This window comes from Apus apus, chromosome 11 (genome assembly GCF_020740795.1).
Source record: "Apus apus isolate bApuApu2 chromosome 11, bApuApu2.pri.cur, whole genome shotgun sequence".
Classification (NCBI taxonomy): domain Eukaryota; kingdom Metazoa; phylum Chordata; class Aves; order Apodiformes; family Apodidae; genus Apus; species Apus apus.
The window spans coordinates 13963142-14085037 of record NC_067292.1 but is presented as its reverse complement, the minus strand read 5'-3'; the positions used below and the strand labels follow the sequence as shown (position 1 = coordinate 14085037).

Genomic DNA, 121896 nt, shown 5'->3' with positions numbered 1-121896 from the left:
TGCTTCAGGAACTACACTAAGCAGAGTTTTGAGCTGAAGGTAACTCAAGTGAACTTGTATTTCTACAACGCCAGCCTCAGTGTGGCAGCTTTGAACAGCTGTTCTGCAGCTGGAACACTACCCCTAGCCCCAATTCAGAAGGCAAAGAAAGTGGATCCTTACATGAGTTTCACACTTACAGTGCAGAGGAATGTTAGAGAAAAATAATACATTAATAAGCCTTGATATATTTATATTCTTCCACTTTTTTCTCAACCATACAGACTCTGCTTCAGCTCTCCTGGAAGGAAACATGGCAGACCAAGCCCCTTGAACAAAAGAAGCTTCCAAATTCCAGGCAGAGAGGTCCAGCACTCAGCTGAGGGAACACCCAGATACTACAAAAAATGTTCCAAAGCACCTTGAGTAGTTTGCTCTTTCCACAGTATTGTGAAGGAAAAAAACAGGTAAGTGTCAAGAATGGTGATAAACTGCAGTAGTTAGATTAAACATTTATTTTCATATATTCACAAAATCTTCACAAAAGTATTGAAACTCAAAAAGGAATTAGACTCAAGTCAAATACAGAGATGAAATGTACAAGACAAATGAGCAGGCAAACTAAAAGGTCTTGAAAGTATTTTACTTCAGATTGAAAAACGAACAGTTCAACTGTTCTGTTTAAATAAAGATTTGCAAGATATACAGTATTTTATGAATACAATGCTGGTCATTTGAGGCAACGTAAAATACCTCAATTTTTCCTTCATGCTTTTTTCTTTTTTTTTTTTTCTTTTTTTTTTTTCTTTTTTTCTCTTTTTTCTTTTAGAAAGATACTGTTTACCAAAAAGAAACTTGAGCAGTCCAGGAAAAGCTATTTTCCATTAAATTTATGAAAACCATAAATTGAGGCAAACCTAAGATTCCCAATGGAATCAAGATTATCTTCCCGCTACCACCACCTTAAAATTATCACATGCTTATTGGAACACTAATATCTGCACCCTAAGAGTACATTTGCTTTCAACGATGAGGGTGATTCTTTTAAAAACACTTCAGTGTGGTAAATGCAATACAGGTCTTTGCAAGTGTTAAATTTTGGAACAGTTTTGCTAATAGCAGCTAACAATACTGGATTAATATAATTTATAAATAATTGTTCCCTAAGAGGTGAACATAACTCTACACATTCACAATAACCTAAAACAAAATAAATATTGTGATTATGCATAATGTGGTACAACTTTTACTAGTTTCTATGAACAAAAGCTCAACACCTTGTTGATAAAATTATCTGATCAAATTAAAATATGAATCTAAAAATTAAAAAAAAAAACACATTGTCAAATTAACATCACGTAAGCTTAGTGTTTGAGTAAATTTTATAACTGTCCATATTTTTGGAATATATATATATTTTCCGTTTTGAAGTAAAACACTTAAACACATCAAAAATGTTTATTAATTTAAGTGATGACATCAGTTCTGGTCTCATTTTATCATTGTTTTACTTTCAGAATCATTGCACTCATTAGTGCCCATCGAAGGTCAGGTTGGTCTGTAGTATTCAGTAAATGTATATAAAAAATTTCTAAAAGCTAACAGTACTTTTTATAAAAGCATCATCTCCAGAACAGCTGCATTAAATACAGCCACGTATGCCAAGTACAGACTTTCCTCTTTAAAGAAATAAGTGAAAGTAAATGCCACTTTCTACCACTGAAGTGTCCCAACTCCTGTTCCAAGCTTTGCCCGTGAGTGTCACTACACGTTTGATTCACATTCATGGCATCCAAGCTGCTGCAACCCAGACTTGCAATGCGACTGAACCAGACAAATGCAGAGTCTAAATTAAATGATAACAAGGTCAATGAAGAAGTGGTATGAGATATGAAAGGTTTGGGTCTTTAAGGCAATACAAAATATATTATTTGAAGTTGTTTTGGGTTTCTTTTTTTTAAATAATTAAGTGTAAATATAAAAATGTCTAAGAGGGGAGTGAGAAAAAAATACTTTAATTGTAAAATTTACTTAAAGCTTCAACAGTTATCATCTCCTACAGGAGTTAGCAAAAATATAAAAGACAATAAAACCCAGACCTGGAAGGGCAAGGGAAGGCACAAACGAAGAGGCATGGGATTAAAGCAGCCCAGGAATGCAAACGTCTGTAACAAACTGAGTTTTGTTGTTTGTTTTTTTAAAACCGAAAAAAGAAAAACAATCACCACCACCAACCAAACAAAAAAACCCCAAGTGGCTTTATATTCCTTCTTCTTCAAAAAAAAACGAGTCGGTGAGAGACCACTAAGGGGAGGGAAGAGAGGGATGCAACTATAAAACCCCATTGCCTGAAATGATGGCCCTCTAGAAAACAAGGTGAACATTACTTCTTTGAGATGACAAGCTCAGGGTCTACACAAATACATGTACACTTTACACAAATGAAAAACTTCATTTGCCACCATAAACATTTCTTTCAGAGGAACAACTTTTGCAGATAAAATGTTCTATTAAATCTTTTAAATGCCAAGAAAAGAAATTCTGAGCAATGTAACTAGTTATGTCTCTTTATATGGATGTTAAGATGACAATTCAGATTATTTTCCAAACTAATCCTGAGAAAAATTTGTTTACAATTTAAACAGCAATGTTATGTAAAAAGTATTAACAAATCCACTATTACAAATGTCAGTTTTCCTATATGGTCTTCTATATATACACAATAAAATGGTAAGTATATGCAAAAATAATAAAAAAATCATGCACAAATTACTTTCACCTTTAAAGGCTGGGTTTCCCTCAAAATACATTTTTTTTGCCTTTTTTTTTTTCCTATTTTTTTGTGTTTTATTTGTTACCACCCCCTAGACACACTGAGTACTACCTCTACAGGTCAGCATGAGCTGATGGGAAATAAATTTATTTTACATTCAAGCTTTTATATCCTAAATGACCCTGTTGTAGCATATGACTTATCGAATGAGCAGCCTTTTTCCTCTGTTTTTTATAAAAAGTATTTTTAAAATTTTTTCTTTTTTTTTCTCTCTCCTTTTTTTTCCTTTTTTTTTTCTTTTTTTTTCTTTTTTTTTTTTTTCCTTTTTTTTGCAGTGATCAATCTTCGTGATCCGTTCCGTGGCGAGCTGGGAAAAAAAAAATGCAGCTGCTAATCAATGTCTGAACAGTCTGAAGCTCCGGAAGAGATCCAAGGAGTCACTATCAAACTATCCTGTAGCATGAGATCATTGCACACAGAAGAACAGTCATAAAACAGGCAACTATCTACAAAGGTCTGAAAGGGCTGCATCCCTCTTGTGTTTCCTCTTTTTGCCGTGGAAAAATGGATGGTGTGATTTGCTGCCCTGATGTTGTTTGTTTGTGACTGAGGTACCGTGGCTTGAGTTTGTTGGACCTTGGAAGCCTTTGTTAGAAGAGCGAAATAACCGTGCAGATCCATGCTGTAAAAGAAGGAGAATCTGGTAAATCAGTGCTAAAAGGGAAAAGAGTTTGGCAATTACACAACCCTGTTTCTGGATAGTGAGAACGTTAGCTCAGGAAAGTGTTACACTTGATAAAAAACTGCTATGGCAAGAGAAGCGAGGCCAATGCTTAGACAGCAGCACTGCACCACCAATGTAGGTGGTTGCAAGCAAATGTTAATCTCTAGACCCAAAACCACACAGAAAAAAAAGCAGAGCACTTCGATTTTGGAAAGGATAGAACTGCTCTATCACACTCATTTCACAACAATCAAAAAAGTGTTTTACAGAAACATAAATTCATAATCCAAGATGAGAGATGAAGACTGATCAAATCTTATCTTCTGTGCAAAATTATGACATTCTTTGAAGACAAGGACAAATTTTATACCACATCTTGTTACAGATGTAGAGTATCTCAGGTTCTGCATATCCACACTCCAGCACCACCATTAGCTCTGCGTAACAACACAAACACACACTCATGGTATATCCAAGGCCTAGTCTGGAAACTGCCTGGCTAGACATATAACAACAGGCAAACTGGAGGCAGCAAGTCCTCAGAATTACTTTCCAGAAATTATATTCCAGAAGATTCCAGACTGTTTTTCAGACATTAAAGAAGTCCTAAATTCTGAAAAAGCATACAAATTTAAACTGCATATATCCAAGGTATATTGTACATAGAGGCACATAATATTTCCAGATTAGTGAGTTGTCATAGAAGCATTTCTCAACATGAGAAATCCCCTAAATGCATGAGCTCTGGTAGGTCTCATCAGAAAGATATTTGTCTTTAGGGGGAAATTAGAAGAAATTTCATGTATCAACAAGGAATCTTTATGTCCCCTAATGAAAGACAGTTCAACAAGTATCAACAGCTAGCAGAGCAGCCAGCCATAGTTTTAAACATACATTTTTGATAGCTGTTTTTCACTATGGGCAGACACATCTCACTAGTTGTGAAATTCTGCAGTAAAGAGCAGACTGACATGCTTTTGGCAAAAAGGAAATGGGTGCAACACAACTGTGCATTTCTGCCAGATCTACACTTCCCAAAATAAAGACAATCCAATTTAACCAGTTTTGAGGCTGGGAAAGCCACGGTTGCAAACCCATCTGTGTAAGCAAAACAGAGAACCAGGTGATTTTAGAGACAATCAGTGCCCAAAGCTTTTTAGCGGTGTAAAAGGTGGTGAAAACCAGAGTGTTTCCTTTCCATAACAAGCTACTCTTCCATGGAGAATGTGTAATATTAAAATAATCTACACAATGGCTGTTTCCAAATATTTCACAAACCTGAGATTTGTTCGTGTTGCTGGATGTATTGGCTGTTTGGCTATTTTGTGTTTTCCCACTTGACTGGGAGGATTCCAGTGACACTTCTTGTGACCCCACTCTGTTTGTGGTAGACTGACGACAACTCAATTGTTTAGAGGTTTTGCAAGGTGTTCCATCAGAATCCTTCAGGAAAATGTAAAGTATTAGTGAGTTTTTCTTAAGAGTGAGTTTTTCTACAACTGAGTTTTCCCTTAAAAATAAAGCTAGCAGTGGACAAAACTTGAAAGGTGTTTATTTATTAGGTATGAAAATTCTTTCAATCCAGAATTCTTACTGAGTAAAATGTATTGATGTGCAATTCTGTTCTGAGGATTTGCCCTTTATTTTTAAATAGAACTCCATGGGTTAAGGCATTTTAAAAAACCAAAGCCAAAAACTTATGGCTTAGGACTACCAGTCTTTTTTTGATATAGTTTTCCCAGAGAAAAGAAGGCTATGTAACTTTGCATCTACTGTATTCACTTTCTATGTGTTGTGTGTTAAAAAGCACACTGCAACTTACATGTGTAGAAATTGCATAAGAGGTAACATCTTATGCAAGTTAGGATTCTGGATGAAATAACTAAGTAGGATTCAGAACTTTCCAAATGTGTTATGCAGCAATAAAAATCAGGTTAAAAACCCAAATAAGCTGAAAAAAACCAAACAACAAACCAGAAAGCCTCCAGTACTTACTACATCACTAGAGCTGGACAGTGTAGACGATGATGATGATAAAGGACCTGATGAAGAATTTGAAGAATGTTTACTAAGTGTTTCTGATGTTTTATTTCTTGGTTTTCCCAGTGCTTCATTCTCTTCAGCAAGATTATTGTTGCATTTGTCTAGCTGCTGAGTATCTACTATCAAGGTTACTCCATTGCCTATCAAAACCAAAACAGACACATCACCACACATTAACTGCTAGAGGATATTGTGCTTTTTTTTTTGTAATATGCATTCAGATATTCTGTTACACCCAGCAGGGAACGTACAGACACCTGCACAGGCAGACACACGTGCAGGTGTCTGTGCTGCACACAGCAAGCCCACACCTGGCAGAGTGCACTGCTTTCCTGACAAGATCCATTAACCTACACTATGAAAACCACCAAGCATTACCCACAGATCAAGATGGCAACTAGAAGACATGGAAGAATGTAGTAACAGAGCTCAGATGTGCTTCTTAATAAGACTGTTACATGACACACTTCAACAGCACTCAAGTACCTAAGTTTAAATACTGTTCCTATAAGGCAAAAACCCAGCAACTCCCACTTTTCCTCTGCTGGAGCTGCTAGAGCTGTAAGAACTCCAAGTGCGGCGAGGTGCTTTGTGAAATACCCTACACTGAAAATATAATATACAGAACTCTGTTATCTCACTAACTTCTACCTTAATAAAAACAAAAAAGAATGGGAACTTAAAGCTAAACTAGATCTGCAGAATGGCCACTGTAATTGTCATCATTATCTTCCTGACATGGGGTGGGGTTTATTTTTTTCATTACTGTTTTCTCTCACATAAGAAACCTATGAGTTACCTGTGCTTGATATAACATACAGGTGTTGCCTCACTAGTTGCACACAGAGTTTAATAAATCCATCCCCATAGGCAGCTACAGATTACCCTGGAGCCTGCAGGAGGGACGCGGGGTAAGCTGCCAAAGCAGGGGGCACAGCAGTGCCACAAGGCACAACTAAACAAAATCCCAACCTAACCTAAAGACTGGGTAGTTGTGTCATCTTCTCTGATTAACCCCTAACAAGAGAAGACTTCTAGTAGCTAACATTCTAAAATTAATTTTAGAGTATTACAGTTAATTTTAATTTGAAAACCCAGCCAGCAGATACACACACATAAAAAGAGGGTGATGACTTGGCTAGTGAATTCAGAAGACAGGCAATAAACCAAAGATTATTTTAAAGGACAATTTCAGCAAGTTCTCTGACTAGATTTTGTGTTTCCATTTATTAGTAACAATAAAAATTATTGACATTTCAGGATTTTTCTGTTTAAAAGACTTATTCCAATTATCTGGTCAATCCTGCATTAAATATTGCTTCTGTACACACACAATATGTGAAACCGTAACATGAAAAATAAAAAAACAGAGGGTAGGAATTTAAACTAGCCTTCCCAGTAATTGTCCACATTTGAAGGGCAAAGGAAGTGTGACAGTAACAACACAGGTAACTTAGATGGGAATGTGGTGACCAAATCCATGGCAGTAGAATAAAGACGTGGTGTGGCATTTTCACTTTGGTACAAACATAGATTTTCTGAGTAAACACAAGAGAATTTCCACCACCACTGAGCCAAAAAGTAAACTCACACTAAGATGCTTGCACTGCCTTACGTGGGGCAAACGTAACAACAACATTTATATGACCAAAATATGCAGGAAGTTTCCCACTGCCAGCCATGTGGAGTCAAGACTTACCATTACATGAAGACTCCGTCCTACTTTGCATTCCCCATTGTTTTGATATCCAGTCTCTGTATGTGGCCACTTCTTGTGTTACTCTAATTATTCTACCTAATATACTGTAAACAAGGAAAAAACCAAAACCATCACCACAAGTGATTTTTAGACACACCAAAATATAAGCAATTAACATCTGAGATTTAGACTCATAAAATTTACCTTTCCGTTTCGTTGTTAGGATAATATTTAGCTATTGGGGAAACTGCATGGCTCAAAACAACATAGGCATAATCAAAAGCCTGCTTCACTTGCATGGCACCATATGAACTCCTCCCAACATCATTACCTTAAAATAAGAATATAATTAATTAAATAAATAAGATTGAAACTGTGGTTATCTCCTTTCAGACAGGAGACAGTAATATTTTTTTTAATTGCCCGTAAGTCCCAACTCACTGAAGTTGCTTCTTGTAGAACAGGATGAGTGAAGCATAAATATTTGAAAGAGTTTAAAGACCCATAGATATTTACACGTACAGAAGTCCAAATTGGCAATCCTCTGGGAAGAAGTGCAATACATGAAGAAAAAAAACAAAATCCTGTACTGCATATATTAAACATATAATAGTACTATCCTGGATGACATTTTTCTAGGTCAGAAATTTGTTATGAACACATGAACAGAACTTGACTCACCATTTCAAAAGCCTCCCATTCAAGTCAACAATCAACCTTCTTGGTATACAGAACGAAACCACTACATGTGTGACTTTCCAGAATCCAATAGGAGAGTGTGCATAAGAACATCCATACATTATGAAGTGCAAGTGTGACAGAGGCAAGCACAGCTGGAAAGGGACCACACGTACACACACAGGTCCCTCTGGCCTGCGCTCAGGCCTGTGCTGCTACAGCTTTATTGCTGCCACCACAGAGCAGGGGAGGGCTGCTTGGTGTGTCCTCTGGCACCCCACCTCCTGCCTGCAGAACAGGCAAGCTCTTGCGTAACGGGAACTCATACTGGGAACACATCTTAAAGCCAACTATTCTGAGACTGCACCCTGTCTTCACAGACATGAACGAGGCATTTCTGTTCAGTCTGGGATGGTCACTCTATGCTATTCTTTGATTCAACTCCCCCAGATTAAGCATTGCCCTCAATTTTTTTCTTAGTCAATACATTTAATCTCGGTGTATGAGGATACCTGGCTGTAACGGGTCTTCAATATACAGCATTGATGGTCTGTAGCCATCCAACATGCTTTTTTGCACTTCATCCTTGGCAACGTAAGAGCCACCATCTTTTATTCGGATACCAGTCTTCAGATAATTGAAGTGACGTCCATATAATTCAAAAAACTCTATTAAAAGAACACCATAGTTGGCATTGGGCATACAGGCATCTTCCCTGGGATGCAGCTATTAAGAAGAGAGAAAAGAATTAATTTTCTTAAGACCCCAAGTCCTTTTTAGTGCAATTTCTTTTTCACAGTATACATGTTTATATACAATAATAAATAATAAAGCATAATATATACAGCTAATATGCCCACACATAGTATTTTTCCTTCATAAAGCAGTTTTGCATTTTTAAAACAAGATACTATAAAAACTTTTATAAATAAATTACCTCTTAAAAATAAGGCTGGTGAGTATTAGTATTTTTGTATTTGAACTTTCAGTTCAGTAAGTGAACTTCCAGCACTAGTGGCAGGGTTCTTGTAAAACAGCAAAGATATTTGCACTTCACAAACTTGGGTTTGCAATACAAGCACAGGCTTTTAACACACACAGCTATGTAAAAGATCCCTTCTACTGTTAAATATGCAGCCTGTGTGAGATTATAAACAAAAACAGTTCATAAATGTAACAGATACAAAACTTGTTCTCTTTTCCTGCAGGAGCAAATGGGAATGCTATTTGTCAATGTAAGAAAAAAACTGGAGTTGGGAGAGACTTTGGCTTGTTTCAAGAGATTTTGCCTGTTGCCTTCCTTTCTTTTGTGCTCAGCAGGCAACTGCACTAGCGCTCCGCAAACACTGAGCTCCAGGTAGAGGCTCCGGTTTGGAAGTGACTACAACCTAGCTAAGTACAGACATACACACAGTTACACAATAACATTTAGTACAAGCAAAAGGAGGAGACTGGTAACTCGGCTACTTTGTATTTGTACAACATTTTTTCTCCCCCAGGCACAACAATATAGATTTAGCTCCTGCATTTTGTTCTCTTACATTTAAGAGAAAGCTGTAAAACACACATTTTATGCCAGCCTAACAACCTGGGTGAACCAGCAAAACTCCCTTGCGTTCATTACAGCACATACAGGGTGTATGAGCAGGAAACAAGTGGTACAAAGGACAGCTGCATCTAACCCCAACCTAGTCAGTTACACAGTAGTCAAGTTCTTTTGCCATGAATGACACATGTACCTGGTACCCATATACCAGCAGATATGCCAAACATCCCTAAAATCAAAAGTACCAGTATGGCAGAAAGAACAAAAGACAGGTGGCATGTGTCTATTTTTAATTTAAAAGAGGTTGCAAAACCGTAACAGGATAGTTTTAATTACCAAATCAAAAGATTAAGTTCCTTCTTAACATAATGTCCTTTTGCACAACGGCATCAAAAGATTTCATTAAGCTTACCTGAAGGAAACTGACAGCCATTAAAAAAAGACTATAAGAACCGATTCCACCTGTAAATACTTCATTAAGGTCCCTCTGCAAAAGGAACTGTTTCAATACTAAAACTAGATACGGTAATACAGGATATTTCTGAAAGAGACAAATAAAAGTGTTAGGAAGCTGTGATGCTTATATACAATTGATGATAAGAAAGCACATTGAAACTGTTATATTAAGCTTCAAAGCTAAGTGTAATTCTAATTTACTGCTTTCAGTAACGGGAGAAGACAAGTGCTCTGCCTGTGATCAAGACTGGTATTTCACTTCTTCAACTCCAATGATAGATATTAGGAATAGAAAAAAAAAATACTGACTCATAAAATCAGAATTATTTTGTTTGAATACATAAGTACACTTGCTTTACTCATATAAATGAAAAGGAAAGTAAAGGATGAACTATGAAGATGTCCATGTCAGTAACAAAACCTTCCTGCTACAACTGAAGGGTGCCAAAGTAGACTGAGACTTCACTTCTGTCCTGCAAGTTCTTCAGATGCTCAGAATTTAAAACAAGTCTTCTAAATTTGTACACCACAGTAACATTTTCAAAGGAGCCAAATGCTTACCTCTGGGGAACTGGTCCTTTAATAGTTTGTCCACATGGACTCCCTTAGAGGTGTGCATACACTGCACGTGTGGAGAACATGGCCCTTTGGGACAGCAATGGAGTTGGGCTATGCCTGCACTCTGTACAACCCCTCACAAGGGGAGGGGCACAACAGGCTCAATAATATCATTTATTTTTAACAACACAGAGCTAAAACATTCCATAGTGTCAGAGAAAAGAAGTGGATCACGGTATCTGAGGTTGCAAAATATTACAGGAAAAGAAGAATTTCTCCAAGATCTTCTCTTCATGAGTCTTACAGAGGGTACTGGAAGCCCTAATTAACCACAGATCCCCAGATGACCTTTTTGAACTACTAAGAACCTTCAATCACAAGCTGAAGTTGACTATACCAAAACTTAAAGACAGGACTTTACACAGGAAACTGCAAACCCTTAATTAAGGCTTCAGCTGCCTCAGACTTCCTAAATAAGTTGGATAAGGAGAAATACGCATTTCCAAGTGTAATACTGAAAATGACACCTCAGTTAGGTATTCAAAGTTATGTGGGACAAAATAAGACCCAAGAGAATGCTCTGCAAGTGTTTTAGAGAGAGATCCTCGAGAATACTAATGAAGTCTCTTGGCAAGTACACATGAAGTTTTCTCCAGGTCCAGTGGCCCCTGAGGCAGTGCAGCCAGTACCTGCTGTGTGTGAGAGCCAAGTGTCACCTCTCCCCTGCCACACCAGGCTCAGCTGCCCATGCTCAAGGCCAGCTCCAGTGTGGCACAGCTGTGTGGCCTTGGCTTGGGCTGCTGGAAAAACAACCGTGTGGGAAAGCACCATGTGGGAAGCCTTGTTGGGCATCCTTCCCTTTGCTCAAGCTGCTTTTCATCCCAGCTGTTCCCCTTGGCATCTGCCTGAGCCGTGCTGCTGCGTGCTGACTTGGCAGCCTCAGCCTCCTTGCTGGGGACTTGTCTGCCAGTCACTGGCCAGACTGTGACCTTGCCCTGGCTGCTGTCACCAAAATGGCTCTGCTCTTGAACTGGGGTACCTCAAGGCTGCACCCCAGGGGACAAGGCCCTGCCCTGTGCCTGCCCAGATGCCACAAATAGCTCCTGCCCCCTTCCTGGGGGCACAGGTAGACACACCAGTGAGACAACACAGACAAGTGCTCATATTACCCTACTGAAACTGAACTAAGTACAGAGATTTTTCTACTGTGCCCTTCTACAGGTTAAAGAAATAGACACTGTAGAGGCAAACGGAGCTACTTTCATACTTGCTACTAAACGTACATAAAGGATCTGAAGATAAACAAGTTTAAGGCTGTAGATTCAACTCACCAGCAACTGAAAATCCCCCCAGATTTAGAAGACTTCTTGCAATTCAATAACATGATTAAAGCAGATGTACATGATTTCTAACCCTTATGATTGAAAGCATTTGCTTTACTCAGTTTTACAGTTTTCTGACGGAGTTTTACTTGTCTAGCTATTGAAATACTTTGATTCTCCTGCTGTCCATTCAGTTAAAAAACCAAAGCAGTCAGTAGTAGAACAGTAATACCTAAGCACTTAACTGAAACTCAACTGCACTTGGTGTCTCTATACAGAAAAGGAAAACCCAAGAAAAAGACATTTACTAGGAGGGTCCAATGAACTCAACAGGGAAAGGGAAGGAAACAGGTGTAATGATACTTGAAATACAAAAGCTCATTAATCCTAACACAATGATCCTACATATTAAACAAAGATAATGTTTTGTATCTACAAAACAGGTATTACTGGAAGCCTGAACACTAACTTAATAAATTTAACTTTTTCTACCTAATTAGCCACAGTAACAACCAAGAACAAGTTTATTCCTAATTTCTCCAGGAATGTGTGGTTATTATTAATTTAGGTTCAAGGAACCACAATTAGAAGATCAGACATTTAAGATAGGTATTAGTGCATTTTCATTAGTCATTGTATCAACTTCTCCGTAGTTTCTTTGTACATTCTGCTATATTCATGCCTTTTAGGGCAATGCAGCTGAAACCCAAGAATGTCACACAATAGTTTCAGAGAGCAAAAAAAAAGAATGAAAGCACATATCTAGTAAAACAGAAAATAAAATTAAACAATCAAATATTCAGCTCTGTATTTCTATTATAGTGTTGCCTAACCTTGATAAAATCTTTGATAAGCTGGGCTGCTTTAACCCCGTTCTGTACATTAAAGCTTATATCAACTTTTACTTCAGTGAAGGAATCTGTCAGTTTAATAATAGGTACCTGCAAAAGAAAGACAAGTTAAGTCAATGCAAATTTCCAAAACACTATTGGTTACATTCATACTTATACGCACCAGTAAAACCGAAATGTTTTATGAATTTGTAGAGACAAGGTAGACAGAGAAAACAGGACTCCGTCCATTTGCCAACTCACACTCATGCCAATTTGTTTACATAATCTTTACTTTTCTAACCCCTAAATGCTATTTTCAAATCACTATCCTGTTGAACAGAAGTTAAGACTTCAAGGTGATTACATTGTTGTTAGTCAGTTCCTGGTGCAGAAGCACAGTTCTAGTGGGAAAAACAAACACCAGAGGGAGACAAATACTTAAGAAATAAAGATAGAGGGTAATAGATTTTCTTAAGAAAAGACAGGCTTGTGTCATTGTGGGTCATTGATTCCTCACCAAAATTATCTTCAAACAAGAAGCACAAGATACTGAGAGCACTCTGACACCTCCTGAGTGGTTTCCAAATCACCTCTCTCTACTAATATAGCCATCAGTCAGATACCTGTTTAAACCCCAACACTCTTGCATACTGTTATAATTAGCAAAAGCTGGGAAGTTATAATGGAATTGTAACCTGCACAAGACATATTATTACATATTTATACAAGGCTGTATTTACAGCTTCTATGTGAAAATGTCTGGATCTGTTTACTTGGCATAAGAAAGAAAAAAACACACATTTCCTTATGCATGTACAAACTCAAGTCCAGAAATTCACAAATCTAATCAAATCTAATCAAATTAGCTCACACCAATGACCAGTATAACCTCACTTAAAAGCAAGTGTATGTTGTGCAGTATGGAAAAATCTGATAATCTTCCCCAACAGAAGAAATGTTTCTCTTAGAGCACTATCCATTATTCTGTCAGTAATAAAACCCATACTAAATAAAAGGTTCTATTGATCCTATTTCAAATTTATATATAAAATAGTCTGCTTATGAAAATTCATCCTTTTAACCAAGATCTTCCTTTGATCAGAAATTTAGCTTGGAACACGGAAAGACCCACTTCCCCCAAACTTACAGTTGCTTTATCTAAAACCTTTACTGAGTTTTCATCTGCTACATTGTGCTTTCTAAGCGCTTCTTCCAGGGTCCAGAGAGGTAATGTCTCCCATTTTCCAAACACAACTAAATCGATATCACTGAAATGGAAAGAAAACACAGATTTATTCAAATGGAACGACAAACACTCAAAAGATAAACAACTGACATCCACACAGAACTAGAATAAAGCTGGCAGAATACAGCTTAAACAAATACTTTATTCTTAATCTTCTGAGGAGAGCGGCGAGGATGAACTCTTACTCTTAGGTAACTCTTACACTTCAGGTTACCAAGGGAAGGAGACAGTTACACATACAAATCAGTTAGGTTTCAAAGCCTGAGATTAGTCTCCTCAAGGCCACACTGTCAGCAGAGGGATCAGTGTCTCCAGAGTGATTCAGAGCAAGAAATGAACTTATTGTGAATCACCACCTTTGGGCTGTTTTATCAGTAAGACTGATATAACAGCTTGTCACTGAAAGAGAAAGTCCTGTTCCCCATCCTCTACTCCCACATGCACAGCCCTTTCTCCTCCTTTGCCCCAGGACTGGTGTTTGTCTAATCCACAACAAATCAATTCAACACATTAATGGGCCTGGCAGAAACCAACTCCCATCAACACTCTGCCCTTTAAAAAAAAAAAAAAAAAAAAAAGAAAACAAACACCAAAATATCCTGGGGAAATTTCCTGCTTCTTGGCAGCTCAAAGTTGTTTTTCTGGGTGATCAGAGCACCAGTGGGCACATGGTAAGCAGCTGGCCTGTAGTGCCAAGAACAGGGAGCACGGAAGGAGAAAGGAAAATGTGGTAACTTCGACTTCAGGAAGCAACATGCTGTTTAATAAGATCAAACTCTAATTAACTTCACCCATTAACTCAGCTCCTTGATGAAGTGTCTCCATCCCACTTCCCCACTATGCACATACATGTTTCATTTGACTACACAGGGAACTGACACCCTAATTCGATGCCTAAACTCAAATTCAAAAGGTGGCCAGTGCCCAAACTGAAGCCAGTGATGGCTACTGTGAGAGCTCGAGCACCCAAACTGAAGCCAGTGATGGCTACTGTGAGAGCTCAAGCTCTCTCCTCCTCAACTTCTTTCATTTCCCCTGCTTGGTTGGGAACACAAAGGAGGCAAGCATATAACCCTGCAGTTACAATAGAAGGCTACTTCAGTAACATGGAAAACTGCGTAACAGAAAACACCAGAAAATTTAGGAATGCTCCCCACCCCTCTGTAGGTTCTACAGGTCTGCTGATTCACAAACAACACTGCTTTAACCATCTGCATTAGATGAAATATCTCATCCGACGAGCCATGTCGGCAGCAGGCAAGTCCAGCAGCAGTTCAGTTGCACAGTGTTCTGCTAACAAGGACAGGCAGCTCTTGGGCAGCTTCAGAAAACTATGTTCAAGCCTGCTTGGAGAGCAGGAAATGCCATTGGATGCTTCTAAACTAAATTATTGTTAGACGCACTAATGATACTGACAGTTAACAATAGGAGATAGGTTTCTGATGCACACAAAGAGAGAAAAAGCAGCTCTGCTACCACCTTGAAGATCAATATTGCCTGCAAAATAACACAGAGACCCAGCAGCTAAACAACCATGTGCCCAAACCTTCAATATCTGCTTAAGTAAAATTCTGACACAGAATAACAAACTCAAAAACACACTGCAGGCCTTTCTGAATCCCAGAACCTGAAAAGTAAATGCGCTACACGGATGGGTGGGGAAAACCTAAAGCAAAGGGAAGCTTTGCTAGAAGGCAACTGGGAATCAATTACCAACACCTCGGTTACTTTGAAAGTTTGGCCAAAAAACAAGACCAAATGTGAGAATAATGCGTATCTGCACACCTTAATTCTGACTTTCCAACAGAAACCAAGCAATTCAGCTTTCCAGCAACTCCTTAGACTAAAAGCACATATTGAAGTATCTGACAGATACTTTCTTTTTCAAAAAGAAACAAAACTACAATTTGGGTACTCATCACTTGCAGTCAGTACTAGACATTAATTCCTCATCTTCCTGAAGTATGGAACTCAAGTGTTTAAATGCATTTATCCCCAGCAGCTATTTAAGCCTTTCATTCTGTTTCTATTTAAATGTCAAAAATACGTACAATTTCTATATAGAAGATACTAGTGTCCCTGGCTAATTACTTCTCTTTATGAAAACTAGTAATAAAAGTTGAAAAGCAGAGGTTGACTATTGTACAGATTTCACAAAAGGAAATCTGAAAGAAAAACAGAGCTCTGTATGTATTGTTTATTCATCAGTGCTAATGCTGGCATTAACATGATAATGTTAAATGTTTCAATTTAATTGTCTGTAGAGATAAAATCTAACTTTTCTTTTAAGGCCAACCTCTTATTTTGGTTCAGTCATTTAATGCAGCCAAATCACAAGATGTCTTTTTTGACAACATGGTCATTCAGAGCTTTTACTGATACATGCAAAATCTGATACATGCAAAATCTACACAGACACAGGTATTATAGTTAACAGTCTTAATTACTACATTTCTGTACACTTCGCAGAGTACTAATATCTTAACATTTTCTTAATACAACAAGCATACACACAATGAACACAGAACTTGGGTGATCAGATACATCACTACACAAACTCCTCCTGAACAGAATTTACACTGAAAAATTACTAACCTTGTAGGTAAATATAAACCAGTTTTAAAACTTCCAAATATCTGCACCTGAAACACAAGAACACGATATATGAAAACCAATTTTCAGGCTTCAGAAGACAAACAAGTTCTACTAAGTTGCTTGTAAAGGGTGGTTATTGCTACCCTCCATTGGTAGATTTTGGTATTGCTAACAGGCATATTATGAACAGAAGTACTCTTGACTGATATTACATCTTCAATGTAGTACAAACAGCTAAACTTCATTTTTATTACTCACAAACATGAATAACTTTGATTTTTTTATTACAAACCTTCTCTGTAATGTACAAATTTTCACTGTGACCAAATTTGGCAGAATCCATAAGCCAAACCATTTTTAAACACTTACAAAATGACAAAACATAAATTCTGTATCAGTTTAATTTCTTTTTTGCTTTCATAAGTCAAGGTACACCTTTCAGCTTTTAAACACATCTTCTAAGTTTAATATATTTCTTTGGCTTTGCCTACTGAAAAAAAAATATTCACTATCCTTTTTTTTCTCCCTCTGAACTAGAGAGCAAGCAGCATCACTTTGTCTATTTCTACTTAAATAACAAAGTTTCAGAAAGTTTCGTGTCCCACAGATTTAGTTGATTGTGCTGGACTTTTCCTAGTACTGGAGGTTTAAATGATTAGGTTTCCATTGTAAGATGTCCAAAACCACCTTCTCATTAACTAAGCCAAGCCTCCCAGGGAGGTCAGACTCATACTGTAAGTCTCAAAGAGGAACTAGTGAAACTTCAAAGTAAAAAATATGTAAACATTCGGATCCATTTTCAACCAGATAGTCTTCTGTTGTGTCTCCTGAAGCCACCTCACAGATTTGTGTATTATGCTGTAATGAGTCTCATATACTGGTTTGATTGCCACCTATTTGTATGTCAAGTGTCCCACTTTTTATGTTTTTCTCTTTCAAGATAAGTAAAAGGGGAAGACAGGAAAAGATGTTTTGCAAGTTCAGTGTCTTGATACTTTAGTAGACTAAGGAGCAGTATCAGTGGTTCCTCTTGATTATTTTGTATCACTTCTCTCTTTTTACCCCCTCAGCCCCAACAAAAAGCACATATGGGCAGCAAATTTAATGTTAAAAGTTCATAGCTTCTCAAACTAGAAAAGAGATACCATAGAGCTAACATCAATATTGCACTAGACCTTAACAAAAGCATAAAGGCATCACAAAGCTAAGAATGTAATAATTATTACTATTTTTAATCCAGGATAATAATAAAGGCATCCTTTGTCTGGGTTGAGTCAAACCAGATTTATTCGGCCACCAAAAATATCTGAAAAGTGCTTTTGCACAATAAAACAGCCACTGATGGTTCAGAAAAAACTAAATGTGCTTTCACATTATCCAATTAACTAGTGTGTTCAACTCAAGAGCAAAAGGAGTCTTTATTGAATAAACAACTCTGAAAGTATTCATAAACTTACTGATACAACATATATGACCTTTACTGAAAGGAATGAGACAACATCTGCTGTTGTACAATGATTTGGAGTATGAGAAACACTGCATTATTGTAAAAGAAACCCACACCCAGACTTCAATCCTCCCTCATCAAATCTGGAGATGCAATAGTGGAGAAATGTGAACAGAAATTTTAAAGGATCTTGATTTGTTACCAAATCAGAATTGAACTGTTGAAGCTCTATAGCCCTGTACATATTTAAAGCACCCCAAACACAGGATGCTGTTATGACTTGAAGGATACGAGCACTAGTTTTTGTGGTGTGCTAACACTGCCGATTATGGTTTTATTCCATGTGGAATGAGTTATGTATTTACATACGTAAGATAACTTATGACTTAACAAGTATCCAGTGAACTACTTCTGTATGTTGTTGTTACTACTTAGTCTACATTTCTGCTAACTTGTTCATATTCAATTCTAAAAAATCCCTCCATCAGAACAAAAAATATATTGGTAGTGAATTTCTAAGAAGAAATAGAATTAAGTAGAATTTTCTGAAGTTCACCCAACTAAATAGAGTTCATTTTTCTATTTCCATTCCAAATCATAATGTTTTCATACCTTAAGTGTGTGAAGTATGCACTGTTACCTCTTTTCAGGTCTACAAGGCCATTTAGCACTCAAATACAAAGCTGAGAACATTAAGACAAATGTATCCTAAATTCCACTGTATAAGTACTTATTTGTTCCATATCAAAATTGTCATACTCAACTGGTCAAAAAACTTTGTCTTAAAATGCTTTCATTTAACATTTTGCGTTGTTCAGTATCAGTGTAATTAAAGCCTTTCTTATGGTCAGAGCCTTGCTGATGCCAAGAACACTTCTCACTTACTAGGAATGTTTCCTTCTAAGCACATTCCCTTGAGTAAGAGCAAATGACACAATTGCTAACTTCTATAAATAAAGTAACAGTTTAGGATACCTAGTTTTACTCCCCCTCCATCTGCTTTTTCAGCCTTTTCCTAAGTGGAATGGGGAAAAAAAAAAAAAAAAAGCGCACAGACACATTCCACACACTTTATACATTTAGATTCATGAAGCCTGATTTTCCTTTTCTTGGCATCTTATTTTTATAGAGTATGCCTTACCTCCATGTTATGTGAGAAACTACAAACTAAATGTGTATGTTCAACTTACAAGTTTATTTTAGCTGGATTCACTACATCTATGACTCAAAAAGAACAGCTTAAACATTAACTTATCACTTTACACTACAGCTAAAGCTGAGGACATTGGACCAGATAACACTCCACCTTCCCAGGGCATGTACTCGAAGCTTACAAGTAGTTAAACCAACACAGATTTCCAAAAGGTTAGTGATTAACTCAAACTACTGAAAAATTACAAAAAACTGTCAGCAGTTCAGTTCCCAGGCAGATCTGTAAAGCAAGTTTGAGAAAAATAACACTACAGTAATTTCCAGTTTATAACCTGGCGTGCTGTTGTCAGCATTCAGTTCCCTCCTAGCCTCCAGAAAACAGAAGGGTATGCAAGAGGAGAATTCTTCCTTGACGTAACAGCAACAGACAAAATGCAGAGTTTGTCTCTGAAGAACAGCCACTGATTTGCAAAAAAGGAACCGGCATGCTCTTGCTCTCCAATACTTGCAAGAACAGCAAAGAAAGATGGACATGGCAGTTTTAACTGGCACTAGTTGAAGAGTGAACTTCAGTTCATGGTGTGCGCTGCTTCTCAGTCAACATTACAGCTAAGCTCAGTGGTCATATGTCACTGTGTGGAAAGGCTTGTAATTTGCTTCCTCTTCTTTAAAAGATTATGGCTACAAAACCCAGTTTCAGTAGCTTAAAGAAAGAGTATTTTCTGAAGCCCCTGAAGTGATATATATATATAATTTTTAATATTAAAGACCTAGCTTTTACAGATTGAGTCTGTCCTACAAACAGCACCAAGTTCTGGTGCCACAATCATAGTATTAGTGGTAACAATGAAAGATCCCCTGGTAATAATCCCATTCACCCCATCACACTAGTTATGTCTGCAGCCCACAAACCTGTCTAGGAAATAGCAGCATCTTCTCTAGGCAATGAGTTACTCTGGTGAAATCAGAAGCAAACAGTTATTCTGGTGAAATCCCCAACTACAAGCCTTGGGCAGGGTGTACCACGGCAAGAACTGTTTCCTACCTGCACTGGTCCCCATACTATTGTCTGTCAGACTGGAATCGCCCACTCCTGCTCTTGATTAGGGATTACACCACTGTTTAACAGGGTTAGACAGCAGCTACACAACACCTGTGAGATATGCTGAAATCTCTTGCACTGTTTCCTTGTAAAAGTTATTTGCTGTGCTCCAATTGAAAATGACCAGCCACATGTAGTAGTGGCTCTGTCAACTCCCTCTAAGTGTGCAAAGGCAGTTGACACTGAGCGGAGCGTGGTCCTTCCGCACTATACGTTACTAATATGTTGTTCATAACAACGTGGATCCTCTTGAAAATGTATGTTCTACACACAAAATCACACATCACATACACAAAGCTTATACAGAATTCATATTCTGTCATATTCTGTCAGTTTCCAAAAACTCATTCCAAAATCAGGCTAAGATCTGAAATGAACAGTGGGTTTAAGTCACTAACGTCAAAACACTGTATCTAACAGTGCCAAGATCAAAGCGCGTTTCTTATACTATAGATTCTGCTGCTCTGGTTTGCCATCCCAGCTAACAAGTCCTTATTTTCAGATACTGCTATCTACAGATAGATGACTATGGCTACAAATCTGCATTCTAGAAATGAACACCATGTTAGTTATTTGTATAATTAAGCTAGATTCAATTATGCTAAAAGTCCGACCGTGTCCCCATAAACTACCTTGAGTTGTAAAAGCAACTTCTCTACTTGTCTTTAATTCAACCTTTATTAAAAAGAGCACAGCTCTGCACAAGAGAAACTCTTGTTTCAACTGACTAAAGTACTAGCAAAAATCTGTCTTTGGTAGAAAGAGGCATTAGAGGTATTATATATCTAATAGATACATATAGAGAGATCTACAGACTTGTTTCTTTCTGTACAAAAGCCTGGTTCCTTTACATTTGTAAGATATTTGAGCTTATTTTAACAGCATTTCAAAAATACCACAGTCTACATAACGTGGCATTGGTGGCATTGCACCTCAATAGACTTCCTCAAGAAAGAAGGTCTTTGGACTAGAAGCTCTGCTATAGATTTTTTCAGACAAGCCATGAGTTTCAGAAGGTATTTTTTAACATCACATTTTACAAGCACATGCATGCCTGATACTTCCTCCTTAATCTTAGTAAATAAATATTAATGAGACTAAGTGTTGCCACTCCTCATGCCCTTCCGTTGACTATACTAGGTCTAGCTTGGTTTTGGTCCCATGTGCCAAAGAAACCATTAACCTGTATTATTCTAGAAATAAAATACTATCTTTCTCATTGGACCAGCAATCCTCCTGGCTTTTTTTAATTAAAAAAAATAAACAGTATTTTCAATATTCAATACATCACAAAGTAAAGAGGCACAAAATGTTGCTTTTATATATTAACAAACAGAAGAGTGTCCTACTCACGTCTGCATTAGGCCAGAGCTCTTTGATAACGTTTTCTATCCTGTTCACCACTTCCATCCGCATTCTCTCTTCTTCAGGTCTGGGAGACATATACTTATAAAAGTCAATGATTTCTTCATGAAGACTAAGAAAGAAAAAAAAAAAAAAAGAGAGAAGGTCAGAAAAAAAACACACCAGAGAACGAAATACCAACTACTCTAATCAAACATTCTTTTTAAGCTCCTAGTTACCTATTTAGCTAAGAGGCAGTGTGAGAGCAGCATGCAATTAAAAGAAATCCAGATTCACAAAGTTTTGTAATCTTCATGTTAGTTTCTTGCAACAGAGGTCAATATTGCACTGCGTTTGCCAAAAGCATGGAAACAAACCTAAATCCAAGTGCCTTCAATTCATATTGAAAAATCACACTCTGTATTTTAATGCCAGTGGGACACAGAAATGGTTCAGTGTTCAACTACGAATGCAGCTGTAAGCACCAAGTACAGACTTGGCAAAAACTTAAACAGGAGGTTTTCAACCCCTGCTTCCCTTGGCACCAGTTGGGTAGCTTCAGGCCTCCATCTGTATTCAGTACTCAGTTTTTTCAGAAGTTGATAGTAATTGTGTCAGTGCTAGGGCTGGAAAAACTGACTTTTATTGCTTAGAGAAGATGCATAAACCAAATATGCACTCTCTCCCCATAACAAGAAAATAAGTAGTACACATGCAGCAGTGATGGCTCAGAAGAATAAGTGATTGACAGTTAAACCATATATTTGACAGTTTACCATGTTAAATGTGCTTCTCACAGTCGGTAAGTTATGTTTAGATTGCCTATGATTAGAGCTGAAATAAAAATTTCTTCATACATTGCCACAAATTTCTATGCTGCTATAATACCATAAACACCAGGACAATCATCTTGACTAAAAATGTAGTTTTAAAGATATAACCCTTTAATTCCAGCAAAATGTGAAGGCACTCTGGCACAGCAAGCTAAATTAATTTTGTTTGTTTCCTGCAATGACCATTACAGTTATTCTTTTTAAATGTATTTTTTCTAGTTACCAAGTACAACTGAATCTTTTCTTAAAGCTCTGAGGGACCATCAGAAGAGAGCAATTTAATAAGAGCAAGCCCATAGATGACATGTGGAATCTAATAATTCCCCACTGCACACACACTTAAATAAATCAAACTTTAATAACTGGAAGTTGTACACAGGTATCAAGAACCAGATTGAAATATCTGAAAGTTGTATTTAACGGAGTCAGGGTAGGGACAGAACCCAAACCATCTGCACCATGTTCTTCAGTACTGCAGCATTATGAACAACACAAGCTCCTTTCTCTCAAGAGAAATGAAATACGCTAGTTTTCATTGACCATTTATTGGAATTTTACACACCCAGTTAGGGAATAATCATTAAAGCCTAACAACTTGAGATGGGCACCACCACAGGCTCTCTATAGCTAACACAAAGAGAAAAACTCCTCCGACAAATTCCTCCAAAGGGAAATCCAGCCAGATACCAAATTTAACTGTTCTAAATCAACCTTTGGAGTAGCTTCTCCTCCTTTGACACCTACAGAGGGAGGCTTACAAATGCTTCAACTTTAAAATATAACAACCCCCCTTCAGAAGATCTCACGCAAAAAAAACGCAAGACACCATCACATTGCCCCCTCCTCCCATTACCGACATACTGGCACCAAGCCCTGTTAACCCACAACATCTCCAGCACCACAAGGATGTTCTGAACAACACCACTGCAATATTCATACATAAATGCTGTTTCCAGCATTTCTTTTGACATGGCTGAGAAATCTCTTACCTCTTCCTACGGCTGCTCCTTTGCTTTTTCTTAGAAGCTTACAACCTGGGGTTAACATGCACATTCCAAAGCACCACTGCCATCCCTTATATGGGCACCAATTCCTTTCCCTTTGGCTTTTCAGCCATCTCCTGTTCTACTCTTCACTGCTATTCAACGTGTTGGCACTTAAACCTTCTTGCAGCTATCCTCCCATTGCGGAAACTGAATTCAGATGAGAATGCGATAAAGGACAAGTTGAGCACTCCAACAACCAAGCTCACTCTCATTCCCATCACCAGTCACACAGACTGACTTGCTATTTTAGTCTCCACACAAGGTAACATTCACAAACAGGAGCAACAAGGAAAATAGGCCAAAAAAAGGAAAAAAAAAAAAAAAAAAGGATAATGAAAGTCTAGAAAACACCAATTCTTTTTCAACTGTAATTCGGCGAACCAGCTTCCAGGAAGACCTGGGAGTCAAACCAAGGCTTCCTATCATGTCTGGCAAACTCTCTGCTTCCTTTGTGGTCTACACTGTGAGGAACTGATAAACAATACAGCCCTGTTTCTGCCTGTGTTCCTCTGGACTAGCTGGAACAGTCTGGTAACATCCACAAAGCACAAGATTTGCCCCAGAGCCATGTTTCTAGCAACAGAAGACTGAGTAAGACTGAGTGCAGCATGCACTGCGTGCACTAAGGAGGGGCACCACTTTGTCTGACGGTACTTAACAGCACAAGACTTGCTGGGATAATACCAAGGGACTATCCCTGGAGAGAATTTCATGTATAGCAGAGCACAAGTCCATACTGCCCGTCATTAGTGGACCCAGCTGCTGCTTTACAGGAGTTAGTTGTTCCTCTGTCCCATAAGGGAACTTTGAAAGAACAAGGCAATCAGAAATGAGGTCCCTGAAGTGCACAAAGGGCCAAGCCATATAGACACTGCAGTTCTCAGGGCACTTCTCTCTATTAACTCCACTGACACTCTTAATTGTGATAATTATATCAATTGGTGCATTCTGTAGAAGCATGAAAAAAAATAAATGATGTGTTGTCAGAACCAGACGTATTCCTTTTTCTAAACATAAATAACATATGTACTGATCACTTCAAATGAGATCCTTTCTTTTTCTTTGGCAAAACAAAAAACTAAGCAGCACACAAACTCACAGAAACTTCCGTTACACACGCACCAAATGTTACTCAACCACACAGATACAGGAAAAAAAAGGAAATTTGAACTTTTTCTACAATAGAAAAAAGACTTAAAGACCACTAAAGAAAGTCCCCATCAGCACACCAGTTGGAAATAATACAGACATCTCTGTGTTTCATCCCCTCCAACACTCCATGCTGCTAGGAACACCTGTGCTGCACAGAGCTGCAGCACGCAGAAGGCAGGCAGAGGCTGTAAAGGCTCATGACAACACCTGGAACTGTGTTTTCCTGCCCAATAATGGCTGCTGCCAAGAAATAAGCGAATGATTCATTAAAGCTGAGACAAGCAGAAGTAGCCACATGCAGATTTCAGAGCAGGACAACATGACTTAGAGACGTGACTCCAATTAATGTGGAGTTAACTCAAGCTGTATTGAAAATTCAAACTCAAGGTTATTCACTGTCTTAATCAACATCTATTATAGTCGCTGTTTTTCAAAACAATTTGTTTGGATTAACGGAGTCTATTTACAAGAGTCTCTAGTGGAATTTTATATCTTTAGCTGAAATGAAGATCAAAGAGACCAAGAAGTTATTCTTGACATTGTAACATTATTATTTAATGCCATTACATTCATTAGTTATTTTAGATAAAAGTCCTTAAAAGGAGACCTGTTTTTAGAAGGAAATTACACTGTAATAAACCTGATTTCACAATGGAGAGATAGATACTTCATTTGGCTTTATGGTCATATTGAAGTACATCAACACCTACTTAGGATACAAGACTTATTCATTTGGCTTTATGTTCATATTGAAGCATATCAACACCTACTTAGGATACAAGACTTATTTAGGATGCATGGCCAGAGTTCTCCGCAATGCATATGAGCATTGATTTACTGCATTTATTACAGCAAATAGCAGTACATGAGCAGGTCTGTTTTATTTTCTTTTCCCCATGTGTTAAGATTTTCTGAAGTACAGGACAGTCTCTTATACTCTTCTCTAAGTATGTTTTAAAACCAAGTACTAGCTGCATCACTCACTGTTTTCATGCGTGCTAAGCTGATTCTACCAGAATTTCACAGACAGAACAGAATTATAGAGAAGGGAAGCCACTACATTCAATTTATTATAGTGCCTGTTAGATAAACGTAACAGATAGTGACACATCCTTAAAACATGAATCATGGCTGCAAAAGTTGTCATCACAAGGACTTCCCACCATAACATCACTGAATAGCACCATGAAGAATGCAGCTCTGCTAGATTCAAGCTGTTCAGGTGAAAAGCCACAGCTTTTGGTGCAGATGCAAGCGCTATGAAACACAGCGCCTCATGTTTCTGTCCTAGTTTGATCACACTTTATTGTGCAGCAAAACTTATGGGCTCTAAATGTGCAACTCAGGACTCTCAAACTAGTTTATGTATATCCAAGATATGATTCTGGAGAATGAATCTTACTCCACCTCTGGCAATCAATTAAAACATAATCATGTATGAACAAAATGTTATTTCAGTTTTATATGCAGAGCACACAGGTACGTGGACAGGCACACAGACTCTGCTTTGGTTCCCTGACACAAAAAGCAGCACAGCTCACTATAGCTTTAAGTCCAGACCTGGAACCAGGAGCAATACTGGGAGGCATGTTCCTTTGTGAAACATAACTGAGATACTACAAGTTTCACTTCCCTGCACTAGAATCCTGACACAGACTGAACGACCACCATGCTGGCTGGTGCCCGGCGCTCCCTGCCTGAGCAGCCTGGCTGAGCAGAGCAGCCTGCGAGATACAGGTAATCTGTGTGGCTTTGCTTCATCACAGGAGAGTAGTTAAGTGTTGCCTTTGCATGCCAACATAGAGCATTATACTAACCAGAGTAATTAGTTTTCATTGAAAAGTTTCCTGCTTTTGTCATTCAGGAATTGTGTTATACTTCCACTCTCCTCTGGCTCCTCTTCACTCTTCATTTCACAGGAGAAATTATGCAGGCATGCATGTTCTAATTTCTCTCACCAGGGTGTTACCCATAGCTTCTGCTCCAACTGTTAAAAATGACTGGGTTAAAAATTCTGCATCTCCAACCCAAAGAACTTCCTCTGCCCTGGACATATATACTCCTTTGCACAGGAAATAGTATTTGCAACATCACAGAAGATAATTTAAAACAATGTATATTAGCCATATGCAACAAAAAAAATATAATATCGTGCTACTGCCCTACAGTTTATTCTTTGGCAGGATTTTCTGAAGAAAGCTTTATTTTTGGAATGACAGAAATCTAAATTATTTAGCATGTCTGTGGATGGTGGGCAGAAGCAAGCAAAAAGCACACAGCTTTTGCCTTCCCAAACTATGCTTTAAGATTAATCACTTTTGATGGAACAGTTTATTGATTTAATATTCACAGTTGGATGGGATATTTGCAATGTACCCTTGTAGCACCAAATAAGCCTTTTGTACCTGAATTTTCTTTGGATTAATAACTCCTATAGAACAATGTTTATCTGCTGCTACCATTTTAAGTCTCCTCTGGAGAAAAAAAAAGGAAAAAAGCAACAAAAAAAAATATTGTTAAGTATCAGGTTTATATTTGTCTTTGGGGAAGAACATAAAGGAGGAACTTGAGATATGTTAACTTCCTGAAAGGACCATTACTTAAGAGTTCTAACTACATCCATGCCTTCACTCACTAGCTTCAACCAGGGTGAATGCTATAATCTTAAAACTGATCCAGGTTATTTCTCATTAAAAATCCCAGGCATATTCTTTAGTCAAGAAGTAATAGAAGAGACTCCCTGGTGATGTAGAATTGAATATTTTTTGTCTGTTTATAAATGGCAAAGTGTGTTCTGTCTTCTAAAATACACTCAGATGTACTGAGTGTAATTTTTCAAACAGAAATTTGTCTTTTAAGAGGAAAAGAAGTCCTACTGCATCTTAATTATAAATCAGATCCTTCAACTAGTCCTACCAACAAGCAACGTGAGGTATAACTAACTCTGATCAACTGATCAACTGGCTTTTACACCCACACCATAGGCATACTCAGTCTTGTTCTCTATTTTTACAGCATTTCCAGCAAAAACATCAAACGCCAACTTGAAAGAGCATTTTGAGAAGTACCCTTATTCCCGTATCTTGTTGTTTGGTTGGGTTTTTTTTAAATTATACTGTACATAAATTATCTAGCAGACTCACTACATGTGTGGGAACAGCCTTCTGTTTTCATTCCTGGAAAGTATCTACAGATCGTCCCATTGCTGTAAGCAAGGGCTGTCAGTGTCTGTTGTTTCTCTTTTCCCAGGCCATAGGCTGCCAAACACAGGTGCATTTTGCTAACAGAGGAGTGAAAAAAAAAAGATATTAACAGAAACTGCTACCTCAACTTAGCTGAAAGAAACAGTACTAAAAAAAGCACAAGACAAAGCAGGAGAGAAAAGTTTTGTGCAGGGAAAACTAAACGGGAAGAACAGAGATGGGAAATCGCTGTTTTAATTCACAATGACAAAAAGGCTACAACTCCAGTAGTATTTAATTATCTTGAAACATACCAGTAATTCCAGCATGTCCTATGAAATACTGCTTCGATGTTTTTCTGTAGCTCACTTGTAGAGAAGTATTAATCTGTTGGAACAGTTGCAGATATACACCAGCTACACATTTTGCAACCTTCTAATTTTAAATAGATATATATTTCTTAAAAACCTTTAAGTGTAACTGCTAGCATGCACTTCATACATTCTGTAATTAAAATGTGAGGTAAATTTCCAAACAGCTAAAACCACAGAGAAGTTAAAGGTATCTATTTTCTACAGTAAGGAATTAGCAATTCCTCAGCCTGTCAAAAGTAACTATCAATAGTAGTTCATTTATATTATCTGGATTTTCTCAGTAACACAGTAAAGTTTGGATCTGTGTTAGGATTGTAACAAAAGTTACAGCCAGCAAATCCCTGCAAGACTTGTGAGTAGGTCTGACCCCTTCTGTACCAGTACAACATGTAGGAGAAGCCAGTTAAAAAAGAAACAAGTGTACTAGATCAGTATTGCAAGTACCACCAGTGGTGTCACTATTCAAGCAGAACAGGACACAGCAGATCACCTCAGTTACTGAAACCACTCCCAGAAAACAATTTCAGTAATAATTTGGAGATCAAGCAAATGCGTCCAGTATACAAAAAAGCGAGCAGAAGGTGCAGCAGTGGAGACCACCTACCAGAGGAGCACAAGAGGGGCACTGCAAGCTTTACAAGCTGCTGAATCAATACCAACTAGAAAGAGCATGTTTCGGCACGCCTGGAGCAGGTGTGTTCAGAGGAGCAAGGGCTGGAGTGAACTATTCCAGCATAAAATGTTCAGTGACTTAATGCCTACAGGCAAATACCATATTATACAAGAAACCAGAGAGGATGTTTGTTATTACACAGTAATTCTCTTTGATTGCTCCAAGGTGCTGTTATGCCAGGAGCTGAAACATTTGGCCAAGCTGTAACAAGAGCAGCTTCAGAAGATCACTAGTTAATTCAAATTTAGATAGATTTTAGCCAAAAAAAACAACCAAACCCAAAAAACAAAACAGTTGCAGCTGATGTATAATGTAATTATAAGACAGCAACAAAAGTGAGACAGTACTGTCCTCACTGCCTAATCTCAAAAACTATCCCGAAAGAGGAAAACCAAACCAACAGCTTGCTGAGGCAAACTTCTCTGCCACCTGATTTTGGAAGCAGAGACCTATGTAAAGAAGCTGCTCACCTCAGATAATGAACTAGTTCTTCAAGGCACAACTCAACATGAAATAGTTCTCCTGTGAGTACTTGCCAAGTATGACTACTACAAGGAAAAAAGCCTGTGGATGAATGAGAGTGAGACACACAAGTCCAAAACAAAACTTGAAGGCTAAGTGATCAAGTACATGAGCTGAATCATCCAACTTAGGAACAGGGTGACATAACTGAGCAAAAATTAACTAAAATAAACTATGAGGGACTGTTTTTTTCAGCCTGGCTCAATCCTGACCCAAGACTGTGTGATTTGCAACCATGATCATTATTCAGATCAAGACAGTGCCTTCACCACACTATGTTTAACTCAATACTTTAACTGACAGTTGTGAAAGCTCAGCAACCAGGAGTACTCCGAATGCACAAGAGACTAAGTCATTGTGCAAGGCACAAGTCCAGAGTAAAACTTCACACAAAGGAGGAATGTCAATGCGTATAAAGGAGTATGCTTTTTGTCACTATTCCTTTGAAACAAACAAACAAACCTAAACAGAACAAGAAAACGTTTCTGTTTATAATACATAAGAAAATATCACCTGTTCCTAAAGTAATAGAGGAAGTTAAAATTAACACAGTGAGACAAAGGCTTAAAAGAAGAAAGCTAAGTTACCACACTTCCTCAGCCTAGATCAGTCACAACATCAAGAGGTCAGGCAAGGTCAACAAGGACTTGCTATCTTCAGATTACACACTGACACAACAGTAAGATCAACACCTTAGTCATCAGACTACAGCAAGATATTCCTGCTTGCTGTATTTTAGAGGTATCCTTACTCTTTATTACAGTATGATATTACAAGAAGGGCTTACCTAGACCTGCTATTTGTGACAGTTTAATACAAGATCTTACATATTTTACTGGGTCTATAAACAAAGAAAATATAAGAAAGCACATGACACTTTAAATGTGAGTACTTAAACCTATCTGGAAGTAAATCTACACTGAGTGAAGATTATGAGCCAATGTTTCTACTTACCTACATACCTCTTCCTCTACTACCCTCACTTACCCTGATTTGTAAGTTTCTAGAGGACTTTAATGCTTGCATTTGACTGTTATTACACCCCATTACTTGCAGAACCACAAAACTGTTTCCTCTATGCTGGCTAACAACATTTTCAATATAGTGTTGGCTATTTCACCCCCAAATAAATCATGCTGACAGGACTGAAGAACGGAGATGCACACACTTTGATCCTAAGCCTCTGCTACCATCGCTTTGCAGTAAAAATCCTCTTAAATGCAACGCAAAAAAAATATAAAAATGCAAGATGCATGCAATGCAGAATGGTAATGGAGAACTCCACACTGTAAAGCCTTCTCAAACAATTGTAGCAAGACTGTGCCTCTTTAGCTACATATTGCTTTTTAAATAATTCAGATGTAGTTCTCATGCCATGGAAGACTTTACAAGACTGTCAAAGTGGCTGATCTGGAACAAGGGCTGCCAAAGAATCTTAATTCTCACCATGGGAGGATGAAAATTAACAGATGTTGCTGATGCACCAGCATAAGACATCCTCAGACCCAGTCATGCAGCCAGTTCATCTTCACACTGAGCTGATGTGCTGGAACCACCCTCAAGCAGCTGGCTCCTACCTGCAACCTACCCTCAGAGCTTCAGTCCCTGGAGGCAGACATGGTACTTGATCAGCTTATGGGCTGCACTGCTCAACCTCACAGATACTTTGTGAGACAGCTTCAAAGGTCAGAGAGACAACCATCGGGGACAGCTAGTAGCAAAAAATCTACACTGAATGCAGCAATACTGATATATTAGTTGGATTATTATGATACAACATGAGTATCACCATACAAAGTTACTGAAAATATTTTAACAGGCTCTAGAGAGCTACAGGAGAGGTTTTTGTACAAACTTACTGTCTATGTTTAGCCTGTATGTGAGGCTAATCTATAGCAGTTGTATCACCCAATGACCTCTCCCCAGCTGAGAAAGGGCATTAGGAAAAGGAGAGAAGATCCATGGGTTGAAATGAAAACAGATTTAGTGAAACACCAAAACTAGTAATAATACTAATGTCAATAAAAAGCACATAAAATTATACTCAGCCTAGTGAATGTACAGCAATCACAAAAAATGGGAAAGCAGTCCTCAGGAGCTGGATGATGAGGGAGCCCCTCCAGGGAGAAAGAGGAGTCCTCTGTCCTCAGTAAACTTTCCCTTTTATAATGAGCATAATGTTTATGGTATTGCATACACCTGTCAGCCAGTTCAATTGGATCAGCTGCCCTAGCTTTTGCCAGCTCAAGCTCCTGGCTGACTCCAAAGGGCTAATGGCCTGCATACCATGGTTAGCCTGGGATGCTATCCCAGCAAAACCACAGCTACAAACAAGAGTTCTGCTGCCTCAATCCACGTCTATCTCTTGCTATGACATCATAAGTTTATAGTAGTCCTGGAAAAAAATCCTGCTGTCTTATCTATTGTAGTTTAAAGTTGCAAAATGACTGAAGTTGAAATTGCTCCTTCTGTAAAGCTTCTTGCAGTCTAGGATAAAAATCTGAAGCCTGCATCCTGCTCACTATTTTCCCCTCTCTTTTTCTTGCTTATAGGAATTTTTTATTTAGCCCCATTTTCCAGGCAAAGAAACAGAAAGCAATATTCAAATATGACCTATATCTTCAGTGCTCTTTGGCAGTTCATCCAAAAAGATAATTAAAAAAGATGAGTGGTCATAATTTAAGAAATCCCAGCATGTTCAAATAATGAATTAACATGTCAAGTGCTCACTAAGAACAGAAACAGTATTTATTTGCTTATAATATGTATTATGCAAATTTTCACTGGTTATGTTGCTGTACCACTATTGGTACCCATAGCTCTCAACACAACATCTAAGCTGGCTTTAGGCCACATCCTGCTCCTGCTGCCAGTTTTAACATCCAGCAAAGAGAGCAGAGGAACCACTGTCTTGCATCCCATGCAACATAAACAAAAAACTTGGAAGCAACAGCCATGTCTTAAATTTTGCCACATGCATTATTTTAGGAGCATATATGCCCTATATTCTGAGTCACCATATTATGAGGTCAATAAAAATAAAAACTTTTATATTATTGCCTACTTTTGATAGTAAAGTTATGTACACGACTTCTCAAAACCTCATTTCTAAGTTTTTCAAATAAGCTTTCATGATACAGGTCTCCATCTATGTGTGTTCCGTAGGACCAACAGTATGATCTCAGACTTCCTGAAACTGACTTTATACTAACAGTTTGCCAATGAAAAATAAGAGCTACAACCCCAACACAGTTTAATATAATACTAATAAAGATTCAGAGTGAGCAGATCCTCTTTTTTTTGAATGCATACTGCTACAGAAAGCACATATCAGCTCTTGTGAATCAGCAAGCACAAAGAGGGAATGACATACTCTTTCTATTACTTAATATAGACATCTCTATCTACCAAAAAAAGTCTGACAGATTTCTGTTCCTTATATAGCCACTCCAAGGTAAATAGGTGTCCAGGTCCCAAGCAGAAGGTAAGAACTGGAGAAAACAAAACATTTCACAAGAATACATTCACATGCTGTTTCCTTGCATGTGTAGAAACCAGCAGGCCCCTGAAGTCCTACTTAAATTGTTTAAACAAACCATGCCGAATTGTTGGCACCATTCCAAAAGTTTGCAAGCCCAAACAATACTATTATGTAATATTTACAGTGTATTTCCTAAAGGTTTCCTCAAACTGCCTTTAGTACAACATCTTCAGCCCCCAGTAAACTTGTTTCTCTTTCCCAACCCCTCCAATAGAAGTAATGTCTTCCTACAGGAGGCCGTGGGGAAATATCCAATGTCACTTCCATAAAGCCCAGCTGACTGCCTCCAAGTGCTGCACAAGCTGTCACAGGCTACTGCCAGGGCTGTGCTGTGCCATGACTCAGGGCCAGACAGAGTGACAGTGGATCTTATCAGACAGATACAAGGAAAAGGATTTACACTCGAGTCACATCCTTGCACTTCTGCCTTACAGCTTACGTATGCAGTCACAGAGTGAGGAGAGAGTACTGTTCTAAGAGGTGGTTTTGAGAAGCAAGCAGGTTTGTGTCTATGAATTTTTCCTGAATAATTCATTTTTACACATTCACATGGTGAATTCAACTGCAACCTATGTTTTAACGTAAATGCCTCACTAGATCTAAAACACATGCAACAAGTCTAACAGAAGATATATTAAGAAGTCACGTACACCCCCCTCCTTGTTTCACCAGAAATCAGAAGTCTGTGCACAAAAATGCTTACTTCACTTACATGAACCATTTGTATGTGCTGAGTAACGGAGCATCAAATCAAGCACTGCCCATGCATTTGATTTAAGCACTGAGGAGTACATGATGAAAAACAACACATTTAGGATTTCATCAGATTTCCCTAAGTTAGGCATTCAGTCTGGCTACATGTTTTGCTGCAGGTACACATAGTTGCTCTGCTCACACTACACTCAGCTCTGTTTCCTTTCTCCAGCCCACATAAAATTCATGCTACAGTGGCTGATGGCATACAAGAGCCTGAGCAAGTAAGAGGTAAAGAGACACAGGGTAAGTTATCTCAGGCAGCCATCTGCGTTACTGTAGCTACATGTCCTCTGGTCAGCTCAGAGCCTGCAGAGAATGAGCTTGTGGCTGCCTTAATGCACTTAGCTTCTTTCAAAAAAAGAGATGAAAAGACATGAGAAGCTGACAAACTTCACATGAAAATAATAGTAATAGCACTTCTGTAGCAAAGACATATGGCTTTAAGCTATTTTCTTCCTAAAGTAGCTATGAGTTTATTTCACGGCATCCTCTGTAATCCTGGGCAACATGCTGGGAACTCTTCTATCAAATAAGCTGAAACCTGCCCAATTCTGCGCCAACCAATTGGGCAGCCTGCAAGTGTCTGCAGGTCTGTGTGCACAACCCTCCTCTGGGGGTCACAGGGTTCTCTCCCTTCCACAGCAGCTTCCATCAGTGCTTCAGAACAGTGTGCATTCAATATTTCAAAAAGCATTGTTTTCTATTTAACCCAGGTTCCTCCTCAGGAGTACACAGGACAGATTTTCCTCCTTAAACTCACACATTAATTGGGTTCTTGTGTTTGGCCAGAGATCCCGTGAAAACTAACCAGCTCCCTACAGGGTCCCAAAATCCACATTTACTACATGGGAACTGCACAGTCTTATGGGTTTGAGTTTTGCTACGCTTAAGGATTCTGGCTTAAGTGGCTCTTATTGTGTAACCTTTAGCTAGGCTCAATCCAAACTCAGTGAAAGCTGTGAAAGTTACTTCAGTATCCCAAATACTTTTTCTTCCTTTATAATTGTGATGCTACTTACATTGCTTACTGTTGCCCTTGGGACACACACAGGGAATCTCCCCTAAAACCCCAACCCCACACATCCTTCTACTGACTTGAGTTTTGCTACTAAGCACCCTGTCAAGGCAATCCAACTAAAACCTCTAAAGAGATGTTACATGTTAAGTCAACAGTAACATCATACACATCCTGCAAAACTTTTCATTCACTGTCTGTGCTATCTGTTCTTTTCAGCACTACTGCCTGTTGACAAGTCCCCAGAGGATGCAAGACACTAAAGCTGAATCCAACTGATGCAAAGCAACTTGTAGGTAGTGCCAGACAGTTCATTCACAGTGGTATTTCAGAAGTCACAAAATTAAGAAGGCCAGAATAGAGCATCTGTAACACAAACATCTACATTATTAATAAAACTGCAAGTCTGAAAATTCAGAATAAGGGAACATTTAAATAGCCCAGAATATGATGTAGGCAATAGCACCATTAACTCTGTGGGAGTGAACACAGGCCACCTGTTGAATGTCAGTATTTCAATTCAGCACTGGTGAATGTTAGCTAGTATTGTGCATACTATGTGAGAAATACATCTTGAAATCAAAACAAATACTGTTATGGGTTATTTTGTAATTATTTTGTATGTAATTATCTTTGTGTGTATAAATAGCATTAACTAAGAAAGTACATTCCTTAATAAAAATAAAACATGTGAAAAGAAAAAACTCAGATCTGACTGAACAGATCCTTGGCTTTAAACCAAAATCTCTCTTATTTCAACATATTTACGTTACCTAAAACTTCAGACAGCCTGTTACAAGCTGTTATGTGTTTACATAAACTGTCCAACTACCTAAAAATCACAGGACTGCATTTGCAAAGAGCTGATCAATGTAATTGTGATTTCAGAGCTGGTTTTACACAGCTGTACACTCAAGTGACATCCTTGCACTGGAAATATGAATGCCACATGCCAGCTTTCAGCTGTGTTTGCCAGCAAGTCAGAACTAACCTGTCAGAAAATGGGACTGTTCTACAACATCGTTGTATTCAAAGGACTCAAAATGTAAAGTGGTTAACTGAAGAAAATTACAGGTAGGTATACAGGGAAGCGTTGAGAGCCTTTACTATTTCTTCCACAACCTGCATCAAAACAATTAAGGAACCTGTTAACACACAAGTAATCCTGTAATAGAACAGCAGGTAAGTTTTTTCCCTGGTAACTATCAGAACTAGTCAACACATACTTCGGAATTCGTGTTGGAAATAATTCAAAATATTTACTTTAGCAACAACTTCATTTGCTAAGTTACAAACGACTATATCCTTCAGTACTGTCCAGTGTCTCAAGACCCCAGAGAGATGCCTTACAACAGTTTTAAAAAAGAAACTTGTATGCAGGAGCAATGGCAGCACCTCAGTGCACACCACAGGGAAGCTGCATGTGGCCTTGCCAGAAGCCAGTCAGTCACACTGCAACCTTCACAAGACCTAAGCATTTTCTGTGCTTTCCTAAGAGGCCTCAGCTCCTTTTGGAAATGGTCTTCAAAATTTTTCATTCCAGATTTGTTAGCCAACTGCCTCTAAATGCCTTCGGAATAAGTAGCTTTTTTAGAAGCAAACACCGCTCACTTCCATGATTTAGGAAAAACAATGTAGGGATGTATCTCAGAGAGAAGCTACAGGTACTCTGCTTTGAGCAAAGGAAGTACCTAAAACAGAACCTCAGCATCATGTAGATGTAAGCCACAAACTAGACAGTCAAGCCAAATGTAGACCAACACACTTGAGTACGTGTCCACAACCTCCTTCCACTTGGAGTTTGAAACTGATTCAACCAAAATTCTACTCTAGTAACAGATACCACCATGAAAACTTTGGTACAGTTGTTGTCATTATTACTGTCTTACTGAAGCTGACCCTTCCCCCCATCTCCAACATAGGGAAAAGATTTATGGACTTACAAGACGGAAAGAGAAAGACACTCCTAAAAATGTTCTCTCAATCTTCAAGTAAATAAGTAACAAGCTAGAAGATAAACAGAGTCCAAAACCTAAACTGCAAAAACGCAGTACTTGGTATGTTTTGCATACATTACTTTTAAGTTGTGTGGAGAAACTTACAGAAGATTCCAATGTATAGTGACTACAGACTTCAAAACAACACGATTCTGCAGTGTCATTTTATGATTATTATAACCCCAGCAGTAAAGGCAACATGGGAGCGTACAAGAAAATTGGGAGCCAGAGGCAATAAGTTTGTCTTATAAAGTGCCCAGCAAATCTGAATAATAATGTTGACAAATCTTGCAGAACAGAGATTTTGGAAGTCAAAGAGGTCAATGCTCGCAGTGGGAGGGAGGTGAAAGACTCTTAGGTACTAGCTGGGCACATAAAAACGGACACACCAAAATCATCACTAATTTCTAAAATGACCTCTTCTGGTCCTTCAATTGTCACCTTCACCATCTGAACCCTGGAACCAAGGCAGACTTGTTTGTAAAAGGGCAGGATTGGAAAGGGTATTACACCTGCACACACCCCATCAGAAATCCATACTTAACAAGTCAAACCCACATCAACATGCTCTTACCACAGGGAGAAGTGGTATTGCTACAGGTCAAGGCAGAGGTTACATTTTGAAAAGCATGAACTTAAAAACCAATAATTTTAAAGCCACAGAAGTTACCAAATGGCTTTTATCCATGGCATCACCCATATCAAAAGCCATCCTTGTGTTTAAAAATGGGGGGGAAGAAGGAGGGCTCAGAACCATTTCCAGGTAAACAGATGTTTGCCTTGGCTCAGTCTCTGTGGGCTCATGCAACACCGACTGATGAGACCTAAGCCAACACAAAAACACTACAGACAAAATAATCAGATCAGCACGTGCATTCCACAGTCAAGAGATCCATGAAACCATTAATAATCCCATACTGAAATCCATAATACTCTATACATCCATGCAAATTCGCTTCTGAGGGCAAGTGCCACCATGTGTGCACACCTTCTCTGTCAGGTCTGAGAAAACAGACTCCCCAGGTAATTACCCAGCCTACACTTTCTTTTAACAGCAGCAAACTATTATTTTTTTTAAAGTTACAGCTCCTACGACGCCTGTGTTGCAGGCGCAGCACGAAGCTGCTCAGGCCGGGAGGGCGGGTGCCTGTGCTGCCTCCCCCCGCGCCGCAGCCCCGCCGGCCCCGCCGCAGCTGCCCGAGCAGCAGCGGCGGCATCGGACACCTCAGCAACGACAAAAAGCAAAGGACACCCGCCAAGCGAGCGGCGGGGTGACAGCGGAACGCTTGTGCTTCGGCAGCAAGGCGCGGTACCGGGCGAGAAGCGTGGAACAGGCCCCACGTGCACCGGCGGTGACAGCAGGAGCCTGCGAGCAGCTCCCGTCCCCTGCGGACAGCCGTGCCCGCCCCAGCCGTGCCCGCCCCAGCCGTGCCCGCCCCAGCCGCACGCACACGGGCACACGCTGCCTCCGGCTGCCGCCGCCACCAAATGCGTTTATTCCCGGAGAAGTCCCCCGGCTCCTCGGCCGCCCCGGAGGGCTGGCCGCTCGGGGCCGCGGCGCAGGAAGGGGCTGCCCCGCCGCCGAGCACCGCCGGGGCTCCCCAGCGGCCCGCGCCCACCGCTGACAGCCCGGGCAGCCGCCCGGCGCCCACCGCCCCACCTGCCCCCGCGGCCCGGCCCGCCCGCCCGCCAGCCCCGGGCCTGGGCCGCGCCCCGCCGCCGCGCCTCAGGTGCCGCGGCCCAGCGCCCCCCGCCGCCACACCGCGCCGGCCGCCCCGGTACCGCCGCCCGGCCCCGGCGTGCGGCCGCGCTCCCCGCGCTGGCCCCGGGGCGGGGAGGGCCCCGTCCCCCGCCTCCTCCTCCGGAGGCCGGGCCGGGGCCAGGCCCGGCGCTGCCCGCTGCCCTCTCACCCGCCCGCCCTCCGACCCGGCGCCGCAGCCGCGTACCCCACGACTCCCTGGCTGTAGTTCCTCTTCTTCCAGGGGGTGCCGGTGTAGAGCGGCTCAGCCAGGCCAGCCTGGGCCCGGGCGGCCGGCTCGTCCCCCAGGGCGGGGGCCCGGCCCTGCCCGGGGGGCCCCAGCAGGAGGCTGTAGTTGAGCCCGAAGGTGCTGGCCTTGTTGTCGCGCTTCCTCTTGTTGCTGGCGGCCGCGGCGGCGGCGGCGGGCGGCCCCCCCCGTGCGGGCCGGGCCCAGGCGGCGGCCCCCGGGGGCGGCGAGGCCTGGTGGTGGCTGCGGTTGTGCTGGTTGTTGGCGCTCTCGAGCGGCAGGAAGTCGGGCTGGGGGTCGGCGCGGGGGGCGCGGTACATGCCGGGCGGGGAGGCCGGGCCGGCCCCGGCGGGGGCGCTCTGCTGCTGCTGCTGCTGCTGCTGCTGCTGCTCCTGCTGCTGCTGCTGCTGGAAGTAGAGGTTGCGGACCCCCTGCGTGGTCTCCCAGATCTGCATCCACAAGCGGTTCGAGGGGCCGAGCTGCTCTGGCTGGAACCAGGCGATCCGGGGATCCATCAAACGGGGACCCACCCCGGCTGCCTCCGCTCCCCGCCGGCCGCCGACGCCGAGACCCTGTCACCGGGTCCCAGCGCTAATGGCGGCTCCTATGGAAGGGCAGCTCCGCGCCTGCCTGCTCGCTGCCGTCGCTCCACAGCCCCCGCCCCTCCTGGCGAGCGCGGCGAGGCGGGGCCCGGCCGGGCCGGCACACGGGCCGCGCGCAATGGAGGGGGCGGCGGCGGCGGGGCGGGCGGCGGGGCTGCCGTGCCCCGGGCCCTGCCCCGGCCCGTCAGCCGCCGGTCCCGGCCTTCCCTCGCCCCCCTGCCGCCCTGCCGGCCCTGCGGCCGGGGCGCTGGGGAGCGGCGGCTCCTCTCGTGGCAGAACCGTCCCGGTCCCGAGGCGGCTCGACCCTCAGCGAGGCGCGGGCTGCCGGGAGCCCAACCGGCGGAGCCCAGCGGGCCGGCTCTCCAGGGCTGCGGGGCAGCGGCAGGCAGGGGTTGCGCTCGGAGGACGAGCCGTCCCCCAGGCTCCCCAAGCCCGCCGGCGGCAGGTGCGGGGGAAGCCGGGCTGGGGCGGCGGGGAGGGCGGGCGGGGGGTCCGGCTGCTCGGGGCGTGCGGGGCGCTGCGTGTGCCGGGCCCGTGTGCGTGAGGGACGGGCGTGCGGCGGCTGCGGGGGACGCGCTGCCTTGCTGCTGCACCGGCAGCTGCCGCTACACTCCCCTCAGGTTGTGGGGGGGATTATTACAGAGTCTTCCTGCCTGTCACTGAGCTCCGAAGGAGCGGCAAGGATAGCCCAGGCGCCAGGCTTGTCACAGCCAGTGCTTCTGCAGGTAGAGACATCACCGCCCGGCAACCGGCAGCGTTTCTGGTCAGATTCGGTTTTAGTGTTTTCATGCTACAGCCTTAAAACATCTTTAATATCAGCCAGAAAGTTTCCAGCATACTGCATCGAGGGCTGGGTGGTACCAGGAATTTCATGTTCCTCTGACATAAAAAATGCAAATAAAAGTGTTTCCATTCACAAACTTCTTTTAAAAACCAAGACACAGAAAATTGAGCATAAGTCTAATAAAGGATTTCACGTTATCCTTAAGGAGGTAACAGGAACAGAAAAAAAAAATATCTGTTTTTTGTTTGGGTTGTGTTGTTCGGGGTTTTTTTTTTTTCAAAAAAAGGCTAATTCTGCAAAAAAGAGTGACTTATTCTACACTCATAGCACATAAATATGAATAAGTGTTGTTGTAGGAGTGAGGTTTATTAATACACAGGATTCCTCAGGAGCAGCCCTAGTCCCAGGCAAATAAAGTGAGGACAACACAAGTGGTGTGATACCACAGAGGCTTCGGATCAGGGAGTAAACCTACAGGGTATCATGAAAAAAAAAAAAGGGGGAGTGGGCAGCAGCAAAAACCCACCCCAAAATCAACAGGTGCCTCCCCCTCTTGAATAAAGTCAAAGTTATTTTTTGGTCATGATTTTGAACTTTTAATTCTTTTATTTAATAAGAAAGATAACTTTTCAGAAGAAGTTTAGAAATATCATTTGTTTTCAGCCGAGTCAGCCATTCTTCAGTTAAGTTCTCTAAGTGCCTTTTACTCTCCTCTAATGGGGCAGGGAGGAGGGAAGAGGCCAATGCAATTTTCCTTAAAAGCTCAAAAACAAAACATCATCTTGTCAGAGGAGGAAGAAAATAAAGAATACTCGCAAGGATTTCTTTGTCCAAAAAGGAACACACAAAACCAGGAGAAGGCACACTGAAATCCCAATGCATCTTGAAAAGTGGTACAGGTATTTCTGGGAGTGCCTCACAAGCCCAGGGCTGCACCAGGACCCTCTGCTGTGTGGAGAGCAAGTAGCAGCCACAATCATTCTTACAGAGTACAGATTTCTACAGTAGTATCTTATTCCAGTTCACAAGCACTTTGATTTAAGCCCTTGATGTGACAGTAACTCAAGGGGTTCCTGAAACCCAGATCTGAAAGGAAAAAAAAAAACATCTTACCATATCCTTGGAGTGCAAGTCTCAACCTATGTTTTTATGTGGTCATTGGATTAAGTTTGACAAAATGCCTCTCACAGAAACAAATAACTTGGGAAAATAATGCAGACACAAAAGGAGATTCAAGTGACCTAAATGCATACTAGTTTTCCTGGAAGGTACAACAGTTAACTGTTTGAATTTATTTGGAAATTAGACCCAAACCCCCAGCACTCAAGTAAAAAATTCTTCAAACAGAAAGGCTCACCATGTTTCAGCTCTTGTAGAAAAAGTTCAAATTCCTTAATCTGCTGTGACTGTCAAGAGTTCTCAGTTTTTGCCAGTTACACTAATACTATATGTCTTAACAATGTCCAGCACAAACTGTATTGAGATTGTTTGCTCAATTCATCTCTGCCAGAAAGGAACAATTACGTTATTTTTAATAACCACTACCACTGCCTGAATTTGAATTTGCAACAGTAAGTGTAAGCCTAGACATTTCTATCCAAGCCTCTGGAAATGCTTTTACTGAAAATTAGTACGGAAACAAAACTGGGGTTTATGCACATTTTTAGTTGGTTGGTTGATGTTAATACTCCACAAGATATCCATTTCATTTGTAATACTTAAACTACAAACAGATTTTAAATTAACTTGTTCTCTGTCACAGTTCTCTTTTTGTCATCTTACTGTGCTCTCTTTTTAAAAATATTTTCTCTCAAAATACAAATGTAAAGCCAAGCCAAGTAGTACTGGTAAGAGGTATTTGTGTTTCTCTAAGGCGACAATCTTTAAAAAAAACATACTGTACAAAAAACCCACTATCAGCAGACACCACAGACTCCAAGCAGCTAAGCTATTGGCTGTAAGGTGGCATACAGCCATCTCCTGAATGTCAAGGCACGATGTATGAAAAGTACTTCACAAAAATGCTTATTTAAATCTTGCCACTTGTTTCTTTTCACAGAGAGCAAAAATAAAACCACACAGAGATGATAACTTCTTATCTACACAGCTGGTGATTCCACATTTTGCAGGCTGCAGAGGCCGAAGCAGCAGCAAATGCCACCAGTCCTACTGCTCCTGACCAGGGCAGGGAGCACACAGCCTTCTTTACTCAATACCACAGACCAACTTAAACTCAGCAGCTATTTTGGTATAAAATGTCAATCTGGAGACAGATTTTGTTGTTCTAGGTGTCAGACAGGGAGACAAACAAAGAAGCCATCCACGCTTTCGAAGGATTGCAGTTTTTTAACTGAAGGACAGACAGATGATGCCTTAGGGACCAGTATTAAGTAAAGAAATTCAGTTTCAGATACCTGTTTTAACACCAGTCTTATCTGTGTGATTACGCTGATTAAAATCACATCTATTTAAAATCTCTTTACTTATGCTGCATGTTGTCTAGATCAGCCCAATTTCTGCCACTCTCCAAGTATCTTCAAGATATGACTTGGCCTTCGTGGGTTGTCAAGGATCTTGTCTTTGCCTCAAGCTTACTCTAAACTGAAGTTAACCAGTGCCAAAAGAGTCCCCAAAACATTTAATCTGCACAACGTCATCACTTCTGCTGCTGCCTTAAAATTCCTTAACTGTGTCAGAACAACTTTTATAGTTACAATCTTACAGCTTAGCTCTTCTGTACTTATAAATCTCATCTGGTATTAGGCCCTGATGTAACACTGCTTTAAATCACTGATAACTTGCCTTGTCTTCCATAGAAAAAAGTCTTCAAAAGTTTTCCATGCTTTTCCTAGGAACTTCTGTCTTGCCTCTTACAAGTAGAACGTGCTCTCTAAAATATAAAATTACTACCTGTCATGCAGCCACACCGAGACCAAGTTGCACTAAACCTGTGTCTAGGCAAGTGATAGAGTAAGATTTTCTCATTGAGTGAAATAAAAGTATGGCCATTAAAATACACAGATGGCCAGTTAGTATTAGCTAACTGTAACATCATAGAAATGCCAAAGGAAAAGAAAAGGTTTCATTTTGCAATGGGCTGCTGGCAAGGGCCATTGATTTGGCAAAGATGTTAGAAGATGTGATGTTAGGAAATCACAAATAAACGCTTCATTAATATTAGCAATGAGGTTAACAAAACAACAAAAACACCTCCCAGGAGCCACAGCTTACCTCTCTATCACCTCACACATATCTGCTGAGCTGGGGACAGTCACAGGCTTGTCAGTGCTTCATGCCCTCAGCCAAACAGTCCCACTGAAGTGTTCCAGTCTCCTCTTTCAGTATAAACTCCCAAGAAACCAAAATGTCTTTGCACGTCCTTATTTCTCTTCCAGCTATTAGCTAGGAATGGTCTGTACCAGAAGGTAGCAGCAGTTACTGTAAGCACTAAACCCCATATACTTCCACAAGTGATGTTTCATACTATGCACCTGTCTTACTATGACACTAATGATTTTTTTAAGACATTCAACTAGTTAGTGCATAGGAAAAAAAGAACATCCATGCATTTCTACTGCTGGAATACTTTAAGATCTAAATGACAGTCAGTCTTCCACTTGAAGGAAAAAAACAGGGTCTGATAGATTATATCGAGAAAAACAGATTTTCTAGTGGATGTCCTTCTATATATTTACCTGCAATTTTCAGATTCTTATTTGAAGATGTAGTGCTCCTTCTCATTAGTAACCTAAAGAAATTAATCCCTAAACACAAACCAACATACTTCATTGCTCTAACAGTCCCCAGGAACCAGATTCTGACTGCTACAATTGATACAAAATGCAAAGTCCTACACATGGGACAGAGTAATCCCATAAAGTGGAGCAAGCTCTAGACTGCATAGAGCAGCTCTGCAGAGAAGGACCTCAGGGTCCTGGTGGATAACAAGTTGAAGAGAAGTCAGCAGTACACCCTTCAGGTGAAGAAGGCCAACAAAAAACGAGCTGCACTAGCAGGAGCATGGCCAGCAGGCCAAGAAAGCCGATTACTTCCCTCCATTCTGCGCTCATGAGATGACAGCTGGAATACACCATGTCCAGTTTTGGACACCCCAGTATAAGACACAGTAGGGCAGGTCAAGCAGAAGGCCATCAGGATGGTTACAGGGCTGCAGCACATGATGCACAAGGACAGGGTGAAGGAGCTGGTTTTATTGAGCCTGGAGAAGAGGGGAATGTAATTGTTGTTTTCAACTAGTAAATTTAGGTTATAAGAGGAGGTGAGACAGACTCTTCTTGCTGATGTGCAGTCAAAGGACAAGGGCACATTTTGCAGCAGGGGGAAGTCCTACTAGATACAAGGGAAAAAGAAAAAAAAAAAAAGTGTTCACAGTCAGGGCAGATAAGCACTGGAAAAGGCTGCTCAGAGTTGTGGGACTTCCAGATTTGCACTCTTGGAGATGCTCAAGGCCTAGCACAATTTACATGACACCAAAGTAAGACTTGCTTTGAGCAGAGGATGCTTTCCAACATAGATCATCCCCCAGCTCAGTGTAACACCCAGAAAATCAGAGCAGAACTTCCCGTGTGAAAGTTCTTTTAAGTGCTACAAACAAATATTAAAGCCTTTTATCAGGATAATATTTTACTATCTGCAGTGTACAGCAAATATAACATCAGGATTAAAATCCATGCACTGTGCAGTCTTACACCATAATCCATCTAGCTACTCTTTCCTCAGCTGTCCCACTCCAGCCCTCTTTGCTGCCAGCCCCTGCCAAATCCCAGGATAATGTTTCAACTGCTCCATGCTCCTCAGAACTGCCCCAGGCCAGGCTCAATGGCCCTTGAGCCCTCCTGATCCCACACTCTCACTCATCTGACTAGCAGGCATCACATCACACAGTTTATCCAGCTTCTGCAATGTAGTAACAACTACAGAACTTCCAGGCAGCATAGCTGCTTAAACTCATTTTTCACTTTTTCTTGCACTTCACAAAATACCACAAGTCAGGAATTCCTCAAGTCAGTCATTCACAAGTAAACCAGTCAGTTCCTGAGCCTTATTTCCAATCCAAGAGACTGAAATCTAACAAACTGAGCAAATTTGGTCTTTGTAGTTCCATGTCTAATACCGTGGGCAAGATTTTGCCAAAACCTGGATGTCTCTGCTAAGGCAGCATCTTAAGAGAAGAGGGGGAGAAAACCTCCCATTTAAAAAATCGGCATAACAAAATGATTGTGTTTGGTTGTGGGTTTTTTTTCCTTAAAAAAGGTGTATGAAAGGGTTTGCATTCACAGAAACAAACCCAGAGCTTTCAATCTTCATGAATCCGTGACATTTTTTTTTAAATAGCTTCTGTATTTTACAGCTTCAAGTATCACAAATATTTGAAAAAGCTATTTTTAAGCCATTATAAAGTTACTTTCGATAATACCTCAGTACAAAAAAATACTTACTAGGTTTACTACTTCCCTGAATTCAAATTCATCCTGATGTAGAACTACAAGGAAGAAAGTAAACCAGGAGACTTGATTTTCAGAAATACCAATAAAAATAAAGTAAAATCAGGGAGCTGCATATAAGGGTAGGATCCTCTTACACTGATTTCCACAGGAAAAAAGCAATCATACTGAACTTATCATAAATGAATCTGAAACAGTTTTTGATAAACCTCATGAAGTAACAGATCCAAGTGCTAACAGACATCTGTATATTTGTCACACACTTTTCTTGGGTAGCTCACCATAAGTGCCTGTGCAGTTCTAGAAATAAGAGTAAATAGCAAATATGAACATTCAGTCACTGCTCAATTCCCTGAAAAATATCTTGAGCTTTTAAACTTTTGTCTTGATCTGGCACATAACTGAGAATATTCTCTAAATTATTTTTTCATGCAATGATAGTTCTCCACCAGGATAGGTGAGGATTTCTAAACAGCAACAGTGGTGCTACATACAGACCTCAGGGCTGTTAGAGCACATTCTTATCACTGCTAACACTTAACCTCAAAGTACATTCTGGTTTTTTATGCTATTGTGACTTTCATATTGCATCAATCCAGAAGTATAAAAATACTGAACATAAAAAATGCAGTATTAACATGAAAGCAAAACTGCTCTGCTCAAGAAATTTTAGAAGTTCAAAACAGTTATATTTTTGGAAAACATTAGTCAGTAAGGAAAACCTTAATTTAAAGTTCCTCGATGGTTCAGGTTGGGGTTTTCCCTAGTGTCTCCTGATATGCAATGAATCTTCTCAAATTCATCTTCACGTTGTCAAGAACACACAGCTGATCTGTACTATAGTGGCCTTTTCCTTCTTTTCGTACCTATAAAAGCAAAAAAACCACACTTTACTAATGGAGAAGTTTCTCATATCAGATCACCTGAAATTTATAGTAATTGGATATGTCTTCCATCTGCATGACAGAACTCCAGCTTGTCCCTGTGTGCACATACACAGCTAGCAATTATTCCTGCAAGTCAATTTACTATACATCTCTGCCTAAAATTTGACTACTTCAGCACAGTGTTTCACTCATATATCTGAAACATGCACTTATGTTCTGTAGCTTTTTACATGAAAGACCTTGCATATCTACCTATGCTTAGCTTTCAGAGTATGAAAGTCACTCCTCATACTTCTGACTAAAGGAATAACATTCTGCAGGTCACTCCCCATTTAAGATAAGGCTGTACTTAAAATTACAGTTTGGAATTTTGGCCTTGTGAATCTTAAAATAGATCATCTATTCTGTATTTTCCATTAACCAACAACAGAACAAAAATGTCTACCTACAGCTAGTTAAAAACAAACAAAAAAGAAGATGTCAACGTAACTTCAGAAGGGACTTCTCTCCCCCGAGTCTAGCTGATCTCCTCCAGAGACGTGTAGTTTTTTTTAAAGGGTTTCAGAACAACACAGTGATTTGGGCATCAATAATGCTGATGGTGTAATGCAGACGTTGCAATGCACCCTTGATGGTTCCATGAACTGCAAAGTAGGTGTATTTACTTTCCTCTAAAGCAGAATATCAGGAATACAACTATTTGCTTGCTTTTTTTTTTTTTTTTTAATCATCTTATAAAGCCACACATTCTTGCTTAATTATCATTTTTAGCAGCCCAAATGTCAAAGCTTGAACCCACATGGTCTGTTGAGACCTTGAACTGGCTGCATTTGATGCCTACCCTCATTTTGAACACTGGCTGAAATTCTTTCAGTGCTGGAAGCAACTTGATCTGTACCGCTGCCTTTTCTGCTTCTTGACCATCTGCAAATACATCAAAAAGTGCATCCAAGGCTTCCCCTGCTACCACAAGAGAAGATTCCTTCATAGCAACCTCAAGAAGAAATTTTCCAATCATCTGAAAAGAGAGAAAATCTGAGTTTTCCAGCAATGCTTAAGAAAATTGAAAGAAGTATAAAAACTGTCGTAGGCTTGCAATGCAAAGTTTGCCTCCTCACCTTTAGTGTTTCAGCTGTATCTTGTCCTTTTGCCAGGACACTGCCAGAAATGCCAAGGATGCTCACTACGTTCACTCTGACACTGGCATTACTGCTGTGAATACCAGCTTCACATAAAGCCAACAGCTGCTCAGGAGTCATACACTGTTCAGCAAGGGGGAAAGAAAAAAACGTAACAAAGATTACAAGATATATTTATATTTTCATGAAATTTTTCAATTATGACGTTCAGATCATTTGCTTTCACAGAACACAGACAAATGTGTAACACAGAAACCAAGACCTGCCTTATTAAACCACATGAACTCTGAAAATGCAATCAGCAAGAAAACAGTTAAACTCTCCCTTTCAACTTCTTAAGCTGCTTCTTCCAGAACATAACCAAAGCTGTCATGAAGCTGAAGGAAAAAGATCTGGGCTCAAAGGGATTTTCACAAACTTCCCCAGCTCAATAGTTATTTTCAACTCATTACAACTTATAGTATAGAAGTTTAGTTTTCAGTTTAAAACCAGAAAGGACCAACAGATCATCTAATATTATGACTTGTATAACAAACTGTTGTACTTCATTCCTGTATTGAGCTAATTCATGTCCAACCAAGATTCCAGAAAGACACCCAGCTTAAACTAGGTGACATCAGGAAATAGACTTTACATTTCTAGCTGCTTATTTACTAAATGCTTCTCATTATATCCATCTCCTAAAGTTACTATCTGTGGCTTATTGCTATTTTGGTTTTGAAAACCCTTTCATATGTTTACATGTTAAGGAGGTTTACATGTTTACATGTTATTTTTAAGGTGCATGAAAAATACAAAGTGTGAATTCACTGGTTACAGTTACTGAAATTTAGCACTTCATTTAAATAGTTTTGTTTCAGGAACTTTCCAGCACAATCTCACATGGATTTGAACCTACTAGAGCAGGAGTTTGAAGGCTTTTACCTGGGAGATGTTCTTTGATGCCATTGTTTGTAGAAGAGCCCTTAAAGCACTGGTTATGGCTTCCAGGAATTCCGTGTCTGTAAGGAGTTCTGTCAAAGAATTGAACCCAGAGCCAAAAGTTAAACAGGGAGGTGAAGGATACAAGAAACAAAGAAATAAAAATTCTTTAATCCCGTAAATGTTCCTCCAGGTACTACCACAAACAGGAAGAGCTAGACTTGCAGAACCTGGTCTTTGCAGGTTGTAACCATAGTGATTTGTTTGAATTCAATATAAATTGCATCTGGAGGTTAGACCACAGCTGGTCCTCATTTGCAGGCACATCCCTGGTTATGACACTTGTGTGACATAATGTGTGGTACAAACCACTGCAGTCAGAACAGAAGCCTGAAAACTGGTATCACATGGAAGCCATCACACAGGAACCGAGAAAACTACAGCAGCTGACTCTGGACTTTAGCTCCTTCTGTCTTCTAAGCAGGCTTTTTAGATGCCCAGAACACTGGACTCTCTCCAATTAGTATAAAGAGCATGTTTTCCAGGGTTTAATAACCTTTCAGAAATTTACATTATCCTTGTTTAATTACAAATTCATCAATGCCAGCCATCATCTTCAATCATCTCATCATCTGCATTTCTTAAAGCTTTTTATTTTCCTCTAATATGCTTTTATTTTTTGGACTACTCCAGATTCAGAAACTCTTGATGATTTCATGTGTATCTCTTCTTTCCCATGGAAGCAATTAGATCTATATACCTCTTTTTCACCCTGTAAACCACAGAATTCCTTCTAACCACATGTTGTTATCAACTCATTCTGGCAGTTTCCATTACATACCCTTTAACTGTGAAAAAAAATGGCATGTTAACAAAAATTAATGTGGGCCATTAAACTAATTCATTAGCACCCTCTGTCATCAGCTACCCACATCTCCAGTTTCATCTAAGAACTTTCTGACTATTACAAGTGGACCCTGAATTCTTTTAAGTCCCACTCTTAAAGCATAAGGCAAATATTTTATGTGAAGTTCCTTGCATGTGTCTTCATATTTATTTTCATTTCCTGCATTTTAGGTTTTCAAGCACTAAGCTCTCAGTAATAATGTTCCCATAGACTGATCACATGCTCTCAATGACAGAGAAAAAAGTGTTTTGCAGCCAGATGCATTTTCAATCATCAATGCAGTGTCATACTACGCACTAGAGCAAAGAGGAACTACGTACACTCATTTGTGGCTACAAATTAAGATGTTTGAAGGAAGGGAAGAAAATTGAGCTTCTCGAGCTTCTAAGAGACTAGAAATGAGAAAGCCATGCATATGCTAGACATCAACAGATTTGTATCAGGAAAAATGTCTTCTGACAATTTTGAGAGTGGGCAGGCTTTTCCAGGCTCTAAGAATACCTCGTATTTTCTGAAAAACCATCATTACTGACCTTAAAACAAAACCAGATTATCAGAACAGTCTGAGTGAAGCAGATCATTGCATAAATGCCCCAATGGTATAATTGGAATGATACTGATCCAATGTGTAAGATTACAGAAGGAAGCTGGAAATGCTAACTGCTGCCTATCTACACTAGACCACCCACAACACTGATTCCAGCAGATCTGTGGGGAAACCATCACAGTATCGAACACCATCATAACAGGAAGTTAAACAGCTTCAACATTCAGCCATAAAAACTTTGCACATTTTCTTATTCAAGTATATTTTCAATGTGCAATCATACGCATAAAGCACATCCTGAAGACAAGGTGGCCACTATCTTTCCTACTGGAACTAGCATGTACATTCTGGAGATTATTGCAACAACCACCTTTGCCATCATTTCATAATATTCCTAGAAAAAATGATGTGAAAGACTGTGTGAGATACCCTTTTTTTCATATGTCTATTTAGGCAAGTTAGCACATTTAAAATGAAAATCTCCTGTCTTCTTCATGGCTTGTCTGACTGATAAAAAATTGTTTTTGTCACAAATATGATCAAGCAAACAGTTCTGGTATCACACAGCAAGGCAGGATCATCCACTTAGTGACTTTCTGCAAACACACACAGATGGAAAGCATATTCTTGGATTAGGAGCATACTTGCTCAAGAAGCAATTTGGATAAACACATCTTATCAGGCTACACTGTTTTGTCAGCACATTTCTGACATTCCTTCTTTTGAAAGACCAAAGGGATAAAATTAGTAATGAAATAGCACTGAAACTTAACATACATGGCTTCCTTGTATCTATACAAAATAGGTCAGCAGGCCCTCTTTACTAAACATCTTACCTGTTTTAGAAAAGATCAGCTGTGAGAGATGCTGTGCAAGAGACTGAAGTGCTGAAGCTCCTCCAAGACAATCCACGTCTGACACTAACAAAATGCTATGAAGACATGTTAAAGCTCTACACTGCACTGCATTCAGTCTGAAACAAACAAACAAAATCCACTTAGCAGATTTTTGAGAACAGATGTCGAAATAGAAAGATGAATCTCAAATTACACAGGGCTGTGATGCAATATGCAGTGTACACAAACATTTTTATCTCTTCATTCAAAATCACGGATCAGATCTGCCATTGTCCAGATCTTAAAAGCAACCCAAGAGGGATAATCCTTCTAAGAGTTCCAAAACAACTGAATATACATGAAAAATATTAAGAGACAATGAAGTTCCTACTTTTTGATTAATGGTTTCCAAGATGGATTGTGCATACAGATGTCTAGAGCAACACTGTTCGGAAAAGCAGTTTTTTCAAGAATCTGGGGAGGGGAAAAAGAAAGGTTTAGCAAGGAAGCTTTTTTTTCTTAGGTGTGTTTGCAGGGAAGATTAAAATTTTAGCTTTATGTCAAACAGATACTTCCAACTATGTATTTCAAAGCTTTCCAGGTAATAAGTGTCTCACCTCATAAAAATGCTAGAATCTCCTCAATCGCTCAAATGGTGCAATTATACACTTGGTTTAGCATAATATATTTTAAGTGTCTAACTGTAGTGAACAAAAGGTGATTTTCTGTGTCTCTGCTGTTCTTTTTATTTCCCTCTTTCTTACAGATTCTGCTACAGAATTTTCAGATAGCAGCAAGTCTAAAGACCTTACACCCAAAACTTTGATGCTAGAAAGTATAAAAAGCCTTGAACATTTTCATCTCACTCCTTGATATTTTGGGACAGAATTTTACCACTCTGCTGCACTAGGATAATGACTGATTCAAAAGACAAACTTCATCTTTACAAGCCCAAATAAGAATGAACAAAACAATTCTGAAACAAAAACATCTGAATTCTCATCTGTGTCGAATGTCGTACTTCAGATACTGTATAAAATATGGAAAAGAGAACTTGCACTTTTTAGTGCTGACTGTTGCCATCCCTATACATTACTTCATCTCACTCAGCTAACATGGAAATCTGGCAGTCATGTTTCTACTCAAAGTTTCCTTTCTTTCTGCAGGTCATCTTTTTCATGTCCAAATCAAGGAACAACAACCCTTGTATTTTGGAAAAGTCAAATTTAAAAAATACAAACAACCAAAACCACACCACCACATTTCTGAAGCACATGAACCTTCTATTCCTAGTTACATTAAGAAATTTTTTAGGTTGAGACAGCTCATGTGATGTTGCTCCACATCTAGGCCAAAAAATAGTGAAGCTAAACTGATTTTAAAAATATTCCTTTTCTCCAGATGGATTGGGATAATTGGTTTGCTTAATCTGGGATACAAACCAGGCACAAAGGAAAGATGGTACCATGTGCTGGAAATGAAATCAAAGACAGTACCTTCTTTGGAATGAGGTTGTTCAGAAATGCTGAGTTGACCTCATCAGAGAGGCACAGAGGTGACATTAGCAGCCCATTCCCCTCATTGTATGAGTTTTCCATAAACAAGTCACTTTCATCACTGCTGGAGAGTTCTTCCCATTCCTCATCAGAGGGATCTGAGAACAGAAGACAGACTTATAAATGTAACAGCACTCATGCAACAGGTATCCTACTCCTCAGTTATCCTTGACTCAAGCTCTTGGTTTAGCAGTCTTTAGGCTCTTGGGCTCTATGAAGTCCACACAAACCAAGTGCCACAATGCCACAGTTCTAAATACTTGTGTTTAACTAGATTAAAAAAAAATATAAATCTATTTTATATTCACTCAAGCAACAAGTATGAGAGAGGTTCTTCATACACAGGAACTTCATTCTGTGAAATGAACTATGCTTCACTTAAAGATACTGGAAAACGTATAGAAGAAAAAAAAGCATTTCATAAAGCACTGACTAAGATTTTAAATTGGATTATACCATTTTACTTTTTGAGGAAGATTCAAGTGTGCAAATACAACAGTTTAACTCAACTTGTTTACTAACTGCAATCAATTTAAGGCAATGGTTTCTTCTGGCAGTACTGAAGCCACAGACAGATGTCCTCTGATTGAGCACCAACTGGCTGGATGAAGATGCTCCTGTCACCATAGCAAAGCCAGTTGAAAGGAAATGACAACAAAAAACAAGCCAGATCATCTCTCTTGGCCATTTCAGGCAACTTACTTTAAGTAAATTAAACTAGTTTTATAGTTATAAACCTGAAGTAGGATATATTTATATGATACTGTCCTAGAAGATCTGTAAGGTTACCCACAAGCACAGCTACTGCAGAGTGAACAATCTGTTCAAAGCTTAAGGCAAACGTGGCCTGACAAGCACAAGCCAAGTCCATAATTTATATTTAAACTGATATTTCTATGTCCACGGGGTTTACACTGATTTATCTAAAGTTGTTTTAAACGTGGTTACATTTTAACTGGTGAGACACTGGTGTTTACTTAAGTCCTAAGTCTACAAGTTGGACTGATCCTCCTTCCTGACAGGTGAAAGCTCTGCCTGTGTACATAGGTCAGGATATTTAACTACTGTGACCAAAAAATATCATGTTCACTCCCAAGTAATTTTGTCTGACAAGACAGATTCACGTGAGATCCAGGTACTACAGTAATTATGGTACATGCCCTTTTTCTGTGGCAAAATATAAATCCATTCACTTAAAGCACAGCAAGAAAAGCCTAAATGAATTCATTTCACCTGCACTGTGCAGCAGCTTAAGGATTTGTTTGGAGGTGATGACTACTGTTTATCTGATGCAAAGGAACTCCAGGCTGTGGCAACTTTATCATGTGGGCATCTTCTTTTGCTTATGGTAACAACCAATTAATTCTACAGCCATAACATGCTAGTGTTAACAGACTTTGCATGAGAAAACAGTTTACTTTTGTATGTTTTATCTACCCACAGTAGCCACAAGCATGAAAACAAAGCAGACAGCCTCATTTCAGTCTCTTGCCTCTTCCAAAAAAATTCCATCTGCATCTTTAGAAAGCAAAGTGAACAAAATCCTCCTTTGAAAATTAAATCATAACTATATGAGCTGACCATGCAATTCAGCAACAAGAAAGACAACAGTTGTCCTGTGTTCACAGTGAGTGACCAGGGCAGAGCAGGAACTGGACTCTGGACATCAGCCCACAACTAAGATCAGATTTCTTGTAACGTTCTTGGAAATATAGCGGCATTTCCAATGGTAATCCCATCTTAAAACTAGCACTGGTTATCTACACACTACAGACTGGACAGCAATGCTGGAGTCTCCTGGCTTCCCTCCCATATCCCCATTACGTAGAGAGCACTCTGCTGCTTCCAAATGCCAGCCAGCGTTCAGTAAAACACATCTCTTGCCAGCCTGGTTATTTCCCTCAGTTCTGCAGCAAGCTGAGTGTTTCTATGAACTCAGCATAATGGCTAAAGCTATTTCAGTCCTCAAATAACTTGAAAATTAAATGAACAGCTGCCTCTGGATTCCTCTTAATTTCTACACAGAATGTTTCTGTCTGCCCATGAATGGGTAAAGCACTGTAGTGAAATACAACACAATCAACCTTACATTACACTGAGTGAATGGCAGAATATGCAGCTTATCCACAAGAGATTTTCCAATTAAAGGGGAGAGCTTATGAATTACAGCTCATTAGATGAAAAATGCAGTTATGAAAGGAGCTTCATATACTAGGTGCAGAATTTCCTTGAGCTGTAAGAGAAAAAAAAATCACCATTGGGAATATCTGGATATTACTGCAGATTTTATTAGAACCTGAAAGATTTCCTTAGAAAGTATCTCCTACACAATTACTTTTGAATCAGGCTCTCACACTGTACTAGCAATTACAAGTTTCAGGTTTTGGAAGAACACTTTGGGTTTGTTTTTTTTTATTTTTTTCCTGTTCATTTTAAAGAGAATTTGAGAATAACTTCTTTGTTTTCCTGAAGATCTGGAGAAAAGCAACCAAAACTGAGTGCAAGAGTTCACAGAAGATACAGAATATCTGCTTCCCACTTCCCCAGGGTAACACTCTTTTTCCTCCAAAAAAATCTCATAAAGGTGGAACTCTGAACAGTCTAAATCTGAATTGCTGGCAGATGTGCATGCAAAAGCTGTCTCTCCTTCTTTTGCAACACTTGTATCAAACCTAAATCAAAATTAAGAGTATCTATCTACTTCTAAAAAACTGATGCCCCAGCCCTGCAACAGGATTCACACACATATTGGATCAGATGAACATTCAGGCCACACTCTTAAGTGAGTAAAGAATTTGCTCTAATACTTCTTAGGAAATCTCTCTTTGGCACAAGTGTTTTGTTTTTTTTTTCATAAATGCTGGCACACGTAGTATCATGCAAGAAATGTGTAAGCAACAGAAATTACTTAAATGAGGAAAAAAACCCTTAAAATAGTAATAGAACTTACAATCCAGTCTGCCCAAAAATCAGGGTATCAGGAACAAGCCTATGTGTATTCACCCTTAAAAGCTAAGATCACCAAACAGCGAAGTAAACACAACCTATTCTAGAAACAAAATGCACCACACCACTCACTTGCAATGAAAAGAGATTTCTACAAACCTTCACTGCAGCACATATTGACAATGATTTCCAGAGCAGTCTGCTGAGCCATCAGTAAAGCTGTCACTTCTTTCAGTTCCCACTTATCAGACTATAAAAGAAAAATATGAATGAAATTTCATTTTGTAAAACAAAATTAAACATTTCAGAGCAATTTTAAGTACTCAGGCTGTCAGTTAAAAATACAATCCAGCCATTTCCTCTTCTCATCCTGCCCTGTTAAAAAAAAAAGGCAAACAAAACCAAGAGGCAAACAAACCCATTACCTTTGTGCTGGCTGCTTCAGAACAAACTTCTCCTTCAAGAAATTCCACCTGCTCTGAATTTGTAACAGGTAAGATTACCTAATGTTAGCTAAAGCCCTAGCAACTATTTCTGTTATTCATCTCATGTAGGCAACAGTGAATGCTTTGGTTAAACTCTGAGCCACCTCCACTCCTGACTGAAGGGTTACAACCATCCAAAGACTCACTCAGAAATTCCTGCACCAGCCACAGGGAGAAGCATCAGATGAGCCAAGGCCTTCCACTAGAGAAAGACAATGCAAACAGGCTTTCCTGAGGTGCCCTGCAGTTTGCCTGCATTTGAGTAAGTTGAGATGATATTCTCCAAGCACAACTTTGAAGTTTTAGCAAGAACAGTCACACAATTTGGGACTTCTAACTAACACAGAGCCAGCTACTCTGGCTAATGCTCAGCCAAGGGCACTAAGCTGTCCAAGAGCCAGCCAGCCACACTTACTGGAAGGAGGTCTGAAACGTCATTTTCTCTTCTGACTTTTCCTTTTGGTGTTTCTTCCATGTCATCTTCACTCCAAGCACAGTTGTCTATAACATCACTCATGTTTTCCTCAGTTTCTGCCTCCGCAGGGAGTTTTAACCTGTTTTTTTCAGCTTCATTCATACGAATAATTGTTTCACCAGCATCTATTGCTAATGATTCTGAAAAAACCTTCAGAATTGCATTAACCATGCTTCCCAGGCTGCCTGGTGGAATGGTGTCCTTGATGTTCCAGATAGTGCCTAAACATAAGACAGTTGAAATATACAAGTCTGTTAAAATACTCAATTCCCAGCTCTGTAATAGCCAAGTATTTTCTAAGGACACAGTCTCCACTAGTTAAAAACACTCAGTGCTTATATTTCAGTATGAGTCTTTAAGTCTTTTGTCTACAGATTTGTATTTTTTTTTCTGTTTAGCATTTAATATGCTCAACTGTAATAACTATGTTATGCCCACATCTGAAACTTAAGCAAATTTTAGCATGTAACGATATACAAAACATTTATGCAAAGTTATCCTGGCAATACTTTTTACCTGTGATAACAAATCCACATGAGGTATTAATTTCCTAAGGATTCTGAAAATTAAACTGATGTATATACTCCAGTATAAAAAAAAAATTCCATGACTGAGCATTTGATGTGGAAAGAAGAATGCAAGGTAAAAACCTACACCTGTTAAGATCAAAACAATTCTTCTACAAGTCATCATTGACTCACTTTACTGTTGAAAACCAAATGACCAGTTAAAACACATTACCACACTGAGGGGCACTGATTTCTAAAATCAAGCATTTAAGACATTTTTAAAACTCATTGCAAATATTTGGTTACTCCAAAATCCAATCCCAAGAAACACTAATAACCTCATGAACTATCTACAAGGCTTTGACTATCCAGATAACAGCATAGAGGATGAAGCCTTCTGTCATCCCACTCTCCTTTACCTGTAGAGCAAGGAATGCCCCCGAGCATCATACCTGCTATCAGTGTTCTCAGAAGGACATGCTTCATTGTGCTCTCTGGACACAACATCACAGTTTCCAATACTTGATGTGCAGAAGCATTGAATGAAGAAAGAAGATCTGGATTATCTTCCGTCACTGCCTGCAAGCAGTTTGCTGCAGTGAACAAGAACAGCAACAAAGATGATTAACAAACCAAACAGTACTTTCACTCTGCTAATAAGAAAGCATTATCTTCTTGAAAGCAGGAGTAATGAAACAGACACAGTAAAACATTTCATGCAGCATCATGTTGTAATTGTATGGCACTGTCCTTCACAAACTGTGTTTTAAATTAGAAGACATTCTCTGAGAAACCTGCATATACAACAGGTAAGGCAGCACCACATCAGACATGGACCTAGCCATATTAACATCAATTACTCAAAATTAAATTTCTTCATTGTATACTGACTAGGGAAAACAACAACACTATTAATAAAAACAGGTTGAAAGCAATAGTTGCTCGGGCTTTTTTCAATGCAGTATGTCCTTTGTTTTACAAATTAAATTCATTACCAAAACCAGAAAACAAAATGAAAAAACAGCCTTGGCCTACAGCCTGCTTTCCACAATTTTTTTCTTCATGTGTAACCACCAATAAGCCATTTTCCTTTGGACTGAAAACAAGCACGACAGATGTCAATTTCTGAATGATGTGCTCTTCAGAAAGGAATCCAAAGTCTCACATTCAGTGTAAAGTTTAAACAACACTGAGAGGATGTGACACCAGTGTTAAAATTCATACAGTAAACAGAACAACCCCAAACTTCAAATCCCTATCTCAGCTTTTTATCACTTACCAACTGAAATAGCCAGATCCACATTTGTGGAAAATTTCTTCATGTAATGTAACACAGCCTCCAGACATCCTTCTTTATTGAATATGGATACTGCAGTATTGTTGCATTCACTAGTGCACAGAAAAGATTATACACTATTATATTTTAAAAACCTACTCAAGAACTACACATTAGTCAGAGTTATCCTTCGTTCTCGAGGTCATGATCAACTCTACATAAAAAGAAGAGGCTGCAATATCCTGGACACCTTTAAGGAAAGCTGGCTTCTGCCAGCTGCTTCCTCACACACAGTATTTGGGAGTTTATTTGGGAGCCTAAGTACAGCCTCATGTGGACAGAGCCAGCCAGAGCATGAAAAGCAGCTTATAGCTGGGGGCTACAAGCCAGCCCAGGGCTTTCTGCAGCCATGGAAGACTTCATCCACAAACCCCCTGGCAACAGAGTGGGCTGTTGCCTCTCACATCAAATCAGTCACTACAGAAGACAACTGCTCTTAGCATTCAGCAATGTATGCTAAATCAGTGCTACATGCAGCATTTACTTTAATTATCTAACAGTGAGATTTGTGTTTCTTCAAGTTTTCACAGCTACTCCCATTTTTAAACTAAATATATTAATACAAGACAAATTCAAGCTAAAAAGACCTGGGACCTAACTGGCTCTAAAGGTCTTAAAAAATTTACTTTTGAAAATACTATGTCTCAGAATCAACACCAGCCCCAATTTCATCAGTACCAAACAGCAATGAAGCCAGAACTTCACAGTCATTGCCACAGAGTTCAAAATACTGAAGTGATTTATAGCACACAATGATTATGCTTCCTGCTCCAAAGCACTTCTGTCTATAAAAACAATAAAAAACAATGAAGACCAAAGATTGTTGAGTCAGTTAAAACAAGGGGTCATGTTTTCTGTGTAAGATGCTGAGCAAGCAGTTTCTGTACTGTTCTAGATTCCAATCCTAAAAAATCAATTTACAAATAAGGCCTCAAGCTACAGTCCATACACAAAGGCAGCTTCATTGAAATGCTGTACAGTACAAAGCAAAATCCTGTGACCAAAGTGTATAATGATAAAGAGCTGCCACAAAACAAAGAGAAACAACACAAACTTCAAGGAGAACTTTCAGAACAGGCTTGTATTGCTTCAATGTTTATAGCAATTTCTCTAGTAACAGTGTTGCCATTTCTCTTCCTTCACCTTCTGTTTCCAATGTAAACTACTAATTAAAGTACTCACATTCTTTCTCACATAATTAGGTAAATTTTTATCAGTGCCTCAGTCACTAAGAGATAGTTTGCCCACACATTCAATATTAACTTCTGGGATGACCTGCAGAGGAAGGAAGTAGTAAAACCACCTCCTCGTACTCTCAGAACACTGAAGTCCACCAATCAGAATTTAAATTTCTCCATCTCCTCAATAACAATAAGGATCTACAGGAACTGCATGCAAGACCCCACAGCCCAAACTGTACAGGAGTCTATGACATTCAGAAAATAGTATCAGAACTTAGGATGAACAACCTATAGAACAAAAATTTTGTCGCTTTCCTAAGACTTGTGCACTTTTAAAATCCTTCACTTATAAAAGTATCAGCAACTGAGTATGTCTTCCCAAGAAACAACAGTAAATTCTTTTCTGCCACCATTACCATACTCTTTATCAGGAATAATTTCTCTCTTCTAAAAGGCCAGTATTAACACAGCACTTACCATACATTCCACAGCAAATTAATAGCCTCGTTGGCTATGTCTTCAATATAATTTTTGTCCATATCTCTGCGTTTCTTTGGAGAGAGCTGATTAGCATCTAGTCCAGTGCTACACTACAACCAAACAAGAGAACCAACAATTTTAGAAGCTGAAATGCTGTTTCTTGCTAATACAGTCTGTATGCAATTTTAAACAGTTCTTTCTAATCACAAAGATTAATTCAGCTAATATCTTGCTGTGTGTCACAATAATGCTACTACCCATATTTACAAATGGGGAAGAAATACTCAGAAAATGAAGGTATTGCTCAAGACTGCTCATTCAAAGACGGAATGTGACAGAATTCATTTCAGTTTCCAAACTGCATAGCAACACCTGAACCAAACAAAGAATAGGTGTTCAGTACAGATTATTTTACAATAGCAGTAACCGTGCAACTGTAAATCCAGGCTTTCATTTAGACAAAACCATGCATCAAAAAACCTCACTAGAGTAATGTTGCAACATAAATGCTGGACTGACAGAATAGACTTGTTTTTGACTGATGTTCCAGATCCAAACCATCATCCTAGGCAGCAAACTTTACCACAGACCCAAGTCAGCAGCTCAGGAGGCAGAAGCAAGTGTTGTGAAATCTCTGGAATAATTTTTGTACTAGTAAACCTACTAAACTGTGTTTCTTTTAAAGATCTTTCAAATACCCTATCTTGAGAATGGCTACAAAAATTAAACTATTTCTAGTTGGATAATTCAAGGGCTAGATCAGTTTTAAAAACAGAACAAAAATAAGCACACCTCCTTCAGGAGTGCAACAAGGGGTGTCATGATGTCCTTTGTTACCATGTCATCACAGACTTCAAATCCTCCACAAGCACTCAGATTCCTGAGGGAAAAAAATGTTTTTGATCAGATACAATACTTATCAGGAATGTTTCAAAAAACCTGCATTCAGTATTTCTTCTCTAAAGGTTACAGTACATTTTGTTCTAAAATCAATCTGCCTAATTAGTACCTTTAGTCTTCTACCTTTGTAGTGCCAGAAAAAAAATAATAATAATTTCACTTACTTGTCTAGCAGAGCTATAAAGTTTATCTGTACTAAAACATGACTTCTGTCAGGTATTACACAGTGTAAGATACAACATGTATGTTAACAAGTATTAGCATTATGTTTTTGTACAAATACAGCAAGCTGCAGGCCTGTCCACAGAACTGTTCAACACAAGTTTCTCAAAAAGCCAGCTATGTGCATTCTCTAACCCACCACTCCTGCAGTGTTATCAAGACACAAAATGCCAGGCCAGTTGCTCTCAAATTACCTATATTTCTTCATACAACCTGTTTCTGTCCCCAAACATAAGAACGGAAAGCAGCACATTCTACTGGGAGTAGACAAAAAGGGACTAGCTCCCTTAAACTCTGGTCCTGACATGAAAGCCTGGCAGGCTGCCGGAGCAGGAAAGGCCCCTCTCTTGGGGAGTCTGACTGATGCAGACAAAATGGAGCTCAAACAAGAGGAGCTGGCATTCAAGTTCATGGCTTTTAACAGCAGAAACCCACTCTTGTCTTGCCCACGCCAGAAGCACCTCGTTCCAACAGGACACTGACACCTGCTTACCGCAGAGCACCGGCAGCTGTCTCGCGGACAGCTAAGCTGTGATCCATCAGCAAGGGTCCTAAGCACCGGACAACATCTCTCTGCAGAAAGGCTGGGATGACCTGCTTCTGCTGCAACAGCTTGGAAATACTGGCACAGGCATACTCTCTCACCTCAGCACTTGGGTGCTGCAGCTGGGGAGACACAAGCAGGGCAGATGAGGGGGGAGGGAAAAGACAGCTGCAAGGTTTTGCTGGTCTGCCTTTTGATTTGCAGGCCCAGCACTGTAGCTCCTGTTTTACTGCTCCTAAATGGAATAAAGAGCTTTTAACTTCCATGGAAGTTTATAAAACTTTGCCTGGGTTATGGGTGTTAACTATATGACTAGACAAATACTATTCTGGGTGTTTTACGAGAGACATCATTCCCACACAGATTTGACACTAGCTGGCAGTGGTGAGACCTCATATCTACTTTTAATTACCATGTTTAATAGAAATGCAAAGAAATCTGCGTGGGAAATACTATCAAGGATGCATAACGAGACATAACATATGCTAATGTAAAAAAACAACCCTGAAGAATCAAACAACATGAAAAAAACCCTGATGGCCTTTAGACTGAAAGCACCCCTTTAAAGACAAGGAGAAAACATTCTCCACATCCACAAGACAACATTGACTTGGCACCATAACAGAGGTTTACTTGAGATACAAGAATTGCAAACCATAACAATAATAAAACAGCAGAAGTGCCTGCCCTGGAAGGCCATGGAGTTAATTGAAAACCTAATACAAAAGATAAACACCAGATGAAGAGCAAGAGAGGAAAAGAGTGGCACATTAGATCCCCCCTCACTGAAACTGACAGAGGTCTTTCAGTTAATCCTCACCTATTCAGCTATGTATATTTCTCATATATTTCTCTTATTTTTATGATAATAAATAGGTTAGTCCAGACCAATAATCAAGCAGCAACTTATTCAGTGAGTTTCAGATATGTGATCTGAACAAAGGGGATTTATTTACTCAAAGGAAAACAAGGTTTTTACTTCAGATTTTAAAAAAACATGTGCAGGAGAAAGTTTAAAACTACAGTTTTCGTCTGTAATCCTTAAAACCAGGAACACTGCCAACAAATGGCCACACACGTTATTTTTCCAGATTTTCTATCAGTTACTTTTTACGTCTGGATATTGAACTGATCGCTCTGGCTACCTGTAGGAAAACGCCCCAGTGAGGCGGACCGAACCAAGCACTGCAAGAACTCCTTGGCAGCGTCTCCCGGGACGAGGGCTGCAGAGCAGAGCAGAGCAGAGCAGAGCAGAGCAGAGCAGAGCAGCCCTGCCCCAGCCCCTCGGGAGCCCGGCTGCGATGCCGCGGCCCCGGCCCGCCGGTGCCGGGAGAGCGGCCGCAGCTGATGGGTGGGCCGGCCGGGAGCGGAGCCAGCGCCCACCCCCCGCCCACCGCCGCGTCGCCGGAGAAGGGACGGGCCGGGGCCGCCCCGGGGCTGCTTCCCGCGGCCGGCCGGGGGGACGGCCCCGCACCCGGCCCCTCGCCCGACACCGCCGGGGAGGGCCGAGCCCTCGCCTCCCCTCACCCCGCACCGCCGGCCCCGCAGCCCCAGCGCGGCGGGCAGGGCTGCCCCGCTGCCCCGGCCCTGGGGAGGGGTCGCGCCCGCCTCGCCCCCGCCCCCCGCGGGCCTTGGCGGCGGCCGCGCCCGCCTCCCGCCCGCACCTTCTCCAGCAGCTCCGCGGCCGGCTCTTCCTCGGGGCCGCCCTCCCCGTCGCGGCGCAGCTCGGGGCCCGCGGGGGAGAAGGGGGCCCTGCGGAACCGCCGCGCCCGGCTCTTGCCCATGGCTCCGCGGCCCCGCGCCGCTCGGCGCCGGCGCACGCACGTGTGCGGGACCGCGCAGGCGCAGCCCCGGCCCCGCCGCGCCCCGCCCCGCCCCGCCGGTGCGGGGCCGTCCCCTCGCAGCAGCGCTGCCACCCCCGGCACACACGCAGCCCCCGCAGGGAGCGGCCGAGCACCGGCAGCAGGATCAGCTCCCCCCTCAGCCCCGTCCCCCCTACACCTGTGGGAGGGCAGACACCAAGCTCTGGGTGCTGCCCCAGGTCAAAACCTCAAGCAAGGTCAATGTTGAATGAAACAATTTCCTCAAACAGCACTTACAGGGAGGCAGGATTGACCTGTAGGATGGAAAACTGGAAGGACTTTCCCTCTGGTGTCAGTATCTTAGATTATAAGAACCACACATCAAATATTGGGAATGTTGGTCCGATACTAAGTTAGACTTCAGCTATAAACTTCTGAAGTTCTTCTGTGTTCATCTGAGATCTGTATTTGCACAGCACAAAAGAAGATAACTCTTTATACAAAGAATTTATTTTACACACATTTACCTACAAAATATACAGCAGTTAAAAATAATGGATGGGCAGAAGACTTAATGGAAAAATTACAGGAGACATTTCTTAATGTCTCGAATGACAAGGTTACATCAATAGGCTGCCTCTAAAAGCCAGTCTACCTTGTAGTAGGAGTTACTGAAGTTTCAACAGCTTTGCAGTTTTAGTCAATTAAAAGAGTCTGAAACATTTAAAAAGGCACCTTGAACAATTTAAACTCTTAAAAGCCTTTACAATTTTAGCTACTCAAAAGTTACACTTTATGCATATCCACACCTTGTTTTTAACACTCTGGATAACAAGTCCTGTTATTTTATTGTGGCACTCTGTATTCTTCAAATCTGAAGTCACACATTTGCAATACTAGTTTCATATTTGGACTATCACAGCATAAAAAATCCACTCAGAATGGTCATGTGGACTTAAGATACAGTACAACCTTACAATCAGGAAGATACAGGCATATTTAAGACAATCTTTAAATTATTAAAATCTTAAAATAGCAGTGTTGTGAACCAGATCAAACAAGGAGCTACAGATGACCACAACAAAAGTGGTTGGTGCACTATATATACAACTTGACAACTGTGATCCTTGATATATTTGCAAAGTTCTTAAACAGTAAGACCAGTTTTCTCCAGCACAGACAGTCTTTCTGCAAGCCTTTTTAACCTGTTAGTGACCAGGAGACGAGGACAGCTGTAACGAGTAAGTGTGCTAATAAAACATCATGGGAATGGTAAATGTTCCTTTCAATACTGTTCATGAGAAGAACAAAAAAAATCCATACAGCAAATATTACCTATTTTCCTGAACATTGGCAATGATCTGCTATTTACAATAGCTTACAAAGACACATAACACAAATGAGGTTTGATTTTCAAGTTCAGCGTCATAGCTGATTAACATACTTCACCTGTATGTTCTGTTTAAGCTGAAGTAAAAAAGTGACAGTAATACTGAAAAAGAGGTAATCAGAAGTAGCAAAAGCACTGATAATATGATAACAAAGAATTTGGATAAATATTCAAGAAAGTAATATTGCACACTTTCACTGTCAACTGTGTAAGACTTTCACTCCCAGGCAGTGACAACCAGTCCTGTTTGTTTTTTTGCTGTCATACTACCTTGAAAAAGGTCATTTTTTGGTTTCCATGGCAGTGGAAAAAAACTGAAGGAAGACAGCCCTTATTGAACATGAGGCCTAGGTTTCAAAATTAATTTTCCAGTCTGCAAGAGAGGAAAAAAAAAAGTTTAGACCTGAAAGGTGAGCCAAACAATTGCACTTCCAACTCAAGTTTACCAGCTAAGTTTAAAATAACACACAAAACACAAATAAGTATTCTACATTTCACCTTTACAGACAAATATTTTTTTTAAGGTGTATAGAAATGCTATTCAGGAAAAAGCAAAACAAACAAACAACAAACCAAAACACAACACCTGTGTGTCTTTTCAAATTATTTGCATTTTTTAAAAAACAAGGTTTAGGCAATGAAGCACTAACTTACATCATCACAGGACATGTTATATTCTGCCAAAACAGTTCGACATCTGGCTGCTATACTGCGTGGATTGTGTCAAGGAAAGCAGCTAACAAGTGGGCAGAGAAGTGAAGACTGAAAAAGCAGTATTAGCATAGGCTTCAATAACAGCAGTTAACTACAGCACCTGTAAACTGTCAAACAGCAATTGAAGGATACATTGATGGGGCCACCACTCTTTTATGTATTCCAGCAAAGAACAAGCCTATTAGGGTAATACAGCTAATTGTGAAAAATGGGTGATTCCAAAGTGATGTGAAAAATGACACCTAGGAAAGAAATCAGGTTAGTCCCACTACATAATTTTTAAAACATACATAAAGTTGCTGCCTAGTTCACAAAAAAACCCCAACAACCCACAAACAAAACAACAAACAAAAAACCTCAACCCTGCACCTAACCATTTCTAAGTACTTGCAAACAATTCTTTAGATAAGTATTCAAGGTGTAGCATTTTGGTAGGGATCTTCCTAGGACATATTCCACAACAATTACAGACAATTTGAGGGCTTAACTAAAAATGATCTCCCAGTTCCATGGGAGAACCACCCACCTTTAGCCATTCGGTTTCAAGACCATAGAATGGTTTGGATTGGAAGAGACCTCAAAGATCATCTTTTTCCAATGCCCTGCCATGTGGGGCTGCTGATACTACACCATGTGACTGCAACACCAAGCTATGAAATGGGCTACATTTGGGATTAGCACCATCTTTACCTTTTGTGTCTCCGGGTCTATTAACCAGTTCCAAGCACCAGTTGCTGTGCAGACTGATACCACTATAAGAATCACTGATAAAGAGAAGAATGAAAGTCAAACAATATACCTTACTCCTAATAAAAAGCATTTATTTTTCAGTAGTAGCACTTCAGTATTTATGTCTTTTCCCACTTTTCCTCCCACTGAGGGAGGAAAAGCTTCTGCTTGGAAGGCATAAACAAAAATAGGCAAAGAAATGTCTATTATGTGAAGACATAAAGATCTGTCTAAGTGTCCTGGAAAGGACAAGTAGGTAACAAAATCTTAATTCTGTCAAGTAAAAACGTCCTGATGCTTGGAAGAAATGAAAGTTTCTAAAATAACATGGTTAGCAAAAATCAAGTTGGAAGACTGGAGTAAGAGTTGTCCCAAATGTTCAGCATGCCACTTGAACTTACGCAGCCTGGGCAACAGAAATGCAGCCCATTAAACTGCAAAGCAGAACAAAAGCTTCTATCCCACTAGCTCTTCTATGTACAAAAAGCCCAAGGCAATAGCACAGGCAGTTTCAGTGGCACATCTCAGCTGTGTTATGCTCCCCATAACAATGAACATGATTACAAGCAAGGAAAGCCAACATAAAGAAAAAACCCACAAAATTTAAATAGGACTCAGAAGGCATGTTAGCACTATCACAAGTTTAACAAACAACTTTGCACATCCAGACTTGTTAGAAAAAAGAATCAATTCACTGTAAATGGATAATACTAGATACATATTAGAGATGCTACACTGATTTTGAGACTACCAGCAGTTGGGGGTCGAGGGTCGATGGAAAAAGAGAACAGAATAAATGTAAAGGTAGAGAAAGCTCATACTTTATTGCACACCCATAAAAAGCCTTGCACCATTTGTTGGGCATTTGGCTGTTTTGAGTCCTTTCTTACTCTTCTCAGCCTGAAGTTCTGGATGCAAATAAAGTCCTCTACCAGGAGGAAAAAAAAAAAAAAAGGAAAACAAAAAACAACCCAAAAAAATAAGACACAGAGTTATCACCCTTTAGGATCATAAGAAAGAACCTGAAAACAAACCCCAGGTATTAATTAAATAGTACTTCCAGGTTCATAAAACTACTATAATTTACTATTGAGTTGCATATTCTTCTTGATATTACAAAATTTAAACTAAAAAGTAACTCGAATAAGTTATGTTTTCAAAAAGAAAGTTGGAAAAAAATCTATCAAAAGCATAGAGCTTCTTCTCTATATAAATACTTTTTTCCAGGATAACAGCAAGAGAAGTTCACATTGGGTTAAATACCTCATTATAATAAAAGTTAAAAGTCCCTCTTTTACATGAATTACAGAACTAGGAAAACAAGCAGTTAGGAAAAAAACAGTTAGCCAGTGAACACAAGACAAGTTATGCAAACCTCATTTAAATACGTTTTGAAGTTTGAACTACTTTTTTTTAATTACGCCTGACAGTGAACAACAATTCTGGAAGCCAAATGCTACAGCAAGCGTGAACCAGTTGGGCAGATCTGTTTACAAATATCTGCTTGCTTCCCCATTGCTCTAAAACAGGGGGCTTAGGGGGGTGGTGTTGTTTTGGGGTGTGGTGTGGGGGTTTTTGCTTTTTATGTAATGATTCCTCAAGTTCTTTCCTTTGAAATTAACTTATTGGGCTCTAAGGAGAAAAAAATACTATTTTATATGTTAAAAAAAAAAGAAAAAAAGAAAAAAGCCTGTATTCTTTGAATATGGAAACTACAACAGAATCTTGTAACAAAAAGCTGTCTACTTCCAGCATGGACCCATCTCAAAGTTGGCAGCACACCTGCAGCATTTTTGTCTTCCTCCCTTCTTCAAACTTTTGTGTTAGAACAGAGATAAGGACATTCTGCCATTAAGGCACACTGCTGTTAACTTTTTCACCTTCAATTTTACAGGAACTATCTAACCCTATCAAAAAAAAAACAGAACAAAAACCAAACCAGAACAGAAACAAAGACACCAGTCCCAACGATTTCCAAAATAATTCAGCCTTGAGTCAATTCAATCTTGACTTCATTTTTCAAACTCTGGCTGAAGTATTAGTTTGGTATCTTGTATTACCTGGTTGCAGAGTGTTTGAACACATGCCACAGAGATTTTATACAGAGTTGAAGCACAGATTTTTGCTTGGGCAAACGTAAATCAAAGGTACACACTGGTAAATCTAAAAAGCTTGAAAGACAATCCTATTATCCCTTGGAACATCAGACTTACTTCTCCAACGTCCTGTAGCTGGTTGCAAACATGCAATATATTCAGTAAGTCTTCTTTCAAAAGCTTTGAGATCTGGGGAGGATGTATATAAAGCATAATTAGATCTTTATCTATTTAGTACAATTTTTATGTAAAAGATAAAAGGAATTCACTGTTCCTCTGTGCAAACTAATTTCTTACAGGCAGAGAAAAGCAATGCAATGATCATTTAGATGTAATAAAAAAAACAGTCAAAGTAGCTTCACACAACTTTAGCTAAAAAGTCCAATGATGGAGTCACACTAAATGCAAGAAACACTCCCACTTACAGAAAAGAAAATTGATATAGTTGAGAAATCAGAGTATTTTAGACGTCTTTAAAAATACAAAGAGTTAGATTTGGAATAGCTTAAATAGCCCACACACAGAGAAAAAAACCCAACAAAACAGACCACATTTTTGAGTATAAAGTACATGAGGGAACCATTAAGTTCTATTATGTATATAATGGTAATTAAAAAAAAAAAAAGCTGGTCATTTGCCAGCTGCTCAAGGGATTATTTGTAGGAGTGTGGCTTTGATGACTTGGTTTTGTAGGCAGTTTAGTGCCATGATACACATAGACGCACACATGTAAAACCCCACAGCAAACACTAGCCCAACCACCTCAATTCTTTCTTTCTTTCTTTTTTTTTTTTTTTTAATAGATCTTTCTTATTGCCATAATTTTCTCAAGGGTTTTCCATTTAAATTGCTGTTAAATGTGGAGGAGAATTTCAAATTCATACTTCTAATTTCTTTTTAAAAAATCCAAGCAAACAAAACTTAGCCATTCACCTAAGGTTTGTTTACAAGGCTCTGCTTCATCTGAAAGTCTATGTTAAGATTTAAGCTTCTGTTCAATAAGGTAAATATTTTACAACATTCCAGTCACAGCTAGAATTCCACCTGGAGTTAAGTTTTTATTAGCATAAACTTAACTTTCAGCTAAAGTATTTCAGTCATCATCACACTGAATTTTTTTTCCTTCAACTTGCAACTATTACTGACTTATTTACCATAATAAAGCAACTATAGAATAAGATCAGAAGAAATGTACCTATTTTGAACATCACCAATGCAGTTTTGCAAACTGTAAATTTACTCCTAGGTGGTTTGTAGGTGAATTCATAGGGGAAGATTACAGCATCTTGATTTCAGCCACAGAACAGTTAACTAGTCTTAATTACTGCCAACAGCCTGGTAGTTATGGCCTGTCCTCCACCTCCCTTCTGGGGAAGCTAAGCCACTGCCAGCAATTAAAGCTAATTAACTGTTCCCTGACTAGCACAACCCCTTACAACTAGTCACTGAAGTGAGAGGGGAAATATGAGGCATCACATGAAAACCTGCTGTTTGAGAAACAGCACCGTTTAGACAAAAAAAAAAAAAAATCAAGCTATTGATTACAAAGTTATCAAGAAAACTCTGGATAATGTAGACAGCTAAAAAAAAACAGGGTGGAAAAAATCCAAAACGATTTCAGAACACAGGCACATCAAGCTTTAACTTATTTTTGGATATCCACATTCTAAGAACCTTCTCTGAGGTTATCAGTTCAGCCCCTGGCAGCTGTAACAAGCAAAGCACACTTCTCAGAGCCCTGCAGCTTGTACAGACAGCAACCAAGCCATGATGACAGTGGGCCACCATTTTTGGTTGACACTTCTACCTCTAGTATCTGCTACAAAGCACCTGCTAAGCCTGACACCCTAATGCACTTGAGAAATCTCTACCAGTCTTATTTTTGGACACTAAAAAACTCCTTTCAGGGTTTTGACATCCTGCAAACTACAACTACTTCTAAGAACTTGCAATCCAAACCACCAGGGCCATTTGAGGTCATGCTCTTCAAATGCCAGAGAAGCCCTGGCCCGGAGCAAAGCCTGCTGTGCTGGACGGGGCCCGCAGCTGGGAGAAACAACTCACGCAACAGGGCAGGAGCGGAGCAGCAGTGACCGCAGCACAGACTTTATTTAGCTGAAGTCGAGAAGCCTTATCGAGAAGGGGCAACGAAAGGTCAAGCCCACTGGGCAGCTCCCTGCTCCCCAGGGAAGGACGGGGCTGCCGGGCCCGCGCACGGAGCCCCTCAGCGCAGGCCTGCCCCGCGGAACGCCCGGAGAGCAGCACCAGCCCCGCAGCAGCACCAGCCCCGCAGCAGCAGCACCAGCCCCCGCAGCAGCAGCACCAGCCCCCGCAGCAGCAGCACCAGCCCCCGCAGCAGCAGCACCAGCCCCCGCAGCAGCAGCACCAGCCCCCGCAGCCCCGAGCCTCAGGACGCGGAGGCAGCCCCAGAAACCCTGCCCTAGTTCGCCTGTCTGGGCCGAGGAGGAGCGGCGGCTCCGGGAGCGCAGCGGAAAAGGAGCCGAGGCCTCCCGGGGCCGCCCGGCTCCCCTCAGGGCAGGGCCCGCTCCGGAGGGATGAGGCAGCGCGCTCGGGCAGCCCCGGGCCCGCCCCGGGCCCGCCCCGGGCCGCCGCACTCACCCTCAGCCTGGTCCAGCGAGTTCATGGCGGGCGGGCGAGGCGGCGCGCACCGGCGGCAGCGCGCACCGGCCGTGCCCCCCGCACCACCGGCCGCCCGGCCCGGCCCGGCCCGCCCCGCACACCGCCCGGCCCGGCCCCCGCAACAACCCCGCGCCCCACTGGCCAGTCTCCCGCTGGCCACGCCCTCCCGCAGCAAGCGCGGTTCGCATTGGTGCGGAGGGGGCGAAGGGGCGTGTCCTGGGCGTGGCTCCAGCCATTTGAGGGCGGCGGGGGGCGCGCGCTATGGCGGGTGCTGCGGTGTTTGCCGGGGGCTCCTGCGGGGCTGCCCGGCCCGGCCCCCTCAGGGCGTGGGGCTGGGCCCTGGCCCCGCACGGCAGCCCCGCTGTGACTTCACGGCGGTGCCGGCGGAGCAGCCCGGCCTCGGCCCGCCGGGCGTGCCCGGGAGCGGCCTGCGGCGGCTCGGCCGCGTCCGCCGCGTCCCGGCTGCGCTCTGGCGGTAAGTGCCGTCCCGGGGACGGGACCCTCCCGCGTAGCGAGCGTCGAGGAGCAGTGCTGAGCGGCTGAGAGGTTTTACAGGCTTTAGGTGTGTCCTTGCACCTGCAGTGATCAGCCACCGTGATCCCACGGCCCTTGCTGCTGTCTCCTGGCATCCCGGCTAGCGTGTGGGGGTAACTGAGCTCTTACCTTTCCTAAAGGAAAGCTATTTAATTAGAGTAACTTAATGAGTGAGCTTTCCAGGGACCAAAACTCTGCCTGCCCTCTATTTTCAACCAACCAGTATTGGAGGCTGCAGTGGTAATTTCGTGGTCTAGTAAAGAGTGTTAGTGTTCTCTAAAAGCAGTCGCTGAGAGCTGCAGTGCTCTCAGGGCTGGAAGCTGTTATCCAAGCTCTCCTTTCGTGGTGCACGGGCAGGGCATTACTTGTATACAAGGGCTTGCTTAAAAGGAACTTGAGAAGTTATGAAAATACTATCTATAGTAATCCTACCTGAAAAACGGAGTGCTGTGCTTAGCCCTTGTCAGTTTCCAGCAGCCTCCAAGTGTCAGAAAGTTGTAGTTTACACTAAGGTGTTTACATTTCTGTGTTTTGTTGACAAGCTTATCCCTGGTTGATCTCTTTTGTCTTGCTCTAGCTATTAGGTTTACTTCTGAATAGACACAGATATCTTAAAGCTGTGTTTTATTCCAACTTTCATGTTTTGTGACACTTAAAAGCTGAACCTACAAGAAGAAGTCCCAGAGCAATACCCTTGAAGTATTTAAGTAAATTGTAATTCCTTTATTTTTTGTAAGATAAAACTTCTTGGGCAATTCAAAATCCTTTTATTTCTCTACATGTTTTCCAAGTAGCTTTTACTGTCTCTGTGCAGTTCTGTTGACTGGAGAGTAGCCAAGGCAAATGGAACCAGACAATATATCTCATACTACAGCTGTCAGTCGAATACACAGATTCTTAAGATTAGTGTGTTTGTTAATCTGTTCTATTCTGCCAACATGTGAAGCCTTAAAAATAATAGATTAAGTAAAAGGACCTAGAGTACCCTTGCATTGCTTCATAATGCAGAGGTGGTTGGAAGAAGTGCTTTGTCAGTCTAGAATGCTATCTCAAGGATCTCTTTTCAAGGTGCAAGAATTGCATCTTTTTGAGTTGATCATCTTTGGTATCTGTTTCTGGTTCTCACAGCTGTACAAGGAGCATAATGTGAGAGCATCTGTTAGAAGCATCTGCTATCAAGGATAATTAGGATGGAGACACTTGTTTCTTGGTTTAATTGTGTTTCTAATCAAATTTTCCCTGAGAAGTGTTACTTATCCACAGCACTACTATGTTTTTTTTTTAAGGAGTTGCAGATTCAGGGCTTCTTGGTTTAGGCAAAAATTCTGATCCAAGGTGGTTTTCTTACCATTACATTTTCTGCTGCAGGCCTATAGAAAACATTTCAAAGCTTATCCTGGAAGGTGAGCTTTATCAAATACAAGCATCTGAAGAGGAAAAGAGAATGCCTTTTTTTGGAGATCTGCAGGATCATCTCCACATACTGTAGAAATATACTATGTATGTGTGTCTTGACATAATAGAAAATTAATTTTCATTTCTCAGGATTGTAACTTGAAACGCACTCTGCAACGTTGGAGTTATGGCTTGAGATACTAAAAATTGTTTGTATTTCAGTAGCCTGCAAAGCTAATTTGTTGTCTTCTGCCTTTTTGTTCTGCGACTGGGGTAGTAAAACTCACCCTCTTATTCCTTTTTATTTCTTCAGAAGACAGGCTTCTTATATCCCAGATAGTTTAATTGCTCTCTAGTTTATTGTTACTCTTAGTGCATATGAGGGTAACCTAAAAGAATGTTGTGGGGTGCTGTGCTCTAGTTAGGACAGAGTTGTAGTAATCTGTGGTAGCTGCTCTTTGCTGTTTGTCTTCAATGCTATTAATCTCTAAACCCTCTTGACTTTCAGCCCAGGCATGGGTCCAGGTAGACTCCGTGTCTTCTGAAGGGAATACTATGTAACAGAGATCTTGCTAATAAGTGTTTCATGGAAATGGAGAATACTTTGAGATTAGGCATGACATACCAAATTAAGCAAAACTCCCTCAACAACTAATTGTTCACTTTATGTCATGTTTTTGTATTACGATAGGATTCTTGTTCAGTCTTGAATCATGTGTATTGACATCTTTTTGATAAAAAAACACTTTAAAAACCAATTGTAGTATGAAAATCTATGCAATGTTATTGTTGTTTAAATGTTTGGAACATTGTAGCTTTTAAAATACTTTCCTTGCAACATACATCTAACTCGTATCCTTACCTGTTTTAGTATAAATCCTTACAAATCATGGCACATTCTTCAATTATTCAAAGGATTTTGAAGATCTGAATAGGTAAGAAACTTTCAGTAGCACAAATTAGAAATTATTCTAATAATTTGAACATCCTGTGTGCTTAGCAAAAATATTTGTCGTGGTATAGCAGGAATATGCATTAGTGTTACTAGTCATCTGGTCATATAAATAGATCAAATATCTAAGGCAAATAAATAAAACAATATTGCATGGCTTGAAGCCTGCCAGGTTCTCTAGACTGTGCTCCTCAGAGACTGAACTGCAAAGCACTGTCTGTTAAGAGGTACCTGGCTCTTGGGTTTATGTTTGTGGCAAAAAGAGTGGATGTTCTTGTAATCTGAATCAAGGACTTTTAAGTTGTACAGGCCTGATTCTAGATAATAATTTTATTGAAAGTTTCTTGTCCCATATTATGCTGTGTTTCAAGAGCACACAGGGTCTTTCTCCTGTTCTTTTTCAAAATGCATGTGTGCATATTTTAGCTGTTCTGGAGCCCTTCTGTGATTTTTGAGGATTTTGTGATTAGGTACTTTTTTCCTGAAATTTATTTATTAGTGGTAAGGGAAAATTACTCTCCACTAGAAACCAAATCTAACTATGCAGAAGATGTTGAGTGCATAATCAACTTGTCTGGAAATTACTTTTTTCTAACTTTTTGGGTTTCCTGGTTTATACTTCTAAAAATAAGATTGAAGAGAAGTTCCCAAGAGTTGTAATATCATGTAATTTAGCTCAAGCTGTGGTTAACAACTTAATAACATGAAACTTATTTACTCATGCAGTTCAGAAGAAAGCTGGAATGGGATTAGGTGATGTGACCTTTTAAGAAACTTTGTTGCTTGAGTGACTCTTGGAGGATAAGGGAGGCTTTTTAAAGAACTAGTAGGAGAGTTACTTAAAAGAATGAGAAGCACAACTTGACAGGAATATCATTGTACTGAGCACAAAGCTAACTTGCATTTAACCTAATTTGAACAGGTTAGTCTTCCGTTTGCAACTTGCTCTCACAACTGTGAGAGAAGTGTTTTTCTCCTGATTTTTCTTTCAAAGAAAATTTCAATGCTGAAGAAATCAGTCTTCTACAGAAGGCTAAATTATCTAAAATCTAAGCTCTAGGAGCCAGAAGTGGGTTTTGTTTGAGAATTAGTGGTATGTGCATAGTACACTCAGCTCAAGATGAAAATAAATGCTATTCAGTTACTTAAGAGAATGCAAAACATCCTGTGAGGAAGAACTCTGTATATTTTGCAGATTAAAAAAACATGTAAGGTGGCCTGGGGATATGTTGGGGATAGGTAAGCAAGCTTATTTCTGGTGACTCTTGCTTTGGTGTGTATCCAGTATAGGTGTATTTCCAACATGGCTCTTAAAGTATTTGAGAAGATGTTCTGTAACACAGCTGAAAAATGTTTAGCTCCTAGTGTCTGGCTATAGAAAAAGCAGTTCCTAGTTTCTCACTGCCTTGCCTTGGAGTGAGATTTGAGTTCCGGTATCAAAATAGAAGAAATTTAAGGAGAGAATGGGACAAAATTAATCCTCTGTGGATTGAAATAGATGAATGGGCTGTTCTCAGACTGAGAACTCTGCAGCCAGGCTTAACCATGTTTCTTAAGCCTTCTTGCATGTCTGTAATTTCCTCAGGGGAAAAAAAAGGGGGAAAAAGAACCCTTGCTTCAAATAACTATTTTTATCATCTTTTATAGTACTGTTAAATTGTAAAGTTATGTCCTAATGAAGTTTTGCAGTCTGTGCTGTTGCTTAATTGATTTTTCTCTTGATTGCAGATGACTGCACCTGGGATAATTGTAAAGAGAAGCTATACCTGCAGTTTTACAGACATGCAGAAAGAATAAGATGCCTTCTGACTATCGTTGTTACCATCAGCAAGGAGCAGAAGTAGGTTTCTATTAAGACTTTCTTCAGCTAATTCTGTTACAGAGGGAGTAATTACACAGGTAAGTATAACCCAGTTCAGAAATGTGACCCTGCAAATATGTAGATAACTTTTTTAAGATCATGCCCATTCATTTAGTGTTTCTAGATCTCCTCAATAGTTGTAGGTAGGCCTAAAATTTCTTGCACAGATGCCAGGCTTTGGAGTAGGATAGCCATGAGGAACCTGTCTATGTTCCCAAAAAAAAAAATTGCCTGGTAATGAAATCTGTTCTTAATCCAGTCATAATGTCTCTTTGTTTTAAAGGCCACCTGGAAGCATTTATTTGGATTTTGTGATCTCTTAATAGAGATGTACTAAAAGTAGTTTCAGATACTACTTTTGCCAGAGTAATCTTTGCTGGCTTTGAGACGTGTTAGATAGCTTTCTAATTTGAAACATCTCTTCCACAGTTGCTGACAGAAGGGAACAAGGAAGCTGGCTGAATAAAAGGGACATTCAAGGGCCCAGAATTTTTTATCTAGTCTTTGGGTCTTAGTCAGTACTTGAAGCAAGACTAGAAGAATAATCTGGAAAAAGTGAATTCTTAAAGTAACGTTCTGCTAAAAACAAAACCAAACAAACTTGTGGTATAAGTTTGTGTCTCTAATGCTGGAAAAGTTAGGTTTCATGTTATTGCTGTTCATCTTCTGGAGGTGAACTGAGTCAACTTGAATACAGAGGTCTTAACCCCTCAAATACACATGCTGCTTTGATATGCTAACATTCATTTCTCTCTTCCTCCCCTTAGCAAAGTGTTTTGTACTGAATTTGTTAGTGGTATCACTTTCCAATATAGTTAATCTATTTTAAACTTGAAATGTAGACCATATGTCCTGCCTTCACATGTCTCCTAATAACAGAATCAGTAACATTTTTTAAGCTGAGACAGTTGATTTTGGTATTGAATTCTGGTGCTGTAATGTGTAATTTAATTCCATTCCTCCTCCCTGACCTCCATGCTTGACATATCACCTTCTGATGCTCAGATATGATTGGGGGGACACCAGAGGTTTTTTGTTTCAGTTCATGGAGTGTTGCAGAACTGTAGTGCTACATAATCTCTTCAAATGTGAGCTAGAAATTCTCAGCCTCTATCACAGTTTAGTGCTCTATTAACAGGCTTAGTCAGTAGTGCATAGACTTGAAATTCAGACAGGAAAAACTACAGCTGCTGTTGTTAATGTGCCTGAAATGCAAAGATCATGTGAAATGATCAGAGCAGACTGTAAATTGGCTTATAATTTTTGAAACAAAAATCATGAAAGCTGACAAATCAGTTTGGTTTCAGTTCTAATCCCAAATATGTAAATGAAATACTTAGAACTGTTTAATAAAGTGTACTACACACACTACAGTGTGTGAAAAATAAGCCATAGTTCTTCCTTGACTGTCTGTTGTCCCACTGGTAATTCCAGGATCAATGTTCACTAGCTTTTTTGTTGATGAAACAAATGGAGCTTATGACTTTTCTCTGTCCGTATTGCTATCAGTAAGAAACATCTTCCAAGTTGAAAAGAGTAAAATAAGATCAGTAAAATTCTTAAGGAATAATGTTTAGCATCTGTACTCAGAACATATGGATCACTACTCTCTATTTTTCTGTGCTTTATCTCCAGTATTTGTGAGTAGCCTGCTTTTTGAAAAAATTAAACTAGTGCCAGTGTAATAGTTCATTTTTTCAGTTGAACTCTTCCCAGCATACTAGGATGAGAAGATCAAATGCTAAAAATACATAATTTTAATAATGTATTTAACTCTCAAATCTACCACTAAAACATAATCAAGCAGGAATCATAAACTGAAGTTCCTTTAAGTATATTGCAGCTTTCTGCTATACTTTGACAAAGAATTTTAAATTTTTCTCCATGTGGCTTAGAGACCACAGTTATTTCCTGATACTTTAGAAGGTTGATCAATGAACATGTTTTTTTGTGGGGCTTTTATACTTCACAACACTGGACTTGATACTCATGGCTTCTGTCACGTGCAGGAAGGTGACAACACAGCTATGGGAAACAATGGCACAGACTGGCTTGCAGATAACCAACTTTTTTGGTTTTTTTTATTCAGGGAAATACATGCTAGAGTTGCAGGCAATCAGCTACAAGAACTTGTGGTGGCAAGAATGTACCTTACTCAAGTTGGATCTCGCATGTGTACTCCAAGAAGTTAGAAGTGACAGGTTTGTATTCTTGAGCAGCCCAATGTAGCACTTTGCTCTTGCACTGTAGTCATGCTTCATTATTCTATCAAAGGGAAGTTTAGCTTGCTTGAGAGATGTCACTTAAAATAGTCCCTATTCAGAACCACAGTTTAAATTTCTTTCAACCCACTGAAATTTTAAATGCCAATTCATTACACTTGGTAACAAAATTTGATCTAGTTAAATTGAGACACCTTTCAAATAGTTCACTGAATTAATGTATAATAGTTCATAACACATGGAGTGATTAAACATTTGTCCTGAATTGCTGCTTTTTAAATGGCATGCTTTTTAAATATGCAACAAGCTGTCAGATAAGGATTAATTATTGGAAGTTATTTTAAAATTGTTTAATTAAAATTTCACTTTCTTGTATTGAGTTAGTGTAAATCAATCAATAGAAGTTTATCTGTATTTCTTTCTGAACTATTTATTATAAATTTACAGATGTTGCATCTTTTCTTGTATCAAGAACACAATAGTAAAAAGGCACTTTCTCCTGGAGACCAAGTAACTGCCCTGTTCTCCAATTAAGTAAAATGTATTTAAGAAAAATCTGTAATAATCTGATTTCAGGTATAGTTGTTTGTGAAAGTCTTTGTATGGAATTGGGATTCTTAATTTTAGCTTTAGTTCATGAGTGCTTAATGATGTTGTGACAGTAGGAAGAAGTTAAACTTTACATTTCTATTTCAGATGAAGTTCATGTACTGGTGCTAAATCAAAGCTAACATCTGCAGCTACAGAAAGGCTATATCAATACTGAACTGAAGGATTAAAAAAAACTCACTCAGTTATATTTCATGAACTTAACAGCTCTATTTGGTTTTGTAAATCTGAGGTAGATGAAAACACAAGCCTGATAAAGTCAGCTATCTCTTCCCTGTAGTCTATGGTAACGTGGCTGTGGAAGATGCATTTGCTCTCCTAGTTGAAGCTTTTGGGAATACATTTGCTGACTGTGAGCATCAGGAGTGTACCAGGGTTTCACACAAGGCAGCTGATGTGCTGGATGACTGCCTAGCAGGAGAGCAATGTGAGACATACAGTGTGCCTCTGGGTATTAGACATATTTCTATTAAGTGTGGGGAAATACTTGCACTGAGAAGAGTTGAGCTCAGTAAGTGAATACGCAAAGACCATAAGAGAGATGATTGAAGGTATTTTTTTTCCACTGAAGTACAACTTTAAGCATATTTTAAATTTGATACAAATAAGCTCAGGTACACGGCATGTAAATAACCTGTAAATAAATGATACATGCTGGAGATGAAAAGTGCATGGACAAAATGCCAGTGCGTCTATCATGGGCATGTGCAACCTGAAGCAGGGTGCATATATTCTGCAAGTAACTGGACTTTTTACAAGGACATACAAGTCCTCTAATGGGCAATTGTTCTCTCATGGGTTATGGTTGCAAAATGAGTATTTGCTCATGTGCTAATACTGTTGTATATTTAAATTTTAATAACACTGTATGCATAAATGCATTTAAGTTAGTGATATATAGGAGCCCCTTGAGTGAAATGCAACTTGAGTTTAACAGAATTTAGTAGTATAACTGTTTATAAGCTTATTTGAATTATGCATTTTAAAATTCAGCATAAGATCTCCAAAACAAAAACCCAGCCACTTGTAAATTACAGACTTGGAATATCTGTGCCATGTTGATCTTAGGAGCTATTCAGTGGAAAAGTCTTTTGTTCCTTTGTGCTAAGGGTATAGTGAGATTATTGCAAACTTTTACTTGTGCTCTTAATCTGTTTTGAAGAATTGCCTACCACTTTGATTCACTTAAGCAGCCTTATTGAACAAAATTATCCTTCAGCTGAAGACACAATGTGTTGTGAGGATGCAAGCATTGCCACCCATGCCTTAAGTAATCCTCACCCTCCTCCACTGCCCAACAGGATTGCTCTCTTGGGCCAGTCACCCCTTCCTTAGGTTAAAGTTTCACTTGGGTGACACTGTCAGGGGCTCTTCCAATACTATTTCAGTTTTGCATTTCAGAGTAACTAATTCTGTTTTTGTGACTGTCTCAATCTCTTGCCACAGCACATTTACTTGTAAAAGTAGAATGTAACATAGTAGATAATACATTAGCTACAATCAAGTAGATGGGTTGGATGTGGAAAAATCTGAACTTGTAAATCTTTGGCACTGATCAAATCATAGTTGAAGGGCTGAAATTCAGCCATGCAATTTTCAGAGCAAACTTGATGTGAAAGAATAGAAAAGTGGGGAAGTATGCCTTTATCTAAAAATTAATTTGTTCTAACATGATAAAAGCTTAAGAATATAAAGTTAATCTTTTATATCCTTAGTCTGAAATCACATTGAACTACTGTCCTTGCATCTGTTTGAAGTTGGTATGGGTTGAGGTGAACACCTGACTATTTTGGAAAGGCTTTTTTCCTCCCCTGTTGTGAACTTTTTTCATTTTACAAAGCTTTCTTTTTTAGTTACCAAGTTGGTTGCAATTCTTTTGAGTTACTGAAGCCCATTGAAAACCAAAAGGCCAGCAGAAACGGGTAGGGCGGTTCAGGTTTTACATGTGAATGTTCTTGGATGCATAAGATTAGTGTATGTTGTAAATTAAATTACTGCCTTAATGATTGAAATAAGGAAGTCAGCAAAAAATACTGATACCTGCTTAATTGGATTATTTTATTAAATGATAGTGTAAAAAGAAACCACAGGTACACTTGTGACAGCTGTCAATGTTAGTGCCAAGTCTGATTCCTTGAGATGAATATGAAACACAAAGTCTTATCAAAACTAGTGACCTACATTATGGATTAAATCATCATGAATTAAATTCTGGCTTAGACTCAGATGACATCTAAAATGCTTGTCATAACAAAATCACTCAGAATTTAAAATCTGGCCTTAACTTTCCATGCCAATTGTACTTCATTTGCCAGTTTGGTTTTTTTTAACTTGCATATGCAGGTTAACCTTAGTGTCAGGGAGAGTTGCTTTGTAGTGTGCTCCTGCCAAGATTAGTAACACTGCAGGTCAGTGTGCTCTGTTGTTAAATATGTACAGGAAGGCTATACTTGTAGCTCACTGGTAGTATGTCTTTTAAAGTAGGGCACTATGAATGAAAAGGCAAAGGCATTTGTAGCAGTTGGAGTGCAGTGTCACTGCTTTGTCTGCAGTGCTCCTTTCTATACCTGTTTACACATGATAATTGGCATGTTTTAAGTCTGATCATGTTAGACACAGGTAAGAGTATGTCTTGTGCAAAAAAACAGGTTTTACTGTTTGTTTTGAAACAGCGTTTACAAACAGGGCTGTCAGATGCAAAGGATAATCCTCTATCTCTTCTTTTAGCAACTGCTAAGGGATTTGGACTTACGGGATATTCTTGACATCAACCTGCCAAATGGCTGTGGCTTGGAGGGACACCTGGCCTTTTGCCAGTGCCAGGTGAGACTGACAAAGCTCTGTAGCTGTTGGGTTGAGTAACTGTAAATCTCTTCTAGTTAAAACCTTTCCAATGCTGACAACTCTGCATCTATTCTAGCAGAAGAACTTTATTTCATTTAAATTTCATTTAAGTGATGAGAACAATGGCCATTGGTCAGTCTTAGCCTGAATAATACTGTTTCTGTATTGAAATAATTAGGTACTGCTTGCTAAATCATACAGATTTGGTGGGTTTCTTCATAATGATCAAGGCACTTAACACATAGATGCCTGTGTTGTTGTTGCTGTTGTCATCCAAGCAAAATGAGTGATGTTCACAGTAGGAATACAAGAAGGTAATTATTAGGCTATTTAGAATTTAAAATAGGTTAAAGAAATAGATATTGCTGTAGATGAAAAATAAAAAGAATGCATGCTTCCTGACTTAATTGCTTTTTACTGGGAGAGAGAAAGAAGGTCTGATTTCTAAGACAACTGGAGAAACAGATGAAAGGTAAACTGTGTTAATTGTAGATAGAATAATAAGCAATTAGTTTAATTTATTATACAGGTGATTTGGTTAGATGTAAGGAAGAAGTATGTGGCCAGTTAATACTGAAACATGTTGCTTGGACAGGAACAGTGAGGCATGCACCCATCAGTGCAACACAGGTATATGTGCTTCAGTATCACACATCAGGAGAGGACACACCTTTTCCTTTTAACTACATGCTGCAGCACAATATCAGCTGGAGAAATGTGTTAGCTTTGTAGGGTTTTTTGCCTCAAACTTGGTTTGCATATGCAGGATACTTAAATGAAGTAGGATATTGAACTCTATGTTGCATTTAAGTGTCAAGTTAGAGGTTAGATTACCCATTTGATGACATGGAACAAGCAGAAGTTGATAGCAGATAAGTTTGATAATACAGGGTAAAATGAAAAGTTCAGATGGGAATTAGTCTTTCACTGATGGAAGAGGGGAGGTGATTTTTAGATTCAAGTAGATGTGAGAAGAGTGAACAAGTATATAAACTACGAATGTCTTACAGTATTTGGTTTTATTTTTGTCACAGCCATTCACATCAAGCCAGCACAGCACCAGTGGGGAGCTTAATTAAGAAGATACTGCTGACACCATTGGCAATAGTGGGTGTCTTGTAACCACATGTGCATTGCACCTTCTGTTGCACTCCAGCCTGTGAGAACTCCTGAAAAACTTAAGAAGGCTTTTCTATTAAAACAAATGCTCATTAATGTCATTGTTGTAACGTCATAATTTTAAATTAGAAGCTGCTTAAATAGTCACAAAACAAAGTTACCTGTTTTACACAGTTGTCACTAGTTTCACTTTGTGGTTGAATTTCATCTGGCTGTGTCTGATCAGACATAGGTTTCAGCGCATGTTGGATGACATGGATGAAATTTCTCCTAATTCATAGAAAATCCATCAGTTATTTTTGCATCTTACCTGTGAGGGGTGAAGGTGAAAGGGTTAACTTTAGCATCACCCAGAATTATTGGTATGACTTGCTTACCTAATAACTGACAGCTTTGAAATGGTTTTTCCCATTATAATGGAAGTGAAAACAGGTAAAAATACAAAACACCCAATCCCAAGCAAATTCAATATTTAAGACCTCAATATAAAACTAAGGAAAACATTGAAATACTTGTAGTTAGAAAAGCAGTTAAGTAAATGAATGTGAGGAACCACCTTAATCTGTAGTTACACACAAACCAAATACGAGATTTAAAAAATTTTTAGCAGCCATTCTACTGAAATATCAAGTGTACTTGGATTTAATACATGCAAAATAAATGGTAGCCACTCTGCAGAAATACTGATCATCAAGGTTAGATTACTGCTTATAGATTGAACATAAAGAAACCAAGCCAGAAACACTGATCTTGAAACTTCATGTGGATTTTTGCACCTTGGGAAAGAGGCAATTGCTTTCATAGAGAAAATAGGTTAGATGTGCATGAAACACATTAAGTTACTGCAAGTTACTTCTGTAATGCATCAAATAAATCATAGGTATTGCTTGCAACCATAATAGGCACAGTATTTTACAGGGAGAAGTTAAGTTTATAAGGAATTGTAATGTCTTTAAAAATTGGAAGTAGTTTTTATTTTATATATTTGTGTGTGTGACAGCTGCTCTTCATAATTGTAGGGAGAAATTTCTGATACTGAATAATGAAGAACTGTAATATATTTATCAGTATTTCAGAGTGATTATTTTTTTTGCAAGACAGGCTGTCTAATGTTTTCACTGTGAATTATGTAGTGAAGCACTTCGCCATCTAGAAGGTTACACTGATTTCAGTATTACATTGTTCTGATAGTGCTTGCTTGATTTGTCACAACTCATTTTGTCAGGTGAGTTTTCATTTTTTAATTTGTTCATTCTATGAATCAATCACTTTAATTTTGCCAAGAAACAATACCAAGTATAGATCTTAACTGAATGAAATTTCCCTGCAGTGCAGACTGTGGAGAGTAGTCCTGTGCTTGAGAACTAAGTGGTGTCTTTCTGCAATGCCTGCCAACTTATTTTTATCTTGCAGCTTTTTTCACTCACTTAATGCATTAAGTAAAACCACTAGGAACTAGCTGCCAGCCAAAGAGTAAGTAATAATAAACTTAATATTTTTCAAGACTACCTCTAATAACTGGTTTTAAAAATCTGACTTCTGTGGTGATAGTCTAATGGTAATACCCTCTTTGGATAGCTGATCAGTCCTCAAAATGATTGCAGCCCACCTAACCTCCTACCTATGCATTTATTTGGCTGTTGATACTACAGGGTCTGAGGGCTGCACACACAAATTACCCTGCTGATCTCCATGTGAGATAGGAGATTGCATAGGCTTTCCCAGGAGAACCTGGAAGCTTATTTCAGAGCCTGGAATTGAACTAACTCTCTTGAGCCCCACAGTAGGTCCTTAATCACAAAATCATTCCCCACTTCCCCCAAAGGAATTAAATGTAATAACTTGTATCATTTAAGGGTTTTTCTTTTTTAACACTTAAGGTTGAGGCTTCGAGATGAACTTTGCTAAGGGGTTATCTATCATGGTGTAAAATCTCTTCAAAGGCAGAGAGTGGGAAGTTGGGGTGTTGCATGTGGAGGGATGGATCAGGTCCTGCTGGCCTTGCGATGGGTGGAGAGCTGGCATCTCATGCACACAAACCCTAATTCCTCTGTGTCATGGGGGAGGGCACCAAACCCACAGATTCTAAGTGTATGTAATAGAACAGAGGGACCTATGGGTTCTCAAAGGAGCAAAGAGTAAAAGAGGTAGTCTGAAAAATAGAAATAAGATGTGTAGAAGAAAGTGAAAAGGTGTGTTATGTTGCCATATGAGGAGTCAGCTTGAGCCTCTGACCTCACATGTGAAAATGAAATTTAAGGGAACTAATGAAAGCAAAAAGTTTACCCCTGCACTTGGATACAAGTGGGGCATTTCTGTGGTTGTTTACTTTTCAAGAGAATTAGGTTTAAGTTAACAGACTGACTGATGTGAAATCAGAGAAGACTAAAACCCAGAACTCTATAAATTCAGCAGGTCTGTGCAGAAAGGAAATAATATTTGAAATTTCACTTATTTAAATACAGCAAAAAAACACCAAACCAATCAACCCAGAGTAACAACAAATGAAAAAACAACCCTGAAACAAACCAAGTTTTGTAGGACATTGTCTGCTAAATGAAGTGTAAACTTTTTTCCTGGGGAAACTTCTGAGTGTTTAGATTAATTTAGATACTGCTATTGATGACGTACTATTTGCAGACTCTCCAAAATGCTTGTTTCTCCTTGAATGATGGGTTTGGGTGAGGTATGCTCAATTTAAGGTTGGTTAAAAAGGCCAGTGGTCCCTAGACATTGACTGTGGAGCATGCAGGAACAGTGCTGGTGTGCAGCACCCTGAACCGTACCAGTGAGTCCAGGAAAAAAGCAGCAGCAAACTGAACCTTGACCAGGTAAATATTTAAGTCCTCCTGCACGTTAAAAGCGCTGATACGGCTTCGCCTGTGGAAGAAGGGGCCTGGCAGCTGAGGCATGGCACGGGGGTGCCAGAGGATCCGTTTCTGTGAGAAGGGGAGCAGAGTCCCGCGCTGCCTGCCCCCCAGGCCACGGCCGGGGCGGGAGGACTCTCCTCAGGCATGGGAGCACTAGCACAGACAGGGTCAGGCCCCTGCTGTGAAAAGTGAAGGAGAGAGGCCGAATTCCCACTTAGCTGCTTTTGGTGCTCATTCTTTAGTCACCTGCAAGTTTCTGGCGTTTTCTGAATTCTGCCCAGAACTACCAGCTCTGTGTGGGGAGCGCGGGGCAGTGTGAAACAGCCGCCCCGCTGAGGCCCGGGCTGGAGGAGACAAACTTTGCCAGTTGTCAGTCTCCTGGTCTTCAAAACTTTGCATTAAATCCGAGAATGAGAACAAAGATGAAGAGTGGCTGGTGTCAGAGACCTGCAAGAGTTGTGTTACGGACATCAAATTGCTCTCCACACATTCTTCGATCAATCTGCTGTTTGTTTTCCGAGCCGCTTAGTTGGGCAGCAGTCACTCAAGGCCTATGTTGTGTTTTACAAAGAGGAAGACATGTCAGATGAGATTTTAACTAAAATGCTGCTCCAGCGATCAAGTAAAAAAGGAAAGATAACTTTAATCTGTAGTTAAGGCTGACATATGGCCCAAAGTGTTTGAATTATTGAATGCTGTTCATATCACCAGTACTACCGTTGTCCTCAGGGGTTGTGTGGTGATACATTTTAAAGGTGCTGTGTTTTCTGCACTCTTACATCTTTAGCTGTATTTATTTTTCTGACAGAAGGCTTGGATTTAAAGTGGTTTTCAGACAAAGAACAGTGCTACTCTGACTTGCTTTTGAACCTAAATATTTTATCTGGAGTAAATGAAAATGTTGTTGAGCTGTAGTGGTTCTGCAGGGGTCTGGCAAAGTTGGAGTAACCAAGGCAAGAGAAAGTGACTTCCTCATTTGAAATGTGTATTTTGGGATATATAACAACACTTTCCAATGTAACATCATCATGGCTGCATATCAGTCTGATACTTTCTGATACTATGCTGTGCATAGAAGGTGACAGGTGGGAGTGTGGGCTCCTGCCCTGGCAGAGGGAACACAGGCTCCCTGGCTGGCAGCTCTGCTGCCCTTGATGGTCAGAGCTCCTGAGGGCCAGAAGAACAGCTCTCCCTGGCAGCCCTTCACCAGGGACCTGGGAATTAAGCATGAATTGTGGAGGGCAAAGAGACATCTGAAGCCACTCTCCTGTCTAAGAAGATCAAAGTGCTACATGAGCAGCAAGATCCCATTAGCAGCTGCAGCCCAACTGACCAAAATGGTGTCCTCGTGTTGCCGTTCATATCTGTGGCCAAAACGAGTGTGGTGTGCCTTCTACCCACTGCACACCAGGGAGGAAAGTGCAGTGCTCCCTTTGCCTGGTTTTCTTTTATCCTGTTGCTTCAGCAGCTGGCAGCTAGTGATGGGCAGGTGATCTTCCTGCCGGGGGCGGGCTGCTCACCTGCCCCACCTGTAAGGGCTCTCTGCTGCCAGCAGTGCATCTGGAGGAGAGCCCTGCTACAGGTAAGAGAATCTTTTTATATGTTTATCTAATCTATAAGCTGCAAAAGCAGGCTTCAATTAATGCAGTTTTGCTTATGCACATTAAAAGGCTGTGTGTAAAACCTGGGCACAATGGATGTAGCTATTTCCGTGACTTGTGGTGCCCAGGCATAGTATGAACCTGGGTGAGCTGTGGCAAAACCTGTCTGCTCAGTCCCCTTCAAACACTTACGTGAACTGAGTGATCGAGGAAGAGAAGTTATTGGTTTGTGATTGTGATTTCTGGTGTTCTCCAAATGCAAAGCATGAGCAGGGAGACTAGGGGTTATGTACCTGACCACAGTGTGGTGGCAGAAAGTTTTGGTCTTTGCAACAAATGTGTTGAAAAACACAAATATGGGTTTACTTTTTAACTGCTGAGTGATGTTGCTTTAGTGTCTTAAATGCATGATGATGAAAGCTTGATTATTAACTATTTTAATACTTTTAGGTACAGTTCTATTAAGCATTTCCTAATTCCTTATTTTTCTCAATCTGCTTTTTTTGTTACTTAGGGTTAGACATACACAAATACTTCGATGTGGTTTTAGTTTTCTTTTTTAATGATTGTTTTTCTAGAGATGAGAGTGCTGCATGGGTACCAGGTAAGAAGGTGTTTCCTCTTGTGATAAGTTATTTATGTGGTACTTGGTTTTTCTTGGTCTGTAGGCTGAATAAATGGTGTGAGCCTGAAGCCATTATCCTTTCTTTTGTGCTCATTTGTATGTTGTAAGCTTTCAGATTATGTTTGTAAAAGTATGTATTTTATTGAGTATTTTCCTCTTTGGTACTTCTTCCTCATCATCCTTTTATTGTGTTTAATGGGGTGTAATACTGTTGGGGATGTAAGTGTAAAGTGCAGAGGGAAGAAAATTTCCATTCTCAGGTTTGTTATGAATGAAATCATATACAGTGTTGGCTTGATAGTACTTAAGCTACTTTGATGTCTTAGCAGCTTCTTAATATCCCTTCAGTGAGAACTAATTGTTCAGAAATGCTCACTGCCAGTTCTGGCATCCTCTGTAATTACAATTCCAGATTTCCAGTGTAAATTTTAGATTCAAATGTCTGTAACTGAGAACTATTGAGTTCTGATTGTTTTGAGGTATGTAACCTGTGTCCAGTGCTGGTTTTATGTATTTGGACTACATTAACATCACTAAAGATGCAATATCAAATATTTAGAAGATGCTGAACTGAGGCTCCAGTTTAATTACATCCCTGATGTGTATGATGATTATGCTGTATTCCTTAGTTATGGTTATCTTCTGTTGTGTTTAATGTTCACATATTTGTGCAGGATGTTTGTCTCAATATATCTGGGGTGGTTTAAAATCAAAGCCTTGTAATGTAATAGAGGTAGAGGGCGTTGCAGAAGTTGGGAGGCTCCTCATAGATAAAATTCAGCAACAGACTCCAGTCCTCTAAGACTGTGCTAAGCCTGAGAGATGAGAAAAATCATTATGCTTTTCCTGGAGTTTCTTGCCTGTCACAGCTTTTCAATGTAAGTTCAGGCAAGCCAAGTAAAAAGTGTCTGTAACTGGGACTTGTTTGTGTAAGAACTTCTTTATTTTGAGTACCAACTTGGTATGCTGGCAATGGGTACCCCAAATCCTCTGATTCTCTTGACCTTAGTGACAAGGGACAAATGTCAGAGGAAACAGGAGGCTGTGTGCAGTGTGTGCTAAATGTTGGGTGGTAACTGATGGCACTCCCTTAATTATACTCCCTATAGTAAAAAAACAAAGCCCTGATGGTAAATAAAATGATGTATTGCTCCTATGTTACCTAGTCACTCAATTAAAGAAGCAGTGTCTTTATTTGCATATGCAATCTTTTAATCTAAGAGTGTGCCATACATGGGTGTTGGAGACCTCATAGAGGACCATCAACTCTGACATGTCCTAGTGTCTGAACACTTAATTCTTCATCCATAAAGCTTTGTGAGGATTCCTAGGGTATGAAAACCAAAATGAAGCATTATTGTATTGATTTAATTTGTTTAGTAGCAATTCCCTATGCTTTTCAGTGCAAACCAGCTATGGAACAGTTTGGTAACATCTGCTTGGATCTTCTCTCTGACTTGTGGACGTAAGAGTGCTAGTTTGTGTAAAATTAGTAAAACAATTGGCTGCATTGAAGCAAGACATAATGCAAATGGGATGAATGGGAGTAGAAACACTTCTTGGAAATGTATCTGCTGCCTCTTGTGAGCTACACTGAAATTGCACCACCAGGTAACTTGCTTCTCACAGAAGTTGAGACATTTCAATCCTCTTCCTCTTTCACTGTAAGCCTTTAGGCTCTTGGGTTAAATCTTGCTGAAGTTTCTGCTGCTGACAGCTCAGACCTGTGGAAAGGTCAGGTAGAGAGAGAGGCTGTGGCAGGATGAGTTGGCTCATCAAGCCAAGCACACCCCATGTGCTGTAGACTGAGCAGTTCTAAGTGATAGAAACCCTTTTTCTGGCAAAATTTTCTAGCAGCAAAGCAGCAAGGTAGTAAATAACAGACTTTGTTTCTGTCTGACTCTGTTGGCTAAGTGGACTCAATCAGCAAATAGCCAAAGGCAAGAGCTGGCTCTTGTTGCACATCTGGGTACAAAGAAGGCAAGTTGTTTCAGATGGGAGATGGTGCTTTGGAGCTACAGCTGGAAGGCTTAGTGCTGTGCTGCAGTGAAAGAAATCCTTGCATGGCTTGTTTTTCTTTGGGTTTCATTAGCAGAAGGGAGAACACTTTTACTGGTGCTGTTTTTGGAGAAAAAAAAAATACTAGAATGGCCTGATTTGAGTCCATATTCTAGGAAGGATTTGGAGATACACTGGGAGCCTATTAGAGACCACAGAAATGAGCTGTGGCTGTGAAAACAAGCCTCATGCTGTTAAGTTTTAAGAGACGGATTTTTCTCACAAAAAAAAGATGTTGGGATGTGATAGGAGTGTCCAGGTACCTCAGCAGAGGAAAGGCATCTAATAACCAGGAAGCTCTTTATCCTTGCTGACAACCATGTAACATACCTCAAGTTCCAGGGGTTTACTCAGTCTATCAACAGCCTTATTCCCTGCACACACACACCCCACCACTACCATCACCACCACCCTCTCCCCCCTGGTGCTTCTCCTGTCCTGTAGGGACTTGCTGAAACCACTGTGCATACATGGGTTTCTCTGATGCTTTTTCTACAGTTTGGAGCTCCAAGGGGTTAATTGCTTTAGAGAAGTCATCCAGGTGAACAGGCAGAGTAGATTCTGGATTTACATCCCTGGCTAAAGTGGTGTTATTAATTAATCCTGATACTGGCTAGCAATCACAGCTAGCCCCTTCACCTGCAGCTCCTGCCTCTCCTATTGGAGTCGTTGCACCCCTCCTGAGCTTGCTGAATGGTTCCTTCAGTGTCTTTGTGTTTTCCAGCGCTGAGCCGTTCCTTCAAAGTGATGCCACATTCCTTGAGTCCTAAAGCAGTGATGTAAGGGGTGAGGGAAGGGAAAAAACAGCCCTTTCTACACCAAACTGTGAGTTTGCCACTCTTTCACCCACAAGTGCTTGTCTTCATGCTCACCTTCCTCTGGCTGGCCTGCTTGCAGGGACCCTGGTACCAGTTTTCCAGCATTGGGGGAAGGGGCTGTGAGGGTCAGGAAAGCTGTGACTTTAAAGTGACCGGGAGATGTCAGTGTCTTGTTAAGACAACGGGAAGCTTGAGGCTTATTTTAAAAGTTTTTGACAGCATTCCCAGGTTGGAGCAGCATCCACATGGGCATGCCTTTATTTCAGGGAGTTGAGAAAGCCCAGAGATGCTGGGTTGCCTCAGCTGTTGGTGGTGGAAACAGACACCTGCATGAAACCCAGAGCCCACCCGTGTCCTCAGAGGCTGCACATGGCTGTGCTGCCTCTCCGCAGCCCACGGAGGCAGCTCTGGTGAATAGGGAAGGCCCTCTGCAGCTGGACAAAGAGACCCCGGCTCCTTGTGCCTCCTTCCCATGCACGGGCCGAGCGGTGCCGGTGTTTGCAGGGTCCATCCCCCTCTTTCGGGCCGCCCCCGAGCACCCCCCGGCCTCTCCGCCCGCGCTGCCTCCGCGGGGCGCGGCGGTGCCGCCTGTGGCCGCCAGGGGGCAGCGCCGCACCGGGGAGCGGGCGGGGGGGCGGAGCCGCCCCCAGCGTGGCCCCGAGGTCCGGGCGGGAGGGGGGACACGGGGGGATCCAGGGCGGGGCCGCCCCATGGCTTCATATCGCGTGGTTTAGGAGCTTGTTTTTCCCGGCAGGACTGTTGGAAGGGTGTCCGTGCGGGCGGGGCTCGGCCCGGCCCCGCAGAGCTGGCGGGAGGAAGGGTTAGCAAGAGCTGTGCTGGCAGGAGAGAGCTGGGTTTGCGGGGTACCAGGTCGTTGTAGGATGGAGTTGGCTTCTAGAAGCCTTCAAAAAAATAACCGAGGGGGCAAAAAAGCAAGAAGAGAAATTAAAGCAACGCGCCTGAGCCTTGCTCGGCTAGATCGGGATGGTTGTCATGTAGGTCAGGGTGTTTATGTCAGAAAAATATGCTAGAAGTTATTGATACATTTCACCGATGCCCATCTGTATAAGTACCGTTATCCTACCCTATTTTTATCTTTTCTATATGAAATTTGTTCTGGCAGATGATTAAGGAAAAAACAAAAGCAGAGCGGCACAAGTGAGTACGTACTTACCTGGACTGAGGAGTATCTCACACAATCCCCTTCCCCGTATGTTTGAAAGCAGCAATGTGAGCACAAAGGGCTGCGTGTGGTGGGTCTGCGGGTGCGACAGGCGAGCGCTGCCGGGGGCTGCAGCCCTCGGGCAGGACGGAGAGGGGCAGCTTTGCGGGGGCTGCGCTCCCAGGCCAGCCCGCCCCCGCGCTGCGGCAGCAGGGAGGCTCAGTGGTAGCAGGAAGCCAGGAAAGTCACCAGTCGGCACTTTCTGCATTAAACCTGGAGATCTGATTGAAAGTTGTTTTATCTGGAGAAAATCCAAGGTCTTCTCCTGTCTCTGTGCGCCACCTCTGTTCCGCCAGTAAAAGCTTGGGTAGCTGAACTGGGGAGGAGAGGGGCAGGAAGTTGTTTCTGGGTTTCTTTGCGGTTGCTTTGTTCTGCTTCCCACCTGGAATGTTTATAAGAGGACATGTAATGAAACGAAAAAAATGGCTAAAAAGATAGAAATTCATTCAAACACTGACATGTGTTTGGTTCAGAAAGGGAAATGTTCTTTGCCAGCTGCCTCTGAGTTTTAAAAACAAGCAAACAAAAATGCCCCAAAATCAGAAACAACCACCCCAGTTTCTACCCATCCTGGTGTTTAGGGGCAGTGGGACCGACAGGTGGGGATCGAGGAGCACACCACCTCCTGTGCAGAAAGCACTGCACCCGCCTAGACATTACAGAACCTGTAGAAAATTGTGCCTTACTTTGGTTTGCCCAGATAACACTTAGCAAACCTAGGCTGGCTCATCTATTAAGAATATCCCAAATTTGTTACAGCTACCAAATTTTTCAGTACCATCACTTGAAAAGGGTTTGTTTTATTCAAAACTTCCCCAAGTTGGAAAAGCCGCCTTTGCACATCAGGGTCTCCACTGCCTTTCCACAGTGGCAGAGCAGGCTTGAAAACACCTTGTTGCAAACCTCAAATGAGGCTCTGAAGGGAAGAGTTTAATTTCATTTATTGATGTGGGAAGCTAACAAAATTAGTGTGAGCAGGCTCTGCAGTGTGAGTGCTGTGTGGGGCAGCCAACCACATGGTGCTGGGCTCTGTGCAAGCCAGGTGCCTTGGCTGCTGCTATTTTGTACAGCTGTGTGGTTATTCTTGCCAGTTTTGATAATGAAGCTGATACCTTTTTACTGTGGAACTGAGAATTCTTAAGAGAAAAAATACCTGCTTTCTTTTCCACAGGGTAAAGCATGGCTGTGGCTGGGAGGTCACCAGGCTGAGTGGTGCACTGAGGCTGCCAGGGAGCTTGATACATCCAGTATCCCCCTCGCAAGGGGCTAAGACCTGTCAGCACAGCCCCACAAAGGCAAAACCTTTCTATGCTGCTGGTGCACATGTGCTGGCCTGGGCTTAGCAGGGTGCTTCATGCCAATGTACTGGGTCTGTCTGCTCTGGGAAACTGCATCGCCTCAGAAACTGAATAGTTCCACTGTGGAAAACAATTCCCCATCCCACTGGTGTGCAAAGTCGTGTGCTTAGGAAAAAACAAGTACCTGATTTAATATTGGTCTTCATCTGAACTTTCAGCCTGGGCTAATTTTAGAGCTTGGAATACAGATGATAATGGATTCAGTTGGTCAGAAATAGCTATTCTGCTTTGAATACGCTGTGCTGGATCCAGATGAATTTTCCCACAGAGGCAAGTTGTTTAAGCAGTTTTTGCCTGTGTTGTGCATCATTAGCCAGCAATTAGCCAGCAGGGCAGCACCCCACTCGGGAGCCAGTGCTGGGCTCAACCATGCTCCTCAGTGCCCATGTGGGCCCCTGTCCTGTGCAGAAAGAGCCAGTGGGCCCTGGTCCTCACCCCAACCTGCCAGTCACAGCCTTTCCCCATGGGATAGGGCAACTTGACCCCTCCTTGATGGCAGAACTGCGAGCTCCGTGGAGGTACAGGCTGGTTTTGATGCTAGAAGTGTGTATCTGTGGTACTCTGCAGGTGACACTTTTCTGGCTGATTTATTGGTTTCCTTTTGAAAGTAAATTGTTGTCCAAAAAGTGACACAGCAAGATGAGGTAACTGGAGTGTTTTGGAAAAGGACCAGGTTTGGGGACAGGGGAGTTTAACATTTTTTTGTCGAAGGAAAAAAAAAAAAAAGATAGAAGCTCCCTTATAATCTCTTCCTGGTGCATTTGGGAGCTGCTTCCACAGCTGCATGTCCCTGCTGCAGCACCATGGGACACAGTTATGCTGCCAGCATTACAGGCCTGCAGCAATGCTCTGTCCCTGGGGGGGTACAGCAGCCACCCGTGCCAGCACGCAGGGCTGTGTGGAGATCTCAGTGTTTCAGAGAAGTCTTCAAAATAATTAAAAATCTCTCTGGTCTCCTCTTGAAGAAAAATGCTGCCAAAGAGAAAAATAGTGCAAGAAGGAGGGAATATCCCTTCTTGAGTGGGGGCCTCCTTTCATCCTGCAAAGCATCTTTGACTGTGCCAGCCCCTGGGCATCCTCACCACACAGGGTGTCCCCTGCCCTGTGCCCGCCCCAGTTCCTAGGCTAGTCACGCTCTGAGCTGATGGAAATGTTGGAGGTAAGCCTTTGGTGTTGAGGTCTGATGTGACTGAAGCATAGCATGAAGAAACAGTATAGGGGAAGAGCTGCCATGGTTCAGTGTAATCTAATTTCTTTACTTGTGTGATCTAAATACATGCTTTGATAATTTATTAAGTGGGACCATCTAATGGGCAGGAGGGAAAGTATAAAGGATGATTTAACAGAAAGTGGTATATGGCAATAAAATATTTAAACCAGTCATTAGCATGTGTGTGATGTCCAGGTAGTTAAAGATGGGAGAGAGAGAAGGTCAGGCAGGCTTAGTGTATTGGGCAAGAAGCACTGCAGGACCATTATAAAGTCCAAGGAGTGTGAGCTTTGTTGTTCTGTGCCTTTCCATGCAGATCCTAAGTGGAACAATGGGCTTTAGGGTCTCTAATCTGGCAATTTAAGCTTAAAACTGAAGAAATACAAAATGTTTCTGGTTCTCAAAATTAATAATTTTTTTCTTCTGTTGTTAGTTTAGTTCACAGAAAGGGTTTGGTTTGGCTTGAGCTGCTGGGCTTGGGGCAGAATGTTCCCAAAGCAACCCTGCAGGCAGCCCAGCAGTGCCAGGGGCTTGGGTGCACCCAGCCATTGAGGCACCACCCGCTCATAGTGCTGCTCTGACCAGCCTTGCTTTTTGATCTTTGTATGATCTGTTAGTGGAAGAAAATAAAAGCAGAAAAAAAGCTGTTCCAGGGTGCTTTAAAGGGAAACATCTTCACTGCTAACACTGTCTGACCTCAGAGAGGAAAGAGACTGAAAGTGCATAGCAATGACAGTATTGGGGACAAAAATAGCAAGAACTGGTACATTTTGCTGAAATTTCATAAAATCTTGTTCAAATGTTTGAAAAATAAGTATTCAACTGAGTCTCATCAGGCTCATAAAAGGTGCTCAATTTTAATTCTTCCTGAACCTTGTTTTCTGTACTTGCGAGGGACTGCCCACAGGCTGACATACAGGGAGTGCAGGTCCTGTTCTCACCCTGCCTTGGTGCTTGATTGTGCAAAAACATTTAACATAGGTGTCATTTGGCAAACAGCAAGAATAGAGGGCTGTGGTGGGTTTTTGTCTTGCAATATCTTTAAGCACTTTGTAACATGCTATTTAGGATACTGGACATAGTGTTGCTTTAAGTAGTATGTGTTAGGAAGGGCTTTGTCTGCTTGTCAGCTGCACTGGAAATTTCTTCCTGATAGCTCTGAGCGTGTTTCTTAACGGGGGGGAGGAGGGTGTCTCTGTTTCTGGTGATGGGATGGTGCTCAGGCTTGTGTGGGGCTCAGGCTGATGATGAAGGTGTACAGAAATAATTCATTTGCTCCATGTCTCTTTGATTACAACAGTAATCATAGGGAATTGTAATTTGCATTGATTTTCTATATATTTAATGTTTTTTTAAGTTTACTCTGCAGAAAAGCATCATTGGCCTCATAAAATTCTGGATTATGGCTGTTTCCGTGCAAAGTATCCAGTGATCTCTTCACATATTTCTTTCCCTATTAATAGTACTTAGTGATGAGTATGTAGTAAGTGATTTAGTAAAAGCTATTTGGAGGCCAGATTTTCTAGGGAGTTCTTGTGGTTTCACAGCACCATTACTAATGGGCTGGATTTCAAATACATTCAAATTTGGTTACTATTTAGCAACCTGAAGTGTATGCAGGCATTACTTCTGGCATGCTCACTCTAACTGGCCCGTGTGCATTTGGAAAGGTTTGTATCCCTGACATTGCTTCAACAGAAAAGCACTGGAATAAATAAATGTGATGGTAACGCTTTGCCAAACTGTGCTTCAGACAAAATCCTTCCACCCGCTTTCATTCACCTCTAATTATGGCTGCCCCCCCTCTTACCAGGCTTTGGTCCCCCGTGTTTATGTGGCACTCTGGAGTTGTTGGTTGGAGGAGCCCCACAATAGGGACAGGAGTCAGGGCAGAGCGACTGACGGGAGTAATGGCTTTGCTTTGTACATCTGTCAGCTAATGCTTAACTAATGCAGAATTACTGTCAGCCTCCTGCAGAGCTCACTTTCCTCTCCACCTGAATGCGTAATGACTCCGTGGCAAGGAATCTGAAATAAACGCTTAATGGCCGGACATTTAGAAAATTAGGAAAGCAGCAGAAGTTTGTCACGGTTGTTGTCTCACCAGCTTTCCCAGCCCCCATGGCAGGTGTGGGGCAGCAGGTGCCAGTGGTCCAAAGCCCCCTGTGGCGCTGGTGGTTGCTGGGCAGCTTTCACCCACCGGGCACTGACCATGCAGGGATGCAGCTTTGCCTGGGGACACCAGCAACTGCTGCTGCCTGGGAGATCCTGACCTGGTTTGGGGCTACTTCCCGTGCAGGGATGGCTCTGTGTGCAGGAATCTGTTCCTAGTGCCAATCCCCTTGCTGGCATCACCACTGTCGCACAGCAGTGCTGGTGCTTGGGGCTTCTCCAGGGCTGCAGGGCACCCTGGAGCCACCGCAGCGCTTTGCCCCAGAGAGCAGAGCAGTCCCTGTGCCGAGCTCTTGTCGCTCAGTTTGCAAACCCCTCTGGAACCATGTGGGAGGAAATATGTTTTCTAAATGTTAGTCATTACCAGCTAATGGGGATGTTACCAAAAGGGGCGAGCTCAGAGATGCAGGGGTGGCCAAACGCGGGCTAGCAGAAGGGCTGGGCAACCACAGGGGCTTGGCAGGATGTGGGGCCTTGATATGGGCAACCCCAAGACAGCCAGTTTCTCCAAAGATGAGTGTTGGAAATGGTGCCCTGTGGCTCAGGAGGATGGGGGCAAATCCCAAGTGACATCTCCTTGCAATAGGGACTATGTTCTCCCTCACCAATGTCCCTTCCCTCCTCTGGAGGGGCTCCAATGTACTGGAATGCATGAGCATTCCTATGCTGCTTTGGGGCAAAGTAGGCTGGGTTACTTTTCATCAGTTTTGGCTAATCTCTGCCTGGGCAGTGAGGGACTGTGATGGCCTGGCCTGGTGGCACAGTGGCAGCTGGGGCTGGATGTACTTCCTGTAGGTACTGCTGGGGTCAGAGGTGTTTCCTCATCTGAGGTCCAGTCCTTGCTCCAGTCCAATCTCACTGGCACTTGCGCCAAAATAATTTCCGATCACACCTCTCCACCTGCCTCATCTGTCACTGGAGATGTTTGGAAAACAGCATTGACCTCCCTGTTTTGGGTAGGATGGTTTGATGTGCTGATGACAAAGTTGAGCATGGCCTCCTTCTGTGGAATTCTAATTTCACACTCAGTTCAATAGCGGTGTTATATCATGACCAAAGGAAGGCGGCTGGGCTGAGACATGTGATGTGGGTGGGCAGTTGTGAGCTCCTCGAGGGAAGGATGGGAGCACACTGCTATGTAGGAGGATGTTTCCTGCCCCAATGTCTTTAGGTTGTTTTTTTTGTTTTGGTTTGGTTTGGGATTTTTTTGTTGCTTTTTCCCCCTATTCACTACATGCTAGCTATTCAGGAAAATCACTGTGATGGAGAAATTTAAATCCACCATAATTTCTCAGTACAACCACCAGGGAAACTACAGCCCCGCATACAAATATCAAATGAGGTTTTAAAAACACGTCTTGTCAGAGGTGATTGGTGTTTAGTCTTTGAAATACTGCCTGAAATATGTATTTGGAAACAAACGTGAGCCAAGAGTGCAGAGCAAAGACTGGGGCTGCTGGGCCATTATGGTGAAGTGGCTGATGGCAGGAGGCTGCAGCAAGAGCTGGTGACTGGCTGCTCAGCCAGCCTCAGCATGGGCATGTGGTTTTCAGGATGTGCCAGCATGTGGCCATGGGACATGCTGCCCGTGCCCTCCTTGGGGCTGCTGCATGGCATTTGGGTGTTTGACCCCTGTGTACAGAATCATATACACATGGCTTGTTGAAGGATATGTCCATGAGGTGGTGTGCAGCTCTGGTAGGAGATGCCCAAGCTTGCCCTGGCAGCCTGCTTCCTCTCCCAGCAGAGCCCAGAGGCACAGGGCTGCATGGACCACCTCCTGCTGCCTTTGTGCATGGGGGTCAGGCTCTTTGCATGAGTCGGCAGAGCTTCTCACTGGCTTGGTAGTAACCTGAACCTGGAGCAAGTCCTTGACGCTGGAATTTAATATGAGCTGTAGTTATTAAGGTATCTTAAAAAAGGAAACCACAACTAAGATACCATATTCAAGTTGCACTAATGGATCATTCCATTTTACTTAGCACAGGCAGATATGATCATTAAAACAGCTTTAAATGAATACTGTGTGCATAAAGGAGTCTAGAAAGCAACTGGGCACCAAACCTCAGTGTTTCTGCAATTGCTTGTTTGCTAAGTTCTTACAAATGATGCTTAACTAATTTAAAGAATTAGTTTAATATGGGCTTAATGCTTTTTGAAAACAGATTTGAAAGCTATTACTTCAAGTCTGTATTTCAAGCACATGTTGCATATATTACATGCCCAGAGTGCCTTGAGGCTGGTTGCTGGCTGGTCTGCATACCCAAAGTCACACCATTGCTGTAGTGACAAATTGCAAAACCATTAATTTGTTATGCACTTCTGGTTTGCTTCTCTTCACTGTGTCTAATCACAAGCTTGGGAACATCTCTCTGATGTGGGCAGTGTCTCTGGGCTCCTTTGCAGATACGGCACCCCCAGCAACTGCTTGCTGTGCCCAGGCCTGTTAGTAATGTGGCTGAGGCAGAGTGAGCATGTTGTGCTGGACTGGGTGGAGTTTGTGTATCCTTACTCTTGGAGTCACACCACTGTTGCTATGGCTGATCCTTAAACTGGGGAAGGAAAAAAGGCAAAAGCAGGGAAAGGGGTTAGGCAAATGTCCTGTGTGTCCTTAACTATCCCCCAAACTGACTCCACTGCTGGAAATCAACAGATTTGCTACCCTGCTCCCCAGGCCATACCAAATGCTCAGTGACCTGGCAGACCATTGCCCTGTGGGGAATTTTTGGCTTAATGTGTTTCTGAAGAATCACAGAATCTCATGATGTTAGGGGTTGGAAGGGACCTTGAAAGATGATCTCGTCCAGTCCCAATTTCAGAGCAGGATCCCCGAGAGCAGGTCACACAGGAATGCATCCAGGCAGGTTTTGAATGTCTCCAGAGAAAGAGACTCCACAGCCCCTCTAGGCAGACTGTTCCAGTGTTCTGTTACCCTCGCAGTGAAAGGTTTTTCCTTATGATTACATGGAACCTCCTATGCTCCAGCTTGCACCCATTGCCCTTGTCCTATTACATCACTGAGAACAGCATGGCTCTGTCCTCCTATCACTTGCACTTCACGTATTTATAAACATTAATGAGGTCACCCCTCAGTCTCCTCTTCTCCAAGCTAAAGAGACCCAGCTCCCTCAGCCTTTCCTTGTAAGGGAGATGTTCTACTCCCTTAATCATCTTTGTGACTCTGCTGGACTCTTCTTGAACTGAGGGGCCCAGAACTGGACACAGTATTGCAGATGCAGCCTCACCAAGGCAGAATAGAAGGAGAGGAGAACCTCTCTTGACCTACTAACCACATCCCTTATAATACACCCCAGGATGTCTTCTTGGCCACAAGGGCACATTGCTGGCTTATGGTCATCCTTCTGTCCACCAGGACCCCCAGGTCCCTTTCCCCTAGGCTGGTCCCAGTACCAATCCCTGAGGAGCTCCACTAGATACAGGCCTCCAGCTACACTCTGTCCTGTTGACCACAACTCTCTGACTTTTTTCCTTTAGCCAGTTCACAATCTACTTCACTACCCGATCATCCAGATCACACTTTCTCAGTTTAGCTACAAGGATGCTGTGGGAGACAGTGTCAAATGCTTTACTGAAATAAAGATAAACTACATCCACTAAGTTACCATCATCTCTCTACCTGGTTATGTCCTCATAAAAGGCTATCAGGTTGGTTAAACATGACTTCTGCTTGATAAAACCATGTTGACTGCTCCTAGTGACCCTCTTAATATGCCTAGAGATAGCTCTGAGGATAAGTTGTTCTATCATCTTTCCATCACAAAGAAGGTAACCCAAAAGGCTTTGAGAGAGCGTCCTAAGTCCCCATGTAAGTGCACTTCCACAGAGCTGCCAGGGACCAACTACTTTCAATTCATGGGTCCAAACCACAAAATTTCTCTGCTTTAGAGCCTGGTCTTCTGTAATGTGCCAGTGCATCAGAAACAGGAGCTCTTGCCCAGCACAGTCTTTCTGCTTTTTGCCCTGCAGGTCCTCAAAGTGCCAGCTCTGTAGAAACAGTGTTTTGGGAATCCAGATTTACTGTATTCTGCTGATTCCAAGTCCAAATTACTCCTTTTACTGATAAAGGGATGTGTTTTCCTCACGGTGGCTGTTGTGAGCCAGCCCAGCAGTCAGGCTGGAGCGGTCCCTTTTCAGGAATTGCCATCAGTAGCAAAGATTTTGCAGGCCAAATTAGGCCCTCAGAGACAGCCATGCCAATGCAGCTGAGATACATGCACATCTCCAGCTGTGATTAGTGTGGCCAGAGAGATTCTGGTCCCCAACATTTCTCTATGACCAACTCACTAGTGTCACTGGGTTGAGTTACACATGGTCTATTGGCAGATAGAGGAAGTGTGTAGTTGTTATGGATAAATGGTCAGCCATATCCTGGACCAGCTTCCATTGCTTACAACTAAAGAGGAAATTGTCTTATGTTTGGACAGCGTTCTCAGAAACACTATTACGGTAACCACAGTGACCTCTCATGTTTCTGCTCTTTGGGTCCCCTAAAGCTGTGCAACATTAAGGGGTGTTTGTTCAGCTTTTACAGGGCTCTTGAACCTCATAATCCACCAAGGAAGTGACAGACGTGGTACACTTATCTAGATCCATCTGGGCCAAATATTAGCTACTGCCATGTCCAGCTGTCAAATTACTTAATTGGACTGGAGGCCCCCATGTACTCCAGGCTTTAGATCTCTCCTTCAAACAGCCGCTTCCACACTCTGCTGATGCATTCCCCACAGCACTGTCACTCATCTCCTAACAGCCATCGCTCTAATTGTTTTGTTAAATATTGCACGTGGTTTGTAGCATCCATTATCTCTTTTACATTGTCCCTTTTGAAGAGGAGGCTCCACAGGGACTCAATCAGGTAGTTCCAGCAGACCTAAAAAGTCAATATTCACCTCATCTTGGAACAGCACCATCTGCAGAAATCAGAGCATAAATGCAGAGCGAGAAAGGGCAGCAACAACCAGAGCAGAAGAAAGCAGTGTGCCTGGGAGGGTGATATGAGGAGAAAAAGAGAGAATTTTCTTTGATGTATTCGTTTCCTCTTATTAGTATCCATCTAGTGGTGTTCAGGCTGAGATAGCTGACCTGTCCAAAAGTTAGTGATCCACACACAATCCACTCCCAATAGTGCAAAAGTACAGACATCACAGAATGAAAATAGCAGAAGTCAAGATGAAGGAGGAAACCACGGGCTGCCAGATATGAGTGGGAATAACCTAAGTTCACCCAAGTGGCAGAGGTACTATCTTAGTTTGTGGAGAGTGAGGGAAAAAATGTCTTAACAATCTCATTCTCCCACCTATAAGCACATCTCCTCTGTGTTTTCTATGCTGCTACTGATAAAGACTGCCCACGCTTGAAAGGACCTGGCAGGGTATGAGGTCAACCTTATACAATTTCCTCTAATTGTGTGGGTCTGGCTGACCTCCTTATTCCAGCACAAGGAGGGAAAACGGCAGGCAGAGATGTCAAGGGAAAAAGATGGCCAAAATTTTTCCTGCCCCTGTGGCAGGAGATTGCCTATAATCACAGACCGCCATTTCCATAATATGGGCTCTATGTGTGTGGGTGTGCTGGCTCCTCCTGCTGCCTGCTGGGGACAGCAGCCTGCCGGTGCTGCCCATGCAAAGGATATGGCAGAGGCACAGGGTATTACAAACCTGAATTAGTCTGGCCTGCCTGGAGCAGGTGGCAGGCTTAGGTTTGTCCCACTCTCGGCTTTCTCTTCCTCTGCTGAGGCACGATGTTGCTCTGCCAAATAAAAAAGGGGGGAAAATACACGCCTTGAGCTAGCTGTGCCCTCTGCTGTGTGGTCATCTCCTTTGGCTGCAGGTTCTGGAAATGCTATGTCCTTTTCCAGCTCAGTTTCTTAATTTAGAGGGCTTTTGTGTGCTGCACAGGGTGTCTTGCTATTTCCTAGGAGATCTGTACGTGGGTGAAAGTGATGACTCGTCCCCTGGGTGACCATTGCCAAGATGTCTTGCAGCAGCCCTCCAGCCTCCCTTCCAGACCAGAGGGGAGTGTGTCTTGCAGCTCTCTACAGTGGCACTTGCACAGCTTTTCACAGTGAGATTCTTGAAATTTTGCTGGTCCTGAAGGAGGTGTGTTGGGCACTGGTACTAGCTTAAGACTTTATTTGAATTGCTCCCTGGAGACAGTGCCAGCTTTGTGTTCAGCTCTGTTGGAAAGAGATGAGAAGAAATTTCACAGAGACAGTAAGTCAATATCAGCTCTTATAGGTATCACTTCATAATAATGCTTTTTGACAAATGGATGTCAGTTCTTCAGAAACTTAGCTCAAGAAAGCAAAAAATGAAAACTTCCTGCAAGTTTTTATTGCCGATGCTTCATGTACAATCACAGGGAGTCTCCACCATCTCCTTTCTCAGTGATAGTTCCTAAGGAGATGAAAATCTAATAGATGGACAGCAGTGAAATAAATCACTGGCTCTTAAAACTATGGAAAATAGTATCACAGGGAATAATTACTCAGAACCACTAAACAGTTCTGTAAAGAGGAATTGTGTTTTTAGAACAGATCTATCACAGCTAGAAGAAGCTGCAGGATGTGCCCAATAGGTCTATGGCTCTGCTGGCCCAGGGGCAGCAGGGTTACTAGCAGCAGTAATGTGCCATGCTGTGAGAAATGCCAGGGTGGGTGGGTGGTGTGCTCTGCCCTCCTGCAGCAGGACCACTGGCAGTGATGGCTGCAGCTCCTCCTCAGGGGGCTGGAGGCACCACAAGGCTTGGAGTCCTCTGTGTCCATTCCCTGTCCATCAGATTGTAAATGCACTTTGGAGTGTGTAAGAACTATCCTCTTGGCTTCCCTGCTGACTTCTTGCCCTTATGAGAGAAACAGTAAAACACCGTTTATTTTCAGAGGAGCCATGTTCCTTGCTCAACCCTTTGGCAGTGATCCTCCTCAAAATGCAGGCTCATTTGTGCTGTATGCAAGAGGAGGTCTACTAGAGCTTGAAAACTGGTGTCTATTCAGGGGAAAATTTATCAGCCCTTTTCCAGGTTTGTCATGTTTACTTGTTGTCTGGGAGCATGTGTGACCTCCTAGCCACCTTGAGATCCCTTCCTTTCACGAAGTCGTGGCTCCTGGCAGGCAGTGATAGTGGGGTACTCTGGCTACCTGGGGCTGCACCCAAATTTTGCAGGGAAATGTAAATTGTGTGAGGTGAGCTCTGGAGCTTGTTGCTGGTGATGCCCTCATATAACAGGTCTTGCCTGTCTCTGCCACCCTGCATATCCAGAAAGCACACAAACTTTCCAGTCTTAAAAACTCCCAAACAAGGAGCCTGTAACTCTCTGAAATGTGCGACTTGGCTTGGCAAGGCTGAGAGGATTCTCCACTTAAAACTGTAAGAGTTGTTTTTAAAAATTTAGACATTAAAGGATTTGGGAAACTTTAGGACCAAATAACTGTAGGAGCACAGGTTTGAAGAGGATCTTGGGAACAGCTTGGTCTGTCTCCCTGCTGTGAAACAGGACTAGGCGTATCTAGACTATCACTTGCTCCTTGCTTCACCTGATAGGGAAAGACAAACAAAGAAAAAAGGGCTGGAGCGTCCCTGGAGATGGCTTGTTCCTAAGCTTCTAATGGAAGTTCTTCCTCAATGCCAGGCTCAAATCTCCCCTGCTGCTGTTAGAGTGCATCATCTGTGCCCTGGACCTGAAGCAGGACTGATTCGCTCCTGTTTGAAAAACTCTTTATCTCTGGGGAGTTTATAAGCTTATCTTCCCTCAGTCTCTTCTCCTGTAGACCCAATACAGTTATACCATTAAACCTGTCCTCTAAGGTCATGTTTTGAAGCTGCTCATGGTTTTTGCTGTTCACCTCTGGACTTCCTGCAGCTCACGGTGGGTAGGTAGTTGTGCTGGTGCCTGGCACTGCTGCTGCTGGTGGCTGTACCCCGCTGCTGACTTCTCCCTTCACATTGCTCAGCAGGGAGGGGGGCTGTGTCTGGGACTCCCCTCACCTCCTTCAAGCTCTTTTTCAAAGGTCTCACTTAATTCCCACTAAAGCAAACATCAAGAGATAAAACAAGATCATGGCTGGGGTTGGACCAATGCCCTCCTGCTTCCTGGGTGCATGCTGGGGACCACCCCATGCTGCTGGGGAGTGAGGGCACCCAACCTTGCCTGCAGCTGGCATTAATACCACCAGAGCTGGCTTCTCAGAGCTGCACAGAGGTGAAATTAATCCAGCCTTCTCTGCAGTGAGAGAGGCACAGTGTAGGCACAAAGCCTGCAGGCTGTGTCCACCTCCACCCCTCACGCTCCTTGTGCTCCAGCCCTGTCTTCTTGTGCAGAAACCCTGGTGTATTTAAATGGCGTTTATAAGATATTTAGGCTAATGCTGGCGATTGTCAGTAGCTTACAAGAGCTTTGCCTGGCCCTACTGAGGAGATTACATGTCAGTCTTGCTTGACATGTTTTCAAAAGCAACCTTTAAATCTGTGCACTGAAATTGCTGTTGCAAGTGCATGGATGAACAGCCTGACGGTGCCGGAGGCTGGCTGGTGATTGCAAGTGGAAGGTGTATAGAAAAAACCCCCAAATGAACAAGTGTAGAGGTTGACCCAGGGCTGTCTTGGAAAATGAGAGCATTGCATCTTCTTTTCTAGCTTTTCTTTTCTGCCAGGGCACATATATTGAACAGCCTTCTCAAGTAGTTTGAGGATGTTAGGATGTGCAAAAAGAACAAATGCAAAGATGCTACCTAATAAATAAAGTTATAGGGTGATATGCCAGCATGGTGGTGATGCAGCAACTCTAGGTGTCCTGGACACCAGATGACCACAAACCCCTGGGGACTGTGCAGCAGGGTCAGACGGGCACCCCACAGCACTGCTCCTCTCCAGCACTTGCAGGCAAACCTGAATAAACCAAATCCCTTGATTTTCACTCCTAAGACTCAGTGGTCAGCTGCTGTAAGCAGTCCATGGAGAGATGGTCTGTGGAGAACTTGCCAGTTCCACTGCCTAAGCCCTTAGTTATGCCCTTAAATCTTATGTTAACAATAAAACATGAAAATGTGCCCATCCAGGTAAAGGCTTAAAGTAGAAGGGAAGCATGAGGCTTAAAAATATCTGAACTGTATAAAATTTTGTTTAATAAAAGGATAGTTATACATACGATTTACCAAGGACTTCCTAGCTGTCTGAGTGCCATGGTGGTAATCTTGCCATAATTACTAGTTAGTAGAGACAGACAGATTTATCTTTTAATGTAAAGGAGCTTCATAAAGCTGGGGTGTGGGAGTGAATTTCTAGTTTCTTATTTCCCAATGCTGTGCAACCATACTGGGCTGCCCATCGCAAAGGGCTTTCTTCAGGCTGTGCAGGATTCAGGAGTGTGAAATGGTAGTCGTGAGTACAACTGCATGGGGAAAAAGAACAAATACTTTGGGAATAATACATACCCCAGAAATCTAAAATTATGTTGTTCAAAAAATAAGACTTTTCTCCCAGAAAGATTCAACATAAGAGCCACCCTCCGTTTACCTTTTTGGCCAACAAAGAATCAGGCATCAGTAACCAACAGCCCAAGGAAAACAGAATATAACTCAAAGACTGTATAAAATTATAGCTGGCTATAAATCACAAAATTTAACCTCACATCCCAGCTGTCCTACATTTTCCAGGAGTGCACTATTTTTCAGACTTACATTTGCCATTCTGAAGGTTTCCAGAAATTAATATGATGTCCATTTATCACACTGCGGTGTGGTAAAGAATCATCTTTGTTTCTATGTTTGGGCTGCCTGAAGTGGCACATCTGTGACTGCTCTAGGCCATATAACCACAGTTTGCCAGCTGACTTGAAAGCTGTGGTGGCATAGAAAGTGACTTTATTTAGCTCTGAGTGTACGTGATGACCGAGATTCATTCCCCATTGTGGAGCAAGTGCTTGGCCCTGGCCTGCAGGACAAGTGAAGAGTGAAAGTGGGACCTTGTGTGGGATGGGGGTCTCAGGAGAGAAATGGATGTTGAAGCACTCATGCCTGTCCTACCATTTGGATGAGTTGTGCCACAGCAACAATGGGTTTCCTTGATGTGACTATTACAGATCAAACTGGTTTACGTTTCTGCTTTTATGTGGGGTAGCCACCATGGCAAGTACTATTTCTTCCAGTTAATTTTAGACGTCAAGAAAACCTAATTCCTTTGGGTTGCTTTTGGTGCCACAGCCTGAGAAAGTGCAGCGCGGTGTCGGTGATCTGTTTTCCACAGGGGCTGCTGCGACGCACGCTGCTCCACGCAGCTCCAAAAGAACTGGGGCTGCTGTAATTAATGTAGCAAAACCTCGCTTCTGCTGTTGGTTAATTCCTTATGTTTATATGGTGAGGAGGGCCAAAGGATGGACTGAAATATTCTATTTTTCAAAAAAAAAAGGAAAGGTAAAAGAAAAAGGAAGAAAAAGTGGAAAAAATATTTTTAAATAAAGAAGAAGCTGGGATGAAATCAGTTCCTGCCCACTGAGAAATAGGTTGAAATAGGCTTGGAGAGAGTATAAAGTCTGCACCCTGGATCTGGAGGCCTACCCTCATCCATTTTCCTGAAAACAAATACAATGAGGGCAAAAATCCTGCAGTAAAACTTGCAAGGTGACTGAGAGCAAGGAAACTCTGCATGCTGCAGTGGGATCCCTGCTCCTGTCAGGAGCAATATTTTTACTGTTTATATTTGAGGAGTATGAAAACTGGGACCTTGTGAAGTTCAAGCAGGCAATGCAGCATGGCCAAAATGTCGCAAGAAGCTTATCAAGAGGGGCGTGATCGCAGATTTCTCTTTGTGAGGATTAACCAAGGAGTCAGTTACACTTAAGTATAAGCACATGCTTAAGTTAATTTGATTTTCATACTAGATAAAGTATCATTGAGCACTTGTGCTCAGATGAAAGGTCTCTGCAGTCTGAGGAAGATATACACTGAAATCATTTGAGCTGGAATTTGTCTGCCCATGGGCAGCATCCTCCTCCAGAGCCAGCTGGGCTTGTGGGAAAGCTGCACCTACCTGCCATGGAGAGCAGCTCCCACCAGCGTGGATGTTTTCTAATCCAGCACAAAGGGGTTGCACTAGGGCAGATCAACAGTCTGGCTTGCTGAGGCCATGCACAAACCTGCCTGCTTGTGAGCTGGTGTGGGAGGCCCAGAGGGGTGCCTGGCAGCCACACGGAAGGGAAGGATGCCTCGACGTTGGTGCATTCAGCAGGTGATGCCCTAATTCAGTTTCCAAACAGCATTTTGCATTTAGGTTATGCTGACAGGGAACACCCTGCAGCTAAGCAGAAAAACATCCCTACATTTGCATGTACAGGGGTTTGCACCAGTTTCTCTGCAGCCGTGTACAGGCAGTGCAAGTGCCACTGGGCTGCAGGTTCCTCAGGCAGGCAAAGCCCAAACAGCTCACCAGGCCAGGCGTGTGGCTGGGCATCCCCTGCCCCATGGGCTGCTGGTGTCCACAGCCTGGCTGCATGCAAACAGCCCTTTTGATGTGCCTCCCTGCTGATGGGTGCTTGGCTTCCTCGCTGCCAGGGACAGCTCATTTTTCTGGGAAGGAGGTGATGTTGCGGGCAGCAGAGCTAGTCTCCTGTGTGCTATGTAGGAGGGCCTGCCATGCCCCAGATACATCAAACCGCATAACGTTATCTCCTAATGGGAGCTCTGGGACTCTGCTTCAGGAGTCTGCAACGTTGAGGCGGTTCCTCACCAGGAAAGTGGGACCCACGGGTGCCAGTGGCATGGGCTGCAGCAGCCAGCGCAGGGATGGGGCACTCAGAGGAAGCAGGAACCCGACAGGAGTTTAAAGAAGATATCCCTGATGATGGAGCCCTGTGGCACCAAGTACCATGAAGTGTCCGCTGGTGTTAATCTCACTCACGTCTTCCTCCTGCGCTCCCTCCAGGGACATGTTTGTAATGGGGTTGGAAGGTGCCAGCAATCCATAAAAGAGTGACAGGCAAGCTGTTATATTGTTATATTTTGCTACCTATCATTTTAATCTCACTTTTAATGTATGAATTATACCCCCATTGTGTGTAATTATATTTCTCCTCCCAACCCTGCTCAAGGAACAATGAAAAGATGGAGCTGTTAATATTAAAAACAGCACATCTCTCTCAAAAAAAGTTAGAGGTCACACCTTAATTCCTAGTGCATGAGGATAGTTAATCAAAAGATGATGGGACTAGAATGAGTATGGGGACAGAAATATCCTGCACAATTTCTTGTGGAATTTAATTAGAAAGGAAGTATTAATAGTATCTGTATGTGCCAACTGTATTTTGCCTTGCAATGTGAATGGCCTTACCTGGAGGCAGGCTGATAAAAGCCCACTGAACTTTTTTTTTTTTCTTTTTTTCTCTTTCTTTTTTAAACTAAGGCAAGATAATGAGCCAAAATCAATAATAATAATAATACTTAATAGCAATAAACCCCAGCAGGAATCAACTTCCTATCAGCTCTCCTTAGAGTTTCTCTTTTAGGTCAAGAGATGATGCTAATCGATGAGGCATTTGCAAAAGTTCGTGCTCTACTTGTCCCAGTAATGAACCTTCAACCTTTAATTTTCTTAGTAGCACATGATTCCTCAATGGGAAAGTCACCATGGGGGCCTTCATGTTAGAAAACCAATTATTTATGCTAACTGGGGGTTTGGCACTGTTTGACTTTGGTCCCCAGTTGCTTGGGCAGGTCTGTTCCTGGCCCATCCTACCACTGCAGGATGAGGGCTGGGCTGCAGATCAGAGCTTCCAGGTTGCTTTCTTTCCAAAATGATGTACTGCGCTCCTGGGCAGGGACCTCATTCTGTCTTCAGATTCGCAGAGTACACCTGCTGGATAGCACGACTGGAAAATGTTTAAGCAGATATATAGATAGCTTATTATGACAAAGAAGTGGATTTCCTTCCCTTCCCACTCAGTAAAAACTGAGGTTCTTAATATTCCTTTTTTTTTCATTTTCTCACACAAGAGAAAAAAGTGAATAGTCAATATCTTACAACTTAATTTCAATTATGAGATCATAAAGCAGACTCTCGTTCTTAATGAATTAAGAAATGAAGGCTTCATTATTGAATTCAGCATGGCTTGCAAAATGCTCTGTTCAGATGGAAACTGCTACAAAAACCTGAAGCATTTTCTTAGTGGTGATTTATTTTGTTTTCCTTTTGTGCTTCCTGTGCATGTGGACTGGAGGCTGGCTGGGGGCATTGGGCAGAACATGGCGCAGGAACTCAGGTCTGCAGCTCTGCTGGGATGTGATGGGAGATGTGGACCAAGGGGACGTGAGAGAGCAGAAGGAGGCCCAGGCTAAAAGGGACAGGATGTCCCTTAGGGTCACACATGCTGTTCCCAGCTCTGCCTGAATGAATGCTACATCTCAATCAGTCCACCCTTCAAGTTCCTATTTTTTAAAATTGTTTTTTCTGTTCAGCAATCTTGATGCTGAAGGAGATCAGGACAATAAGCCAAATTAAATTTCATCCTTAGTGCCCAAGAATGATCCAGCACTGGTGCTAGAGAACTGACCAGAGCAAACCCCAGTTGTGCCATTGCCTTTAGTCAGGGCCAGAAACTTCCCCAGCAGTTTTGAAAGAGCAGCTGGCAGCAGAAAGCATGCTCAAGTGTCTCCTAGAATGCCTCTGCAACCACTTTAAGTTGTCCTTCTGCTTCCCTGGTTCATTGTTATGTTTTCAGAAATGCTCCTTTTCTTCAGACAATAAATGATCTGCACAGGCCATCAGTAATGTCAGAGCCTTCCCATCGCAGTGCTCACCCCATGACAGCAATTCAGAGGGGGCCTTGGTACAGCAGCCACAGAGGGTCAGGGAGGTCCTAGTCTGCTGTCCCTCACAATAGCATAAAAAAAGACTATTGCCAATGGAATCACTTGGCAAAACCTTGCCCTGACATGGGGCTGTTTGCCTACTGAGGTTTTATGGCATTGCAGGTAGAAATGAAGCCAAAGCTTTTACTGAGCTGCACTGTAAAGTGAGAGTGCTCCATCAACAGCCACCTTCATAGTGCTGATGTCAAGAATCAAGATTCCCCAGAGCAGCAGTGAAGTGATAACCACCCACAGCAGGGATGGCCAGGGTGGGAGAGCTGCATGCTGCTCTTGTAGCAGATGGCTATCAGGAAAGGGTGCACTTGGTTACCTCACACCTTGGATTTGTATTTACCTAGGACAAAAAGTGTGTTATGCAAAGGAAGGTTTGCTTTGACCTTTAGGTGAAGGCAATCTCTTCTAGGCATTCAGGCTGTTATTTTGTAGTGGCACCTTGTTTTCCTGAAGATTCTTCAATGTGGGTTTCAGATCCTGAGTGCCTGAGCTGTGGGGTCTACAGTTAGATCACTGACTCAGCTGAGCGATTTGTATGTTCACATGGAGCCAGTCAACATGCTACAGGCTGAGCATCTATGTGAATAATATATATAATCTCACCATTTGCATTTCTCTAGCATGCCCATATTTCCAACCAATGACCCCTGCCTACCTTTTGGAGGCGGTGAAAGTTAGCACTTGGTTTATGTCCTAGTAGTTGGTGGTACAAAAGCAGCCAGTGGATAGACCTGAAATGCCACACTGCAGGGCAAATGGTGCCCACCACGGGGCTGCCACACACACACAGCCACGTCAGGCTTGTCTGGCTGGCTGGGCACTGGGGAAGGGGACAGCAGCTCAGCAAAGCGAGAGACTGCTGCCAGTGCTGCAGCAGAGTCATTTTGTGATGAGGAGTGTGTGTTCCCATGGGCAGACTGCAGATCATGCTGGGATGAGCTGGGATATTCTCATTGTCTCTTATGCTGCTGCGTGTGCCAGTGCAGGGGAGGTGGAAACCTGGATGGTCCTGAGCCACTTTGCTCTGCAAAACCTTTGTTTTCTGGAAGGGAGCCAGCAGCTGCAGCACAAGAGGAGAGGAGGATGTGTATTGCCTCCACACAGGGGCACAGGCATGTTTGGGCACTGTGGCCGCTGGCAGCTGTCGAGGATTTTCAGCAAGTCCTAGCTCTCAGGCTCGTGCAGGCACTTGGGCTCCAATTATAGTGATATCTTGCTCTCAGTCCAATTAAAATTTCATAATCTCTCCACCAGCCGGGGTGGACAGAGTGTTATGCCAGGTCAAGAAATATCTCCTAGCTACAGTACTTCTTCAGGAAATTTTTGGCTCCATGAGGAATAGTACCTATACAGATCCAATGGAGTGGGACTGTAAAACTGCAGAACTTGCAGCTTCCTTGCAGCCCTTTTTGCAAGCCATTTTATTCTACGTTTGGGGGCAGGAAAATTAGGCTTTGAAATATGAGTTGTAGATAATGCTATGAGGAAGCTTAGGATCACAGCCTTAGGTGAAAATAAAGCTGTAATACATAAAGCATTGAAAAGGTGAAGTATAATGGCAGCCTCCAAAGACTTCTGAACAGTTGCAAGGAAGTCTGCCTTATTGCTGTGATTTTAACATGAATTATATGACACTAGTAAAGACCTGCTTGTGATCAGAGAAATGGCTACATGGCTGTTTGCTGCAATACACCAAGGGCTCTATTTTAATCAGAGGTAGCCGCCGTTCGTCCACCTTTTTGTTAATGGTGTTATTGATTATACAGAGCTGCTTGCAAGCCTCAAAGCACTTTACAGAATTAGGGGAAGCCTCTAGAGCAGAGTTGTTGTTTGTTTGTTTTTCCTCTGCAGAGCAGCTTCACCACAGACCAAATCCTGAGGTCTGTACTTAGCTCTGTCTTAGCCAGACCTTGCTTAGGCACGGCTCCAGCTGGCTTCGGTGCTCGCTCAGCAAAGGCAGCGAGCTGCTCGGGGCCCCATTTGGTGCGAGTGGCCAGTGCAGCCAGTGGCAGGAAAGGCTAGGATTTTGCCCAATAATTAAATTTGTAAATAATAAATGAAGTAATTAATTTGGGCCTTGCTAGAGCCTGCCTTCAAGCTGGGTCTTTCTCATCATTTGGAAATGGCTCACTGTGAGCAGAGCCAGGCAGGGTGTGCTGCTGCAGCCCCATGTAGCCCAGGAGCCACTATTTGGGGCATCCAACCCAGGTGTCTCTGGTATACTTGAACACATTTTGGTTTACCAGCCTTAGTGAACAGTCACAACCTTGTCAGCTGCCTGTGTCCCTCCTTAGAGCCTTGAACTGAGAATATGCTGTGCTGGGAAATACTTGCTTTGCTCTCCGAGCTGGCACTGGAAGTGCAGCTAGTGAGGTGCAAGGGAATGGGCAAGCATGAGATTTTATCAGGTAAGAAAACTTTAAGAGCAGAAGTCATCTCCTGTGAGCAGCTCCTGGCCTGGTGTGACAGTAGCTGTGCTGCTACCATCCTACCATCTGTTGGTGAACAGCAGAAAAGGCGCAACAATAAACCCCTTAATAAATCATATCCAAGACATGCAGGTATGTGTGGCACCATGTTGGCCACCATCCCTCAGAGAGCATGGGAAAGTGTGCCATGCCAAAAAGACCCCTTTGGAAAGCTGGTCAGAAGCTTCCCAGTGGACAGTGCCAGCTGTGCGGGCACTGGTGAGCAGCAGGCAACACTCAGCTTGGGGCAGTGGCGACAGCAGGTGGCACAGTGCAGCAGGCTGGTGAGGAACTGTGGCCTCCTGACACTTTCTCTTCCAAAATCTCATCCCTGGTCACTCTTCCTTGGGGGAGCAGAAGGGGCAGCACAAGCAGGGCAGTGCCACAGAGACATCACAGCTCCTGGGCTGCAGCTCTGCCAGGGCTACCCCGTGGGTTGCCAAAGTGCCAACACTGTGGACACAGTGGATGTTGGGGCTGGCAAGGCCCATGGGGTGTCTTCTCCAGGGCACAGCAGTTGTGCAGGGCAGCCCTGGGAAGGTGAGTTAATTCTGTATTTCACGGCCCTTTTCTGCTGAATGTCATGGTACAGGGGAGCCCGGTAGAGCTGTAAAGGGGGGGGGGCTCAGCCACTGCAAACAATGCCTTCAAGAAGGTGCTGTTAGGTCTTGTTGTCCAAGAGTTACTTATAGAGATATGAACCTGCCCTTGCAAGTGCTGATAACCCCTGGTAGAAGGGTTACAGCTCCAGAGGTATATTTATCGTTTTAGAGGACACTCTATTTACCATTTAAAGGCACTCTCTAAGATGGCAACCAGCCTTGACCACGGTCCAGCTCATCCCCCCAGCTCCCTGCAGAGCAGGGCTCCCACAGCTCCCAGAGAGGTTTTCTGTAAATGTTGTAAAGCTCTTTTTGTATTTTTAATAACGAGGTGGACAATAACTCTATTTACAAGGAAATCTGCCTTTTGCAGGAGTATCATGTATACCTCTTTCTTATTTGTTGCTGCCTGTTCCTACAACCATCTTGCAAATGGGTAATTCTTGTTCTGATTTTTTTCTAGCAGAGATGTTTTGTTTTCCTGTTGGCTGATGCTGTCTGTTCAGTCTGTGGAGGATTAACCTATGTGCTGTTGCTAGGTGGCCTTAAGCAAAGAAATAAAGCAGATCACAGGCTCCTGCATTCCTACAGTATGTAACTCCCTGGTTCAGCAAGATTTTTCTTTCTCTGTCCCTCTCATGTTTTGTGTTTATGGCTGCAGAGGTATATATATCAGAGGATAAATATGTAATTGGAACAAAAATAATGGACCAGACCCCTCTAAAATGTCAGGGTTTTTTTGGTCTTGAAATATTTAGTAACTAACTCTTTGCCAGCTCTTTCCACAGCTAGGTTTCTGACAGTGTCCAAGCCTCTTCCATAATTTTCAGAATTTTTTTCTTCCTGATGTGAAGTCTTGGGCTCCTGAGGGACACATGGCTCATCATCACAACCCCCACAAACTGGGGAGCAGGAGGTGCCAGCGGGGCCACGGCTTGCACCCCTCTGAGACCACCTGGGTGTGTTAGGATCTCACTGGGGTCACAGCATGACAGGTCTGGGCATCCCATTGGGTACACAAAAGTACAGAGAGTGGGGAAGAGTTCAAGGAGGAGCTGCAAAAGTGATTGCAGGGCTGACAGAATTGGCTGAAGGGGAAAGATTAGAAGAATGTCATAGTTCTGTCATGCCTTACTGCCAGGTCACTGTCTACCAGTGCCTGTCATATTTTGAGGCACTTCAGTGCTTTTGCTCAAAGGACCTTTGAAGTCTCTTCTGACCCAAATACAGCCTGAGTCATGGAGCATTCCCCAGAGAGACACAGGAGTTACCAGCTCCATTTGTTCAGTGGTGAAACTGAGTCAGAGTGATTTGAGAGCCTTGATTTCCTCTCAGGGTATGCTCAAATGTGCAGTTTTTAGAGGTAACTGCACTTCACGTTGACACAGAGTCCTGCAGCACTGCCCGGAGGCCATACAATATTCACTGAAAACCCAGTCATGCTTCTGTTGAGTCCAGAGCCTAAGTTCTGTCTCTGGTTCAGCTCCCATCTCTGCCAGTATTGCTCTGGTCCTCTGTGCCCTGTCTGCACGGGCATATATTCTACCAACTAAAAACAGTGAGAGGATTTTTCAGCATGGTTTAGTAGCGAAACAGGACTCTGCAGCCTTCTTCTGCGCGTGTTTACCTGTACTAACTTCTGACAGTGTTAGAGAGACAGAGACCTCAAAGGCATCCAGTTTCTTCAGATGGGAGGTGGATGAGAGCACCCTGCGAGGGCAGATGGGTGCCTTCTCACTGTGCATCCCTGGGGTGAGCACCCAGAGTTCTGGCTCTGTCTGGAAGACCTTTGGTGTCTGCACCTCCAGAGCAGGCTGTCAGAATGAGCCAGTTATACTTATCTGGGAAAGTCTTTTAACCGAACCATTTTTTTGCTGTTGTTGGACAACTAATTCTCTGTACTGACTGCTGATACCTTGGGATTTCACTTTCTTTTTTTATTTTGACCCATCCTGCTGTTTGAAATGCTGCTAAGCAGTGTTTCTCAGCCCTCTTTGGATGCTGATTAGAGCCGAGCAAATACGTTACTGTGAATATTTAATGAGTTTGGGTTTAAAATTTTCACGTATCTTTCCTTGAGAGTTAATTTTACAGATGTTTTCTGAAATGTGGTTATTCTGAAATAATGTGAAATATCTTGAATTTGAACACTGGACTATTAAATTAATATTTCACACTGACACCATTACAGGGCAGTTAACAACTGGCTGTGTAAAGCCTGTAGTGTCTGGTCTGGTCAGGGCATATGCAGCCATGTTTAAGTGTACACACTCAGGTGTGCAAATATAGGCAGCAGTTGCCATGAACATTTTCTACATTTAAACCATATTTGCCATTAATGTTTTGCCCAGGAATGCTCAGGTCATTTGACCAGTAAATAGAAAGCAGGTACAGTACAGCCTCAGGCACAGCCGGCAAATTACAGACATCTTTGCTTTGTGTTGCTGTTACTGGCCCACCTCTATTTCTGATCCCCAGCGAGGCACGAGGTGACCCATGGGCCTGCTGGGTGCTTACCATGGATACGTTCCTCTTTCCCAGCCTCTTGTTTTTCAGGCTCGCTCACATGTTGAATCTGGCAGTTTCCATTAATAAAATAGGTTGGTCTGAAATACCCACAGGATTTTTTTTCTCTTAGCACAGCAGGGTGGGATTTTTTTGTATATACAAAAAACGCCAATGTAAAAAGACATATTTCTACAAAGCTCTGGTGTTCTTCCTCCTGTGGCTCGCCAGTTCAGCTGCCCCAGCATGGCCCTGGTGCTCAGTGCTGGGGATGGCCACCTGTGCCATGTGAGATGGGCTGCAGCAGGGTGCCAGGATGGCTGCACTGTGGGCCTACTCACACGCACTGCTAGAGCCAAGTGCAGGGGGAATGGATGAGCTTGTAGCAGGAAAACAGCCTGAAGCCATCGACCTGTTCCCATCCAGCCCAGCTGCCTTTTTGCTATGATCTTGGGGCAGGTAACTGCTAAAAACACCCCAAAAAGATAAACTCTCCCACTCTGACTGGGACAGGAGCACCATGGCAGGCAGAGCTCCATGGCCATCCCAGAGCTGGCGCCAGGGACCCTTGGAGGGATAAGTCTTTTTCCTCCTGCTGAGGCAGCAGCCAGGAGGCACGGCTCATCCCACTGAAAGCCTGGGGGCAACCGTGGCTGTGGGCTGCCTGCAGGTGCTGGAAGGAGGTGGTCTGCAGAAGGACTTTGTGTATGGGCTTCAGGTAGGTCACTGCTTTCAAGGGGCTGGTGCTCCTGCCACTGTGTGTGTGCCCACCCCGGGGGAAGCAAGGAGAGTGGCCTGGGAGGAGTGCTGGCCCCACATGCCATGTCTCACCCTGCAGGGGGCAAATCTCTTTCTCCAAATCGCTGGAGAAGAAACAAACTGTTCTGTGTCAGAAACTATTTTAATTTAACTCCAGAGGAAGCAGGACAGTTGTTGCTACCATCTGAAATGACTCACAGCCCTGTGGTAGCCTTGAGCCAAGAGCTCTTTCAGCTGCAGATGTCTGGTAATGCTGAAACAGTAGTAGTGATGGTTTTGTGAACTTCATACAATTAAGGAATTTTCTGCAGTTACTAAATGAAATTCTTTCATCTTTTTTTCTTTCTACAAAGGAGAGAATAATTTAGGAAAGTGTTCAAAAGCTGCCACTATGTATGTGTAACTTTCAAAATATGGAAGCTGAGGTTTTGGAAAGGCCTGAATTTACTGGAAATTCATTTCCACTGAATGTCAACAGGAGCTTGGCACTTAGCTTTCTTGACTTCATGGGGAAAGCCCAGCCTATGTACCTGCAAGTTCTGCCAGGGCATCTCAGTAGCATTTCACAACTAAAAGCAGAATTGTTGATGTAATCAAAACTTCCCAAAGTTTTTGCTGGTCTGTGCGGTATCAGGAGTACTCAGCCATTGGTTATTAATGATCACACAGCACTCAGAGAAAGCAAAGCCTCACACAAATGTTGTATCTTACTGCTATTGATTGGTTGTAAGGCTATGACTTGAGCAGAATATGGTCAAATAGATTAACTTTATTAAATATTTATTACATAGTAACTAGATATTTAATGTATCTGTGCAGCTATTGTGTCTTCTCTGCAGTTTGATTAACATTTTCTCCATGCAGAGGAACAACACTCATGTGCAGTAAAACATGTTTTTGACATGCAATCTAGTGGCAGAGCAGTCACAGCCCCCAGCAAGGGCCAGTTCATCTTTGGAGCTGGACCTGGTGCAGAACAGCACCGGCTGCACCAAGCGCAGGAGCTACCCCGGTGCCACAGCGCTTCAAAAGCAAGCTACGTGCACGGGGAGCAGCGCTGTGGCCCCCGGGGTCTGTGCCTGGAAGTGATGCTGTTACAAATCCTTGGCCAAGAAAGTGGGGTTGCGAAAGACTGGCAGCCCAAAGATGGGGAGGAGGGAAGAGTTAGTCTGAGCCTCAGGCTGGGAGCGGTGGGATTCGGTGGGGAGAGCAGCAGGCGGCCCCTGACTCCCGCAGCGGGGCTGGCGGCAGCGAGCATGCGTGTGCTCTCGGGACTGCATTCAGTTGTTCGGAGGCATCGTCCCTCCCCGGCCGGCTCAGCCCAAGCATGGGGCCCCCACGGCCGCCCCGCGCACAAAGCAAAGGCAAAGCCCCCCGTGGGGCCGGGGCTGGCGGCAGATGCCGGGCCGGCACTCACGGCTGCCAGCGCCATCACGTGCTCTTGGCTTCAGCTGCTTTCCTTGGGAATGTGTTGGTAACGTTTGGGTTTCTGCTTGAACCCAAAGCTCTTTTGTGCTCAGGAGAGGCTGTGGGTTGTTCCAAGGGGACCCAGCCCAGGCATAAGCTGGCAGAAATCAAAGTGGTGAGTTAGGATGGCGTACAACTCGTTTCAGAGAGGCGGTCCATTCCTGGCTGACAGTGGAGCTGTGCTGCCGGTGCTGTGCACCCCCAGCCTTGCTGCCCCTGCCTCCTCCGCTCACGCCCTCCCTTCATCCCCCCGCCTCGCCCTCGGCGCCGTTCGCTTTCTCACAGCTCCCGCTGCTTCGTGTTCCTCCCCCGGCTCCCGTTGCTATGCCCTGCTGGGCCGACCGCCGGCAGGAATTCGTGGCCCATCCGGCTGCTCCCAGCATGGCCCCCGCGCCCCTGGCTGCACCGCCCATGAGCCCCCCCAAGCTGCTGCCCCGGGGCTGGGCACAACACCAGAGCTACAGCCTCAGAAATGCACCAGGCTCCTTTCCCACGGCGTGTCTTCACGGGGATGCATTTTTTCCCGTCTTGAGAAGACATGTCACATCCTTCTGTTCCCCAAGTGGAGATGGCTCATGAGCCGATGGCCACTTTGGGTTCAGTTTTCCCCTGGGGGCTGCAGGCACAGGCACTCAGCACTGCAGCCCGCAGCTGCCACCGACCAGAGTCTGCCCTGCTGTGCCCACCGCCCTGGGCAGCGCGTTTGAACCACCCTAGTGCTGCAGTACCAGGGCGTGCTGTGCTGTGCCATGCCACACCGGGACACAGCAAGGACTGTCAAGGCAGTGCTGGCCCGAGAAAGCCCAGAGGAGTCCCTGGGAGGCTTGTCCGGTGGCACAGGCTCTCACCCCAAGAGAGCAGTGATGATTGCCCGGAGAAGTGTACAGGCTTCAAGTGTGGGAGTTTTTCTGTAGCTCCCTTGAATGTTTGTGCCTGCCTCTGGGAAATGCTGCAACCCGGGGCCCTGGGCGTTTGGTGCTTGGTTGGAGGATGCAATAATATTGGGCAGCATAGCAAGATAGCCAAATAAAATAAACAAACAGCAGGGCAATTTTTTAAGTGGCATTGTTATACATATTTTGAGAATTTGTCCTGCAGCATTTAAAAATGTGGTTTAGGATTAAAAAAACCCTACCAAAACCCTAAAAATAAATGTAAACAAGCTCAGCTCTTTTAATATCCTCTGGCCTCTCCTATTTTGCCTAGTTGACTGTAAGCCTTATCAGTGATAAGGCTTATTCCTTTCTATTTAAGAAAGGAGTCCTAATAAGAGAAGAATAAACACTGCCAGTCACAGGATTTAAACAGGACATCAGTAAGGCTGATAAGAGGGAAATACTCTGTGATGCTTCCAAAACCCTGTGGAGGGATGAAACCAAGAGAGATGTGTAAAAACCTGGGCAGATTCTATAGAAAATACTTGGCAAATCTTACTGAATTTAATGGAGAATGAGATCTTTTCCCCGGATTTTTGGCATCATCCCATATTATTCAATAGTGAGGAGATAATTTCCCACTAATTTATATAGAAGTTTTTCACAAGACTAAAAACTGCATGTTCTCACACTGCCACCTGCTCCCCACCACAAGCTCATTCATGTTATCACACCAATTGAGAGGGGGAACCAAAAATATTTCAGTATTAAAGAGAAACGTTCTTTAAAATGCTGCTTTTAAAACTGCCTGGGGGTCTGCCTGTGCAGCTCTGGGGTTTGTTAATCAATAGCACGATGCAGTACGCCATGTCGTTCTGCGTAATTACAAAGTGAAAGCAGACACAGAAAAGAAGCAAGTGGAAACTATTAATTTTGTAAAATAGGACTTGATTTGTGTTTCAGTTTTCTTTTATTTGGTGCAGTGGGAAGGAGCTGGAATAGGAAGTGGCAGCAGCAGTTTGGCTGTCCAGCTTTCAGACACTTGATTTAATGTGAAGCTGCAGTTTGGACTTGGCATTCCTGGACCTATAGACAGGTCTGGGAGTGAAGAAGTAGACGTGCTGCTGCTCCTTCCCTGGTATGGGAACATTGGGCAGGGATGGGGCTGAGCTGGGACACATTACAGTGCAGTTGTGAGCACCAGCATCATAGCACTGGGGTTAAACACAAGAGGCCTCTAAAAGCTGTTGGCGATGGTTTTCATGGTAGAGATGGTCTTAAAGGTGAGAAGGTTCTGATGCAAAGGGTAAGTGCCTCAGTCACACTTTCCTAAGGATCAGGAGTAGTGGTAGATGACAGGCTAGTGCTGGCAAGAGTAGAAATACAGTTATGTATTACCATTTTTTGTTTAGTTTATGAGAAAATAGAGGTGGGGAGAGATTAAGTGGATTGCCCAAGACTGTTTCTTACATGTGACAGAGCAGGAATAGACCACAAGTCCTCACATTCCTGTTACTTCTTTCTGTTGTTTGTTTTTGTTTGTTTGTTTGTTTTGTGGGTTTTTTTGTTGTTTCTTTTTTGTTGTTGTTTTGTTTGGTTTTGTTTTTACTGGGAATTTAACAGTGGAGTGCAAGTCTTCAGAAATACAGGATATGATAAGACAAGCTGTGCTTCCCATGTAAAATCCTTGCAAGAGCCTAGACCCTGGCAACAGGTAGGTCTTTGGCTGTTGTCAGGATGGCTGCTGCCTGGTTGTGTTTGGCATTCTGAGACTGCTTCCACCCTGTGGGTGCTGCCAGGTCCAGTTCCTGGAGTGAGTTTGCCCCGAGGCCTCCCAGCACTTCCTTACACCCTGCTGGGACCGAGTTTAATGGCTTTGGAAATCCACCTTACACTTCAAGAGATGGCCTCCGTCTAGCATGAATGGGACTTCTTGACTGCAAGGTGTAAGGAAAGGCTATGGACCCACTGTTATTAACACTGCTAAACCTTTTATCTGGATAAAGAGAAATCTTCTGTCTCCGGAGTGTAATTCTGAACATTTCTTAAATATTACAGATACATGGCATAGATATTTATAATCATAAAGAGAAACAAGGATGCCTGAATATATGGGCGACATGAATCGCTCCGAATGCTGGAGATAGATCCATAATACCTTAAATAAGTACTCAGAGTCGCAGTGCTAATTATCTGCTAATGGGGTATTTGTTCTCCTTCAGTTATGTAAAAGTATACGGCATTCAGCTTAAAGAGTGCGCTTAAACGGCTTTGTAGCGGTGGAGAATAAACAGCCCTGAAGGTTGTGCCTCGGTTTGCCCCGGAGCCCCTGGAGCCCCTTGCTGAGCTCCCGGTGCTGCCCTTGCGCTGTGCCCCTGCTCTCCTCCGGCCTCTCCAGGCTTTGCCCGCTGCCCTTGCCACTTTAGTTGAATTTCTCTCTCTTTATCTCAACATTATCCTAGTCAACAACTCTGGCAGAGATGCAAATAAAATTACAAGTCCTACACGGTTGCTTGTCAGACAGCAGTGAAGCTGCCTGTTGAGTACAAGGGGAGCTTCCACCCAAGTAACAAAGCCCCAGAAAGTGAATGAGCTCTTTGATCGCAACCCTGGTAAGAAGGGGTCTCAGTGGGCACAGTGAACTGCTGTCATGGGGAAAGAGATGCAGTGACCCATCCTCATTGCAGACCTGCCTTGTCGGAGCTTTGCGCAGCTGGGTTGACGTCGAGGAGTGGGCGAGGGCCAGAGGCTTGTGCTGGATGGAGCCAGCAGCTGGAGGGAGACCCTGATGTACCTCCACTGGCCAGCTCACCCCAGAGCCATCGAGCACCTTCTGCACACTAGGGCTTCACCCTCTTTTAACGAATTAAAATTGCGAATGCATTTTTTTCTTCCTTAAATCCTTTGAGAAGCAGTAGGGATGAAAGGAACCCAGACGAAGCTGCTCACAGAGAGATACTTTCTTTGAGCTGTGTTAAAAAAGCGGAACACTTACACCTAACACAATAAGCTATCAAGTAACATTATAATGCTGTAAGTTATCTTTACAGGAATATTCAAAACCAGATGCAGAGCCTGGAAAATTATTTGTGCTAAAGGCGTTTTTGTCATGAAGTGCAGATCCTCTGCCTGACTCCCACACCATCTCCTACAGCATCTAATTGGAACAGAGGCCAAAATGAATACTCTGCTCGGTGAACTATGGAAAGGGGAA

At 42.1% G+C, this 121896-nt stretch overlaps 3 protein-coding genes across 5 annotated transcripts; all 3 read right to left on the bottom strand.

Moving 5' to 3' along the window:
* Positions 1-479: 479 nt before the first annotated feature.
* Positions 480-39203, bottom strand: TENT4B (terminal nucleotidyltransferase 4B). Its single transcript, XM_051629440.1, has 12 exons — positions 38535-39203; positions 21507-21630; positions 16453-16499; positions 13759-13879; positions 12612-12719; positions 9855-9983; positions 8409-8622; positions 7423-7549; positions 7219-7322; positions 5472-5659; positions 4755-4919; positions 480-3434 (listed from the first exon to the last, which is right to left on the bottom strand). Exons 1-12 carry the CDS (start codon positions 39086-39088, stop codon positions 3255-3257), a joined length of 2061 nt encoding a protein of 686 aa, XP_051485400.1. The 5' UTR covers positions 39089-39203; the 3' UTR covers positions 480-3254.
* A 1342-nt stretch (positions 39204-40545) lies between these two features.
* Positions 40546-63118, bottom strand: HEATR3 (HEAT repeat containing 3). 3 transcript variants are annotated; one of them, XR_007890570.1, is made up of 16 exons: positions 62960-63118; positions 61245-61417; positions 60422-60509; positions 59627-59739; positions 57912-58021; positions 57085-57225; positions 56064-56344; positions 55323-55413; positions 52158-52315; positions 51053-51135; positions 50662-50798; positions 48375-48463; positions 47430-47573; positions 47153-47329; positions 45419-46290; positions 40546-41045 (listed from the first exon to the last, which is right to left on the bottom strand). XR_007890570.1 is itself a non-coding variant. In XM_051629460.1 (16 exons), exons 1-15 carry the CDS (start codon positions 63077-63079, stop codon positions 46171-46173), a joined length of 2025 nt encoding a protein of 674 aa, XP_051485420.1. In that variant the 5' UTR covers positions 63080-63118; the 3' UTR covers positions 40546-41045; positions 46147-46170. The 3 variants fall into 3 exon arrangements, 2 of the variants coding, with proteins under 2 accessions (XP_051485420.1, XP_051485419.1); XM_051629460.1 differs by having other exon boundaries at positions 46147-46290; XM_051629459.1 differs by having other exon boundaries at positions 40546-46290.
* Positions 63119-63589: 471 nt separating this feature from the next.
* On the bottom strand, positions 63590-70746 carry CNEP1R1 (CTD nuclear envelope phosphatase 1 regulatory subunit 1). Its single transcript, XM_051629605.1, has 6 exons — positions 70646-70746; positions 68144-68215; positions 65892-65965; positions 65334-65443; positions 65142-65196; positions 63590-64860 (listed from the first exon to the last, which is right to left on the bottom strand). The coding sequence occupies exons 1-6, from the start codon at positions 70668-70670 to the stop codon at positions 64819-64821; spliced, it is 378 nt and encodes a 125-aa protein (XP_051485565.1). The 5' UTR covers positions 70671-70746; the 3' UTR covers positions 63590-64818.
* Positions 70747-121896: the final 51150 nt, after the last annotated feature.

Coding starts and splice junctions, on each gene's coding strand:
- TENT4B (XM_051629440.1), bottom strand. CDS start 39,088: ATGGATCCCCGGATCGCCTGGTTCCAGCCAGAGCAGCTCGGCCCCTCG. Junction 9,984..12,611: donor TTATCAAAGATTTTATCAAG/GTTAGGCAACAC, acceptor TGTCTCTTTCAG/AAATATCCTGTATTACCGTA. Junction 7,550..8,408: donor TGAAGACCCGTTACAGCCAG/GTATCCTCATAC, acceptor TCTTATTTTAAG/GTAATGATGTTGGGAGGAGT.
- CNEP1R1 (XM_051629605.1), bottom strand. CDS start 70,670: ATGAACTCGCTGGACCAGGCTGAGG. Junction 68,216..70,645: donor CTCGCTGGACCAGGCTGAGG/GTGAGTGCGGCG, acceptor CATCCTCCCCAG/ATCTCAAAGCTTTTGAAAGA. Junction 65,966..68,143: donor AGCTACAGGACGTTGGAGAA/GTAAGTCTGATG, acceptor TCTCTTTATCAG/TGATTCTTATAGTGGTATCA.
- HEATR3 (XM_051629459.1), bottom strand. CDS start 63,079: ATGGGCAAGAGCCGGGCGCGGCGGTTCCGCAGGGCCCCCTTCTCCCCC. Junction 57,226..57,911: donor GGATCTGGCTATTTCAGTTG/GTAAGTGATAAA, acceptor TGTTCACTGCAG/CAAACTGCTTGCAGGCAGTG. Junction 56,345..57,084: donor TCTGAGAACACTGATAGCAG/GTATGATGCTCG, acceptor TCTTATGTTTAG/GCACTATCTGGAACATCAAG.